Source organism: Stegodyphus dumicola, chromosome 6 (assembly GCF_044657685.1).
Source record: "Stegodyphus dumicola isolate Sdum_Otavi_A_Nest chromosome 6, ASM4465768v1".
Lineage (NCBI taxonomy): Eukaryota > Metazoa > Arthropoda > Arachnida > Araneae > Eresidae > Stegodyphus > Stegodyphus dumicola.
Genome location: NC_140773.1, coordinates 34,650,373 through 34,794,551, shown reverse-complemented (window position 1 = coordinate 34,794,551; position 144,179 = coordinate 34,650,373). Strand labels below are relative to the sequence as shown.

Below are 144,179 nucleotides of genomic sequence, written 5' to 3'. Positions count from 1 at the left end.
AGTTTAACTAGCGCGCAAGCTGGCTCTGACTGAAGTCGGCATAAACACATCTAATGGCAATAATAACTCAACACAATAGAATTTTGATGGCTAGAGGATTAAAGTTAGCAAACTGGCGTTCAAGTGGGCAGTACAGGCTCTCATTTCAGCCTACAAAATTTTTCTTTAAGTACTTCCTTCTTTCTATATAATTTGAATATCGTGCGCGCTGGAAATTTGTATTCTGGAAGGGAAATAAAACGAGCTTGATAGAAAAGTAATGTAAAATAACGGGTTAGAAAATTAAAATAAATCTTACAGCCTAGACAATTTTCTGACAGCTGACCACAAACTTCCTGACTTACTCCCCATTTTTTACTTTTGATAGTCACCAGATCATAATTCTTAGCCTCCAAGCTCATGAAGACAATTGTTATGTTCAACACGTTTTGCTTCTAGCTCAGACTATTATTCGAATATTGTCTCTCAAAGCTCTCTCAGATTCTTGTAATCTGTTATAATGTTTCAGATTTATAACTTTATATATAGTTATACTATAGTTTTCTTCTCATTATATAGTTTTATTATATAGTTTAGACTATAGTTTAGACTATAGTTTAGACTATAGTTTAGACTATAGTTATTATATAGTTTAGACTATAGTTTTCTTCTCATTGAACGAATTATGTCCTGTTTTTAATGCATGTCCCGCAGCTTACTTCTGCTTCATATCTTAAAGTCATTTGCTTTTCCTTCATATATTTAATTCTGGCTTTGATTCTTTTAACTGGGTACTAGGTGTATTTTCCTACAGCTTGTAATCATTAATTAAGCAGGAAATAGCATTGCACAATTCTCTATTCGCGATATAAAATAAATCAATCTTCTCCTAATTGGTACCTGCCGAAACAAAACACAAAAACTTCTTAAAGCGGGAACTAGGTTCATAAATTTGTCTGGAGACATATGCTGGAAACGCACGTGTTGACGTGTTGACAGATGTACTTCTCGATAATTCTAAATACTTTGGCGGAATTCTTCCCTCTACATTCAAAGCAAATGGACGCTTTAAGCTCACCTGCTTTTTACCAGCGTTAATTAAAAAAGGAAAAAATTGCTTACTTAACCTGTATGGTATCTTTAAGGCAACTTTCGATTCGTAATGCTCCAGAGAAAGGTTTGTTTAGAAAAGAAGAATTTCTCAAAATAATTAACTAGCTTCCCGAATCATTTAAACACCTTACTTTCTTTTCATCGACGAATAAATCAACGTAGTTAAGCTCACACTTAGCTAATTACCTGATTAACTTTTAATTCCTGACAGTACTTTTTGTTGTTTGTCGATTGAAGCTTTCTTGTTTTCATAATGTTTAGGACAGGCTCGTGTAAAATGAAATGAATCGCCTCGGCCTCCGCAAACATAGCAATAATTTTAGTTTTACTTCCACTTTTTAATTCAGTTATTTTTGTTTACATAATAACGCGATGATTCTTTAGGCTTAGTTTGTTATTTTTTTAACACAGTACTTGCTACAGCTAGACATTTTGTTCTGTAATTTCTCTACTTACGAATTTTAGATATTAGTTAAAGATATTCCTCCAGAAAAATAATATAAATCACAATCTCTTCATAAATTATGTCGTTTAAGCCAAATTTCAGCCTTCTTGATTACAATATGACCGTTTATTTCGGAATCTAGTATTTCGAACATTTTATCGGAGACAGTTGGCTCTTTTAATGAGGTCTTTAAAGCTTCTCAAATCACAATAGCAGTGAAATCTTACAATTATACGCGATTGTGAAGCCTTATCTTGTGATCTCTGAGCTTTCTTGAAATTCTTTGAGCAATATATGGGAGTTGGTTATAACTCTTTTATCATTAAAAGCCTTTACTTTACCGTAATCCTTTAACTTTTCTTCACTACCAAAACGAAGAATATTTTGCATTTTCCCTTTAATATATTTATTACTTCCACTTTTAATTTCTGGAACATTCTAATTTCGGAATGCCATCGTAATTGGGAAGGGGGTGAAATCAACAGTTCCGGTTTCGCAGGAACGGGTACAGTTCGTGTTTTAATACCTTTTTGATTAATTGTTCTAAATTAATCCCTAGATGATCATTTTCTGATATATAAGTTGATTGAGCACGTTAGTTCTTAGCGTTTTCTATTCATACCGGATTTATTTTCTACCGCTAATTTATTTTCTACCGCTTATTAACAATAAAGTCACTGTCCCTTTTAAACATATCTGAGTTTTCTGTTAGGTTTTAATACTCTCGTATTAGTAGATTCGTCTAACCTTATTTCCTCACATACTTTTAGAAAGTCATCTTTTCTTGTTTCTCCAGACATATTTAACAAATAGTTCAACAAATATTCATCACTGAAATAAAGCTTCTTCACGTATCTCTATACCTTCGGGCACCTTAGTCCCGTCCAGGCCTCTAAGTTTTCTGTCGGTCTCTAAATTCGTCGTAGCTTGGAAATGAAAACTCATACTGTAGATACACACACATATATTTCTGAAGAAGAATACAGTTAGGGTTAATTGAAAAAATGCCCCTGAAGAGTTTACGTATATTGATGAGCGACAAGAAGTTGAGCGCCTGCTCGCGACACTAAATTACAGATAACACCGAAACATCCTGAAGCTACCTGCTCGTAACACCAGCACATTACGCTTCCTTCGAGCGCTCAGCGTTTCTCTACTGATATACACTCGCTGTTCCGACGTTTCCCATAACTCAATGATGCTTACTTTGAGATTTTCATTTTTGTTGGGGTTAGCATGAAATGTGTCATGCTATTTTCGGCACCTCGAATAATTCCCGAGTGGATTTACCACACATAACAAAACCACGAGAAACTTTCCATTAGAAAAGTTAGAAAATTAAAACGTACGATCCTAGTTATGGCAGTGCAAGGAAACTTGCTGTTGAGGGAAGCTCGCAAAAGATGGCAGGTTCATCTATTAACCCTTTAACTGTCAAGTTATTTTGATGATTTGGGTACACAAATTGTCAAATATTTTTATTGCAAAAACCAAATGTTTAATACAAAATAAAATATACTTAAGTAGTTAAAAATTGATATTTTGACGTACATGGCGTAATTTTTAAAGTTTTGTAGCCACTGCATATTTTCTTTGAGGCGGCTGTCACTCAACATGGCAGTTGCAAAGTTCGCTTCTAGTGGAGCATTATTTTCTAAAAATGAAAAAAATTAACTATTTTCTAAAACATAAATAAATATAAGTGAATACCTATTAGTAGTCCAGTAATTCAGTCTTGTGTGGTACAACTGGAAACACTTTTCCAAGCACAAACCAACTCCACAATCACTACACCAGAATCGTGATTCCTTCCTTATCTTTTCCCCATTTTTATCCTTTTTCGAACAACACGCTTTGCACTGTCTTGTAGGCTCACGTTTCACAGGAATAGGAGGAAAATGGGATATAAAATGTCGTTCAGTAAGACGGGCAGGGTTATCTATTGTCGGTGGTCTGCCAACATTCTTTTGTCCAGAAGCTGCATCATCATATTTATGTAAAAGCTCTTCTACAACTTGGATTCGAAATTCTAAAAATGTAATACGTTTCTCAACTACATTTTTATAGAGCAAATATGAGTTCCAGAGTACCTTATCTAGTAAATGTAAAAATATCTTTTTATAATATTTTTTCTGACGTTTTCGGATTGTTGGATGAAAGGATATTTCCTGATCACAGCGATCTACACCACCCATAGTTAGACCGTAATTATAAACAATCTTCGGCTTGAGTATATCGCCATTTTTTATTTTTGAGGCTGACCATGGAAGTATCATGAATACTGCTCATCAAACACACATCCTTCATCTTCGGTTGAAGAATCTAACTCATCTATATAACATTTCAAAGAACTGTGACGCTATTTTACAACAAAAAGATCCCATGCTCCTTGAACCAAATAACCTCTAACCTTTGAAATCTTCAGTAAAGTGCTGTCATCTATTGAACTGAGCGCACATTAACTTTTCCCGAAATACAGTCGGGTTTGACAAAGAGATGAAGCCGAAATAAACGTCTCCCAGTATATATTCGGGTATAACAATACGATGCACTCAAAAAAAATTACCCCGAGTAATACTCAGGCGTGACATTTCCGAACACCAGTGCTATCTCGGGCATGACAGTTAAAAGGTTAAAGGAGAAAAAGATATGCCCCTTCCCTTACATATACATATATGTAAGAAAAAGAAAGAATATGTAAAAGATTAAATTAGCAGCGTAAATTCATTTCCCTTCTCTATTCTAAAAAGAGCAACATCTATTTGCACTGCGTCATTTCGAGAAAAATCTATGTCATATGACTCTTACGTAATTCTGGTGATGTCAATTGAACTAAAACTCAAGCAGCCAATACTAATTTTACAGCAATATTAACTATCCACTCAAAATGCTTTGAGAACTAAAATTAACTCAGTTTGACTTGAGATTTCATACTGAACATTACGCATTGTCTTTCTAAGCTTTGCCTTAGCTGAACTGCAGTCTGTCTGCTTCTTCTTTTTTACTGCAAATATATCAAAAATGTAAGCCCTTTGTAACTAGCACATTCAATGTGCCGACTTGTGTGTAGCCGCAACATGTTGTTGAAAATAAAACTGAACATTTAAACTGACTTCGCCAACAATTTTCTAGTGATTATGGATCAACACTTCTACGCCATCAAAATTCCTGCTCGTAGTCATTGCTTCTGAGTTTGAATATATTACATATATAATATATATATTCAAGGGTTATGTATGTTTGTAATATATAGGTATGGCAAACATATATATATATATTTTAATATTAATGTTTGCAAAAAATTTTTAATATAACAAAGATAGCAACTTGGCACTCAACTTTACCTACATAAGCGCCATCTATATAATTAATTTGAAGAACACACTTACTTCTCTTTAAAAACACTTTTGCAGACCCCAATGCTCATATAGTAGGTAAGTTAGAATTAAAACTTACTATTTACTTGCTTTAAGTATTTTTTAAAATTTTTTATGTACTATTTAAGTATTTTCTAGATATAAAATTATATTTTTAAGTATATATTTGTTTTTTAAAAATTGTGAATTAGTTCTTTTTGTTTCTTATTGGTTTATATGGATTATGTCTAGTTCTTTTTTAGTTTCTTTTTATTGATACGCATATTCGTGTCGGGGAGGTTTCTGTAGACAAGGGTTTCTAAAATATAATTGGTTTCTAGATAATCTTTTATAAAAAATTAATTTTTTTAATTTAATTTTTTTTTAAGTTTAATTTAATACTTGACTTTACTTGCTTGTTTCTCAAAAGACTTCATATGTATTATCCTTTTAGATCTTTAATTCTTAAATGCTAATTTCTAAGGGTACCACTTGATTGGTATTTCTTTTTGGACATTCTTCACTTTTTACTTTTGGTTTTGACTTTTACCCTTGCCTGTATGAATGACGAAACACGAATTGAATGATTGGAGAGTTAGGTTTGGAGGCAACTTCCCCTTGATAAGTTTGTCTCCTGCCTGCTAAACAGTCATTCACTTATGCATTTTTGAAAAAATTGTTTGGATTAATTTTAATTTGCTAAATTGGTGAATTTATTTTCATGGATTGGTTTTGCACTTGATTTGCTTATGCTTCTGAATTTAAATGATATTGTAGATTATTTCGATAATTAAATCTTTTATGTTTGCACATTTTTTTAATTTTTTTTTTAAAAATTAATTTGGCTTTAAATTTCCTTTTTTTTTTTTAATTTTGGCTTTTAATTTGCTTTTTTACTTTTATACGTGTTTGTTAAAATTTAAATTTAAATTTGTTTAAATATATATATATATATATATATATATATATACGTATATTGCAAAATAAAATAAAAAATACGTTTAAAATTCATCACTTATTCATTTCGGAATAAATAACATGCCAAAATGAAAACCCCAGAAGTACAGTGGCATACTACAAGAAATACGAGGGGGGGAATATGCCAAAACCAAAAAGGAATTTTACATCTTTTGCTGCATCGTCATCAAGCGGTTGGCACAACGAAAGGAGTAAATAAACAAAACAGCGTGTTTCTGAGCCAACAAAGACACGAATTTCAGTTTAAAATTTTAAAATAGTTTTAAAAACAATAATGTAATCCGTGTTTTCATCAATCCAACTGCTATATACCGAACTAAGCAATGCAAAAAAATTGCAAAATTATAGCGTCGAAAACAAAGACAGATTCAAAAAGAATGCGATATAATAGACATATTTTAAAAACTCATTTTGAGTAGCCCCAGAACAAAATTTTTGAAAACAAAACCTTATGCAAATATTTTAATCCAATGTTACCAAAAAAAAATATCTTTGTGCAAATTTTGAAAACATACCGGCCGGGTTAAAACATATGAAACATATAAAACAACCAAAATATGAAAACATAAACAAAATAAGTGAAAATTTAATCTAAATATAAAATAAAGGTAAACATAGAGGAGTAAGCTCTTAAATTCTGACACATAAGGGCAACAAAAGTTTTGAAAGGAAAATATACATTCACTTGTATAATAGCAAAGCCCAAATGTATTAAGTAATGCATATACATAAACATCCACTTTTAAACTGATTAAATGCAATAAGAATACTTGGAAAAAACCTCTCTTGTAGCATATAATATGTAGTAGTATAAATGAAAATTTTGTGAAAGAAAAAAAAATCGAATTACCTAGATTATCAAACCAAAATGACAGCTAATTTGAGTTCAAATGAAGTATTAATTCGCTTCATTTCAGCGAATGGAATAAGTTGTAGAGTTAAATACCAAAACAATTAAAATATTTTTAAAGACTTCATTTATTATTCACTTTTATTATATTACGGTGAAGGACCGAAATGGGAGAATATCGACATTCTCGGGTGAATGCTGTCACATACCAAATATGTTGGGGAAAGACCGAATATTTGGTTATATTCTTGTACATTCTGATGACCAGCGGTGTATGTCGAAAAATACAGATACGCTCTGGTTGGAAGTCCAAACGTGTAGCCTAGAAGACAGACAGAGAGGTAAAAAAGGGCAAGGGATCCTTGCGCAATTTAGAATGTACTTTTCGTTTTAAGTTCAACAGTATAATTATATGTGCTCTTACTTAAGCTTTCTCTTATTTTGACAATTTCAATATGTCAGTAAACATATTCATAATACATTTTAATAATAAAGAATGATTTTAAAATGTAGCAAAAATATTTTGATTCAAAATTCACTATCAGTGCATGGTGAACGTCGAAATTTTCCAGTGTAAGTGAGAAATAAGGATATTTATTACATATTTCGGGCATGCACCAAGCGCCTATGCGAATACTGACATTCACCAGATAATGGCAACATTCTCCAGATTTCGGTCTTTCACGGCAATATGTATGTAATGGAATGTCTTGGAGAAAGCTGCAATGGGCTGGTGGTGGTTCTGTGTGTTATAATAACTTGGACAGGCTTTACTATCTAGTTGGAAAGAAGACCTTCAGTTGTTAGTGATGTCTATATGTTATTAGTAAGAGCTCGAAAAGTGTAAATGCTCATGCAGGGGAACTTGGTATTCTTAATTATGAGTTTCGTTATTAGAGAATTTACCTGCTTTCGATAAAGGAAAAGGTAATTTATGGCCAATATAGTTTTTTTAATATGGTATTCGGATTATTCTTTGAAAAGAATGCTTTAAAAAACCAGAACGTGTTAATACACTGAATAATGTTAAGTTTTTTAGCTATCAGGTTACTTTTATATCCATTCTTTTCCATGCCCTCTTTTGCATCTTCACCAGAATAACAAATTTAAGTAGCAAGAGAATTTTTGATTTAAATAAATACTGTAGCAACCATCGAGTAAAGCATATTATTCTGAGATAACAAGCCTATCACCTAATCGATCTCTGGGTTTTAGGAGGAATTTTATTCAGGCTATCAGGAAAAGAAGTGATGGAATAGAAAAACACATATATCCAAGATCAATTGCAGTTTGGTTTAAACAGATGGAACGTATTATTCAAAAGGTTTGTTTTCACCGGAAATACTGGCACAGAACAGACATGACATTTGTAGATCTGCATGCCCGGATTACGAAAATAATACGACTAGATTACACTTGCGGTGCATTTGAACGTATGGAAAGAGACAGAATATCAGCTAGATTTAACCTGAGCTATAATGGCATACAACTAGAGGATATTAAGATTTTTTAGTTCTTTCCCAGCTGTATAAATCGTAACACAATAAACATACTCATTTTCAGATATATATATGTTGTACTTTTACGTCACGTCTTTCTTCGGGAACTCTGTATTTGTTATAACTCAGTGTTAAAATCTTCAATGGCTGCAGTCTAATTTCTTAGGTAGGTTAAGCTGAACTACAGTGCACAACCAATGACTGGAATGTAATTGCATGGAATTGGCTGGAATGTAATTGCAACTTGCCCTTATTCGAAACCGATACAGATGAGCAAATTGTTAGTCATGCAAGGAAGAAGAAGTACAGTAAGACCCCGCTTAACGCTGTTTCGTTTAGCGCTGTTTCGGTTTAGCGCTCTTTTATTTCAACCCGGAGATTCCACGAAATCGCTCGCAGCATACGGGGATTCCCCGAAATATTATGCAGCGGTAAGTTTCAAATACATATCCGAAAGAGTGTACTTGTATTTCTTGTTTGGTGCGGTATTGTACAGACATATTTTGAAGGAGTAAATGTGGAAGATGTCGAAGAAATAATTCAAGAAGCAGCGGCTAGTCTTTCTAATGATAAGCTCAAGGAATTAACTGAACAAGAAGAAAACGAAAATGTTGACAGCAGTGATTCAGAAGAAGAGCAAAAAGAACTTTCGATGGCGTTTGTAAAAAGGAGTTTGTCTACCATAACTGAAATAATGGATCAATTCATTGAAAATGATCCGAATTTTGACAGGAGCTCGAAAGTAAGGCGTGGTGTTAGAGATGCTCTATCCGTTTATGAAGAACTTTTAAGAGAACAACGCAAAAGAAAAAGGCAAACAACATTAGATGCTTTTGTCACAAAAAAGGCAGAACACTGAAAACGCGGAAGGCTAACTAAATATGACTGACTTAGAATTTTATTTGTTTTTTTTAAGAATATTCGTTTTGTTATTTATATTTTGTTTTCATTTTTGCAAGAAATAATAATGTGGTATTAATTTGGGCTTTAAGAAATAAATGTTTGGTTTTATTTTTATTAAAAAAACATACTTTTAAATTTAATACCTAACCAATTTCCTAGCCATCTTCCCCTAACCCCAATATTTACATGGAAAGATAGCCTGGTTTAGCGCTGTTTCGCATTACGCTCTACTTTGATGGAACGTATCCCCCGCGTTAAGCGGGGTCTTACTGTATCAAGTGACAGCCAAGCGAAGAAGGGTGGATGCGGGAAGCAGTTTGCTGATGAGATCCCTCATGGAGCTGCACTGTATCTCTTCGAGTGCGTTCTGGACTACGTGGAAGGGCAAGAAGATAGTCTGCGGACTGACAAAATGCAACTACGCAAGGTACGGTCACAGATCTTAAAAAAGTCATCTCAACGAAAAAACACAACGATAATTTGAACGATAATTTTTTTACGATAATTTGAACTAACAGAGTTAAAATATCTTTTTGCATATTTTGCTGTACTGTAATGTTTGTTTGTTGATAAAGTTGACTTGCAACTTTATTAAACCACAGTTTCTGAAAATACTGTGCAGGTAAATTGCCTTGTAGCATTTTTCTTTGCATATATTATAGTTTTGAGTTTTGCCCGTGCATATCTTCCTCTACATAACTCCGGTAAATCGGAAGTACTCTGTATAATTTTTAATAAACCTTTCATTTAAGCTTTACTTATTATTTGTGTTGATGCAGTTTGGTTAAATGAGATTTCTATTTATTTGTGAAAAACATACTTCTTAGGACCGGATAATTTGTGCGACCCGATTAAGCAGTTCGTATTTCGCTTCGACCCTGAAGCAATATCGGCAGCTTTCTGGGCAAAGTCTTCTAGGCAGGGCGTCAGCGTTTCCGTGTGATGATCCCCTCCCGATGATGGATAGTTATGTCCTCAGATGCTGAATGCAGTTTGTTGTTTCTAAAGCTCAATGAAAATTTGTATTTTCTTAGAAAGTCCAGTCTGAGTATGCAAGTATCTGTAATATCCGCTACGTATGCTGTGTGATAGTAGGCGGCATTTCCAAATATGATGTTTACGTTTAAGGGGACTCATACATCTTAAACATCTTATGATCTTCGAATATGTGACTGTTTCAAGAATTGGGATATTTTATTTATTTTAAAAGCAATTACTTCCACCTTTTTACAGCTGACTACATAATATAGCTGCTTTGAAAAATAGTAACCAGAAAGTTTGTGTTGCCACAAATATTTTTGTAATTTAATCCGATTTATGACAAAATATTTCACCATGTTTCCACCTTGCGCGCATGATATTTTAAAAATGGCTAACGGTACATACTTGAAATTTGATGGAATTCTTTATACGGGCACTATTTTCTAACTGAACCAACAATATGATGAATATTTTAATATTGAAAAAATTTATGGGAGAAAACATTAATTTTTTTTAATAAAATACATTTTATAAACTCAATACAAAATAAAATAAAAATTTAACATGAAATTTTTAGAATTTTATTCCAAATGTTATAAAAGCTATATATTAAATATGGAATCAAATTATGAAACAGAATGTTTTAAACTGTGCGCGCAAGTTGGAAACATGACGAAAAATGTTGTCACAAAGCGGATTAAATTATAAAAATATTTGTGGCAACACAAACTTTCTGATAACTATTTCAGAAAGCAGCTATATTGTGTAGTCAGCTGAAAATGTTGGTAGTAATTGCTTTTAAAATAAATAAGTTATCCCAATTCTCGCAACAGTCACCTGTTCGAACATCTTATGGGTTTTAAGGTGTATGAGTCCCCTTAACTTCCCATCAATTGCAGGTTTATCACCGGACACAGTCTGAAGGGTAACGCAAGATGGCGCCCAAATGAGTTTAAATTGTTGAGCTAAATCTTTCCGAATGATGGCAACATTGGCTCCCGTGTCGATGGTCATATTTGCAAGGAACTGCATCTATATGCCCATTGATTAATAGTCCATTAATGTTGCCACTCACTGCACAAAAACTGAGAGCTTTAAAATAGGGTTTTTTATTATAGTTCAAATTGCGCTCCGCGGGAAGGTCACTAATTTGTTTCCTGTATCGTTTCTCGGAAATGGTCTTTTTTTCCATGCCCTGGGGTGTTCTGCAGTTTATCCGTATATTGTCTTCAATACTGCAGTTCCGGTACTTTAGGATTTGTTTTTTATCATTTTGATTCCTTTCAAGGCACTGATTTGTCTGGTTAAGTCATCTGTTTAATTTTCCATGTCTTGGGGTGTTCTGCAGTTCATTCGTATATGGCCTTGAATACCACATTTCCAGCACTTTAGAGTTAATTAAAATAAAATAACACATCGAACAAGCACCAGTTTAGAAGTCAAACAACAAAATAATCGTTATATTTTAAAATTTCACAGGACTAGTTTCGATGGTTTTACTCAACCATCATCCTCAGCTGCAAAAGCGCAAATGAACAAGATAAGATATAGTGATTAGCTAAGATATGATAAGAAAGACTGAAGAGGAGTTAAGTTACTGGTGCCATCTGTTTATGAAACGAGAACTAAAACATAATTTCTTTAAAGGCTGAAGGCAAAGATGGATTGGAATTAGGCTCGTTAATTAGAACAGATAGATGGTTTTGAATGTGAAATGCCTCTAGAAAATCTAACTCACCAATGGAAGATGTTTTTTGAATACTTTTGGCTGCAGAAAAATTGAAAGTGTGATTTTTGGACTAATAATGCTGGGCAATAGAAGACTTCTATGTTTTCTTTTTTCTAACATATGCCTCATGTTCCTTACCGCGAAATATTAAGGCTCTGCTTGGAACAAACGCATTTTGTTTTTCAAAATAAATACTACAAGCAAACTGAGGGATTAGCCATGGGAAGCCCCCTCAGTCCCATCCTGGCTGATACCTACATGCATTATTATGAATCAAAATTATTTGAAACTTTAAATTTCCCGGTATGGTTCCGCTACGTAGACGATATTTTTACCATGTTTGATGATAATAAAGATGAATTAAATAAAGTTCTTTCAACAATGAATTTCATTGATCCTGCTATTCAGTTCAATTTTGAACTTGACACATGCAATTCTCTTCCGTTCCTCGACAGTTTTATCACCGGACACCGTCTGGTCACAGGTAACACATCCAACTTCAGTACTGCGGTTTACCGTAAACCTTCATCGGTTTGCTTTCCACAAAACTTCATACCATGTCATCCGACTAAACCAAACTTAGCTTCATTTTATTCCGATGTTTTACGCGCTCTTCAAGTTTGCTCCTCCAAACTGTCTCTTGAAGAACTGAATTATTTAAAAGCAGTAGCTATTGACAGGGGTTTTACACGCAACATTATTAATCAAGCAGTTAAAAAATCCTCATCTCAACACACCAAAAGGCACACCCTTGTTTTAGGAGATTAAAAGAATTCTGTTGTCATTCCCATCTTTCCATCAATTAGCTAACGTATTTGCAAAAATTTAACTTCCGGGTCGTTTATTTTCCCGTCAATAAAATTCCTAGTTCCATACTCAAGGACCATATTCCGGATATGAATTCCTGGGTATTTACAGGTTTCCTTGCCAGTGTGGTTTAATTTACATTGGTCACACTAAGAGTGCCTTAAAATTTCGCGTTAAGAAACATGAGGTATGTGTTAGAAAGAACGAAAACACATAATTCTTCTGTTGCCCAGTATTGTTGGTCCGAAAATCACACTTTCAATATTTCTTCAGCCAGAATTATTCAAAAAACATCTTCCATTCTTGAATTAGATTTTCTAGAGGCATTTCACATTCAAAACAATCTTCCTGTTCTAGTTAACGACTCTAATTCCAATCCATCTTTGCTTTCAGGGTTTAAATAAATTATGTTTTAGTTCTCGTTTCGTCAACCGATGGCGCCAGTAGCTTAACTCCTGTTCAGCCTTTCTTATCTTATCTTATCTAATCACTATATCTTATCTTGCTCATTTGCAGGTGAGGTTGATGGTTCGGTAAAACCATCCAAACTAGTCCTGTGAAAATTTGAAAATATAACGCTGATTTTTATTGTTTGACTTCTAAATTGGTACTTTAGAGTTAGTTTGTTTTCACTCCTATTCCGTATCAGAACATATCTGGATAAATCATCTAAACGAGACATTACTTGATCTACTAGTTGTTCACTCGAAGACCTCTGATTGCGTGGCGGTCTCTACGGTTTGCTTGCTGGGGTTGCCTCGAATTTCATGCGTACCTTAGAGCACTGTTTCTCAGATTGAATTCCTCTAAGGACCGGTAGAATATTTCGGTACGTTCTAGCGGACCGCAAGTTTAATAATTCGACCCATTTGCACAACTTTTGGACAGATAGCTTGATATTTCGCGGACCGGCAAATATTTCTTCCGGACCGGTTCGCGGATCGGCGGTTGAGAAAGACTGCCCTAGCGCACTCTTTACGTCCTTGACATCCGTTATTCGGAGAGCTTTTTTTGTCAAGATCTCGGATGCCGTCAATGAACTGCTCTCAGAGAAGCGGTGAGATGACTGGGAATTCCATGCATTCGCATCCGCTACTATAGAAAATTGTGTCATATGCTTGCCAGGAGGTCTTCTTATTATACGTATATTGTTTCAGAGACGATCGAAAAGGCATGGGTAAAAATTTTAAACCATCAATATTTCTCCCTGCCATCGCTACGAATTTTTTCAAGGTATCAAATTATTTGTCGACTGCAGAAACTGTCATCAGTTTGTTGTTCGATTTGTTGTTGGACGCCAGGAATTCCTTAAATTTGTTCTTTGACAGAAGATACTCTGTAGTCGATTTGTTGTTCCACGGCCGAAGCTCTCTCTTCTGTTTGTTCTTTGACAGAAAAAACTTATTCTTCAATTTTTTCAACTTTATATTCAACCGCGTATATTCTACCTTCCATAGCCACAAATTTGTTTTCTTGCATGCAGGTAATTTCTCTTTTCATTTCTTTTAACCTACTTCAATCTTTACTTGACTAGCCTTCATCTTCTCTTTAACTGAGCATTCAGTTAACTTTCATATCTTCTTGTTACGCTTTTATTTCCTCTTTGACAGCTTTTATCTCGTCTATAACGAAATCTTGGCCAGCTTTCATCTGCACTTTGAGCGCAGCGAACGCTACCACCTTCATTGCTCATCCATTCCTCTTGTCACTCGCATTAAAACCCACCTCTGACACCAAAAAATGTTGCGTGCGTACGGGTTCGTAATAGACTGAATGCACAAGTCTGATAATAGGTTAATAAAATTTATTTTTACCAAAAGAAATATAGTAGAACGCTGTTTGTTTCTTAGAGATTTCTTAGAGATTATTTCTTAGAGATATTCGTATAAGGGTTCAAAGTATATAATCAGTAGCTATACTTCTACTAAAAACGTTAAAATGCAAAGCTTTATCTAAAGAGAAAGTTAATTCAGGTATCTCAGTTCACGCGGAACTAAACAAATCGCGATAAGAGTAAGTAAACAACTGAGTCAAACGCTCTGTCTGAAGCGTTTTTATAGATTTCAACCGGTCGCTCAAAAACTTTCTAGCGATTTATGCTTCTCGAGATCTCTGTAAAGCTATAAAAGCATTAAATTATGGTTACAGCTAACAAAGTGGTCAAATACACTTTATCAATTTCTATACGAAATTACCGAGATAAACTTTTATTCAATGTTAAATACTCGTGCTCCTGTATTTTTACTTTTCTGGCATAGCTTAAAATTTGTCTTGTGCGGCACTGCAAGGAGAAATACAGCAATTTTAATTATAATTCTACTAAAATTAGCTATGTAAATACAAAATTCGTAACAATATTTTATACAATAACCTTGAATAAAAAGTCGATTTAAAAATTATTCTACTTCCGTTAATAAAATAAATAAAAAGAAAACTATCCAGATACACGCTTGAAAAATGTGAGAGCTTAACTAAGAATGAATTTCCTGATTTAAATAATTTTTTATACCTCTACATTATTTAACTCTATTCCAAATACTTGTAAATAGGAAGTAACTACAGAAAAGAGTCGCTATTTCTGACAGTTCAGATTCCATCTTCAATGCAAAGAGCGCATCTTGCCAATCTACCTTTAACTTTCTTAATACGCTCACCTAACATTATTTCTATGAGAATTTGCTTTATAAAATATCAGCGAAATATCATCTTGCTTTCAGGTACTTCCTTAAGTTAACCTTCTGTGTCTATTTCACATGAATAACAACTAAAGCGGGAATTTACAGCTAAAGAATATTCCTTTCCGACACTAACTTTTAACACTTTAGACGACTTGCCTTAAAATTTACAATTAGCACAATTCATTCCTCCCAAATAAGACTTTTGGTATATCATGAGCCAATATTCACAAAGGAAGCATTTATACTAACCTCAGTTGGGAATACTACGGTATATTACTATAAAAATAGGCACTTCAAGGTCCTAGCAGCTCTTTCCTCACTTACGATTTTAATGTACGTGGTATCACTGTATAAGGTATTTCTCCCACCTTCTTGGCATGCCTTCGTGGTGTGGTGGTCTGCACACTGGGCCGATATTCCTGAGGTCAGGGGTTCGATTCCCGGTGAAGGCGGCTGCTAATTTTTCATCTTTCCTGCTTCCAAAAATACCTAATGTCTCTACAACTGAACAGAGGGAAAAAGAAAGATTTTAAAATAATTAAATTATTCGACTATTTTTCGGCAGCAGCCAATACCATGGTTATTGGAGATGGTTTGGTGGGAGCTTTGAAGTGCGTATTTTAAAGTAACATATTATAACACATTTTACAAAATCAACGTAACCTGTTACGAACAGTAAGGCAATACCTTACTGCTGGAGGATGAGTTACAATTAACCTTTGCTCGTGTGCTTCTCTTTATTTGCGGAACGTTGTGGTCTGAAGGAATGTACATAACGTGAAGATAAAACAGTGTTCAAATTAAGATTAACTATTCGCATAACTTTATAACTATCATAATCTCATCAAATTTGCAGTTGATCTTTCAAAAATATTAATTATGCATTCCTTAGTGAAGGCAGGCATGAAGTTAAAAAACATTTTAAATTTAATTTTTTGTTGTACAAAAATACATTTGCTCTACATAAATTATGTTAAACGTTAAATTTCATATTTACATTTCCCTCACGCCAGCAATGTAGAAACTCATCTAGTACATCTCTCTGTCTTATTTTGGGAAAGTTTGTAATTGGAAACACAGTTCTAGGATGAATACTTCGGGAAATAAGGCCTGCAGCTACTTTTTTCAAACATTCTGAATAGCAAAATGGGCATCGCAGATTTTGTATGAGTTCAGTGGAAATAGCTCAAGGAAAAATCTTCCCATTCTTTTCTCACGCACGCAGAATACCACCAGAAAAATCGCAACGATCAAAATTTATCTCCCATTTTCAGGAAGAAAGAGAGTTATCCAGCTGTCTAGTACACCCGTTCTGATTTATGACTACTGCTTTCTGGTTGTATATTTAAGTAATGTCATTCACGAAAGCGTGGCTGTGATGCCGAGCTCTTTGCGAATTTCTTTGTTGCGCTTTTAATGTTTACTTAGTAAGTGGGGATACTTTGCAGAAAATTCCACCTAGGTGGCTCAGAAACGAATGTAATATAAAATAGCAGCCTTTTACAGCGCTTTACAGCATTTGGTCGGTATTTTGATTAATAAGACGCAAATTTACGCTGAGTGTAGGCATTATTTTCATCTTTCATTGGACTACATAGCGCAAATTGGAATTTTATACATTTACCTAGTTACGCATTTCGGATGATTGTAAAGACATAGTTTATTAAGTTTTAACTATTGTTTTCATTTCAGAATTATAGAAAGAAAAGCCAAATAATAATGAATTTTTTAAACTCGTTTGATCATTCCGGTTGATGTATTTCTTATGGATTGCCAATGAAACTTCGAATGTCCTGAAAATTTGATGTGGTATTTCAAGACGTTCTCTTTAAATAACTACTTTCAAATATTTGATGTGTCTTAATTTAAATAAAACAAGTATTATATCTGGCTCCGGTGGGATATATTCAAAGATATCTTCTAACCCAGTTCATCTATTCTATAGACGTTCATGAAAAATAGTACCTAACTTTTTAAAACTAGTGAGGAACTGTTTCTTCTAGTTGAAATAAATAATGAAATACCAAAACTAACACTGGATGTTATATAAATTTATGTATTTTACTATTTGCTTTGCATTCACGTACATGATTATTTTAATCGCTATAAGAAAATTTGTGTCGTGGCTATTTTTAGCTTGTAAATAATAAAACTAAAGTCATCGAACCTCAAAATTTTCCGACATTGGAAAGAAATGTAATAATAATGTGGAGACATCTAAAGAAATATTGCCAAACTTTCGATATCTAGGAAAACCATGCCAAACTTTGTAGCTTATGGAAGATTTGGAATCTTAAAATTTCAAATTCTACAGGAAAAATAAATGAAAACTCTGCAAATTTCTTTCTCAAGTGCTTTATATAAAATTAAAATTTTAGTGTCGTTATCGTTGTGTGATGCTTAATATTTTGCATATGCAGTTTCAACTACTTCCACGGAAGTTCTTCCTAATGTTTACCAACCATTTTTGAACTGATTTTACTGATTTTTGGAGCACTTTCAGAGAAACTAACATTTATTCTTCTTTGGTATTTGTACTGTTAGAAATCGTTTCGAACTTCTAAAGGTCAACTTTTATATACAATCATTGGATTCTGTCTGTTTGGACAAGTGAAATAAATCTCAATGAACATACCTTTATGCTTTTAGAATGATACAGTACTGACCTTTAGTCAGTACTGTATCATTCTAAAAGCTCAGTCTACATTTTAACCAACAACACAAAAAGGGACAGAATACCAGACTCTTATATTTCTCTTTACTTTACTCATCCCAGCTGACTGTACTCATTCCTGGAACCAGGGACACCGTAGTGCATATTTTACAAGTTGCCGGTAAATAATACTGAGTTCTCAGGTTAGGTTATTTAATTAGGCGAAGCCTCGAGGGCTATCTGCCTAAGGGGAGGGATGCCTTCGTGGAGGACTTTCTAAGGGAAACTTCTCGTATACACGTTACACATGGGGAAAACCACATACTGAGTTCTCAATCTTCGAGTAAGTAACATACTCTCTAAGCACGAAATTTTCATCAGATTTCTTCTTTTAATATTTTTTCTCTTATAATGGATTAATTGCATTTAAAAGTTTATTATTCAACATTATTAATAGTATTGCATATATCAAACTGTGCTTGCTCTAAATAAAATTTTTGGGCAAAATTCTTTAGGAAAATATACCAATTAAAAATAGTTCTGAAAATTAATTCAACTGCTAGTTCTTAAAAAATGACGGGAATAAACAAGTTCTAGCAAAGTGCTTTGATACTGCTGTGTTTTATCTGAGTTAAAATCATTGGATATATAGAATAAACTTCATCATTTTTGAATAATAGTTGTCTTATTTATGAAAGAAGGAATCCTGACAAGAATTCTTCCGAAATTCATTTCAGTATTAAATTAAAAATAAACGGAAACCTATAAACTGAAACAATTTTATCTGTCCCTAGGTAGAAAAAGCTCCATAATGACTGATTTGGGGATTTGGGGGACCACTCATAAAAGTAATGAATGTCGTTGCAAGAAGCATTTTCCTTCTAACACTACGTTCTAAGTTGACCCATTTTCAAGCATTTAATATGGTATGAGCATTAAAATGTAAAGACCAATGGAAGAGCACATGTGTGTTAAATTTGTAATAACTACTATGAGTTTACTGAAGAAAAGGGTACAATTTATATACGGAAAAATCTTTAAAAAATCGTTATTTTGAGTATGCATACAGAACATTTATCGAAACTAAAATGTCTTTTCCCAAAACGTTGAGATTAAACAGAGGCCGTTATAGTTCCAAGGCACTATATATATAGTATTTACGTAAGTACGACAATATTATAGCGTTGTAATAAAAACTTATTCTAAACAAACAACTGCTTTTAAGTAATTTACTATGTGAAATTTGATGCTCAAGCAAGCATTCAAAGACCAATAACTTTTTTGTAGAAACACTATAAATTAGAATTTTTTTTTTTTTTTTGAGAAAATTTGCAATTGATGCGTTTATATATTCCTATCAGTAAATGATGTTAGAAAATTTGACTTACAAAATTATTTTATTCAAATTTTAGAAACTTGTTATTACAAATATTTATTGAAATGTAGAAAATACAAAAATTACATATTTTGAGAATTTCATGCAGTATTAATAAGATTTATGATCTCCTGAACTACTAAAATAGCTAAACGTCATTATGAGATTGAATTTAGAAGTTGATCCAACACTTCCTGACGCAGTCTTTCCCGATCTTTCGAAAAATCACAGTCTAACACTTAGAGTGTCATAAAAGGCCTTGGTCAATCAACAAGATGCCTGTTAGCCTGTTCCAATGCACATTTTATTGAATTCAAGTCGTATAACGCACCCAACCACTCCAAACTCTGGATTCTCTGCTCGAAAAGCCAATCTTCCTCCAGGCCAGCTCTGTGACATCAAGCATTGTCATCCACTAAAACGAATACATAGCTGATAGCTCTAGCATACGGCAGTATCAAATTTCCAATAATCTCGTACATTCCAACAACTGAATCCCTGAAACCTAACTGTCAGACTGCCATTCTGAATGATACCTAAAGCTATACTTCCACCACTTTGTCAGACCCCAAACCATTAGTTTTCTATATCGATTTTATGAACTTTCGCGTGCTAAACTGGAATTATTTCTCTCAAAATTAAGTTACATTCTTTCCATATAAAGTTACTAAAATTCGCTAGTTTAAATAGAGCCTTGACTCGTTCTTTAAAGATAAAATAACTAGGTTTATGTACATACATACCGTACTGATGAAAGCTATTTTGGACAATTTTTCTCGTAAACTTTTCATCCCGCAGCTCGGAAAATATTTCTTTGGAAGCAAGTGCCGTATCCTTACTGTTCCGTCGAGCAGTTATAGGCAGGAAACAATTATTTGCTTTTGTTGCTACAGGTCAGAAACCTTGACATAATCTTTTATGAATATCTCCAATAATTTGGAATCGGAAGCCAAAAAAAACACTTCGGGAAGTAACAAAGAAAATTATTTTAATTTTTTGTCACTGACATGATTATAGAAATGTTATTTGTCAAGCAGTACTTGAAGAAGATCTTTATTAAACTGCTGCTCTTAATTTATCAGGAGTCATTTTTGGAATGGTAAAATATATCTCTTATTATAAAATGGCAAAAATTCACCTGGAGTATACGCAAACTGTTTTTTTAATTATTCGAAGGCTTTCTATGAAGCTGTTTCGTTTTATGCGTCCTGGTTCGATAACGAATTTTGGACATCACATGGAAATGAACTGTAATTCTTTTATTGTGTCAGTATACTCCAGGTTACATGCGCTAGGTACTCCGCTTCACAGATTTTATCTTCACAACTTACCCCCTTGAGAGCTTCAGACTTTACTCCAATGTTGGCAGACTTTACTTCCTCTTAGCTTGACTTCTGGAGGCCTCTCTTTTGATAGCGAGATGCGGTGATACTTGTTGGTATACTGGCATTAGGCAGGAGATATTTTCTCCTGCTCTTACCAGTTTCTTAAAGAATCTCGTTTTGAATCTGGCATTTGAAGAAACCCAAGGGATCTAAGTGAAGAAAAAAACATCGTACTTTGCACTGTTGAATATTTTATGACTGGAAAAGTCGAGCAGATCTTCAATCAGGAAAGCTGCAAGTTGGGTGTCATAAAACTTGAAAATCAGAGCAGTAACTGCTGGAAACCTTACCTTACCCATGAAAGGTGTACCATCTGTCGATGGCTGGGAAATGTCTCAACTCATCGTAGAATTTTCTCAACCAATCAGCATCTTGAAATTTGAAATTCAATACTTACAATTTGCTTTCAAGAATTTTTTACTAAGTTCAAAGCGAAGTTTTGGCAGTGCTGAACTGGTTTAGAACATAATTTTACAGTCTATAATATTTTGCTCAGAAATTTTGATAGTCCTAAATTTGGGAAGATTTTGTAACAAGCCCTTCACACAAATCTTCCAGGTTAGTGCGCAAGAGAGAAGTTATCGTGAGTAATTATTCCCCTTGTTGCGCAGGTGAATTAAAATTTTTCGAGTCTATTGCTGGAGTGGAATGAGCATCTGGTCTAAGTGACCAAATGGTCGGATTTACACCTTGATACAGGTAGGCTTTGCTTTTATCGGGGGTTTGGAGTTGTCGACTAGTTTATCCTCAAGCAGTATAAACATAATAGTTGATTATAGCCTGTCTATACATAGCTGAAGCGATGATATCTGTAACAGGTTCTTCATTTTCCCACGGTTTGTATTTCCTGTTATTCACTGAGGTGAACAGCAGAAACTTTTCTGGGAAAATCTTATTTCTTTGCGAAGAACGTTTCAGTTCCACAAAGAAGAACGGTAGGTTGACCTTTCCTTCGAAGTACTGCTAGAAAACTACTTCAGCTTATTCGACCGAGTAACCCTTGTCGTTGCGTATTTCCTTCTGCAATCTGGATCCTCATCTGCGTTAATGACAATTTTAACTCTAGTTTTCACTCAATTTTGTACGGAAAGTACAAACTTGGTCTCTGTTCTGAGAAGAGAACCCAAAGCTCTTTCTCTGGTTGTAAAGTCATCGAATTTCATCGCGCTTTGAGGTGCCGATGTATCCCTGCATGTTATTTTTCGGGGAAGATGGTACGAATTTCTTTCCATGTTACTTGGGGCCTCGGGCAGATGATGGGCAGTAGGCTCATTTCCTTTCCCACGGCATTTATAGTGCTACTCAGAACCGCCTCTAAATCGAATAATTCTCTCTCCTCCAAGCAATTGTACTTGTCCATGTGGATGCTGGATGCAGTTTCACTCACATAAGAAATCGAAATGCTGCAGTCTTGGGAGGTTCGTCTGCGTAAATTCCGCATTCTTTTTCGGTGAAAAAGACAGCAGTATTTTAATCCATACGAATGATAAAATATATTCCAGTATATCATAGAATTGCTTTCTTGTTCCAGAAATCTCAATTTTCAAACGCTTCATTCGCTGGTCTTCTTGCAACTATAAAATATAAGTCCAAAGAACCGTTTAAATAGCGTTTTATTCACTTACGGAAATACTATAGGCAGCCCATCTGAGGCTTACAGGAAAGCCTCCACTTGGGGTTTAACTTAAGACAGAAAATAAGGAACTAAACTAATTTTAAGTAGCTAAACTTTAGCCGAAGCTGTACAAATATAATTAACCGAGTTGGCCCGAAATTCAACCTCACCGGCGAATACTAACAGGCACGCAGTAAGACAGGCCGAACGTAGTAAGACAGGCTTGAAGCAATGACATGGCCCTAACTGAGAACTTCTGAACTCTTTTACCGAAGTGGCTGAACTTCCCATTAAATACTCATTCTACTTCATTTACATTAAAAGCGGTATTGAAATCTCATTCAGGCAGGGAGTTGTAGGTGGAAAACAAGAATTTAAAGGAATGTGTTTCAAAATTAAAAATAATTATTTGAAAATTAAAATAATTAATACAGAGTTAGAGCGTTAATCGGATAATGGCTCCATTTGGGAAAAGACTATGTTTTGGTTATTTAAGCTGGACAAAATGTACGAGGGATATCTGCCTTGAAAGAGGGATACCTTCCGGGGAAGACTCTGGAAAGGAAACTGGCTCGTATTCTTATTACATATGAGAAAAAGCACGAAACCACACACACAGCCTGGACTTTTGTCATGGTCTAACATTGGGTCGAACTACCAATCTTCAGTGGTCTAAGCATGTAGCCAGTGGTGCTCCAGGAAACGATTGTGTAATTGCTCGTATGAGCACTGAATATCCAATATCAGTCATGTTGTTTTTATTCTTATTCTGATCAGTAAACTTCAGAATTTCTCACGTTTATTATTCAAGTCACAGACTGTACCTTTGCTTCTGAAACGTCTGATAAATGTAAAACATTTCGTACATATGCTTATTGGGTACACAATGATACCCATACATAAATGTTACTTGTAAGCAAAATTAAGAAATTAGATAATTAAGAATACAAGTTAAATATCATTTCATTTGTTTATTTAAATTTAATCATTTCATTGTTTTAAAACTGGAATTAATCATGAAATTTCCTTCATTCTGACTCTAATGAAAGCTATCTGATGTAATTTCACAAAAATCTCTCTGTGTTTCAGCCTTTTTTCTGCTCCATTATGAAAATCTCATAAACGCTATAAAAAATAATAACTTTTTAGTTATCCAATTACAAATGAAATTTCAAACATGTTGTAAATACGTTACTAGAAGGTAATGAGTTTAATAATCCAGCCGCTTTATATGCCAAAAAAAAAATTAAATGAAAAATTTCTAAGACAAAGTTTTCAGTCAGCCATTATATTTAAATCCAGAATTACTGGAATTCATTTGAAGTTATGCTGGTCTTTAATTTACTCCCATGCTTATCTGCAGTTAATTATGCAATGAAGAGGAAATAAGAAGAAAACACAAAAGAATGTAATCTTAATTAAGTCTAACTGGAAAGGAAGAAAAAAAAATGTATTAAAAAATTTTAATAGTCTTTCCTTTATTATTCTTCTTTACTTCAAAGAAATGTCCTAACGAATTTCTGTAATTGTGAAGCTCCAGCATCTGGTACTTTTTCAGACGAATTTAAGAATAAAGTGAAAGAGAAGCATACTAATTCATATACCCACAGGTTGTTATTCTACAGTCGGTGTAAGTTCACTCAAAATATTCAGGCAAAAACAAAATTCTTATTTTATTTTATATTTTAAAGGAATGATATGTTTTCTGTTTTATTTAGTTTTAAACAGCATCTTGTAAAAGGCAAAGATTTACAAATTTCTTTTCTTCCCTGTTTTGCCACTTGGGAGGCATTGTCTAATTGCTCACACTTTTACTCAAATCCTTTTTTCCTTTGCCTCACGTAAAACGATCACAATATTTTTCTGATTAAAATTAAAGTTAACAAGGACAAAAGGAGTATTATCTCAAAAAGCTTTTGCTGAATTTTCTTGAATTCTCTTCCCAAGCGGTGGATCTTGTTAATTATTATATCTTTATTTTAATGAAACTTACAGCAATACCTCATACCTTGGAGAATTATAATATATATACAAAAGAAATAAAAAAATTAAAGAGTTAATTTGTGTTACATGCAAATTTGAGGAAATATATTCAAATCATCGTATAGCAGGTATTCTTAGATACATAATGCTAACGGGAACAGTTTTCTTCCAAGATAATCGTATAAAGAAAGGTTTGTTGACATTGCCTTACCCAGAGCGAAGCAAAGCAGAAAAAGGAGACGACGCATTTAATTGGTTTTCAATTAAAATCTTTAATCTGATTAGACAAGAGGTGTCTGCACTGCTGTGTTAGGTATTAATTTCTAAATGATGCAGTTTAGATTGATACATTACCTATAGTTACTAAATATAGGAGAGAAAGGGAAAGTACCTGTGCAGGCAAGCCTCCACATTATTCAGCGTCAGGTGTGCTAACCGCAACCGCTCAAAAACAGCACGAAAAAATGGCAACAACCGGTTTCTCGTTCTTCTGCTGTTGGCGTTCGAGGGGGTAGAACGGGCTTCGGTCTGTCCTCTCCCTTGCCGATGCGATGTGCCATTTTCCTGCTTCGCTTTGCTGTTCCTTCGATGCTATCTGGTATACATGAAAATCTTTTTTAGTGAGATTTTTACATGAAGATTCAAGAAAATAATTACTCCTTTTTCCTGTACATTGTTGCAGAAAATAATTTTTGTTCAGCTTCTTCCTCCTTTCGAGAACTCTTCGCGCGCACGTGTTTGGTGAGATTTGAAATTTCCTGATATAAGAAGAAAATGCAGAAATACCATGATTAATCAAGTATGCTTAATGACTGCAATCAAAATTTGATTGTTCCTTTTACACCAAGACTTTGTTTCGAGCGGATGGAGAAAGATTGACTTTATTATGAGTGCAACGTTAATTCTGGTGATGCGCATCACTCGTGCTTGATGTTCAAATTTATTCGTCTGTCTGGTTGATAATTTTATTTATATTAATGCTTATTTCAATATCAAAGATGAAGAATAAAATATAATTCATTTGGTAACATACAGTTGTCATACTTTGGGGTAAGTACTTTGATTTCATATTTCCTTCTAGATCACACATTTCGATCTGCACGTTAGTAAGTATTTATGGGTTATTGTTACACAACGCCATTTACTAAGTAAGCAATTCATTTGATGTACATTTGCTAATCCTTTAATTAAAAAAAAAGGCCAAGTGACTATTTTTGTTGCTCAAGTAATTCTAATTCACTACACTTAATTCTATTTAATTTTTACACATTTAGCTCCGCAACACACCATATATTATAACAGTACCCAAATTAAAATGAGAAATAAGGGGCTATTGCGAAATTAAAATTAAAAATTTGTTTTTCATATCTCATATGTTAGATGTTCCTTCCATTTAAAGACAAAATGGCTTGGCGATAGAAAAGGCATACGTAACATATAAAATACCCGTTTAGTGAAACTTTCTTTGCATTGACCGAACCAGGTTTGTACTGTTTTTTCTCTTCGTTTTCCATAACAAATGGACCCCTTTTTTCTAGTCGTTTTGAAACAGCCATGCTTCATGAAGGACCATAATGTATGTATTTGTGTTTATGTACTGCTAATTAGTTTTCATACGGGGTTCGACAAATTGTTCTGCTTTGAGCCACAAGCCTCGACAAAAGCTGGTAAAAATTATGATATTTTAGCTTTTTTGTGTTGTAAATATTTATAATTATTTTATTTCCTGTCACTACAGATATATTTAAAGACTTTCTAATTGATTTCTGCTTTAGTGTACTTTCTTTTATTACCAAGGACTTTAGAAATATTAGAAATGGAACCTTCTTTCCATGTAGAAGTAATGATTGACGAATTTTCCGTTTCTAATTAATAATATTTCTTATTTCGCACTTAAAAATTTTAATACCATGCATTTTCACAACGCTTTTGAATTATGGAATGGACATGCGCCTCTGTAGAGACATTAGGCAATTTTTGAAAGCAGGAGAAATGAAAAATGAGCAATGCCTTCGGCGGGACTCGAACTACGGACCTCTCGAATTCGCGTCGAGCGTGCTGACCACTACACCACGAAGGCATGCTAGGAAGGCGGGAGAAACACCTTATAAAGTTAAATACTTCTCAACCTTTCTCATCCAGTATTGTGAAGAATTGCAGTGAAATTCCATTTTATTTTTAGTTTTTTTATTTCTCTTTCATATAAATATGTTTCAAAATTTATACTTTTAAATTATGTATTGTAATGTCAAATATGTAATTAACTTGGTTTTTATTACTTAAAATTAAAATATAAATCTAGTTAATAATGAATGTAAGACAATATCCGTTAACCTTTGCTAAAGACTAGGTGCCCCCATTCGTCGACAAATGAACTGAGCTGAAGATATTATTTACAAATCCAAGAAAGCTCGAATGAAGAAATGAAAAGGATTCGTAGCGGGAAAGATCAGTGTTCAGAAAGCACTGAATATTTCGTTTATAAATGTTTTTGAAATCGATGTGACATTTATTGGCCCATATATGTTATAGAAAGTTAAGTAATTAGCTGCAAAAATTAGGGAAAATGATTTTGCGGCAACATTTGGACGATTTAGCCGATGGAAAAAAAAACGAAAACACTGTTTACGAAGACAATCACGATGAAGGAAAGATAAATGGCCTAAACTGTTCACGAAATAAATCCCTAAGCACATTTATAATGCTAATGAAACAGTTCTATAGTACTGTACATGCCTCAAAATGCATATTTATTTAAAACTAAGAGTTCACAAGGATGTAAAATAAGGAAAGATCGTATGACCCTTTTTTGCTGTGTCAATGTGTGTAGTAAAAAGTAGACAAAATCCGTGATGCTTTAAATGAGTGAATATTTTACCTACGGATTATAAACATAATTCACTGGCTTGTCATTAAGTATAACTTAAACGTCAGTAATTTTTTAATAATAACATTTGAAAGAAGATAACGGCGGAAAGAATGATACTCTTCTTCATATTTCTCTTGAAGAAAATGTTGGTTTTAAACATACACTGACGTTGTATACTTGCCTGAAAATTCCACAGCCATAATTCAGTCGTGTGATCAAGAGATTATTAGAATGAACAAAGTGACTTCATCGCCGTGGCATTGGCGTCGTTTATAACATAGATGATATGGATATAAGTGCCAATGAATTAGAAAGGGAAACTAGCATTTTTTTGATGTGCTGAATTTGTTGAATGTGGTTTAGGACCTTGTCACAGAAAAGACTACAAAGAACTGTTTTAAGCTTGTCAGCCTTTTAATAAATGTTGAAAGAGAGGAAGTTGATTAACTAAAAACAACGTTTCAAACTAATATGAATTGTGAGGAATTTAGCGCTTGAGTGGATATTGATAGAGAACTTACGTTCCAGCATGAATGAGAGAAGAAGGTATTTGCCAGTCGTTTTCTCAAGCAAATCCAAGCACATCATGTAATAAAAATTCTTTAGAAGAAGATAATCAAATATGTAAATTTATTACAAATGCTGAGGGATGCCCTACGAATATTAAGATTAGATATAAAACATCGGTTAGGTAATTTCCAGAAAAGTTATGAAAATTAACAACTCATAAATAAATGCGATTTCCAGTTACGCCTTTGTACAAAACAAACCTGTCAACTCCCAAAGTCGCCAAATCCGTGTTCACGGAGAATTCATATTTTGATGCAAATGAATGCCAGCAAGCTTGTTAAAGTATAAAAAATTTCTTGGGTTATGTTCTTCTAGACATTAGTCTCAGGCGAGATAGATATAACACCTGCTTAACCTCAATAAAGATATAGTATCTGCATTTTCTGCCATCTGCCTGCTTATGATTTGTTTGTTTATAATGACAAAGCACAAGAAGATTAAGAACTGGGTTGCTACCGTGGGGGACTTTACAAAGATAAATGACTCATATTTCGCTAAGGTATGGAGAATATCACAAAGGATCACTTGCAGCCAGCCTATTCCCCTAAATTAGAACCCGTATGGAGCTATTAATACTCGATAATCTTATCTACTCGGCCACTTTCCATCTGCATAACGATTTCTTTGTTATTTAAATGTATTTCGGTTATTCATTCCTTATATACATTCGCATAAACATAAAAGAAGGGTAAAAATAATTCGTATGATAACAAAATCCAAATAAATGAGCAAGAAACAAAGATCTCTATAAAAATACAACCGTCGGAAGACTGTTTTACCCATCAATAAAATCGAATAAATGTTGCACGAGTATCATTACCGAAATAATTTAATTAATGCTCATTTCTGAGGCTTCCTTGTTCATTTTAATGCGTCAAAGTAATTTTTTCATTAACTGAGTTGTTAACACCAATCTATTGTACCCAAAAGAGAATAAGATCAATTGTTAGAATTTACCTTTCACATTAACAATGACAGATCATTTGTCACTGCAACAATGGGAGTCATTTGAAAACAAGATGTATTGGATATTTTCGGATAAAATTTGGTGAGAAGAAAGAGTATTGAAATAAATTGTTTTCTCTGAAAACATTAAAGCGGGAAAACAGAAACATTGTTACATGAAAGCTTTCAAGAAGTGTTTCCCAATTTATTTGTGGGAGGAATACAAGTATCCTTTCGAAAAATATCTAAACCCTCTTTTATCTACGAGCTGATGCGCAAAATTCTTTGTTGTCACATTAATTAAAATACCTTTTATCCAAATACTGCCATCATTTTTCAAACTTAGAAATTATAGAATCTAAATGTTATTCTTCCCGAAACTTGGAACTTGTTTACTTTAATATTAGAATACACTTGAACTATTCTTTTTTATAAAATAGGTTTAAAATATTACCTTTAGTAATTGGTAATTGTTTTGTTTTCTAAGGAAAATATACAGAACAGCATTTTTATTGTCAAGGCTTGTTTTCTTTTCTTCCACATCTAGATTATTTTCCTTTCCATAAACTCACGCAAAGGCATTTTCTAGATTGGCTATTTAACAAATTATTTTAATTCATTCATAAAATAAATTTCTCTCGCTGAACATACACAAACCCATACTGCAACATACTCTGATTAGAGTGATGTATTTAATAATACTATTCCAGATTGTTTCTTAAAAGGTCACAGGATGAAAATTCATGAAGTGTGTTTAATTTCACATTATTCATCTTCTGTTGCTTCAGATTTCAAATATTACTATGCAAAAACATAGCATCAAATTGCTTGTCATCTTATTCTCATACCTGAGAGTTCTGTAATTAATCTTTTCTCTTTTTTAATTTCTATTAAGAGATTATACCATATTTATAGTAGATATACGATTTAAATGTAGAAAACAGATTCTCATATATTACCTGCTAGCTGTTAGTTCTTTCTTTTCAGTAAGTAAGCATTATTATGTAATTAATTTCTTAACTATGCATATAAACTTCTAAAACCAGATAACATTGAATGAAAGAAGCCCACTTTCTCTTTTAATTTGTTTATGAATTCGTTGTTGCATTTCATTAATTTTCAACTATTATTCCGCGTGGCAGAATCCAATATCCTAGAATAAAATGAAAAATATTTCCAGAAATATACGATTCAAAGAAACTAACAATTAAAATAGTCTGCTTAGTATGTGATTGCATTTTTCTTAACTACTGAATATTTAATATAGTTGTAAAATGCGGGAAACGATAGAGAAAACGATAAATAGGAAAACAGATAATTATAAACTACCCTGAAATATCTCGCTGCTTCAGTTAGCTTTCTCGGTTATTATGAATTCTAGTTATGATAACCTTGCGTGCCCCATTAATTATCGACACGATGAAAGATTTTCTGCTCATAAAATATTATTTCCTGCCATAAATTTCATATAATATTTTACTGATTTGTATTCTACCTACATTTTGTCAAATTTTAGGGTTTCTCTAGTGTAAACCACCTGAAACTAAGTATGGTCTGACATATAATGATTTTTAATAGTTTGATTAAGTTAGAAAGAACTTCCCATTGCGTCTTGTTGTGGTGCAACTGGTAGCATATCTGGTTGGCAGTCTGAAGATCTAGAGTTGTAATCTCGCTAAGGGTGTAAGATTCTGTACTGTGTACTTTTCAGTTACAGTTAAATGTGAAGAATCTTAAGAACTTGTAAGCGAATAATCGCTTAAGTTCGTGAGACAGTAAATAAAACTTGAAAAGGGTTAAAGACCCATTATTATTCCAATAAGGTTTAACAAAACCCCGTCTTGGAGTTTTACAAAAATGCCGCCACTCGGGCTTGAACTTAGGAAACTAAGAACTAAAGCTTAACTAATCTTAACTAAAAAGGTATAGCCGAAGCTATCAAGATTCTAACCGAGTTGGCTCCTTAAAGCTGAATAACGACAAAGCTATCAAAGGCCTAAACTAGAGCTAAGCGTAATAATAACTTAAGAGAGAGTAGCCTAAAAAGGCGGACGCGTGCTAGCCAGAACTACTGGTTCTCTCTCTAACTAAGACAGTAGTACTTAGCGGTTAAATACTTCTCATCAATTTTCATTCAAACACGATTCTAAAAATACGTTCTGGCCGGAAGTTGCAATTTGAAATTCAGGAAGACAGGAAAGGAACTTTAACTGAAAACTTAACTGTTAAAGAAATTAACATAATCCTTACAGTGCTTTCGACCAGACTTTAAATAGTCAATAAATAAGGTCTCTAAGCGACCTTGTTTAAGATTTCAAAGTCTAAAAACTTCCTAACGTTAAATGTAACACTTCTAACTCTTTGCATTAACTAGATTTCACTTTAAACTTTTGTTTTTAGCGCCAACTTTACAGCAAAATGACACAAATTGAACTTTTTTTTAATGTAAAATAAGCAAAGAAATTTTCCACTTATCTTTTCTTTTTTTGTCCTCCATTCTGCTAAAACAGAACTGCTCAAAAATCGGATGTCTTAGTAATTCCATTCTTCTCCTCCGACTTTAATGATCCGTGCCTTTTCCGTCATTCCTTTTCCTCTTTTGTCTTCTGTCGACGAACCTCGGGTTTTTGCGGACGGCTGCGGGTTTTGAAACTATAGTTTCCTCTTGAGTTCTGGCCGAGCCATTAGCTCTTTTGGGTCTTTCTATTTGCGTTTCGACATTCTAACTTGTTGCTCTGGCACGGCTGTATCGGCTGGTCTTTTATTTCTTGTCATCCTCCAATCTGGATCTCCTTGGGCCTCCCTAGTGGTCGTTGCCGCGGGAAAACGTAGCTTGCGTTTGCTGTTTCCACACGTCGTTGAAATTGCTGCTTCACTGGAGCCTCCTCAGCAGGCCTCGTCCGTCCTCTTCGCCGCCGGTACTGGTGGTTTTCTTGAATCCTTCTGTTTTTGCGTCTTCGTCCGTAGGCCTTAATTTCCTCCGTTTCGCTGAGCCTGGACCTTTTCCTGATTGGATCTGCTTGGCCGGTGATTGTTCCGGTTTCTCCGTCTACTTCCTTTTTAGTGTTGGGGGACTCCAGTTTGGCTTCTGACCTGGCGGTATTATTTGCTCCCTTCGAGGATCCTGTAATAAATCCTGTAAAACTTGAAAATCATTACGACTATAGTAAAATTTTACCTGATCAATATTTGCAACAACATGTTGGCCATTTTCGACCTTTAAATAATATGTGGCTTCTTTTATTCTTTCCACTATATACGGCCCTTCAAACCTGGGTTCAGACTTGGCAACCCTGTTTTCGGGTGAGGATGATAATGAATGTTTTACTTTCAATACTTTTTGCTTTGTATATTCCATTTCCCTTCTGTTTCTATCATAATAAATCTTCTGTTTGTGCCTGCTACATCCGAGTTCTTAATTACTTCATCGATACTTCTCTGTATGTCTTTTAAGTTGAATTCTTCTTGCGTTTGCTGCACAAAGAGCAGCTTATCTAAAGAATTTTATTTTAGACGTTAGAATTTTTCTTTCTAGCAATAACCCCTTGGGGGGTCTTTTGTGTAGTATCGTGTTTTGCTCTTCTCAAGGCAAACCTAAGTCATTGACACAGCTGTCCCAGCAATATTCGATTGCGGTCTATATGGTACCATTTTAGATGGTGTATACCAAGTCCTGGGCACAAATTTTTAAATATAGTGCTTACAAATTGTTTTCCATTATCTGATATTACTTTTAGTCGAGCCCCGTATTTTAAAATATACTTATTTGAAAACGAATCTGCGACCATTTTAGCTGAAGCTATCAAGATTCTAACCGAGTTGGCTCCTTAAAACTGAATAACGGCGAAGCTATCAAGGGCCTAAACTACGGCCGAGCGTAATGCAACGTTTCCCAATCTGTGGTCAGGGGTAGTCTCGAAGTAGTTCTTCTACATTTTTTAAAAAAAGACAAACCTATATAATTCACACTATAACTGAAAATCTCACAACGTAGAAATTCGCGTAACAATTGTCTGCCCCTTTTTCTCCCAAGACTGACATTTTATGAAATTTATTACAGGTTACCTTCCCTACGAACTTCCCACTCTAGAAACAAAAGAGGATTTAAAACACTCTGATTGTAACGCTTCTTACCAGTTTACATTAAATATAGAAGAGCAATGGGCAGGTTGATCCATTTCATTAACGTGATTATCAGCATTTATTAACATTTTAATTGATAAGGTAAAGATTATCTAAACGTTAACAGCTCTGAATTATTAAAAACAAATATAAATTTTCGTCTATTAACTTAATATAAACATGAAATTAAATTTATTTTATTTTTAAAGTATGTGCTAAAAATATTCTTTTCCATGGAGACAAATGTAAGATTGAAAAATGCTGGGGTAATCCAAATAAAGGAATTTGAAGTTTTCTTCCATTCGCTTTATTTCAATAAATAGCATATACTTTAAAATTAAAAAAAAAAATCTTATTTCCCTTAAATAAATGCTCAAGAGAGAGTAGCCTAAAAAGGCGGACGCGTGCTAGCCAGAACCACTGGTTCGCTCTCTAGCTAAGACAGTAGAACTTCGCGGTTAAATACATCTCCTCAATTTGCATTCAAACACGATTCTAAAAATACGTTCTGGCCGGAAGTTGTAAGTTCAGGAAGACAGGAAAGGAACTTTAACATAAAACTTAACTGTCAAAGAAATTAACATAATCCTTACAAGGGAGTAACACATTTTCCATATTTCCTACCACAAATAAATGACTAATAGTTTTATAAGGCTATGTTATTTATTAGGATAAAATGACTGAGAGATATATACTATAGGGGGAATACGTTCGGGAAGGAAACTTTATGAAGGACCAGCTCGTGTTCAAGTAACAGGTAGAAAAATGTAACAAAATTTCCATGCAGAAAAGCACGATCCACTAATTTACGTGTTGCTATTCAGTAAAGCCTAAGATTCTCAACTTTCGAACTAACTTGTCTGTTACTGAGTAACAAACCAAGTGATTGAACAGCAATAAACTCAGTTCTTAAAAATATTTTTTTAAATCATCAAACACTTTTTTCTCTTTTGGGCTTCTTAACACTTTTAGATGGTTGGCCGCGTTTAGTTTTAAAAAAAAATAATGTAGCGAAGATAAAAGAAATGTAAGGCAACCCTAACACTCCAACGGAAACTCTAAAGACATGCTATTTTTAAATATTTTGTGACATTTTCTTGATTTTCGTGAATGAAAGCGATGCTTAATAATAAAGCAATAAAGACAAAAAATGTATTAATAGGGATGATTCCAAGAGCAGACTGATAACCTGAGATACTCAACGAGAGCATAAAAATGCATTAACAGATCCTTTGGTACCACGTTAAAATCTGAATCCTTTCAGATTTTCTTCCTTTCTTTCTTTTTTTTTCCCTCATACACTGTGACGATATCAAAACTAAATTTATTTCATAAATATAAAAATAATGTTACGATCATTTAAATGAGGTGAACAATTCCAGAAGTTAACTAATATGAAATAGAATTCTTCAATACATAATACAGTAGAATTCCGATTATCCTTGCTAACTGGCAGAACAAAGAACCTACTGGGATAAAATAAAAGTCTGGATGAATAAACTGTCTTTCTTCCATAAGCGAGACGCATATGTATTTTTCTTTTTCTAATGCAACGTTTCCCAATCTGTGGTCAGGAAACCACTAGTAAGTCTCGAAGTATTTCTTCTACATTTTTTAAGATAAACCAATATAATTTACATACCACACTATAACTGAAAATCTCACAACTTAAGAATTCACGTAACAATTATCTGCCCCTTTTTCTCCCAAGACTGATATTTTATGAAATAAGAACTTCACACTCTAGAAACAATAGAGGATTTAAAATACTCTGATTGTAACACTTCTTACCAGTTTACATTAAACATAGAAGAGCAATGGGCAGACTGATCCATTTCAGTAACGTGATTATCAACATTTATTAACATTTTAATAAGGTAAAGATTATCTAAACGTTAACAGCTCTGAATTATTAAAAACAAATACAAATTTTCGTCTATTAACTTAATATCAACATGAAATTAAATTAATTGTATTTTTAAAGTATAAGTATGTGTTACAAAATATTCTTTTCGATGGAGACAAATGTAAGATTGAAAAACGGCTGAAAAATGCTGCCGTAATCCAAATAAAGGAATTTGAAGTTTTCTTCCATTCTGCTTTATTTCAATAAATAACATATACACATATACTTTACAATTTTTAAAAAAAAATCTTATTTCCCTTAAATAAATGCCAAAATTCTTTGAATACAGTATTTTAATTACACGATAAATTTTGTTCAACAATTAATACTCAAGGTAGCACTTTATTAGGGGAAAAAATCGAAATGTAATTCACAGAAGTTGCGATTTTAATAGGATGTAACAGATTGTAGTCACTCTGCATATATAAAAAAAAAAGGTATATTTTCCCTGTATGAAAGAACAATTGATATAACGGGCAGTTTTTATGGCTAAGCAATATTTAAGCAGGAAATGTACGTACGTGCGTAACTATATTTTCTATTAATGTTTGTAGACTGCATGTTTCCAACATAATATTATTGCGAGCTCACGGGTTCGTAATAGATTGAATGCACAAGTCTGATGAAAAGTTAATAAAATTTATTCTTATCATAAATAAAACAAAATGCTAAAATTGTTCCTCACAGATATTCGTACAACATCACACTGTAGTTATATCCTAAACTACTAAAACGCTAACTAGAATACAATTCAAAGTGCAGAGAAAGCTAATCCGATCTCATCGCGAATTTGCTACAGTAAACAACAACAGTTATGTAAACAACTGAACTGAGATGTTTTTCTCCGGCTTTTTAAAGCTTTTTAATCGTGCAGAGAACATTCCGGACACTTTTATTTTCTCGAAATTTCAGGAAAGCAAAAGAGTAAAATTACAGTTACAGCTAACACACAATTTCATTTATTCAATTTAAATATAAATTACGAGATATCTATTTATTAAATGCGTGTACTCCTGTATTTTTTAATTCTTTCTCTTAAAACTCGTCAAGCGTTGCAGTGCACGGGGAAATGAAACAATTTTAATTACAATTCTACTAAAAATAGCAAATTAAATACAAAAACCATAACAATATATTATACTAAGTTGCTGCATTAACTCAGATAACTGTATATGAAAAGCTTATTAGTTTTCAAGAAATTGTTTTTACATTGTAAGCCAAACAAAATCACACACGTTCATTTAACCTAGTTTAAGCCCACCAGAGGCCGAGCGGTAAAGTCGCTGAACATTGGTAGTTCGGTCCGAGGTTCGAATCCCGCGAACGGGCTGGCTGCATGAGTGTCTTCGTGGTTTTCCCCATGTGTAACGTGTATACGAGCCAGTTTCCCTTAGAAAGTCCTCCGCTAAGGCATCCCTCCCCTTAGGCAGATAGCCCTAGTGTGCTTTGCCATAATTAAATACACCACACACCACCATTTAACCTAGTTTCTTAAACAATACATATTATACCGAGTGGAATAAAATTCATGCAGTATAATATTTTTATTTAAGCTACAAAAATATTAAAAACACTAAATTTAATTCATAACATGCCTTGAAAGAAAAGTATGTGATTTTGATAATTTATATTTTGATTGTTTAAATGTAAAAAAACTACGATTCACAGTCAATGATGACAATGGCCTATATTGGTTGGTGCTGCCATCTATAGGGCAAAACTTCAACTATTATTATCCTATCCACTTTGTTAATTTTTCAATCACTTCAATCAATTCTTTCATAAAGAGAAAGCAAAATATTGCATAACAGTATAAATAATCAACCATAAACTGATATCATATTATTTAATGTTATGTAACATGTTATTATAAATAATCATACCGGCTTTCATAATATTACATTACTCGTCAATGAATCCACATTTTACGAGTTACGTAATAAGCTCATTTTTTATATTATAATTAGACTGCTATATCATCAGCAGTTAAATTCTGTAGTTATAACCCCCCCACCCCCCACAATAATAGCTTTTACGATTTTCAGACATCCGTAAAATTCTTGAAAGAAGCCTTTTAAACGTTTCATTTCTCCCAGTAAATTAAAAAATAACACTGATTCTTGAAACAATGACTTGATTACTAGATAATTATCAAATATATAAATACGTTATTTTTAAACTGCATTTTTTTTTCAGTTATTATAACCCTGATATTAAATACAATGAAATTTTTTAAATAAGCCTTCTTTTTTAAAAATTTTCTTTTTAATTCCGTAATCCGCCGACAGGTAGCGCTGTTAGAAACCTTCCAAGGCGCACTTTAGTTGGAAATTCACTTTCCTTTTGAATTGTTATAACCCTGATATTACGTAGAAATATCTTTGCAGTATTTTTTTTTTTTCTATTATTAAACGATCTTTTAAAAAATCATTATCTTAACTGTAATAAAAATGTAGAGAATTTTGTTTCATAAATATTTGTTTGTGTTACTAAAAAACGATTCTCTGTATTCATTCGCAGGCACAAATGGATACAAGCTGATTGCATAGATACCTCTACTGTTTTCCATGTGTGTAACATGTAAACGAGCTAGTTACTTTAGAAGTCTGTCACATAGTCGTCTTTTCCCTGAGGCAAATAACAGTTTAATTTCCTTTTGTATCAAAAATGGGAAAAATAATTATATATATATATAAACTAATCGGAATGAGAAAGAGGACGGGGGAATCAAGGGAATCAATGACTCTTAACCGTCACACTAGAAATGCTGCCGACGGAAAATGTACAAAATTGGCCAGATCTTGCAAAGTGTTGAGTGTGTGTGTGTGAGATTATGGCAAAGCCTCGAGGGCTATCTCGCCTAAGAGGAGAGATGCCTTCGTGGAGGACTTTCTAAGGGAAACTGGTTCGTATACACGTTACACCTGGGGAAAACCACGAAAACGCCCATGCAGCCAGCCCGTTCGCGGGATTCGAACCTCGGACCGAACTACCAGTGTTCAGCGACTTTACCGCTCGGCCGCTGGTGGGCTGCAAAGTGTTGAAATGTCAGTTAAAAGTTAAACACCAAAATAAAAAAATGTGATTTTATTTCAGTTAACGGTTTTAGTTTTTAAAGACTTGGCAGAAGTGATTAGCAGGTGTTTAGTGACATAACTTGCTGCGAACGGTTTCCAGAAGTAAAGCCACAGAATCCAAATCAAAGTGCCCTTTTGTAAAAGGGCTATTTTAATATCATATTTTTATACATTTCTGCATCAAGGCTACTTGCAGATATTAACTGATTTGGCATCAGGCTACTTGCAGATATTACGCAGATTACGTAAGCAAAGGAAGTCCTTTAATTCGAAGATTAATAATTTAATTAATCTGAATCTTGAACTATATGCTTATTCCGGCTTTCACCTACAAAGTGGCTGATGGTAATAACCTTGAATACTCCCCGTTTGGGCATGAAGGTTTGAAGTAAATACGTAAACTATACTATTGGAGAGAAATCGAAATAAATCTTTGACGGTGAATTGACAGTTTAATTTACGAATGGTCTTTCACGTATGTCAGCTCATAATGCTGTATACCAGCGCTCTCCAGAGTTCAGGCGGAGGAATCCGTGAGATAAAAAACAAATCTCTATTCAAATACTTCTGCAAACGCTTTCGGGTTTCTTTTACTGCTGTCTTTTCGCTTGTTGTGTTCTTTTATTTTCTAACTACGCATCTAAAAATTCTAAGTGTTATCCCAGTCCTAGACATTATTTGAAAATCACCAACTTTTCCCCATTTGCATGAAAATTACAGACATCTTATTATTAAAATTACATAATCATCGCCTAGAAATACTAAATCGGAAAAGGCTGAAATCAGTCTACAATTATACATTTTCAGTAAACCATTATGAAACTAAGAAAACATAAGTTTATTATTATCAATGTGGAATATAGTCAGCGAATAGCCATCGAGGTCTGATATCACCTGAGCAGCATCCAGCGCAGTGGAATAGAGACGACTTCCAGACGTGGAAGGGAACGGACGTGTTTCTAAGTGAGCAAAGCTGATGAGGCTTGACGATTACTGGCTATGGGTGAGAGTAGACAGACTCTCTCACGGACAAGGCAGACAGCTTTTAAGGCAAGACGGCGTTGACTTGCCTTCTAGGATGTTGGAGGAGGGATAATTTACAAGTGGTGTTATAGAAGTCCTCCAGCATCTGTGAATCCCGATCTTGTTCCAAGATTCGACGATAAAACCAAAACTGCGAAGTATTAATTATTTACATAAACTATTCGTGGACTACGATTAGTCGTGGGGTTGTCGTTTCCTTATGCCAATTGCATTTATTACCAGCTATAATGTTCATTTCATCTCATATCACCTTTTCATTCCATCTTAGTAAATTCATAAATAAATTAGATTAGGTCATCTCGTGCTCTAATATGCATATAACCCCACATTAGAAATGTATGCATTACATAGGAAAGGAAACCAAAAATAGCATTATACATAACATGGCTTTCTCTTATTAAGTTTCACTATAATATAATCGTAAAACGTCTCATTCAATTATGGGTTTTCAAGGTCTCAGTTCGTTTAAAAAACGAAATTGGTTCTATAGTTTACAAACAAACAAATGGTAAATATCTTCAAAATACTCCGAAATCAAAATCAAGCGTTTGGATAGATGAAGTATTTATTAGTGTTTCTGTTTTAAAATGTAAGTTACATATCTAAGTATTTTAAGTATATAATTTTTAATTCAAGCATTATCTTTTCAAACTGCTTTTTCAGGTTCCTAAGAAACGTCATTCTTCCACACCTATAAAAATTCATATAATATATTCCTTCAACAAACTGAGCTTTAATTCAGATGAAGCTAATGAATATGTTTGTTTGAGCGTATTTTTATTCTGAGAACCTGGGAAAATTATTTTCGCATTTTGATTATTAATAACAAAGCTCTACAAATTCTAAAATCAAATCTCTTTTAATCAGGTAAATTTTAAAACAACCTCGCACTGACAACTAAAGACTTTCAGATAATGTTCAAATTCTGCAAAATATTTTGCACTTCCAGGATTTTTATTTAAAACATTCAGATTTATACCTCTTATAATTGTTGATAATATTAAATGTCCAAATGAACTTTTACAATCAACCTATCAAACACCTGAATCAAACGTTATTGATAAACTCAATGGCCAAAAGCTAAGATTTAATCCGTCTGACTCCGGTGTTCACAAAAAAAATCAGGAGCCTCATAGATTCCCATTGTCTTCGGGCTTATTTCTGTAAATTAACATAAAAGGTTTGCCACTCAAGAAAAAGCCAAAGAATTTATTCACGATCTCATTGGTGGATTCGAAGTAACGTAAGCGACAGAGTTAATGAATCGTAAAAAAATCTAAAGCCAAAATCAACTTTAAATCGTGCTAGATTTGGTTACATAAAAATTAACAATCTGATGTGTACACCACATGACTTCCTTGTACGGAATATTAAATTATATGCATTTTTTCTTGCATTTCGTTTAAACTTATTGGATTGAATTAAATTTACTTCCCCGACAGCGCATAAACCACAATAGAATAAATGCATTCTTTAAAATTCAGTCTATTTGTTTACCATAGCGACACTCTGACGCTAGGTTCACTTAACAGTATTATATTTAGTTCATATTATAACTCAGAGTGCACAAAATTTATATCATTTGAAGAATTATCTAATCGATGCCACATGTTCTGTTCAAATACTATAATAAAGCTAAAACGATGTATAAAAGAAATTAAGCAAACAAAACAAAAAAGGAACAGCTTTTCACAGACGATTGAGTATTTCTCATTCAATTATTTCAGTTCTCACTTCGCGAGAAGGCAGAAATACATAAAACTCAAAATATCTGTATTAAAATTTACGAAGCAAATCTTAAACACTTATTTCCTCGAAAAAATTCCAGAAAGGATTAAGCCTGATTGAATTCGCAAAAATAAATGAAGGCGTTATCTTTGTTGTTGCGAAGCTACGTTTCTCTAGATTGGCAACAAATCCATTACTCTGCTGTTTCAAATGTAAACTAGCAATGGCTGCCATCAAAAAAATTATTAGGCTTAGCGGCGCTTAAACAACTTTAAAATTGTTGATAATTCAAAAAATATTGCATACAGATTTACTAAAGGTATAAAAACCTTAACCGGAAGATAAGAACAATATAATTCAATCATTTTTAAAGCAAAAAATGTACAATTTACAAACATATAAGAGTAAAGAAGCTGAGATCACTGAGCCGGGTAACAGAGTGGATGTATATATAAATATATTTATATACGTTTGGTGCGGCCGATTGCAACCAAAATACGAGGCGCACATCTACATGTTATAGTAGTCCTATATACAAAATTTCAATGTTCTGAGGCTACTCGTTTTTGAGTTATGCGAGATACGTACGTACATACGTTCGTACAGACGCCACGAAAAATTCTCTTCAGAATTCATTTTAAAGCTGTTTTATAATTTTTTTTGGAGGAAAAGAGTCTTTTATTCCTTCCTTACGTACAGATATCACGCAAAAACATAGTTAAATTGCATTCGAAATTGGTCAAAATGGATATTTTCGTTGAAATATGCTGCCTGAATCTTTTCGCGATTACAATACTTCCTTTTTACTTCGTACAAGGAAGTAAAAATGAATCCGAATCCGAAAGGAAAAGGCTTTGAAGAGAGCAATGTTTTCGCTCTCAGGTTATTTATCATATAGCTCGCTGTACTGCACACAAAATTCAGCTTTAAAATTATAATGCCTTTCCTTAAATCATATAAAAATAGCATCTTTTAGTGCAAAATGTGATATTCAACTATATTCAAACCATCATCCTACCTTTCTGTATCCTACTACACTAACAATTTAGATCAAAATTACAAAAAGCAATGCCTTCACATCGTCACTACTAATACTGAAGGTTTCAATACCAAATTGCTCCCACGGACACGGTTTTTATTAATGTTTCTTTTTCTGAATTTGGCTTTGGGACCTTATTTATAAATTAACAAAAGTAATTTTCCAGATAATCTAATTCGTGTTATTGATTTTGCTCCATAATAAATCACTCAGCGTTGCTGGAAATGTATAAGCGTCGCGGGAAATCGATTAAATCAGGAGGGTCTCAAGGCCTCAGTTTTAAGTCTCTTATTATATACTGCAAATCGGATATCCCATAACTTTAGGACTTAGTCAACTTTAGGATTATCTTAATTTAAAACAGGCATGAAAAATTGCAATTAATATCAGCGAAGAAAATGCAGATCTGTTTCTTAAAGGTTAGTCACTCAATCTGTCATCTACTCCCATGTTATTTGAATATGAAATATACTGGAAACAAGAAGCTGCATACCTAGACACCGTAATATTAATAATAAACTAATAATACTACAAAAAATTATAAAATTATTAAAAGATGGTAATAAACTACTTTTTAGATCTCAGTTGGCAAAATTCAAAAATAAAATTAATATTTCCATAACTAAAGGCGCTTACTTGGGGTACAGCAGACTTTCTCTTCATAATAAAATTATATTATACAAAGCAATAGCCCATCAAGCATTGTTTTACGCCTCCTCGATGTAAGGACATGCTTCAGAAACAAATCTTTATAAAATACAAATTTTACAAAATAAAGCCCTTAGGTAAATGGCTAATTCTACTTTTATAAGGAATAGAACATCAAAATATTTCACAAACTACTCACAGTTTTTACTTAAATACTAAATATGTTCAGAGCTAATAGTTCAGAGGAAGATAATTAACTGCATGAGGTTATCTCTACAAAAATTGCTTAGTCAACTACAGTTAGACACAAAAGTCTGTGTACAGACTAAATTTTAAATTAAAAAAACACTTAAAGCATAGAAAAATGTATTTTAATCATTGCATTTTTTTTTCTTCTATTAGCTAAAATTGTAAGCTTAAATAAAATGTAAATAATATCAGTGTAATACTTTTCACATTTTTTCAAAAATATATTTTGTCGAAAAACTCAGAAATTTCCTCCAATAAGTCTGCGTACACTTTAAAAAAAAAGCAAAATATAAGTTTTTTACATTACTTCAATAATTTGTAGGATATACTTTATTCTTCAAAACAGCTTGCAGACGTCTGGGCATTGACTGAACTAGTTTTTCTGTGTCATCCGACGTAAATTTCGCCCATTCTTCCTGCAATTTACTAATTAGCTCATTTCGCGACGTAATATTGTGTTTTCGAATTCGTTTCTCCGATTTTGCCCACAAATGTTCGATTGGATTGAGGTCTGGTGACTGTGGAAGAGTACGCAACTGTCTTGGAGTGTGATAGAGGATATATTCCTTTACAATTTTAGCTGTATGTTTCGGATCGTTGTCTTTTTGGAAAATAAAGCTATTAGAAAGGTTTAAATTTCGGGCACTGTCTCGTAGATTTTTCTTCAGAATATCCAGATAAACATACTTATCCATGACTTTATCAATAATGTGAAAATTTCCAACTCCTTTCGACGACATACACCCCCATACCATCACACCGCCAGCTCCATGTTTGGCAGTTGGATTTAAATTTCTCAGATTCAGTTCTGTTCCTGGTTTTCTCCATACAATAGGGTAGCCATTAACTTTAAATATTGTAAATTTACTTTCATCTGACCAAATTACATTGTTCAAGAAGTCCTGCGAAGTCTTTAAATATGTTTTGGCAAAAGCAATTCTTTTCTTTCTATTTGTCTCGGAAATGTATGGCTTAGATCTAGGTTTGCGTCCATGATAATCGGGATTTCGCAGCACTTTTCGTACAGTTTCAGGAGAAATTTCCTGGTTGCTACTTAAAAAAATGTCTTTTGCAATGCTTGCAGCAGAAAGTTTAGGATTTTGTTTAATTCGTAAAAGAATTTTTCTTTCTTCTCTTTGCGTTAGCTTCTTCGGTCTCCCACATCTTGGTTTTACAGCAAGACTACCAGTGTCAAGATAGTTTTGAATAACTCTTTGCACACTAGAAAATGGTTTTCCAATGATGTTACCAATATAACGAAGAGTTTTACCTTCATTTCTCAATTTGATAATTAGTTGTCTCGTAACTAAAGAAATTTCTTTATTGTTGTCATTTTCGTCAAAGAAAATAGAAATAACAACTTCCAATCAACGTGAAATTTGCTTCGAAAGTCAATGTCATTGAAAGTGCAACCTTCTTTGCATTCTCAAGTTTGAAGTTTAAAAGTTAGATAAGAAATCATCCGCCTCCTTCACGTTGTACGCAAATTTTATTGGCTTTGATTTTTGGCCACTTATCTTTTAAAAATTAGTGTACATAAATTATTAGATATGAAGATATTACAGTTAAATAATTTAAAAGTCCCTTATTGAAACTAAATATTTAAAAAATAAAACTTTAAGAAACTACCCTTTTCGCACCTTAAAATTTGGATTTGATATTATTTTTTTTGATGTACGGAGACTTTATTGACTAACTGTATCTAATTATTATCTTTCACATTTGTTAATCTGATATTGTTTTAGTAAAAATTATATTTTGTTTTTTTGCTGTTTATTGTCGTTAACGTTTTCATGCATAGCGTGCAATCAATTTGTCGGATGTCGATTTGTTAGTTATGACGAACGTCAGTTACACAATATGGCAGTATGGGGTTTTAAAACGCATGTGCGCAATGTTATCGTCAAGCGATGATTTGTAGGTACTTTACTTTTTACCACGATATTTTCGACTACGATGTTTTTAAACTGCAAAATTTTTGAACCGCTTTATTTTCGACTACAATTTTTTTTACTACGATGTTTTAGAATTGCGATGTTTTCTTTTCTCCCACGGTGTTTTATACAACGATGGTTTCGCCTTGCGTTGTTTTCGTCCGAGATATTTTCGGCTGTAACCCTACAAATATATTTTGAACAACAAATAAAAAGTAAATAAAATAATAATTTTAATCTCATTTATTTAAATTAAAAGATTATTAATTCCTAATGTATGAAATTAATAGTCTTTATCAGCCTCTACTTTTTTTTCCGATTCGAATGAGCTGTAGATTTCACTAAAGTTCAAGATATAATTTCTACTGCATCTAAAATCTGCAGGTGTTAGATTGGAGCTATTAGTATAATGAAAACAAATAATACTTTTGGTTTATTATTAAAAGACCATTAAATATTATTTATGAAATTATATTAGCTGAGCTAATAAATTACATAACTAATTCAAATTATGATATATTTTTTCTTTTTCATAATAAATATTTTGGGTGGCGTGCGGGTTCGTTGGCTAGTAAATATTATTAGGCAATAACTGCTTCGTCAAAATATCTATCCGACCAAGCCCTAGACAAATTGCGAATGAGAGGCACAACTAAAAACTATATAACTTGAGAACTACTATTGGCAGCATATAAAAAATTAACTGCCTATCGTGCATGGGAGATCATATTTTATGACTTCCAATGGACGATGGAATGCGATTAAATGCAGCGCGCCTTAAAGAAGCCACATTATTACATACTTAGATTATTAGCCAGAAACTAGGACAGAATTCACATAGCATTCAAAATTATCACAAAACACAATAACAAATTTAAAATGTAACGTTTCTAATATATTTGAACAAAAAATTAAAAATATAACTCGATTAGAAAGTGGCAGTATACAACTTTAAAAGGTTAAAGTAAATTAAAGGAATGTATTTCAAACGATATTTGTCAGGATTTATTTGTATAGAAAAGTAGAATTGTCTTCCGAAGAACCTTTATCGATTTAGGATCATATACGTTTAATGAATTCTATATTGCAGCATTCTTTGAAATGAAGATTTTTTCCCACATAGAATAATAAATATTTTGGCATTGTTTATCGTAACAAATTGATTCTTAATCGCAATCGAAACGTTTTTGTTATTGTTGTTAAAATTAATACTAATTTTAAACTAAAGTTTTCGAATTATTAAAAATCACACAAACTGATTAAAAGATTAATATAAATTGATATGCGTGCATAACCAGGTTTTCTTGGATTATTAAAATTCAAAATATAAATTGCTTAAGGAGCTTTACGCATTAATAATTTCACCGCTTCTCTATACTATTTTCAGTGTTTCCTTACCCTAAAACTCAGAGTAAAGGTAACAAGAACACATCATCCCTGAAACAGAGAAATAATAAAATGCTGGGAATGTACATCACCAAAAATTATGTAAATTTTCTGCGTGAGCAAAAGAGTAGTTTCATGTTATTTATCAACAACTAATCTCGAAATGCTTACCTGAAGAAGCGCTTGTTTAAAATGAGGTTTGTTGTATGATAATCATTGAGAGCTAAACTAACTAGTGACTTAGTTATTTCCGCTAAAGATTTCATCTCTAGTCTAAATTTAACAAGTTTCCAGATTAAAAGAAACGAGGTTTCTCAGGCAAAGCAGCATAAATTTCTTCATTTCAAGTTTAAGAGTAACTGTGTTAAGTTACACAAGACGATGCCACTGCACACACAGCGCGTCTGTCAATGACTGTTTTGCGGCAACACTCCCGAGTAGACATCATCTCCTTGAGGGGCAATCTACACTGGGTACCTGATTTAGCTCCCTGGACCATCTGAAAAACAATATTCGTCAGGCTGTCGCCAACATTTCCGTCGATATTCTGGAAAGAGTTGAACGAAATTCCGAGTTAGTTTGACGCAGTGTATTGAGAATAATGGACGCCATCTCCTTGATGTCATCTTTAATACTGTGTAAACATAAACTTTTAATGTTGCACTTGATGTTGTTCAAAGAATTAAATACATATGCTGATTGCTTTTTTTAAATTGAATTTCAAAATAAAAATGTTGCTTTGCCCCACCCTGTATATCTTATCTTAAGGGAAAATAAACATTTGAATCTGAAATATTTTTGGTAAAATGTGTTAGTTATTCAAGATAAGCAATTAAAATAAAGATGTCATTCTCTTTTATGTTAAATATATTAGGTTGAAAGACAGTGATATTAAAAACTGAAAATTAAAAATTTTTTTGAATATGGGTAACATTTAAAATAAACCAAAATCAAGATGACTGTAAGGATCTTATGTTTTACTAACGTTTATTTTATTTTAAATCTTTACTATTACTTCTTATTTTCTACTTCCGGCCAGAATTAAAAGCTTTAACTTATTTATGCAAATTTGTCTTGCGAACGCCAAGTACTTAAGTTGTGGCTTTTTGCCAAGCAAGAGAGAGGAAGGAGTGATTAGGAGCAGGCCGCTTGCCATAGCAGTTTTACTCGGTTGCTGGTTGCCTTCAAGGCCAGAGGTTTAATCCTCTTGATAATTTTAAACGTATCGTAGCGTTAACAGTTCTGTGTACTACATACGGCTTTTTTGCTAATATACGGCCAATCTTGGAGTAGGCACTTGTTTGATTAATCCAAAGTTAAGTCTAGTTAGAGTTTAGTTAATATTTTTATATTCTTACGTTCAGACCACAAGTCGTTGGTCTCTGTATTCCGAAGTCCGGAAATCATTCTAAAGAGAGAAAAATAAAGGGTTTCGTATACCCTTCCTGTGTGTTTTGTCTACTTCCCAAATTTATTGAACATAGCTTTAGTAAGCTCCCTGTTCCGAGTCAGGACATTTAATGTTCCCAAAGCAAGTAAGGAGGAACACTGAACCTGATAGACAAACTGAGTTTACAGTAGTTAGAAACATAACAGTAGTTATTATGGCAGTAGTATTGAAATTCTTCAGCTAATATATACATATGACAATTTTAAACTTAAATGTCGACTATGCGTCTTTGTGATGTTCAAGTCATTTTTAGAACTCTTGAAAAATGCATAAAGGGTGTTTAACTGCGCTTGGAATTCTGCTCTATTCTATAAGATATATGTAAAGACTCTTTAAGACTTCTCCCAAACGTTGGTAACAATTTTTAAGCCGTATTAAATAAATATTAATAAGCAGATATTTATTTCATTTTCATGACACTACGTTATCACTAGAATGGTAAAAAATTTGCCTAAGCAATTTTAGATTAAATTCTATGTATGCTATAGCAGATATCTGTAATACCACATCACATATGTTTGCTTTGTTTAAAGCAAATCATATTTTTATGCAACTTTCTCAAATTCTATTACCTCAATGAATACAAATGCATCAGTGACTTCAAACGTGGCTCCCTAGTAAAAAATATTTCTCTTTTTTTTTCCTTACCAATTGCGGGCACTTGCCTATAATCGTATTGGCCCCTACTAAGACCAGAAGCGGTAGCCATTTTATTGTGGAGGTACCTAATTAGGCGGCCACCGCTACTTTCCTATGAAGGGATAGCCAATTTTACATCCATGCCTTCTCCGGGATTCGAACCCGGGCTCTTCGAAATCGCAATCAGACTTCCTTAATCACTGTACCATCTCGGCGGCAAAAAAATGTTAACATAATTCTGTATAGGGATAATAATAAATCACTTCAATGCAACGTTCTTGAGGTTTTACAAGATTTACGTACATATTTTTATTGAGGGTGCTCCTGAAAATTGGTTCCAGAGTTTGTTTTCCTTAATTATAATTATCATATATGCGGGTTATAAAGTTTTCCTAAATATGGTACAAGTCAAGGAATTTTTATGAGAAGTTAAATTTCTTCATGTGGCAGAAAGGTTTCGAAAATTCAAAATTTAGCTTTAGATGTGATCCTTATCAAATAAACGTTTCGGTTAGAAAATTGCGTATTATGCAAAATACATTTCAAATTGTTTTCTTTAACTCAGTCTCTGAAAAATTTAAGAGCACGTGTTTTTATTGGAACACATTTGAGAATCTCCTAACTTCAATGTCTGTGCTGCATACTGCTGAGTAACAAGATTTTTTCTTCATTGAAATTACTACCAACTTCAATGTGCACTTGGACATGCTACAGCTTTTTGTTCCTTCAAATCGAGCAAATGGAAATGGAAATGGAAATGGAAAATGCTGAACTGCATATCTACTTTTAATGAGATGTAACACCGACTCACGGACTCATAAGATGACATGGTCTATTACTACGCCAGGCTTCTTTCTCCGAAACGCCTTCAAAAAATTTCTAGGCTTACAGTGAAGGAATTGATAATATTGATCATCTTAAGAAGAGACTCATACAAATATCTGCAAGAGTAAGATCAGACGTTCTTGTCAAAGTATTAACCGAAACTTAATATAACCCTCACGTCTACTATTACTACTAATAATTCACGTATCTTGTAGGATTCTCCACTGTGTAATTCTAAGTTACAGTTAAAAGTGAAGAATCTTAAGAACTAGTAAGAAAATATACAATAAGTAAACTTGGAAAGGGTTAAAAGATCCTTTATTATTTACATAAGATTTAACAGAATTCCATCTTGGAGTTGTACAATAAAGCCGACACTTGGGCTTGAACTTAAGAGACTAAGAATCAAACTAAAATAATCTTAACTAAATAGATATATAGCCGAAACTATCAAAAGCGTAGTTTCATGTTATTTATCAACAACTAATCTCGAAATGCTTACCTAAAGAAGTGCTAGAGTTGGCCCTTTAACGCTAATTGACTGCGATGCTATCAAGGGTCTAAAGAACGTCCGAGCGTAATAATAGCTTACGAGAGAGTAGCCTAAAAGGGCGCACGCGTGTTAGCCAGAATATTTGATATCTCTCTCACTAAGACAGTAGAACTTCTCGGTTAAATACCGCTCTTCCTCATTAGCATTCAGACGTGATTCTAAAACTACGTTCTGGCTGGGTAAGTTTAAATTAAGAAGCGATGGGAAAGGAAGTTTAACTCCAAATTTAACTGTTAATAAAATTAACATAATCCTTACAAACTTACTAATTTATAATTACCGTTTTCTGAAATTAAATTAAATAAAAATACTTTCAATTCTTTTGGCAGGCTACATATTTCCCAACAACCTCATAAAATACCACTTTTCTTTCCCGAAGACACTGAGTTTTTCATTTTATTAACTTAATTGATAGATTTACTAGCCATGACACTTTATGTTTAAAATGTTAAATTTTGCATTTTCGAAAAAAATCGTTCTTTAGCGCCTAAGCTCTTCTTATAATATTCTTTACCTTATAAGGTAATTTCCCTCCTTCCAGCATGCTTTCATGGTGTAACGGTGGCATACTCGGCGCGTATTCGAGAGATCCTGGTTCAAATCCCGGCAAGGGCATAGCACATTTTTCACATCACTTGCTTCAAAATAACCTAACGACTCTACTGTGTCTCCCGAGCTAAAAACGGTGGTGAATGATTATTCGTCAGCCCCAGGGTTTTGCGACTGGGTCCCATAATCCCAAGTCGCTCTTTAAAAGGGGAAGTATATAAGGTATTTTCTACCTCATTCCAGTATGCCTTCGTGTTGTAACGGCAGCATACTCGGAGCTTATTAGAGATGTCCAGGTTCGAGTCCCGGCTAGGGCATTGTTCATTTTTTTATGTACTCTTGCTTCAAAATAACTTAATGACTCTACAACCTAATTAAAAAAAAGTTTTATATTTGGAAGTATATGTCTTGAGTCAGTGGTAAAACTGATAGACCAAAGTGATGACTAGTTTAAAATTACAACCATAAATACGTTTGACTTTGTATCTTTTAAAGTACTAATTCGTGTGCTGACCAATGAAATTTTTGCATTCCTTGTTTCGTTTATTTAGTGATGTAAGATCTTTAAAAAAATTATAACAATAAATCTTCAGTGGATTTGCATTTACAAAATATTGAACTTAATTGCTTTAAATGTTAGTAAATAGCTTATAACTCAAACGAAGACGAAACGCTCAACACATAAATTACAAATCTACGAGCGCTGAAGTCTTAATGTTTGAAAGATATATCCAGCTAAAATTGTTTTACCATTATAAGAATTTGCCATCATCAAGACATAACGAAGAACAACAGCATTTCCAGATTTTCTTTAATTGAGAAATCATTAAATACGATTTTGATAAATGCTAGTAAGACTGGATTACCGTTATTCTCTTTAAGTACACCTTTAACTTACCGTTAAGTTATTATACTTAGAATGAGAAATCCATGGAACCTAAAATCATAGAATCATCCGCTAAATACTCGCTACTTTTCGATATTGAATGATAGTTTCCATATAAAAGATTTAACGGCAAATCACATCATCTGACCTTACGAGGTGACGTCTGTATTCAATTCACGTCACAATCGAAGAGACAGAAGACTTTACAAACCATTTTACCCACGTCGGAAATGGAGCAAGCACTTACAGAGTTTTGGAGAATTCGCCGTAATTCTCCTTACCTGTCTAGCGAAACGATGCGCGTGGAAGGACTATAAACAGTTTTACCCAAGCGGAAAATTTTACCTATATTATGAGAGGCATAGGCGTATCATCATAAAAAACATAAAGGCTAACAGTAGGTGTCAAGGGGTAACCCCTTCTGGCTTTAAATACATTTGCTGAATATCTTGCCATGCCCAAAAAGAAATCTATAAGAAGGCAAACATTTTCAGTAAAATTTCTAGATTCATATATCAATATTTATTTTTTGCGTCAAAGAGTCATATTTATCTATGAGCTCTTATAATACTGCATCAGTTTCGAGAATTTTGAGTAACTTTTTCTTGTGGGTGTTCTCCAGTATTCTAAAATACTGCTGTCATTGCGGGATAGTATTATATATATGCGGGGTGCATTGAGTTTAGCGACAGTTTCTAGAGTTTGTAATTTATCCATGAATTATTCAAATGCTGCAACAACTTGGAAAGTTTTCTTAAGCAATTTTTTGCGGCATCTGTGGACTGATTTCCATTTGCTTAAGAATACCCAATTCTTATTCCCATAATAATTCTCAATGCAGTTCCAAAAACTTCAAACAATTTATTTAAATTAATTGCGCGTGCCTATTATTTGTTTAAAATTCAGTTTTAAACCTAATCTTCATTATGGCGTTGTTAATGGACAAAAAAAAAAAAAAAGACTTACGTAATCATTATTAAAATCCTTGTGCTGCTGTGTCAGTTCATCTACTATCCCATAATCTTGCAAATAATATGCTAATACAAGTACGCTAATGACAGAGATCTGCTTAAGATAACCACCTCCGGAAATGTACCAATATTTTTCAGAAGTTTAACAAACGTACTTTCTAAGACAACCATCTCCTCGGAAGACCAAAATAATAACGTGGGTGCTTATGTTAGAGAAGGTTGACTGTATACAATACTGTAAAGCACATGTGGTTACAGAAGCTTCTAATGGAAATATAAATTTTTAAAGGCCGCGCATTTGTTCTGATATGTGTTGATCCATATTCATAGATTCAATTAGAAATTTTATGCTTATATTATGTGGGGGCAACTAGCTTCTGACTGACTGAGTAAACTTCCTAATACGCAAGTTCTTTTCTTTCTTGACGGTTGTGTTATGTATATTGTATGCAATTCTGGAGTTGAAGTAATATATGCAAAAGTCGTCCAAATCTTTTCAATTTCTAGTTCCGTTTTAGGCTAATTTCTATTTTAAATTATGTTTATGCATCTCAGATCGGTATTTCGGCTTAGTAACGTAATTACAGTTAATCTGGTATTCAAGGCCGTTATTACGTTGTTAACCTCGTTTACATGGGTAGATAATGTGCCATGGATCGAATTTGCAAGGCAAAATCAGCTGCTATGCACATAATCTGCATGGCGCATGTTGTGATATTGAGCCGATTTACACGAAAACCCCCAGAGGGCGTAAAAGCACAAGAACTAAAATGCAAAATGTTTCAGTTATTTAATTATCTGATGCTCTGATGACGGCAGTAAAGAAAAAAATACTAATGTTTCAAGATGCAGAAAACGGAATGCACTTTATTTTCCCCAAAATGTACTTTATTTTTATTATAAATAAAGTTAAATAAAAATTTGGCAATGAAATTAAATAAAATATTGTGTTAAACTCATGTAATATGAAACGTATGGTTATTTTCATGTTTGCCTTAAACATGAAAAAACTGCCATTTGAAGGTTAAACTTTATATAAATCTCAGTTATTTTATTATAAGTATTGATTAACTGAATACAATGGCAGGTAGTATGTTAACTTTACATCTCATTTAAATCATCTTATTAAAACCATCTCATTATTTGAATTATTATGTCAGCAGCACTGATGTTACCTTCTGAGAATCTAAAAATTGGCTGTCAGGTTCTATACAGAGGAGAGTCAGCTTAAGATTTCTATTAGTTTCTTTTTAAGTGATGTTCAAAAACGATAGCCAGATATAACTCTTATTGCCAAAACTCGTGGTTGCATCATTGAACTCTGAATGTTTAACTGATGGATCAGTCCATAGTTTAAGATACCGTGGTTTTGGTTCTGAAGGCTCTGGGAAAGGTCACTTATTGGCCGGCCCCGGAGTCTGGCACGTCCTAGCGCGGCGTGGTTCTAGTAACCCGGGGGTCTCCCCCGGGGTCGCTGGGTAATGTCCCGCTGCGACGGGCTCTTCCAAGCGACTGGTAGGAGCATTAGACGACCGGTGCTGCCTGGGGTTTATCTCCAGGTGGTGCGCAGCTCTCCTGGAGGGTAATAGTGGAGGTTGAACCTCCACGATGTGCCCAAAGGGGGGGTAGACCTGTAGTGGGCTTAAGTTCCCGGAGCAGGGCAGCCAAAATCCTCTAGTTACCGTGGTTTCGGGGACAAAATTTATTCGACATAAACAGAAAAAATATCTTTAGTTTAAATTGAAAAATGCAATGAAATGAACAAACTCCGATTACTGCTTATTTCAGTATGGAAGTTACAGGCTGCTACATCTTTAAATGAGAGTTCGAATTTTGTGAAGGAATAGATATATGCAAATAGTTTGTATAGTATCTTTGTGGCATGAAGTCACTTAAAACTCTGTACAGTTAAAAAATAACTCGATAATTTTCTGATAAGTAAATATAGATATGTGAACCTTGGAACCAAGGCTCTGGGAATGTTTCGATAAAAATCGATATGGATTTGACCAAAGCTATGCTGTCTCTTACAGGTGCCCTAGGCGTCATGATCACGACGAAAATATACCCTCATCCTTTCGGTCATGGCGGTTTTGTGATCATATCCAGATTTCACCGGATCAGCAGAATCAATAGCTTATAATAAAACACAAATGAACATCCACCAGTATCCGAAAGATTCAAACTGCTGAATACTAGAAGCTCTACCCTGCTCAGTTTTGGGCAAATAGATAGGCTAAAAGGTTGGTTTTCGTAGTTTGACCGATGTGTAACGTAAGTACGAGCCAGTTCCGTCAAAAGTCCTCCGCGAAGACATTCATCCCCTTACATGCATAGCTCTCTTCTGCTTTGCCTATTTCAGTAATCATTTCGAGTCGCAGAGGCTTTCCAATATAGGCATGTTCTACTATTTCTCTTTCGAATTATTTCTTAATCATATCTGAAAGCAAAAACCTCAGATATTAAGCAAAGCAAAATTACATACATCAAAAATTCAAGGAACATTTTTTCTATAAAATCTTCAGTTTCTTAAATTTTAAAGTTTAATATATGATATAACTTAATAATAACACTGTGTCTATTCATTAAAACGCCAAACTAACATTCAGGATCAGTTTTTAATGAAGATGTTGATATTTTCAATATAATCATCTAGCACGTCATTTTTTTTTTGTCCGATACTAACTTCTTGGATAATGAAAAAAACTGCATTCACTCATATATATATTTCCAACACGAAAAATATTTATACATAACCGAAGAACAGAGATAGTGCAAAATTTTCCTTAACATGGCGAGAAATACCGAAGATCGATATTTGCTCGTAGAACAAATTAATTATCAAATGAGAGCCTGACTAATGAAGCAGTCTCAAATTCTGATGCAATAACTGACTCACAGGCGACAAAAGTTATCCCCAAAGCTAGGTAGAAAAGGTCTGCCCATATCTCTGTCTCCACTTGAGGTATCCTGAAAATTCCAACCAACGTCAGTCGCCTCAAAATTACAAGAACTGAGTAACAGTTCATGAAATAAGCATATAAAAAACTCTCCAAATAACTCTAAATTCAAAATTAGATAAAATAGGCATTAGTAAACATAAAATTTCTCTACCAAATTTACTAATTAACTACATAAACAAATTAAAACAAATATATAACAATATAAAAATTCATAAACAAATAAAAATGCATCAATAATCTATATTTTAATAAATGTTTCGCATATTAAAAATCATGCATTTTTGAAAATCACTTAGATCATTGCGATTGATCAAAAGCAACTTAAATTAAACGCAAATTACTCGTACTTCCAAAATATATCATTTGACTGAAAAGTGAGCTTAACTTTGCGACATCGATGGCGACATTTCTTAAAATATTTGTTAGCTCAATGTATAATATTCCATACGGCATTCTTATTAAATTTTCAAATCTAATAAAACAGGAGGAATCTTCATATGCGAGTTGAAAATCACAAACTAAAATGTGGCTAAAAAGTCACGTTTGTTTTCTTCTTAAAAGAGAAATAATTGTATTTTCAAACTTCGCAGCAGAATTTAGTCATTTCTGGGCCTTTTGCAAGAAGTCATTACTATTAATTTTATTCATTTAAAATTTTATACTGAATTTCCGTACACAATCTAAATATTTAACTATTAGCCCTAATTTTGCCTATTTAAAAGACAAGCGGTGAAAATTGATGAATTAGGGGTGGCCAAAGCGTGGTTTGTGAGTCGCATGCGGCTCTTGCTGGTGAGGAGTGATCAATGTTCAAACGTAATTATTTTATTTCATTTCTTTCTAATTAAAATATTCAATATTGTTATTCAAAAACATAAATAAAAATTTAAAAAGTCTGAAAGATTCCAGATTTTATATTACGTCCAAAGAGCTTTTCTATTCTAATTTACACACCTACGCGTTTCGAAGGTATTTAGGCTAATATGTCTGTGGGCTAAAAATATTTAAAAACAGCATATTTTTAGAATTTTTGATAGACAACCTCGTGAGCTTGAAGTGCTGGTATTGCTTGCTTTGAAATCGTTGATTTTGCTAATCGAAAATTCGTTAAAGTTTTACAAAATATGAATAAGATAATAAAACAAATCCAAAAATCAAAATTCGGGCTTCCAGGTGCTCATGTGCGGGTTGACGTTTACGTTATTCAACATTTTATTGCTTGTAGGTACCGCCGTTTCTTTCCACACTGCGAGAGACATGCATACATTCCTGCACATTTTTCATTATTTAATTTCTTTAAACATAATACAGAACCATAATATTTGGTGGCAAAAATAGATAAGTAACACAATGCTTTTAGTGATTCAATGCAAAATATCGTTTCGAGACTAATAGCGCATCTTGGCTAACGCCCGTTTCGAACAATAAATAAATAGAAATAATGAATTTATTCTATCCAACAACTTTGAAAAGTAAGTCTTTAAGAATGATATTTTCTTGAGGATGTTTTATAGGAAGGGTCAGACAAATTTTGAATCATTCATCAAATTTTGAATTTTGATGAATTTTGCCAAATTTTGAATCATTCATCAAATTTTGAATTTTGATGAATTTTGCCAAATTTTGAATCATTCACTTTAATCAATTGTAGTGGTAGAAAAAACTATATTAGTTTGTGAGCAGAACTAGATACAAGTGTAATGCGTCAGAAATATTTAATATCATACAGAATTTAATACAAGTTAAAAATAATGTAGAAATTGATTCGTCTTTCGAATTGACGAGAAATGTATATGTATGACAGTGGGAGCCTTTGGAAATTTCTATTAAATCTGATGACAGCCACAGCTTAGAAGACGATATAACCTTGGGAAAATTTTGCAGATCCGTTAACTTTGACGACAACAGATATACCACGTGCTTGCCATAGAACGAGAAATTGATAATTTAGTGATAGCAGAAAAACGATTTAAATTATTGCGGTGCAGATTTAAGAAGATTCCAAAGTTTCTTGAGAATTATAAAATTGTGGTAGATTAAAATTTACAAGACGGTATCGCCGAAAAATCATTTTACCTCAAAAACTGTAATTAAAGGAAAACATGCACGTTGTTTGCGATGCTTATCATCAGATGCTGAAGGAAACTATCATTGAATGACTGTCCAGAATCAGACGTTTTTTTTTTTCCATTTGAAACCTGTTTCACTATTTTTAAAGTGACGTAGATATGAATTTGTGTTTTTTGGAAAATCTAGTTGCTGCTTTCGAACTTGGCTGAATTCCAAAATGTAGCTGTTGCTGACATAAAGTCTCACTACCCCTGTTATAGACTGAACTATAAAAAAGGAAAGGAGATAGGAGTATTTATTCATTTCTTTATTATTTCATAAATGATAAAACTATCAAATATGTGTTTCAAAACTTCCTGAAAAATCAGTTATTATACTGAGCAATAAAATAAAGAAAGCAATTTTTATTAATTTTAACACTCTAAGGATTAAAATTATAACTAAGATATTTCATTAATTCAAATTTTGAAGATCCCCAAAGGGGGACAAAGAAAGCAGTCTTAGAATGGAGTAGATTTTAAAATACAACTCTACTCGTTTCGAGAGCGATCTTACGTAATTTCTCTTCTTAGAAAGAGGACGAAAAACCTCTTTTCTGCTCCTAAAGATGAGAGTTGCTTTAGTTTATTTGATTGTGACAAAGTACATGAGGGCGATCTGCCTGTGAGAAGGGATGTCTCCGTGAAGGATTTGCGAAGGAAAATTTCCTTATTCACGAAAACGCTTATACAGCCAGTCTGTTCGATAGGTTTGGTTTAGTTTCGTTTGGTTTATTTAATTATGGCACAGCACACTAGGGCTATTTGCCTAAGGGGAGGGATGCCTTCGTGGAGGACTTTCAAAGGGAAACTGGCTCGTATACACGTTACACATGGGGAAAACCACGAAACGCCCATGCAGCCAGCCCGTTCGCAAGATTCGAACATCAGACCGAACTACCAGTGTTCAGCGATTTTACCGCTCGGCCGCTGGTGGGCTGCTCGATAGGTTTCATGCCCGGATTGTGTTTTCAGTATTTGGCGATTTTACAGTTCGGTCGCTTGTGGGCTCCTGAAGAAAAAGGATCTTTGACAGATCACTTTCGAAATTGATCAGACTACTCTAGACTGCAACCCAAACTGCAATTTCCCGATCTCATCTTAATTAAATCTCAGTATATAAACTAGAATGAAATAGGAAATTTTCTAACAGAACTAAAAAATTATTTTAAATATTTTAAAAGGTATTCACTTGTGATGGGAAGTTCTTAACATGGGACTACGGTTTTTCTTAGCTTTTAAGAAACAGCGTTTGTGTTTTACTGCATTTCAAAGATTTATACCTACATTAGCTTTATTTTATTAAGAAATGTAGTGGGAAAACTTCTTTGTTTGTTTTACCGACAGGTATTAAATTTTTAGGTAAGAGTAATTGAGTTCCTTCTTTGATTTTTTCCCTGCGGTAGTGTTCTAAGCAATTATATAATAACACATGTCATTAAGTTAAAAACGTATTTATGTGTGCATTTCGTTTCTTATGATTTATCTTTAAAGTTCGTTAAACACATTATCCTAAACGTAATGTAAATACATATCGTTTTTAAACTTGATAGCTGTAAGCTTGCCTGAAATCGCTTTTATTGACTACATGTAGCTGGTCTCGTTTGGTTTATTTAGTTTTGAAGAAGAACAGGAGGCTATCCGCCTTAGAGGAGGGATATCTTCGTGGAGAACTAAGAGAAACTGACTCGTATACACGTTACACAGGAAAACAATGAAACCGCCCATGCAGCTAGCCCGTTGGCTGGGATTCGAGCCTCGAAGCGAACTACCAATGTTCAATGACTTACCGCTTGGCCGCTGGTGAGCCATTGACTGCATGTGAAATTTTAGTAGTTTTATGCGAATTGAATATTTCCTTGTACAAAAACCTTCTGCGGTCAATTTAGATGTCATGTTATTAGATACTCCAAAACATATAAAGGCCTCTTGCTTCATGGAAAAAGCAGTCATCGAAGACTTTATAACAGAAACTAACTCACATTCATATTACAGACAGAGAAAACAAGTTAAACCTCAGGCAGTCATGCTTTCACCAGCAACTAAGCCTGTCCAGAGGTTTTACACATTCGGCCAATTAGTGATCCATGAAACTTAAAATGATGAATCATTTAAAATAATGAGCGTCTTTATCCCAGCTGCCTTTATTGCAAAAAATACGAAATGATATCACAGCATACCGTGTAACTGATATTAAATGTACCATTTTCTAATGTATAATCATACTTTTATCAAATAAAATGCTTAAAAACAAAAAATATTAAAGCGATTTATTTAATATTTTAATGTTCAGTGACTTACTTTAATAATTCTCTTTAAAATAAACTTGTTTAAGTAAAATATTATAACGAGAATTTCTCCGGGCGGATCCATTTGCTCTGTCTTAATAGCTTTAATTTCTTCTATTGTAGGGTTATAAGCAAACGGTTACATTGCAGTTTACTTAATTAAAGGTTAAGAAAAATTAAGTTAGCCTTTTACTACGGAGCTTGCTTTGCATTAGTCTTTCATTAACATTACTTTACTCTTTACTTTCGTTACATTCATTAATACATAAAATTCGTCTGGTTATAAAACATGTGCTACATACATTATAACATTATAAGAAGAATCATCCTTTTTTTGCAATTAAAATTCTTTCTTTCTTTTTTAAATTTTCTTTTTAGCCAAAAAGGGAAATTTCCCTAAGAGGCATTTTGCGTCAGCCACTATAACACGGTGTTTCACTTTTCAAATTGTTGCCACTAAATATTAGAGCCCTGCATTATATTTGAAGAAATTAAATAATGAATGTATGTATGTTTCTCTTTTTAATAACGTAGTCCTTCACTCGAATATCGGCATCTGGAAGCCAAAATTTGGAATTGTTTTATTATCTATCATATTTTGTGAAGCTTTAACGAACTTTTGATTAACAAATTCAACGATTTCAAAGCGAGGAGTGGCAACACTGAAAAACAAACACTGTTACCTCCAGCGTGCGAGATTGTGTATCGGAAATTCTAAGGATATGCGCTTTTAAAATTATTTTGTGATATTTCTGTTGAATTGAATTTTATGGTTTAATTGAGAAGAACATGATAGTTAATAAATAAAGGTAGCACACAAACGTTAAAAAAACGCTCCTTTGGGTGTAATATAAAATTTTTCACATTTTTTAAAAACTATTTCTTTATTAATTTTTTTTATTAACACCGCCACTTATTCTTCTATTTCTTCCATTATGTCTACACCTCTTCCAATAGCAATTTCCTCGCGACAATATCTTACCTGTAATTACAAAATTTAGTTTCTCTTCGTTAAAAAAAACACGAAAATTTGATTGAAACTCGAACCGCTGGCTCTACTTAAATTGCTATAACCTGTAAATTCAAAATATAAAAGGAATAATTTTAAGCAATGTTTTTCTTTTTGGACTATTTCAGTTTATTTTACATTTCGAACAGTTTTTCCCCTTTAAGGACTAAATGTTTTGGTATCGTTTTTTTTTTTTTTTTTTTTTTTTTTTTTTTTTTACAATTCTCTTCCAGCGATTTTCGGTAAGTCCTGCTTTTAATGCTACAGTGTAGCCCTTATTCTACAAAATGTCAACAAAGTAAAATTATTCAGGTTATTAATCCTTCTAACTTCAAAAGACAAAGTGGGCAATGTTCCCTCTTGATTGCATTTCTTTAAATCAAACAAAGTTACATTTCTTTACTCTGCGTCATCGGAATATACAAATGCTGATGCATTTCCTAATTTTATTTCCTTGCTCTAGGTAGGAGGTTCATTAAAGATATATTGAAGCTATATTTTGTTCGACTTCTTTTTTTCGTGTTTTAATCACCTTAATTCAGTCCAAATACAATCATTGTTTTACCTCTGCTGTCAGCAAGTCAACAAGGTTACTGGTTCCAGAGTAGTGAAGTTTCCGGATCTGATAATGACTATATTTCGCGATACCTGCAATCTATTGTTAACAATTGCTTCCACTCGTCTGAAAAACTTTGAAGTCAATGTGTTACAATGGCGTAATTTGTCTAGATTTGAATGGGAATATACTGGAATGCTATCTTTACAGGTTACGTAGGTCTGATTAATTTTGATGAACCTCATCATTTCTAATTTAATTTCACTTCATTAAAGAAACAATTCTAGCTTTCGAAAGATTGAAAAATACGCTTGTTTCTCTGTAATTAGTTTCTCTGTAATTTATTAACACTCCGTAATTAGAGAACTGCTTGAATTATTGAACGTAAAGGCCTAAAGAGAAATTCAATGGGATTAGAAAAATAAATCTACTATTTATTTACTATCATTAATTTTCGAAGGTAAACGTTTTACATATAATACAATAATTATCAAGAATAAAATACTACAACTCCAAAGTATTACTGCAATATTCTTTGCCGAAATATTTTATCATTAATCGTATAAACACTCAAAGAAATTGAAAGAGCGAAAATATATTCATCGTTTAATTAGCCAGCTATGTTTAGTTTGTACAATCATTAAGTTTTTTGAAGCAGAAGACGTGAAAAATGTTCGGTGTCCTTGCCAGGACTCGAACCTGTTCCTCTCGAATTATGCTACAAGTGTGCTACCATTATACCACGAAGGCACGCTGGAAAGAAAGGAGAAAATGCCTTATATACTCCCTCTTTTAAAAGGCGATTTGGAATGAGGGAACCCAGTTGCCAAATCCTGGTGGTAATGAATTGTCGTCCACCACCTTCTTTTTAGTTCAGGCGCCACTAAAGAGTGATTAGGAGTTTTGAAGCAGAGGACGTGACAAATGTGCAGTGGCCTAACCAGGACTCGAACCTAGTTCTCTCGAAATACGCGCTGTGCTACCGTTACACCACGAAGGCATGCTGGATGGGAGTAGAAAATATAAGTTCTTTAGTTTGATAATCATCTTATTTTTCCGCAGAATTTTGATATTTTGATAAATCTATGGTTATCAGTTCTTTCGTTTTCATTTATACAAAAAATAATTTTCAATGGTATATTATTGATAACACATCTTTAATATTTATATCTTCTTTTATCAATACAAATAATGATTACGATATACTTATTCCTTAATTCTTGCTCAAAAAAATCTTCAGCCCCTCAAGAATGTAACAGCATAGTGACGGAACAGTTTAAGGTGTTTATACGCACATTTGCTCCCACCTGTCCGTCATATTCATTCATCCAAGACGCTATCCTTCTTCATTCATCCATTTCTTGACTCGCTCATCCGTGTATCTTTTCATCTCCCCCCTTCAAGATTGTACCATAAAATCTTTTGTCAAAAATATCTTACATATAATGCTAAACAATACGTATCAAAATATCTGAATATTACAATTAGAATTATGAAACTATGAATCTGAGATCGATATCAACAGTTATAAAAGATGTTATTGATCTTAAAATTCATAAGAATAAGTAAAATTTTCTCTCTCTGATGTCTTTAGAAATAAGTTTAATATCCCATATCAAAATTTAATAAAATATTTCCTTTTAATTCGTAAGAATGACTAAACTTTTCTCTAGTGAGATCTCTAGTCTGATGTCTTTAGAAAGAAGTTTAATATCTCATATCAAAATTTAATAAAATATTTCTTTTTAATTGTGTTATATTGCAGTCTTGTACTCATGCCAATGACTTGGCTGAAGAATTTAACCCGGCGGAAGTCGCACCAAGAAAAGTTACTAGAGTGGGCGCCTGGGGTATCACATACCCCAATATTTAAAATACAATAAAAATAGTATTATTTAGTTTTAAAACTGTTTTTTTTCCCTCGTGTATTAGAAACAAGTAAATAATAATTGGGTTTCAAAAAATTAATTTCCGAAATAATCTTAAGTTAAAATTAAGATAAATGAAAATAAGAAAATAATAAACATCATGCCTCTAAGTTTCATTGCATCTCTAATACACCATGCTTATTTTATTTCTTCACACTTTGAACGAAATGCATTCATGTGTTCTTGGCACAGAATGTTTTCACATTTTAAATATCGCATTCACGTTCTTCTGTCCTTGGTGCGAGGTCCAAAAATGTAACACATCTTTCACACTTAGTTGTTTCGAAGTTCATGTATTCGTTTTAATTCTTCATCGAAACTTATGCTTTTGTTTTGCATGCAGTACGTCAATTTCTTGGAAAAGTATTAATCTCTGATCTTTGTTCATTACTTTTTTTCATTAATTGTAATGCTAAGTCCTTCAAAAACAGACTTCTGTTTCTGGTTGGTGGATTAGCAGTTGAATGTAATATAATTCAAGCATTTACTACAGTAACATTCAGTGCAGGAAAGAAAATTACCATTGGCCACCTCCTTGTTATTCTGGCAATTGAATAATTGGCTGACATTTCATCCCCCATATCCACTGCTCCTTTAGTCATATTATTAAAACACATAATTCCTGACGTTTTATTTTCTCCAATAGTATCATCTATAGTATAATCGTTATATAATGTTGAAAGCATAAGAACAGTTTTTCCTTTTTTAGGAACATCAAGAATTAATGTTTTATCATTTTCAAAACCAAATCATTGTAGAAAATATTCTTCATTTCATCTTCAGTTTCCGAAATGCAATCTTCATCGCTTTCAAATATTTCTAATAAATCTCACATGCGTTGCATCTCCAGTTCATAGGGACTCATTCTTTTTACCATAATGCAGTTAGAAATTTTTAGGAATTTAATGTCAAGTACTTTAAAATCACTTGCGAGTAGAAATATTTACTGTTACACTCTAGAAATAAATTTCTGAACTAAATATTCAGTCAGAAAAACACTTACATGGACAGGCGCGTGGAGTATGTTATACCCCAGTTCCAACAAAATGCCCATAAATCTTTTTCTGAAACACACAGGCAAAAAAAAGCGGCTCTGAAAGTCAACCACAACTAGAAACTCAGCTACTGAAAGCAGAACAGAATTTCAGTTTCACAAGTTAGGAATATTCCCCTTTTATGTAGGGTTGGGGTATGATACACCCCACGCGCCTTCCCGCGGGTTAAACCTCTATAGGAACTGTTCACAATTTTGTTCAGAAAATAAATGGTAAAAGAATCATCGAAAGAAGTTCCAGAAATGGCATAGACATTTTAAATTTGGATTGAATACTTAGAACAAAACAGCTTCAGAAAAATGAGCATTGTCACGGAAGGTATTTTTTAATTGCTCAAGTGCTACAAGTTTGAAATTAAGCAAGATAAAATTATATTTATATTCTGTGACATTTTGAAGCGCCTGAATAATTATAGGAAAAATAAATGTATCCAGATAATAAAAAAATTAATTTCTTATTATTTCTTCCTTCCTTCCCTAAAACTTACATATTGTTGCATTCTACGGGTTCTTGGATTTGGAGTGATTGATGAAAACACTTGATGAAAAATCAAAACAGAATTTATTAGCCAGTATTACTCAAGACAGTTCCAAAAATACGTTTACAATCGTCAAAAAATTACGACAAACATGCTGAAACAATCAGCAATACAGCCTCCAGGCTATCAGGCTATAACATGAAGAAAGCTTCACAGCAAAGCACTAAAGTACAGCTCCCGACTCGGCCGATCGCTCTCAAGCTAATCTCTGATCACTGAACCTGAGAAGCACTGCTACTGAGCTCAACACTCTCAAGATTCTCTTCACAATACACTTCACGATAAACTCACGATGCACTGCTACTCTGCGTACAGGTGGGGTTTGTATAGCTTTTGACCTGCCTTCTAGAACACTCTGAGGCAAACTGGTAAGATTTCGCTCTGCAATGTTCTCGCCCCGTCTATGGCATATCGCCAGTTTGTCTCCAAATATTGCCAAATGAGCGATTTCGAGCCAAATCTGGCAATTTTAAAACCACTTGTCGGGAAGCTATCTCACCGCAGCTAGGGATTTCGTAACAATATTTTAAAATTATGTATAAAGTTTTTGGCCTAACTTTAAATTGGCATTGTCCTCTTAATATAGCTTTCATGTATTTTTTGCACCATATTGAAATGGATTGAAACTGAGCGAATGATTACTATGTTATAATTTAAATATGCATAACTTAAGAACGAAGAATGATGTAGAGTGTGTCAGGGTTCTCTAAATAGGAAACATAAAATATGAGTAACGCTGTTGCGGAAATTCGAATTTCAATCCTCCTGACTGCTAGCCGAACGTGGTTTCCATTAACAGCACACACATTAACACAGGCACGCAGTAAGGAAGGAGAAAATTCCTTACATTCACCCCTAAAAGAAAAACTGGAAAAGGAGCAGGCCCAGTCACCAAATTCAAATGGCAACGAATTATTACTACTACATTTTAGTTCAGACGTCATTTACAAACTTTTTTTTAAGAATTTCCCAGTGGTAAGAAATATGAGAAATTAGCGAAGCGTTGAGTGTGAAATTAGGACTCGACATCCGGAACTGCTTTAAAAGTCGTCGAATAACGTGAAATTTAAATATGTTTCTATTATTTTTTCAGTTTCCATTGTAATTATTAGATTATGTTTATCTATAACTTTACGCTACATTCTGTTTAAATTTTCTCAGAGATTCATCACAAAGTAATCTTATTTCAGAATTCAAACCAGAAGACTGAATTTTATCAGAAAAATGAACAAACGAAAAAACTGAATTATCGCCAAATTTATTGGATTTCTGGAGCACAAGAAAATGCCGTTTCTCGAAATTAAAAAATTTTCCTTCATTACCTATTAACACCGACAAAGAAATTTGAGGACGAAGGACCCCTTTTATAAAATGTGTTACTTAATAAGAGAAAATTTTTGCGTGTCCCTAGAATGTAAGAAAACTCTTTGCAAAGTCGATCAAAAATTAAGATGTTGAATAAGTTTCTAAAATGTGATTAATTTGTATTATTGCTTCATATCCTGATACATATTTTACCCCTGCCGTCTGAAATGTTAACGTAAATTCTCGTCAATAATATGTTTTGTGAAAATTGAAAAGCCGTAAAAATTTTATGAGTTTTCACTACTTCTCGATTACTGTCCCTAATATTTTGCTTTTCTTGCATCTATGAAATAATCGACCTAAGCACAGCTAATCACCATTGTCCTAAGCTAGGTGCGACACCGCTAGGTGAAGTCATTGCTAACGCAAGGAGCTGAAGACCAATTAGTTACTCAGTAACTTTTTAAAAGAAGGTGGCTAGAAGTTATATTTAATGGAAAAAATTAACCATTTTATCTTCCCACAAAACTTTAAATTTTAGCTTCGACCTCAGTATTTCGTGGCACAAACTAAAAGGCAACCTATATTTATATGAATCTAGAAGTTAGATTAATTAATAGGTGACTGAAAAAAATAACTCATATTCTTTAAAATTCACGCTATGACTATAATAACTTTTTATCAAAATAGTTGGTAATTTATTTTTCTTTCATTTTATCACTTTTGCAGCTTTAGTTAAAAAACGGATTTTGAAAATGAGATATATCCATGATAATCAATCCAATTATGCATAAGAATAAACATATTACATTACCATTGGCAATAAAAGCTAGTTTTTCACAAAAAAAGGAAAATATGTTTTGAAATTATTGAAAAGCAAAAAATGTATTGTTGTGTTTTTCTTCTGACACCAGTTAGGTTATTTTCTTCCTTCACGTTCGTACGGGGTTCGTATGGATTTGGAGTGAATAACGACGACACTTGATGAAGTATCGAAACACACTTTATTTAGACAATATTAATAAGACAGCTCCAATAACACTTTTTGCAGTCGTCGAAGATCTACTCTAAACACGCTGGAACGATCAGAGAAACAACCTTCACACTATCAGGCAATAACGGTAGAGACAGCTTCACAACAAAGCTCCCGACTCTGCTCGGTCGTTCTCGGAACTTCACGTACTCTCGAGACTCTCCACGCTACAACTCGCGATGCACTCGAGGATACACGAACACAGCTCCCGACTCTTCGGTTCAGTCGTTCCCGGAGCTCAACACGTTCTCCCGACGATGCACTAACCGCAGTATACTACCAGATTCCTGCGGTGCACTCGACGACCCAGTCGGCACTCGCTGCCCGGCTGTCAACTCAATCGACTCCTCAGGGACTGACTCGCTAGACGAGACATGCACTCGATGAGAGACACGCACTCGATGAATGTAACACACACACTAGCTGACAGGGCTGACACACATTAGCAGGGTTTATATAGCTTTCGGCTTGTGTTCGAGAACATTCTGGGCTAAACCGGTAAGAATTCGTTCCAGAAGGTTCTCCATCCGTCCACGGTATATCGCCAATTTTGTCGCCAGATGGGCGATTTCTCGCCAAATGTGGCAATTTTGCTTTCCTTTGCCATTTTATGGCAACCCTAAAATTACTTTGCGGGGAAGCCGTCTTACCGCGCCTGTACATTTCGTAACAGTATGTATGTAAGATATAAAATATGAAAGAAAATTACCAACAAATTACTAATGTCATTTGGTTACGTCCCCTTCAAACAATGTGTTCTGCATCATTAACGCCCTTATTATTTTCTGCAATGATCTGCAATGCTGTAGAACTCTTGTCCAGTCACCAATTAAAAACCGAAATATAGAAGCCGAGTTTATAAATAACTCAGCTGCCGAATACTCTTTACTTTTATCCCTTGTTGTCACTTCGTCAGCATGTAACGAATCGCTATCGCTTTGCAGCTTTTGTCTTTTGTCTAAAGATGTGATACGTATATATAAAATTATGGAGAACTTATAGCACACCCAGTGTTGTGAAATTCAAAAATATATGTCCTAAGAAATTAATAATATGTGCTTAATTGAAGAAATGTATCAAGAATGTCCAGGAATTAATTATATGTTGAACTCGTCACGTCTGTCTGCAAGTCTGTCATTCCATCTAAGCAACAGTTTCAAGCTGTCTTCTAATATCAAGTTATCAACAAATAAATCATTACATATATATACATGTATATATGTGTGTATGTGATAAATAAAAGAGAACAAGACGTAGTATAGTTCTTAGGCGTACAATGTACGTCCACATTAAAGAGGAAGAATACTGATTGCAGAGAATATTGAAATTCCGATTCACAATGAAAAAGAAATTTAGCAGTTTAGGAAGCTTTAATTCTATTTTTATATAAATTAAAATTTAGAGCCACAGTTCACTTGAGCACTCTAATCGTGTGTAATTTCAGAACATTTGCAATTTTTAATACAATTGCGACAGGAACAGAGCACAGCGGAATAACGTCCGAGTAGCAGCCGAGACAAGCGAAGTAAGCATCTGTCCAATGTGGCAGCTCACCACGGAGGATTGTTTGGGTTTACAAAGTTTTCAGTTCTCGAGAGTTTAGGTTTCGAAATAGCAACGTCATCAGCGTTACGCAAGCTTTGCGGCTTAGATTAATCTAGAAATGACGCACTCCAGAAATGTTATCATTGTTTTTAGAATAAAGAGAAAATAATCAAATTAAAAATGAGGTATTAAGAGGCTATTATAAAATTAAATTTAAAAAAAAAAAAAAATCTGAAATGTTTCAGATTTTAAATTACGTCCAAAGGGGCGTTTTTTAACATTTTGTGTGTTACCTTTCTTTATTAAATATCATGTTCCTCGCACTTAAACCAAGATCCAGTGCAACAGCAATATCGCAAAATAGTTTTAAAACGAGCATATCTTTAGAATTTCCGATACAGAGACTCACGCGCTGGAGATAAAAATGTTTTTTCTGCACAACGTTGCCATTGCTCGCTTTGAAATCCTTGAGTTTGTTAATCAAAAATTCGTCAAAGTTTTAAAAAATAGGAAATCGATCATAAAACAAATTTCAAATTTCAAATTTGGTCTTCCACATGCTCATATTCGTTGGAGGATTACGTTATTCAAAATTCGATGACTCTATGTACCGTTGTTTTATCACAATACGAGAAATATGCATACATTTATGCAGATTTTTCATTATTTAATTTCTTCAAATATAATGCAGGACTCTAACATTTTGTGGCAACAGTTTGAAAAGTGAACCGACATTTATGAGTCCGACGCAAAATGTCAAAACGAAACTAATAGTCCTTCGGGATTCAAATCCCTTTGGACTAATAAAGCTGATTTACATATTTTTATCTTACGTACATATATATAAATCTCTATAGTTTTAACCGTGATATAAAGTTATAGTATATCTCTCTTCAATCGTTACAAATTGCAATATCGTGTGTCTGAAATGCACTGTCGCATATGTCCTTAGCAAAAGTACTAATGTTCTTCCTATATGAAAATGATTTGCATCACTTGTGCTCTTTCCGAAACGGAAGGGTGGTGTAGGAAGTAGTGGGTGGTGCGTCAAAGCAAGCAGACGAAGCGTGTCATGTCGCATCGTTATGAAAGCCTGGGTTTGATTCGTGTCACCCGCTACGCGAACTATGACATTGACTTTTGCTACTGCGGGATTGCTTAGAGGTTATTGCGAAGGCAGATAAATAGTTTAGGAAGGAACTCTCCCACAACGTTGAGTTTAATGAGTACCTCCGAAGACTTCCCATGAACTTTATTTCTCTAGAAAGAGCTTGTTAGCTTTTTGCATGAAATCCAAAAAAATTCGAAATGCTTTTAATTTCATCGTGTGTGAAGAAGAAAGTAATGAAAGCTTAAATTCTAAATCTAAGCAGTATTAAGCTGTAACTGCGTAATATTTTTATGACCTTAAAAAAAATAAGAAAAAAATTTTAAAAAAATGTTAAAAATTAAAAAAAATCTGAAATGTTTCAGATTTTAAATTACGTCCAAAGGGGCGTTTTTTAACATTTTGTGTGTTACCTTTCTTTATTAAATATCATGTTCCTCGCACTTAAACCATAAGATCCAGTGCAACAGCAATATCGCAAAATAGTTTTAAAACGAGCATATCTTTAGAATTTCCGATACAGAGACTCACGCGCTGGAGATAAAAATGTTTTTTCTGCACAACGTTGCCATTGCTCGCTTTGAAATCCTTGAGTTTGTTAATCAAAAATTCGTCAAAGTTTTAAAAAATAGGAAATCGATCATAAAACAAATTTCAAATTTCAAATTTGGTCTTCCACATGCTCATATTCGTTGGAGGATTACGTTATTCAAAATTCGATGACTCTATGTACCGTTGTTTTATCACAATACGAGAAATATACATACATTTATGCAGATTTTTCATTATTTAATTTCTTCAAATATAATGCAGGACTCTAACATTTTGTGGTAACAGTTTGAAAAGTGAACCGACATTTATCCGTCCGACGCAAAATGCCCAAACGAAAGCAATAGTCCTTCGGGACTCAAGTCCTTTTGGACTAAAAAGAATTAAGATTGCCTTGAATCGAATCGATTGACAATTTTAATCAAAATCTACTCGAGACTAAAGTTGCTTTTTTGGTTAGAATTAAATTATTCAATAGAGTGTTTCTCTTCTATTTGATTTGATATTTTAATTTAAATAATTAAATATTTTTATTTAAAAATTTATTAAAATATTTAGTAGAATAAACATTTTAACACATATTATATTTTGTGTGTATTTCATATTCCAATTCATTCATTTTGACCAGGAAATGGATTTTTGAACATTAAAAAAGTGAAATAAATTTAATTTTAATAATACGCTTTATCGGAAGCATTTCCTTGTTGACCTTTTTCTCTATTCTACATTTTCCAATCTTCTAAACAAATAAACAAACAAACAAAGAGAAAGGGCTTCTTGCTGCTGTAACGTTATTTGTGCCTTTGATTGTATTCGCTTTGTATCATCCTTCTATTATTCTGTAATTCAAATACTTAAAAGTTGAATGCATTTAGAGAGGTTTCTCTACTTTGCCCTTTCAGAAAGTTTTATAACGTTTCATCTTACCGCTGTACACAACAACAGAAATATTTGCAATACCCTTATTGCCTTTTTTCCCCTGTTGTATACAAAGGAGACTGGATTTCCCACAAATTCAATTTCTGAATTTTTTTTCCTGTTAGCAAAATCCTGGTTCAGTTCCAAAAAACCCTTATCAGGTTTTTAACTCTTGTTGGATTTCCATCATTTATTTCCATTGTATTTTGTAAACAATAGCTGGACTAATAGATTTTAAAATTTTGTCATTTAAGAACATCATATTTCAATATTTAAGAAACGATGATAAACGGTTTATTGCTTCCTTTGACTATTGCAAAGCACATAAGGACTACCTACTATTAAGGGTTATCTAAGGACTACTTCTTGCATATCCGCTAAACAGAACTGATCTCTTTATGGAGAACTTTCTGTGGGAAAGTTGCTGGTATTTATATTACAGACGGAGTTAACCACTAAAACACCTACGCAGTCAATTTGTCCACATTTGAACCAGGATGGTATTTAGCTCTCCTAATTTCCAGTTACCCTTTAAAAGGAGGAGTATATAAGGTACTTTCTCCCTCCTTTCTGCATGCCTTCGTGGCGTAACGGTAGCACACTCGGCGAGTATTCGAGAGGTCCAGATTCGAGTCCCTGTGAGGGCATTGTTCATTTTCCATGTCCGCTGCTTCAAAATAACCTAATGATTCTACAACGTTTGGTCCCCCTGGACTAAAAGACACAAAGTGGTATAACTCACCATTCTACCAAGAGTTTCAAACGTAAATAAATGGAGTTCTCATTAAGCCTAGCGCCACTTAAAATTTTAAATTGTTGATAATTCTACAACTATTGCATGCAGATTAATTAATATAAAAAGCTTAACCGCAACACAAGAAAAACATAATCAAATCACTTTTAAAGCAAAAAATGGACAATTTACCAACATATATGATGAAAACACAGAGCTCACTCAGCCGGGTAAGAGAGTGCGTATATACATATCCATACACATCTGGTGAGGCCGATTGCAACAAAGAAGAAAGGGGCACAATTACACGTTATAGGTGTGCCATATACGAAATTTTAACGTTCTATGGCTAATCATTTTGGATTTATACGAGATATATACATAAGTATGTAGTAGGTTCAGATGAAACGAAAATCTTCTGAATGCATTTTACAACCCGTTTTTTTGTTCGTACTTACAGATTACGGAAGCATTTGACAGTATTCAAAATAGATATTTTCGTTGAACTATGATATCCTTAATTTTGCGGGGTTGCAATATTTTCTTTACTTTCTACAAGGATGTAAACCAGTCCCAGTGCCCAGTCTGCTAATGCACTCACTCCACCTAACTTCTTTTTTTTTTTTTTAATTTTATTATTAAGCATGGTTATCTTCGCACTTACGTTATATAAAATTCAATTGCAAAACTACAAAATATTTAAAAAGAGGATACCTTTAGAATTCCCATAAAGAGTCTCGCCCGCTGGAAACAAAAATGTTTTATTCCGTACTTTGTTGCTATTGATCGCTTTCAAATCTTTGAATTTATAAATCAAAACAAAATATACAATATATAATAAAAAATAAACTTTATAATATTAAAATATTGAATACTTTTAATTAGACTGTTCATGACTTAAATGTATCTTTATTATTTAAATCAATCTGCTTCAAAACTAAGATATGAATATTAAGAACTGCATGTACTGTTTTCAAATAACTTAGTTTGTTAATCCACAACTGGTAGACTCAGTCTGAATGATAAATATTTTACATTTTGCTGAATGATAACAGACTCGAATGAAAAGTAACGATTGTTTATAGCGATTCGACGCAAAATCACCTTATGAGACTAATAGCTCTTTAGTGTTAAGAATAAGTTACTTATAAAAAAAATGAACTTATATCTGTGTATCAAATATATTCACTGAAAAATAAAGTAATGAAAATAAAATAATAAAGCAGGACAAAAATTAGATAGTCATATTTAATTTTGTCTGTTTATTTATTAAACATTAAGATATTTTGCTATGAAATACAAAATATTGTTACTAATATAATCTAAGAAAACTATTAAAAGCAACAAAAATAAATTGGTTCAGAGATGAAACTTGGATCATTACACTCCGTTTATTCGCTCGTGTGTTACAGATAGTTCTGCTCTTTGAAGCTTGAACGAGGACGCTGCGAACGTTACAATTTTCTAATGCGGATATACATTAATTATATATATATATAAAAAAATGTACTTCTTCCCCCAAAATGTACGCAAGAAGTTCTTCTAAAATTTTTTCGTTTTCTAACTTCTAAATTTTTATTATACGCAGTTTTAAGAGTTTGGTTCCCAGGACTCGAGATTACAAAAGAAGCATGCAGTATTACTGAAACTGTGTGCAAAAATAGGATGTGTTTAATAAATGAATCTTTTTAAATTCCTACATTTGCTCTTCCAGTGCTTGTAGAGCCATCAAACCCTTACGTAGTCGAAAGGGACAATTCTCAGAACCCGCACATTTCCAGGAAACCCACGTAGCTAAGTTACGATTTCCACTTACTACAAAGACTTGAACGCCAAACAATAATCGATTATCTCTCAGATTGGATGACGTGATCCTTCCGAAGCAGAACTTTCGTCTGATTGGTTGTTCTCTATGCGGGACAGAGTTGCACCCGAAACATTTTCGGCGAGCTTTCAAAAAATCCCGCGTAGCCGGCACATCGTTTCCGTGGCTAGGCGGGATTTCGATTCTATTGGGGCTCTTTCTTCTAGGAATCATCCCGTTTAAACCAGTGCTGCCAAAATCTCGTTCTCAGAAAGGTCCCGTCTAGCAGAGACCATCGCTAAACGTGATAAGAGTTTTATACTTTCGGAGCAAGAAACATCAAAAATTGGCTATGCCTTCCATGAGATACAGAATCAGCATCTTCCGATTGCCATTTGGATGTTCTACCACTTATACCACGAATGAGTAAATGCGATATTTCTTTATATACGTAATTTCAAATAGTTTCTAATTAATGGAAAAGATGTTTTTATTAAATGCAATTAATTTTAACACGTGGGGGTCATCGGTGGCCGGCAGGCGACTTGGCTACAGCACCGCGGGGGGGGCATAGGTGACCGGCGACGCGATCAATAGTAAAATAGATAATTAGACTAAATATCGATACTGATAAATTTTTAAATAATACCATTGTTTCTACAATGTTTGAAGAATAATAAATCGCAAAAATTTAAGTAATAAATAGCAAAAATAGTGTACAGCTCCTCGGGGGTCACTGGTGACCCTCCACGGCGAACAATGCTTTAAACACGACTATTTAACTCACCTTATCTTCTGTAGATAGTATTTCAACACAATATACATTGTAAAACAAAAAACTCTTGTTGGCGCCAAGCACAACACGTAAAATGCGAGCGACAGTCAACACGTTAAAAGTGTCTTAGCAAAGGTCTCTCAACGGATTTCTTTGTTAAGATGAGAAAAGATTGGTTATACGACAGAAATAATATATAAATAAATAACAAAAATCTGAAAGGTTTCAGATATTAAATTATGTGCAAAGGACCGTTTTCGTAACGTTTTGTGTGTTACCTTAATTTATTAAACTTCATGTTCTACGTACTCAAAACATAAAATTCGGTTCAACAGCAATATCGCAAAATAATTTAAAATGAGCATATCTTTAGAATTTCCGATACAGAGTCACGCGCGATGGAGATTTTTTTTTTTTTTTTTTTTTTTTTTTTTTTTGTGTGTTGCCATTGCTCGCTTTGAAATCGTTTAGTTTTTTTAATCAAAAATTCGTTGAAGTATTACAAATATGAAATCGATAATAAAACAAATTTCAAATTCAAATTAGGGCTTCCAGATACCTATATTCTATGGAAGATAACGTTATTCAAATTTTGATGGCTCTGAGTGCTATTGTTTTATCATAATGCGAGAAACATACATACATTCATGAAGCTTCTTCATTATTTAATTTCTTTAAATATAATACAGTACGATAATATTTGGTGGCAACAAATTGAAAAGTGATTCGCCGTTTATGATTTTCAATGCAAAATGCCAAAACGAAATTAATAGTCCTTCAGGACAAATTGCTTCTTTGGACTAATAATATAGAAAAATTTTAGTTCATATTCATTAACATCTAAACAATACTTTCTCATATTATTTTAGATAATATTGACAAAAGTTAACTACTATCAATCAATGAGATAAAAATCATCCATCTATTTCCAAATGATAGTATATTGTTTTTCAGCACAAAAACAATGTGACGGTTTAGAAACATTTATTTCTGAAAAATATTTGAGTCATAAAATTTTGATTTATTAATTTCATCAGTAGCTGTCTTATTAACACAAAAACATTTTTACCTTCACGCATTATTTTATTTTAACTTGTCGATAAATTTGACGAAATTCTTTTTTCGAAAGTACTGATATCTCAGGCACTGTAAAATCATCATGAAATATTATTTACTATAAAAATAATACCGCATTATTAGTTTACTATACTGAAACGCAGATCGCATAAAGCTTAGGCAATAAGAGTCTTTTTATTTTTAAGTGGAATTGGGCAGAAAAGATGATGTGCAAAATCTAGACGGCTATCACTCTTAACGACACGGAAGCAGAAATCATTCAAGCAAGAATAAAGATAGTCGCGAAACAATAAACACAGCGCACGTTTTGACCGTTATTACCATTATCATCCGCTAGAGGGAGCTTTACAGACTTCTTTTGTCAACTTCACGTAAAGAAGCAGACGGCGAAAAAAAGAGTGACCGTGAAATATTCGTCCTCTTCGTTCCGGATTTTCATATTCTTGGTTATTCAATGACAGTTGTGAAGAACATGTGCTGACATTGTGCTTCGACCTTAGGATACCAAGAACCTTATTTTAATTTTAAAAGTAAGCATTAAAATTATTTATTTTGGTGGAAATAAATAATTATGATTATTTATTTTTTAAACATTTTCTAGATTCCTAATATCTAAATTTAAAAATAAAAAAACCCTATATATTTGGGGGTTTAATTTAATTTAGGTTCAATTAATTTTTGATTAACTACTTAAGAATTCTTTTACAAATTTTACGTTTACCCTTAATCATTTACTAGAAAATATTAATTCCTATTCAGAATTTGTACAACTCATTTATTTCAATTATTAATTGATATATAATTTGTTTCAGAGAAATGAGTGTTTTTTTTTATTTTATTTTATTGTAGCCCGGGGGTACTTAAGCTTCCTTTTAAAGATTTTTAAAAATAAAAAAAAACAACGGGAACTAAAAATTCAAAATAATTACTTGCCAATTAATGATATTTTAAAACAGTTTTTCTCACCGGATTCTTCAGAGTCCTAATGTTTTGTAAGGAATCACCGGAGATTCTGCGAATAGTACTAATAGTATACTCATATGCTAACGTATTTTTGGGTATTTGTTTGTGTTTAATTTCATATTTGCTATTTTACTAGTTTGCGTTAGTTATTAGTTATTGGGATTTGGTAAGCTTTATCATAATAGCTTGTTAAATAACTATAATATCCTTGACTTTTCTCATGCATTTCTCTATACTCTTAGATAAGAATTATATTATAATTATTATCATATTTTTGCCTCTGTTTATATGCGTTACATATCATATTAGCTTTATCCAGATGCATATTTAAAGTTATGTGTTAAATTTTGAATACACAATCTCATTTTAGTCTTCTATCCTTTCAAGAAGTAAGTTCTCTTACTCTGTTAGCTACAACAGAGTGTATTATGTTTTATTCTTGAAATTTAAGTTAATAAAATAGGAATAAATGTATTAATAATAAATTTTACGAATGTGTTAACTAAAACATAAATATTTCCTCAAAATACAGAGTGTAAAGTAATTGGATTCTAGACATTAGGTTTATGAACATGTCTATCTGATTATGGTAAAGCACTAAATGGCTATTTGTCTGCAATGCAAATGAATTCGCTGGCGGAAGTGCATGTATGATTTGATGTGGATACTGTTAAATGGAAAAGGCCCGAAAAAATTGTGGAGAATAATTTTTAATAGTTATATTTTTCTCTGAGTCGATTTCTGTGAAATAAAAAATATAATAACATAAATATTAACATACTAATCTTTACTGGATTCGAAAAGGAATTGGAAACGGTTAATGGAAAATTAAAGTATATTGTAAATTTCAGCTATGTCCTATTCTCATATTTTTTGTGGTTATTCTTGCTTCGTTACTTGTTATTCTTGCTTTGTGGTTATACTTATTAGCTTAAAGGGGCTTACTCGGGCTATTAGTCTCAAAACAGCATTTTGAGTTGAATCACTACGAAAGACTGAATCACTTTTCTAATTGTTGCTACAAAATATTATAGCCCTGTATTATAGTTAAAGGAATTAAATAATGAAGAATCTGAATGAATATATGTATGTTTTGTAAAAAAGCAACTCTACTTAGAGCCATCAGATTCTGAATAACGTAGGCCTCTATCAGATTATGAGCACCTGGAAGCCCTAATTTGGAATTTGTTTTATTGCCTACTTCATATTTTGTAAAACTTTAACGAATTTTTGATTAACAAACTCAACGATTTCAAAGCGAGCAGTGGGAACACTGTATATATATATATTAAAAAAAAAAAAACACCTTTTATTTCCACCGCGCGAGACTGTCGAAAATTCTAAAGATATGCTGCTTTTAAACATTTTTACCCAAGGGATGTTATTTCAAATGATCTAGGAAGGTGTATGTGTGTGTAAATGAAAAGAGGTCTCTATGGAATATACAATCTGAAAGCTTTCAAATAATTTTATCATTATTACTTTATTTTTATATTCTTTTAATCAAAAATTTCTTCACACTGCACACAGTATTTTAATAACATTTTATTTATAGCTTTTATTTAATTTTACATTAACTGCACATATAGCATCAGTATTTGCTAAATGCAATCTTGTCTTGTTTTAGAAATTCAAAAGCTCTTTTGGCTGTTTTTTTCTAGCATGTTTAATCGCTACCCTCTTTCCCGATTTAATTAACATTTTTGCAGCATTTGGAAATAATTTTCGATACTTACCTGTTAACGTAACAATTTTGGCGCAATCTGGCGATTTTTTTATTTGAAAGGGACTAACGACGTAAGTTATCATTCAATTCAACTGCAAAACTGTACTTATTACACAAATAATATTACCTATGTATTTTGCATTCTAATTGGGAATTTATCTAAACCATCAATAAATAAGTCAACTTCCAAGCTGGTTTTTATTTCTTTTCTTCTGGAGTTTCATAGCAATCGCTTTAATAAAACGGATTCAAGACATCTGCTTCCTTTTAGAGATTTTGCGATAAAATGCATTTTTCCTGCAAAAATGTTACCGCAGTTTCTTACATTGATGGGAAATTCCGCATATTTTAAAACTGAGGTTTAAGCAAAAAATATCTCAATTGGTCTGTAAAAACCGTTTGGTAGATATTAGAACTTTGAATAAAACGAAAAGAACTCATACAAAATGACGACTTTGCTTGACTGAAAGGTTGTTATGAGCATGGTTGCCTGAAGAATGGTTATTGCACATAGTTGCCAGAGCTTGGCATGTTATAAAAATTTGGCTACTTCTATTAAGGTACTAAGGCTAATATGTAAGTACTTAACTTTCCTGCGTTACAACAGGTTAATGAAAGATTTACGGTTTTGTAGCTGAGGATGGTGGTTTGGTAAAACCATCGAAACTAGTCCTGTGAAAATTTTGAAAATGTAACGCTGATTTTTGTTGTTTGACTTCTGAATTAGGTTAATGAAACTTGTTATTTGCGCTTTTTATCAAGGTAATGACCAGCAAATGTGAAGTTTACCACTGCATTTTTACTTATTCAAATCCTGTTTCGCTGCTCAATGGCTTCATTACATTCATTTTTTAATTTTCTTGTTTTACACAAATGCAATATGTATACAAAATTATGCTTTTGGTTAGGCATCTTGTTCGGTTATTTTTCACTTAAGTTTAAAAAACAAAAATAAAATGAATTGTTAGATACTTTTTATTTTCCAGATTTTCTATGTCCTCTTCTTTTCCTTTTCTTCATATTATAGTTGTACTACTGAGGTAATATTACAAGCATGCTTAACTAAGAGTACTTCCTGCTGAGCTATTTCTTTGCTGTTGGCGAGTTTTGCTAGATTGAAATCAATTTGCGCACAAAAAAAAAAAAAAAAAAAAAAAAATCTGAAATGTTTCAGATTTTAAATTACGTCCAAAGGGGCGTTTTTTAACATTTTGTGTGTTACCTTTCTTTATTAAATATCATGTTCCTCGCACTTAAACCATAAGACCCAGTGCAACAGCAATATCGCAAAATAGTTTTAAAACGAGCATATCTTTAGAATTTCCGATACAGAGACTCACGCGCTGGAGATAAAAATGTTTTTTCTGCACAACGTTGCCATTGCTCGCTTTGAAATCCTTGAGTTTGTTAATCAAAAATTCGTCAAAGTTTTAAAAAATAGGAAATCGATCATAAAACAAATTTCAAATTCCAAATTTGGTCTTTCACATGCTCATATTCGTTGGAAGATTACGTTATTCAAAATTCGATGACTCTATGTACCGTTGTTTTATCACAATACGAGAAATATACATACATTTATGCAGATTTTTCATTATTTAATTTCTTCAAATATAATGCAAGACTCTAACATTTTGTGGCAACAGTTTGAAAAGTGAACCGACATTTATCCGTCCGACGCAAAATGCCAAAACGAAACTAATAGTCCTTCGGGATTCAAATCCCTTTGGACTAAAAAAAAAGGTTAAAACTCAAAAAGAGTTTACTTCTCCATATATGGTGGTTACAATAAAAGTTAGAATACGCAACACATAAAAGGCTGATTAATTTATCGATGATAACGTTAACAAATTTATGTAACTTTCCTTTATGATTACCAAAAGTAATTTTCCTCATACTCTATTATCACACTAGAAAGACAAGCGTTCAATTATGAGGCTTTTTGCAAATTCCCTCTGAAATCTGTGACACAGCACGGTGGACTTTCCCTCCTCTTCGTAAGAGATGCAATTAGCGCTTAACTCTCTTTAGCGTCTTTTAAGGAATCAAGTACTATTAAATAAAGCAAACAATCTAATTTTTTATGCATTAGAACCAAAATTATGATAAAAAATAATAATTCTACATTTTCGTCAGTTTAAAGAGCAAATACTTTACATGTTTACATTTGCATTTCAGAATATTACTTGTACTAAATCCTCTGAACTCCACGTAAATTTCTTCTGTTTGCAATTTTATACAAGGCTATAGTTACTTAGGGTGAAACATTTAACGTAAAGCTTCCGATATATTTGCTAATTTTAAGAATATAATGTGCTTATATGATTTTTAGGTAATTTCACTTTTTATTAGGATTTCATAAAAATTTGCCTTTCCTAACTGAGTGCGTGATTTCTCTAAATTGTTTTTTTTTTTTTTTTTTTTTTTTTTTTTTTTCTTCAGTCCCAAGAAAATTTGACGTATTGTATCACAATTGTATTTATATAAAATAACTACTTATCCTGTTTCTGACACAATTCTTAAACTTAATTTGAAATCATGTGAAACCACTCTGTTACCCGGCTCAGTGATCTCAGTTTCTCTACTCTTATATGTTTGTAAATTGTGCATTTTTTGCTTTAAAAATGATTGAATTATATTGTTCTTATCTTCCGGCTAAGGTTTTTATGCCTTTAGTAAATCTGCAAGCAATATTTGTATAATTATCAACAATTTAAAAGCTATTTAAGTGCGGTTAAACCTTAAGTCTTAAATAACATGGCGGACATATTTGTTTACATTTGAAACAGCAGAATAGTAGATTTGTTGCCAATCTAGAAAGACTAAGCTTCGCAACAACAAAGATAATTCTTCAAATGATGTAAATTTTGTGCATTCTGAGTTGTAATATGAACGAAATATAACGCTGTTAAGTGAACCTAGCGCCAGAGTGTCGCTATGGTAAACAAATATAGTGAATTTTAAAGCATTTATTCTATTGTGGTTTAAGAAAAAAGGGCGTATAATTTAATATTCCGTACAAGGAAGTGGTGTACACATCAGATTTTTTTTATTATAAAAAATGTTATATTTTTATTGTAAGAAATTTTTATTTCTTTATTTTTATAGTGGTTGTTTCTAGAAAAACCTTTTCTTCGTATCATCCTTTTCACCATCGAAGAGACCTGTTAGTTCAGCTTTAAAAGTTATTAAAATATACAGTAGATTAACGATGTTGTTTTCCAGTGTTAAATCATATTCTAATAATAGGGGTTTTTCAATAAACATCCGTGAGAGCATACGGACACCACTCCCTTTAAAGTTCTGAATCTTTATGTTTTAATGTTTTCACTTGTCCCCTCTTTCCAGATTACATTCCGATATTTTACACTACCTTATGCAAGTTCCTAGTAACTGAGGTTGCACATGAAATAACTAATATTTAAAAGTCGTAACTTGAATTTTCTCAAATTAAAATACTTTAAACTTTTAAGCATGATTACCTTGAAGCAGTGATTTTACAGATTCGGGATTTGAGAATATGTGTTCTCAATAGTGTTCGTAAAACTCTAAATACTTTCTAAAAAGCAAATATGATATAACCTTGAGAAAACAGTTATGAATTATGTTGCTGAGCAATTATTATTCACAAAATTCAAATTATCATTAAATCAGATTTGACAGGAATCACCGAATTTTTAATAATTTTGTATTACCTGATTCTTAAATTAAAATCTATATAAGAACACAAAAAGAAATTTAAAACGCAAAATCTGAATTTTTGCATTACGTTTTGTTCCTGTTAATTATAAAGGTGTTCTAACATATTAACTTTAGATCACGATATAATTAACAAGAACAGAAACTTTAAAAGACAGTAATTTAATCCCAAATGTTTGTAATTAGAAAAATACAGTTAATCATATACATGGCGGTATTAAAATAAATTAGTTCTTAAAAAAAGTGTGAATTTCTTTCGAAATATATATTCATAAAATTAAGGATGTGATGAAACTATCAGACTACACCATTTCAGAGTATTAAAATATAAAACTATCAACAGTTAATTTTAAAATTCGGATAGTTAAAGATTATATTTTTTGCAAAATATGCATATAATTAAAAGCGATATAAAAGCATCATTCGTGCGCATAAACGTCAAACTGTATTTTAAAGCACAGGATTCTAGCACTTTTCTAGGCCAACTTAAAAAAAATCTAAATAATTTAAAAAATAATAAAAATATTTACTTATGACCAAAATTATCACGTAAAAATTTATATAACTACAATTCTTATATAATATACCATTAAGAAACCTAAATCGGAACTGCATAAAAAGTATTATTTAGAATATAATTAATTAATTCATACCATGACAATACAGTTTAGCAATGCTTTATGAATATCTATATTTAGCTGAATCTTGGACTTAAAATTAAGTCTTGTGGAGTAAGAGTGCCTTCAAGGACAGTAAGTACACCTAGAATTCCTTATATTTCTTCTAAGGTATTATCATATAATCCATTTAAGCATTGTTAATCTTCTGTTGCACAGTTTGCTTGCCTTCTAATCTCGATATATACTACGCATTTATAAAACATTTTTTGACGTCTTACATTTATACGTTTTAGTGAATTTGATTCCAAACTAAATTCGCAATTATTTTCCTCTGATGTATTAAGTGTTTTGCTGATGTAGTTGTTTAAACAGCAAGCTTAATACATTCTGAATATAGATATTTTATACGGCAACAAAGTTTTTACTGAAATAATAACTTTAATGATAAGATTATAAATTCAAGCGTTTCAGTAATTCAATAAAATAAGATAGTGTGGTCAGAAAGTTGTAAAACTGAATTTTTTAAGTTACACTACTAGCAAGGAAAGCTACCAGATATCTCAACGATAATAATCCAAAATTTTCAGGAGTTATCAAGCATGATAACAAAACAGCAGGTTCAAAACGTGACATTTCGTAACCATCCATAAGCTCCAGAACAAGTAATATAAAAGTGTCGCACGCTATTACAATTTTTGCAGGCCTTATGGGATTCAGAGAACGGGAACCTTCGGCCGCTAACAAAATATTCTGTTAACAAACATTCTGTTGTACAGTTAGTCAAATGGTGAGTAAATTCAGTGTTATGATGCAAAATTAGTGACGGGGCTGACGCAGAAATTCCCAGCAGACGACACGGTTACACTATACACTGCCAAGAACTTTACACAGAAGTTTTTTATCCTATTTTAAGCAACAAAACCCCTTAACAGGAATTGTCCAAAAACACAAAAGAGCGCCAAAAAAAGTATACAAATTGTCACTAGTTCTGATACAATGGAGATCATAATGTCGAGAATTGGCCAGCATATGTATATGAAATAGCAGAAAAGCATAACATAGGATTCGCGGTTGGTTAATGGCGTTTAATTAAGTGGACCAAAGAAGCAATCTGTTAAAGAATTAAATATAGTACATATGTTCTACACCAACTCAAATGCTTTTTTCATTACAAACATAAACTTAATTATGGGTAATATTTTCTACAAAATTATCAATGAGTCGCGCTTCGCCATTGACCATTTCGTGATTCGCGTATTAACTTTAGTTGCTGCCACATTACCATAATAACATATGGGTATAGCATGTGCAACTATATGATGGGTTACATGATCTTTGTTGACGACAGAAGATCTCAAATCAATACTTTTCACAAATGTAATGCATACACAATTTTGCACGCTTTATTCTAGGGATTAATGGAGAAATAGCGCATGTTGAATGCGTTAATTTCTTTATATTTATGACCCTCCTTTAAAGTTTCGTGGCGATAGTCATCGGGATGTCCAATCGCTTTTCCTGCTTGTAGTACTAGCAACATCTGCCACAGCGAAGCGGAATAATATACGTTAGTGTAGTCTCAGTGGTCGGCAAGCAAGAATGTTCGGTTAAACTTATATCTTTTCTTCTTTGTCAAAACGTTTAAGCAGATAAAGTAACATCAAGCTTCAATGAATTTTGTTGTAAAACCTCGGTCACGGTCACAGTGAAAATAGTCCAAGAGATCAACAGAAAACGTTCTAGTTTATTTTAGTAACGTTAATCACAATTTTGATTTTTGGAGGTGCGGAATCATCAAGGCATTAAGTGCAAGGAATTCGAATTGATACGTTGTATAATTAATGGCAGAATATTGTGCTTTATACCTATTTTTTGCGTCTATTCCGAATTGATGACACTCAAGTGACCGAGAGTTTGAAGGAAATCGTTTTTGGTTATCCGACGGCATTCAGAAATTAGAAATCCACGTCAAGCTGTATACTAAATGCCATGAATCCTATTTTCATGAGTTAAAGCTGACAACTGCAACGTTTCTTTAGCTTTCAATGTCTTACGCTTTGGATTACAACGGATAGACCTCACTGCTCGAAAATTTTAGAACAACATTATATAAACTTAAAAAAAAATAATAGTATTCAAACAAATGAAACATAAATAATAATAATAATAATAATAAAACTAGTGAAAGGGATAGGTATTTTAATTTTGTAATGTACATTTCCTTACTTAAATAATTATGTACCTCCTGCTTCATTCTCTCTACCTAAAATTCGAGAACAATATTTAAACACCATACAGAAGAACTCATGATGTCAACAGTTTTCTTTCAGAGGTAATCTCACACTTCGGTAATAAAAGAAATTAAATAATGAAGAATCTGTATGATCTTCATTATTTAATTTCTTTTATTAGGCACTGTTGTGCGTTTAGGCTCTAGGCACCGTTGTTTTCTCCCACTGTGAAAAACCAACGGTGCCTAGAGCTGTCAAATTTTGAATAACATAGTCCTCAACCCAAATGTTGGCAGCTGGAAGCTCGGATTTGGAATTTGTTTATTATCTACTTCATATTTTGTAAAACTTTAACGAATTTTCGTTTAAGAAACTCAACAATTTCAAAACAGGTCGGACTGTTGATCGGAAATTTTGTTAAAAAAGTAAACATTGATATAATAAACTTAGAAAAGACAAAAAAAAAAAAAAAAAAAAAAACAGGAAAATATATGTCAGCATTTGATGCTGCATCCATAATTTTAAACGTATACTGCTATGCTGCTTTTAAAATTATTGTAATTTTGCTGTTGAATTGTATATAGCGTAAGTGCAAAGGAAGTAGTGCTTGATAATAACAAAGCTGAAACGACAAAAACAGAAAAAGTTTTAGTAGAAGTGAGTGTAATAGCAGATTGGTAGACCGTGAGCTCAGCGAGAGCATAAAAAACCTTAACAAACCTCTTTGGGCGACTGTTAAAAACTGAAACCTTTCAGATTTTTTTAAATTCTGATAATCATTTGTCATTTCAAGCTTATTTTCTCAACATTTACACCACGCGTTATTTTTTTTTTTTTTTTCTGTCTTCTGCGCAATAGAGAACGAAAATTAGATTGAAAAAAAAAAAAAAAAAAAAGGATGGAGAAATAAACACCAAATTAAGAGTCCTAATGTAAACGAATATTTTATCGATTCACAAATCATCTACTGTATGTTCTTCGAAATAAATATTTGCTCTCTTTTCCAAAAATTTGTTCGTTTTCGTTTTGTTGTTCGTATATTTCTATTATGATCTGTGGCAGTTTACTTTGCCCCGATTATTTAATTAAAATTTATTTATTCAGAGAGTTAATTGCAGTGACTATTAGAAAAAAAATCTTCCAGATGAATCTGTTATTTAATTTATTTCCTATGCATATTTCACAATTACCATAATCTGGATTTGTTAATGTTTGATTTAATAGCTAGCAATATATACCTTGTTTGGATTTAATTTTGAATTTTTTGTTTGGTGCGATTATAATCTCAACCTCGTTAGCCCCAATGATTCAGCTTTAATATTTTTAAAGGCATGTGCTAACAACAAATATATTTCTTTATTGAAATGGCAAGTATAGCAGTAAAAGGCAAAATATAAGGAAAAGTTTTAAGTTAAAATAAAAAATTGTAACTTAAACGACAGTCATTTTCCATGTTAATGGTTTAATTTCAGAAATCAGAAATTTAAAAAAATCGATAAGTTGTTGAAGACAAAATTATTGGATTTGAGATAAAAGCAAAAGGTAGGTGGCACTATACAATTTAATAGTAGATACGTTATTGGTGGGGATTTTATTATCTTCAAGCGCTCTATTTCCGTTTTAGTTATAATGTTATAGCAGTTCGTATAAATAAATAGTAATCTTTAAAACAAAGTTATTTCAAATGAAATTATCTGATCATAACAAAGAAAAGAAAGAATTTGCGTAAAATCTTTTCCTGTAGATAAGACACCTCTTCAGTGTTTTTAAAATTATGACCTTTACAGTGATATATCCCTTTAGAAAACAGCCTGCTGATACCATAGCCAAGGAATACGGGGATGGCTAAAATTCGTAACACTTTCGTAGAAACGACTTGACGAGAATGGACTTGAGAGAAAATGAATTCTCGTGTAGCAGAAACCAGTTACACGACTGAGCTTTTTCTGACCTACGCGGGGAATTCACAAGTTTGTCCAATACATCTTTGTGAAATATGGAGTTCATCGCGTACTCTTGAAGAATAAATTCCTTGTGAACTATCTCCTTTCAATTTAAAGCTTTCACCAGCATTGTCTTTTCGAGATTTCTGAAACCCAAAGTTCTGCAGCCGTGGTGAATTTCACCAACACAAAGTAAATTATTCCCTTTTTCTCTCAGGACCTTAAGTAAAGCATGGTGTTTCATCCTCAATCCCAATTTGCTTCAAGAATTCAGAATCTGCCATTTCCACCAAAATATGATATGCAGAAATGTGATATTCCTTCTGTTCAGCGAGAAATGTGTGAGGGATAAAACGAGATCAAATTTCTATTTTCAATGTTTTATTCTATGATCTTCCATGAAAACTTTATTAGCACTTTTTTCATTGCTATTAAGGTCGTCGGCTATCGTGCGAAGAGATAAGTGGTAATTTTTAGCAACAATTCTAGAGCATGTTTTATGCTCGAATCTTTTTGCAAAGGGTTCATCATCAACATCGAATCAATCACGAAATTATTTGCAAAAAAAAAAAAAAAAAACTTTACATCATCTTAATGCTTTAGAAAATATTTCAAATGTTTCTGTTGCTGCTTTTTTTCTCTTAACACCCAAATATTTTTTATATTCTTCTTTCAGCTTTCGAATTCATTGTAGAAGATATTCAGTGAACCAGAGCGAACCATTAACTGCATAGAAACTTTTGTCCGTAAGCAGACGATATTTTTGGAGAAGAAAGTTGAGCTGACATTATATAATAAATGCTATCACTTATCTTTTGGAAGTTTTGGCGGAATTTGTTAAAATATTAGTCCTAAATCTTCACACACGCACTGTGTACAAAGCGAAGATCATATTCCTGATTCTTCTTTAATAGTTTTTCTTTTGAAAATCTGGAAACTACTCTAAATATATGTGTGAAGATATTGTGGAACTGTCGCATAATTTTGCATATAGGTCATCTCTGATAACAACGACACGAGACAAGGAAAGCAAATTTAGAGGGGGGGTCACGAGAAGTGGATTAGCATTTGTCATCTCATGCAAGGCTGAAGCTATGTAAAGATGAAAGTGTTACCCTCGAGGAAGAATGCGACAGGAAAATTGCTCACAATTTATGCCACTTTCATGAAGTTATTTCAGGTATAGATTTGGAGGACAAACATCTTAAAAGACGGTAAACCATATTTCCAGGCATCTTGTTCCTTGTAAGTTCGTTTATAATTAGGCATTAATGTGGGCTTTCTTAATTTGTTTGTCCTTGATTATCTCTTGGAAATCGATCTTGTTGTTGTCGTAGACCATTTTTGCATGATAATCACGATTTTAAGCCATCATGATCGAAATTATCTAGTGTGCTAAATTTATGCTCGGATAATTTCGGGATGTCGGCCTAGCATCAGAACACGAAGCTAAACAAAATAGTTTTTTTACTAGCACTCTTATATTAGAAAATGTTTTACGGCTATATTTAATCGTTTATTCCTCTCATTGTGTGCCCTCCTATCTTTTCAGCATGCACGATTTAATAATTTCTAATTTAGGGTACCAATGTTCAAGGTATAGATTTATAGCAAACTGCATTGTATAAGTAAAACAAGTAGCACTGGGAACTACAATTATAACTGGTTTCTTTGAAATACAGAATACATTCATATTAATATGTTTAATTTATATATGCGTTTTTAATCTTGTAAGTTCTTCCTTTAATCCTTTCCGTTAAAAATGGCGTGCGTAGCACCCTTTTAATTGTCAGAAGATTCGAAAGAAAAGAGAGTGTGAGAAAAAATCCGCAAGCAAATACGATATTAATATCTTTTAAAATCTGCAAACATATGGTCTCGGTTATTGCAATTTAAATGTATTTTTCGCATTCTTTAATGTTAATTATATTATGTAGAGACATTAGGTATTTTTTTTTGGAAGCTGGAAACAAGAAAAATAAGCAGAATCAAACCACGGACCTCTGAAATACGCTCCCAGCATGCAGACCACTACACCACGAAGGCACGCTAAGAAGGCGGAAGAAATACCTTATATACGTCCCCTTTTAAACTTTACTGCGGTTTTTAAGGAACCCAGTCGCCAAATCCTGGGTGTAGAGAATCATCATCCACCATCCTTTTAGTTTGGGCGTCACTGTAGAGACATTAGGTATTTCTATAAAAGCAGAAAAGATGAAAAATAAGCATCGCCTTCACCGGGAATCGAACCACGGACCTCTGGAATACGCGCCCATCATGCAGACCACTACACCACGAAGGCGCGCTAAGAAGGCGGGAGAAATACTTTGTAATAATAATTACTTTGTTTGAACTGACTTTTTCAATTGAAACTACTAAATTGGTTTTATGACTCTGAACTCTTCCCATTACCAGTACCGAGTTATAAGACGCTGCCCACTGGTAATTAGATTGAACCAAATGCATTGAATCGAATCAAACCCAAAAGAAAGGGCAGGCTGCATAGGCATGTTTATGTTTCCCCATGTGTAAGCCCAACAGCGAGAACGGCAAAAACGCTGAACATTGATAATTTGACAATTGGGCTAATTCCGTCTAACGGGCTGATTTCAAGGGAGTTTTCATAGTTATCCCATTTGCAACGTGAATACTATCCAGTTTCCCTTAAAATGACCTTCCCGAAGGCGTCCTTTCTCTTAAACATATAGCTTTGGAATGCTTTGCCGTAATCTAAACAATACAAGCCTCAAATGTAGTATCATGTTTCCGAGCCAGTTTCTTTCACAATGTCTTCAGCCGAATACCCTCTACGGAGGCTTCCTCGTTTATGCAAATAACCTTCACGTATGCATTGCCATAATTCAAATGTTACAAATGAGCTGTTTTGCTAATCTTTGAAGCAGTTGAAAAATTGCTGATGGGGGTACGAACTGTATATGAATTTTCTACATGCACTTTAAGCAAAATCAAAAAAAGAATTTGTTAATTCACTCACACATCTATATACCTTGTTGTATGTTACTATATTATTCTGTATTTTATTATGTACGTAATCTTAGTACCATTCAATGTAAGCCTATAACTTACAAACCAAAACCGACTAACCTGTTGTAAACAGACGGTCGCCCCTTCCTTCGTCAACAATCATTAAACGCTTGTAAAATAAGTTGATCTAAGAATCTTCTTTCATCTTCTCTTTGACTTATGTATTTTTGCAATTCTTTCTTATTTGAGACGTAAATTCTACATTTTGGTTGGATATTTTCACCTTCTCCCCGCATTTACGTCAAGTATTTTGTTGAATTATATTTTTAATAAAATTTTGAAAGTGTATATCATGCTGTATAAAAGTTTAAAGTAAGTGCACCGAGAAATTTTCAGTTTTCTGAGTAGTTGCAATACAGCCAATTCTGTCGACACTGAAATTTTGGGAATGGCATGATTTTCCAGCGAAAAGAAATCCCATCATATCGCCATAAAATGGCATCATCTCGAAACGTTTCATGTTAAAAATTAAATTTGGCATGCGCTTAGAAGATCAAATGAATAATTTAAGTTTTTTGTAGTCCTACAAAATCGCAAACCAGCTATTATTATCTATTCACATAAAAAAAGAATTATAAAGCTCGTCTTTAATGAACTAGGGCCACCAGCGGCCGAGCGGTAAAGACGCTAAACACTGGTAGTTCGGTCCGAGGTTCGAATCCCGCGAACGGGCTGGCTGCATGGACGTTTTCGTGGTTTTCCCCATGTGTAACGTGTATACGAGCCAGTTTCCCTTAGAAAGTCCTCCACGAAGGCATCCCTCCCCTTAGGCAGATAGCCCTAGTGTGCTTTGCCATAATTAAATACATCACATCATCATCACATCTTTAATGAACTTTGCTAAAGTGTAAACATTTTATAGCAGAAACAAATCATTTTGCTTTCTAATGCGTTCAGTGGAAAATTATAGGCATAATTTCTGATTTCTTATAATAAATAATGTCACTTACCATAAAAACGGAAATTTCAAAACAGGCTTCTTAATTATTCTTTCCAAAGCAAAGTTTAAACATGCCAAAACAATAAAAATGGAAAACAGAAAAGAAAAGAACTTTCTTTGAAACTCAGCTTTCTTTGACTCCAATAACTGTGACCCCGATGCTTCTTGGAGAGCTTCAGATGTTTTTTCTGATATGACTGAGCCGCTACCGTGAGCTACGGGAATCTGATTTTTGATATTAGCACGCAAAAATAACTTTCCGTTTAACAATCACAGAACGCATCGTAACACAAAAATTTCTTTTTGTTTCAAACTTAAATTTAACAAAACAGAAACGCTAGTGATAAATATATATGTGTGGCTTAATTTCTAGGGCATTAATACACCGGCAAGACGCATCTAAGTTAGTATTTAACTATTTCTGATGTACCTAGATTAGTTCGGTATTCCCACATGAGATATTACCAGATGAAGATTACAATGGAAGTAGTTTATCGTTAATTAATTAAGCCTCGTCGTCTTCTTTTCACAGCATATATCTTCCTATTGAAGGCCCACACTCATCTTCTATCCCATCATCTACTTGCCTTTCTCTCACCAGTCATGTGCTGTCACTCTCCTGAAAATACACTCGGCTAGGAGGATACAGGTCCTCTTGGCGATGATAAATATACAGCAGAATCTGAAATAACTAAATTGAAAAAAAAAAACGAAAGAAAGAAAAATGTTCTTCTGTGTTTCTGTGGGTCATTTTTAGAATGCCTTGAAGAAAACAAAAAATAACACCTTTTCTCCGGATCTTAAATGCCAAAACATCTTAAGAAGAATATCTGAACTAATTCGGTGAGGGAAAAAATTAACTTCTTAATAAATTTTCTAAATATGTAAAGAAATGTAGAGCAAATAAGGAAAAGAAATATTTGTAATAAAAAGAATGTAAAATCAAGCAAAGGGAAAAAATGACGGATCGAAGAAGATGTTTTGAGTATTATATGTCCGCCTGAGTACTTCATAGTTCTAAATAAAAAGTTCACTGCACAGAAATCTATGGTTTCATCATATCAGCAGCTGTGGACGTTTCACTAAAAAAGCCTTCATATATTTCGACTGGTTCCTATACCCATATTTGGGAATGTTTTACTAAATAAGTAATGTTACTTACCAACAATGAATTCTACAATGAATTTCAACAATGAATTCTATTGATCCTGCTATTCAGTTCACTTTCGAACTTGAGACTTGCAATTCTCTTCCGTTTCTCGACATTCTGGTCACACGTAACACATCCAACTTCAGTGCTACAGTTTACCGTAAACCTTCATCGGTTTGCCTTCCACCACACTTTAAATCATGTCATCCGACTAAACAAAAGTTAGCTTCATTTTATTCCTATGTTTTCCGTGCTCTTCAAGTTTGCTCCTCCAAACTAGCCCTTGATGAAGAACTAAATTATTTAAAAGCAATAGCTATTGACAGGGGCTTTTCACCCAACATTATTAATCAAGCAGTTAAAAAATTCTCATCTCAACACACTAAAAGGCACACTCTTGTTTTAGGAGATTATAAAAATTATGTTGTCATTCCCTTCTTTCCATCAATTAGCTATAAAGTTGCACATATTTTGCAGAAATTTAACTTTCGGGTTGTTTATTCTCCCATCAATAAAATTCCGAGTTCCATACTTAAGGACCCCATTCCGGATATGAATTCCTGGGGTATTTATAGGATTCCTTGCCAGTGTGGTTTAATTTACATTGGCCAAACTAAGAGAGCCTTAAAATTTCGCGTCAAGGAACATGAGGCATATCTTAGAAAAAAGGAAACACAGAAGTCTTCTCTTGCGCATTGTTGGTCCGAAAATCACACTTTCAATTTTTCTGCTGCCAAAATTATTCAAAAAACATCTTCCATTGGAGAACTGGATTTTCTAGAGGCATTTTACATTCATAAAAATCTTTCTGTTCTAGTTAACGATCCTAATTCCAATCCAAATTTGCCTTCGGCCTTTAAAGAAATTATGTTTTAGTTCTGGTTTCACCAACAGATGGCGCCACTTGCTTATTCTTGTCCAGGCTTTCTTATCTTATCTAATCATTTTTTCCTATCTTGTTCATTTGCGGTTTTGCAGCTGAGGATGGTGGTTCGGTAAAACCATCGAAACTAGTCCTGTGGAAATTTTGTAAATATAACGCTGATTTTTGTTGTTTGTCTTCTGAATTAATGTTTTACTCTCTAAAAACTAAAAATACATGAAGTTTGACTCCCGTGCGGCGAAAATTGACTGGGATATCTAATTTCAAAATTTCCAGTTTTGGATGTCATTTTCAACTTGTTTTGAGGGATCGGTTAATTAATTTATAATAATTCGAGGAAATAAGTTTAAATGATGTGCAGCAAGAAATGTATATAATTTAATATGGCGTATAAGGAAATTAATGTAGTATCCACATCAGAATTTTTCTTTATGCAATCAATTTCCTTTTCCATATTATTTCCTGAAAATAGTCAGAATATTGGTCAAATCTTCTTAATTATTGTCATTTGTCCTCGTGACGCATTATAATGTGACTTTCTTTACTTCAAATAGTATACTAGATTCCAGTAAGTGGAAATAAATGTAAGACTTGGAAAATAAAATTCCATAAAAAGAGACTTTTATTCGTGTTTATTATTTAACCGAGAAAGATTCTATACTAGCTACTGAACAGTTAACTTCATAGTCAAAATTTTCATTACCGCACCTTTGAAGTTTACCATATTAAAAAAAAAAAAAACCGCTTTTGATTTTTTGAGTGTGGTAAGCGGAGTTACGTCATTTATTGAAATACCCCAACATTCCTTTTCTTTCCAAACGTACTTCTTCGTCACAGTGCAGCAAGTTTTTTGAAAGAAACTTGAATCTCGCAAAGCATCAGGTCACCCGCTAAGAAGATTAAAAAAATAAGCATTCTACGGGCATTATCCAATTGAGGATCAAAGCCCTTTGAAGTAGTTTGACGAAAAGATGGTGGAATTTTTTTTCTTCTTCATTTTCCAATTCCTTCTATTTCCTTACAAATGGAAGGGGCAGGAGAAGTCCAGTTTCAAAAAACTTCACCTCATGCGCAACGTCTGCAGCAAACAATTGACTATGTTCGGGCACATCAAGGGCCGGTCTAGCGATTCTTTTTGCTTGAAAGAAAAGAAGCGGGTTGGAAAAGTTCGCAACGGTAATTAATAGCTGCAGATGTTCCGTGGTCTGCCATTGTGCGTTTCACTACAGTTTTTGGCTTTGTTTCGTGTAAGTTACATATATGATTTTAATTGCGATAACTTCATATTTGGGTCCGCGGTCGGTTAAGTCTTTTATTCCTACCAAAACGAGTTTGTTTTTTTGTTGTAAAGTGAATCGAAATTCTTGTAAAATGATAGCGCAACAAGAGCTACTCCCAGTTAACTTCAGAAAGAAAACAGGATAAATTATAAAACAAGTATAATAAATTTTTCGATATCACTGTATGAAAATATTTTTTGATGATCGCCTGCTGTTAAACTCCGTATGTTTTGAAATTTTACTGTGAGTTTTAAATGGATCTCAGATTTTCCGAAAAAAGTAGATCTGAAATGAAATTCAACCTTTGTTTTATTGATAAAACAATTTTGGATATCAGTTAATGAAAATAATTTCTGATTGTCTCCTGCTGAAAACTTTCGTATGTTTTGAAATTTTACTGTGAATTTCAAATAGACCTCTGATATTTCCATTTCGGAAAAAGTATATTTGAAATGTAATCTAACCTTTCTTTCATTAATAAAACAACTTTTGACATCGCTTTATAAAAATATTAAATTTTGGGTATTGCTTCGTAAAACCATTTTCTGATTATCACCTGTTGTAAAATTCCATATGTTCTGAAATTTTACTGTGAGTTTTAAGTTGATATCTGATTTTTCGAGAAAGTTAGAATTAAAATATAATCCAATCTTGTATTTTGAAGCAGGAAGCGAGAAAAATATGAATTGCCCTCGCCGTGATTCAAACCCTGGAACTCTTGAATACGCGCCGAGTGTGCTACCATTAAGCCACGAAGGCATGCTGGAAGGAAGAAGAAAATACCTTATATACTCCCCTTTTTGTAGGGAGATTGGGGATGAGGGGACCCAATCGCCAAATCCTGGTGATGACGAATTATTGTTCATTGCATTTTAGTTCGGTCACTACTGTAGCGTTTTAGTTATTTTCAAGCAGGAGGCAGGAATAATGTGAAATACCCTTACCGGGACTCGAACCCTGGACCTCTCGAATAAGTGCCGAATGTGCTACTGTTACACAACGAAGGCATCCTGGAAAAGGGAAGAAAATACTTTATAATCTTTCTTTTATTAATAAAACTATTCTGGATATCGCTTTGTTAAAATATTAAATTATGGATATTGCTTTATGAAAATATTTTCTGATTATAGCCTGCTGTTAAATCTTGTATGTTTTGAAATTTTTATAGTCAATTTTAAATTGATCTCTGATTTTCCGAAAAGGATAGATTTAAAATAAAATAAAATCAGTCTTTTATCAATAAAACTATTTTCCTGTTTCCATAATAAACTTTTATGATATATGAAATCTATCATTCAATATGAGTAACGTTTATAAGGTGATTATATGAAACTAAATTGCAAAACACTTAATTACTTTTCGAGATGCCTAACCACTTCTTAGAATACCATTTGGAACACAATGATATGGAATTACTAAGGTGCATACACTTCCGAAGATATACCGTTTAGTTTTAAGATTTCTGCGCTTGCTGAATGAATATAATAACAGAACTGTGGCTATGTTCATGTGTAACAAGTGAAGGCAAGAAAGTGATTTCCAAGTAAATAGCTTATGTTTCTATACCCAGACAGAAATACCTAGTTTTTTTATTTCAAATATTGATTATGTAGCAAAAGAAATTTTTATTTCAAAGTTTTTAATAGGGAAGACAGTTCTTAATAATTTACTAGAATAAAACGGAACTTAACGCTTAGCATTTCTGCAAATAAAACTTTTTTTTTTTCTGTTTTTAATTATATTTAATATTATGATTAATGCAAAACTCATTTAATGTATTCCACAATTTTTAATGTATTTGATCATCTTTACATCTGTACCTGATTATTATAGCACATCCTTAATATAACTGTATGCCTAACATGTACGATAATAGTGAAAAGTGTTCCGTTTAGCCTCAGCAGTCCCTACCACACACCTTTCCATGCTCTGGTTCTTATTTCAATGTCCCTCGTTTCGTGGCCAATCCCCAGAAATGGATTCAAAAGAAATTTTTAATATCAGTTTATTGTTGCCGCAAAAATTTCGAATAATTTAAATGTCCATACAAGAAAGTCATGTATTGTCAGGTATTTTCCTAAATCTAAATACTATTATTATTAAGTTATTGTTAAGAACCAGATAGTTTTTTATTTTTTAATTATCTTTATTTTCATGGTTTTCATATCAAGTTAATATCTAAATAATATCAAAATTATCAAAACTTTTTTATTAACGATATCAAACAAATAGACACTTATGCGAATTTTTTTTACATTTAAAACGTATTATTTTGCACAGCGGTACAAATCTTGCAATAGATTAGAAGAGAAACACGCTAATGTGACAATCAAAATCGTAAAAAACAACCTTATATTTAGCGTAGGTATAATGAAACACTCAATCGATTTCGAGGGCAGCTAAAGGACCTTTACGTATTTGACGAGGGACCTTTAGCTGCCCTCGAAATCGATTGAGTGTTTCATTATACCTACGCTAAATATAAGGTTGTTTTTTACGATTTTGACTTGCAATAGATTTTATAAACATATTAAAATCCCACAATTTGCGAACACGCAAAACTTGAGTTGAGCTTTCTCAGCTATTGCTGAGTATTAGCCATTGTAATGATGACTTCTCAAAGAATTTCAGATTTAAACATCGCGAGACACGAAAGTTTCCGCACATGCGGGAATCAGATATTTGATGCTAGCACACAGAACCAAACTTAACTTTCTCCTCAGCAACCGTTTAAGTAGCAATAAATTTCGAATTTCGAATAGTAATTAAAATAAATGGGTTAGCATAAAATTAATGTGTTATTACAAATAATGAGATCTTTTAATAACGGAGTTCTATTGAAGTAATAATTAGAATGAGTTGAAATGAAATAATGAGTTATTTAATAAATGAGTTACACTGAAGTAATAAGTATAATGAGTTATAAAATTAATGGGTTATTTAATAAATCATCTTGAAATAAACGAGTAAAATTTGAATTTTTTTTGTTTAATTAAATAAAATGAATTGTGTTAATAGAAACACTGGGGTTAAATTATCAAAATCTGTCAGAAACATGAAATATCCTTAAATATTAAAATAAATATTCTGAGATGCTTTAAAAGAGAAGAATTCTCCTTTCAGTAAAATATAGTGATATATTTTGATTACTTTTACGCTAAGATTCTGCATGCCAGCAAAATGATCGAATTATATCTTCTAAATTATGTATGATAAAATTATATAGTTCTTACAAATTCTGTAAATCAGATAGAGTTTTAAATTAAATATTTTTTGCCCGAAGATGTAATTTTGTCATTCTAAAATTCTTTTGGTTTAGAAGTTTTTCTAGTTTCTTTATTTGCATATCAAAGAGGCAATTTTAAACAGCCACAGTGATATTGTATTGAAGAGTTTAATACCTCCATGTAAGCAAAACGATATTTTAAATACGTTTCAAAGAATCCTAAAATGTCTTAGCGTTATTTTATATTCTGTTTTGCCGGAGTCCAACTTTGGGTCGAACTACTAATGTTACGCAATTTTATCCACTCGGGCGACTAACAGACTTAAGGTTCAGCAAAGAAAAGAAGACATTTTCTTGTTTATACTGCAGGCATCAGGAAAATAATAATAAATTCTAATGTTTATTCATATGGCAATAAAATTTAAGCAGTCTGCTCTATAAATACGTATTGAGATTCTTAGTTTATACAAATTCTAAAAATCGTTCCTGAATTTCTGGGGACGTGCCGTTAACAACATGACATACATCGAAATGATATGTGCACTCAAAAAGAGAATTTTCTGAGCAAACACTCACGATTGCTGTAATTAATCTTTATATATATATATATATGGAGAAGCTTTTCAGTCGATTCTGTGTTAATGCAAATGTAAAACAAGATTATTTAATGCCTTAAAAGTATGCTTGCTTTCCATGAAACTTCTCTGCGGGTTTTTCAAGACGAAATTGAAATTTGAAATAATTTTTGACCACCACGAGCACCGCAAAGCTTAATATTAAATATAATTGTATTAATAGCTCAAAATTTTGAGGTTTCCTAATAAGTAATAGTGCTTTCAGGTTTCTATGTTTGAGAGTGCTTAGAAATTATAATTATAAAGCGAACTTTGTGTGTGACTTTCTAATATTTGATGTTTGAAGATACTGAATTATTTTCCTGTTATTCTTCAACATATGCTCAAGAGAATGAATAAGAGATATCTTTACTGTGAATCTTAGCTGAAGAACTTTATTATTATTTAGCAGAAGAATCCTGCTGAGCATTTTTATTATACTCATGAAACTTCATTAGACATAGCTTTTACTCAATTTTACATTTCTTTAATAATTTGATTTATGTTTTATTTATTTATAGCGAAGAATGTTTTCTTGCATTTTCCATACTGTAAGCTTTTTCCAGATGTCATAGTTACATTGTATTCATGATATCTTAAATTAAAAAATTGAGAATTTTACCGTTCCTAAATTTGCGATAGGGATCACTTGAACGTATTAAAAAAGTTTTCATTTAAAAAACGCTTTTTTGTGATCCGTTGGAAAGAAAAATTCACATTTAGCAGAAAAGTTGCATTAAAGATTGATTTCTTAATTTTAAAGTCCTTATAAAACATTTTAATCGGTATCCGTGTATAACCAATGTATATCATCTAAGACATTCACAAACTCTTCTAGATGAAGGGTTTTCTTTAAAGATGGTTATCTTAGTGAAACGGTTGTCAATATTGATATTTATTTCCTATAGTAATTTTAAAGTTCGTCGTCTTGAGTGATGGTCAGCCCGAAAAGATTTATTATAATGTAAAAAATAACGTAAATTAGCTATATCTTGTTGTTATGGAATACTTTCCCTCACTGTATACAAACAAGCTCTTGTAATCGATGGCTCAACGAATCAGAACTGAAACCTAGATGTATGTGAGGGGAAATATAAGCTTTTCAAACTTCGTCTTAAGAGATGGTCACCACAAAAAGATATATTATAGTGTAAAAAATCACGTAAATTAGATATATCTGGTTGTTAAGAAATATCTTTCCCTGTATACGATATTTTAAAGTTGTGATCGATGGCTCAACGAATCAGAACTGAATCCTAGATGTATGAGATGGGAAATATAAGCTTTTCAAACTTTGTCTTGAGAAATGGTCACCTCAAAAAGATATATAATAGTGTAAAAATCACGTAAATTAGATATATCTGGTTGTTATCGAATACCTTTCCCTCCCTGTATACAAACAAGCTTCTTGTGATCGATGTCTCAACTAATCAGAACTGAAACAGAGATGCCTGAGTTGGGAAATATAAGCTAGCGGTGAGAAAGACGGAAAAACAAAAATTGAGCTATCAGTGTTACGGTTGCAGTGAATAAATTCCAAAGCTTATAAATTAAAACACTCAATTTTTTACATCTTAATGAGATCAACACGGTGAAAAACCATAAATAGCGTTATAATGGTACCTTCAGCTCGAAAATATCTACACAAAAGCTCTGCTAAAAAATCTGATGTGTACACCACATGACTTCCTTGTACGGAATATTAAATTATAAACATTTTTTCTTGCATTTCATTTAAACTTATTGGATTGAATTAAATCTACTTCGCCGACAGCGCATAAACCACAATAGAATAAATGCATTCTTTAAAATTCACTCTAGTATTTGTTCACCATAGCGAAAGTCTGGCGCTAGATTCATTTAACAGTATTAATAATTATATAACAGTTAACTTATATAATAAATATATTACGGAAACTAAGTTAGCTGTTATATAATCCAATAATTATATAACAGTTAACTTATACATTTCGTTCATATTATAACTCATAATGCACAAAATGTATATCATTTAAAGAATTATCTAATCGTTGCCACATGTTCTATTCAAATACTATAATAAAGCTAGAATGATGTATAAAAGAAATTAAGCAAATAAAACACAAAAACAAAACAGTTTTTCACAGACGATTGAGTATTACTCATTTAATTAATTCAGTTCTCACTTCGCGAGAAGGCAAAAATACATAAAAACTCAAAATATCTATATTAAAAATTACGAAGTAAATCTTAAACACTTATTTCCTCGAAAAAATTCCAGAAGAATTAAGCATGATTTAATTGGCAATAATAAATGAATGCGTTATCTTTGTTGTTGCGAAGCTAAGTTTCTCTAGATTGGCAACAAATCCACAAGTCTCCTGTTTCAAATGTAAACATCAATGGCCGCCATCAAGAGAAGTATTAGGCTTAGCGGCACTTAAACAACTTTAAAATTGTTGATAATTCTAAACATATTGCATAGAGATTTACTAAAGGCCTAAAAACCTTAATCGGAAGATAAGAACAACATAATTCAATCATTTTTAATGCAAAAAATGTACAATTTACAAACATATAAGAGTAAATATTGTATTGTATTGTATTGTATTTTAATTATGGCAAAGCACACTAGGGCTATCTGCCTAAGGGGAGGGATGCCTTCGTGGAGGACTTTTTAAGGGAAACTGGTTCGTATACACGTTACACATGGGGAAAATCACGAAAACACCCATGCAGCCAGCCCGTTCGCGGGATTCGAACCTCGGACCGAACTACCCGTGTTCAGCGACTTTACCGCTCGGCCGCTGGTGGGCCTATAAGAGTAAAGAAACGGAGATCACTGAGCCGGGTAACAGAGTGGATATATATATATAAATATATTTATATATATATATCCACTCTGTTACCCGGCTCAGTCATATACGTTTGGTGCGGCCGATTGCAACCAAAATACGAGGTGCACATCTACATGTTATAGCAGTTCTATATACAAAATTTCAAAGTTCTGAGGCTACTCGTTTTTGAGTTATGCGAGATACGTACGTACGTACGTACATACGTTCGTACAGACGCCACGAAAAATTCTCTTCAGAATTAATTTTAAAGCAGTTTTATAATTTTTTTGAAGGAAAAGAGTATTTTATTCTGTCCTTACGTACAGATATCACGCAAAACCACCGTTAAATTGCATTCGATAGCGGTCAAAATGGATATTTTCGTTGAAATATGCTGCCTGAAACTTTTCGCGATTACAATACTTCCTTTTTACTTCGTACAAGGAAGTAAAAAGATCCGAAACGGAAAAAGCTTACTCTTATAATACGTGATACTTTATACTTACTTTACGCTTTACTCTTATAGTACGTGAGTTTAGAGCACATAATTTACATCACAATTAGAAAGTCTGCAGAAAATTAATATTAGACAATTAGAAACATGTAAAATCGCAGCTTATCAGTACATAACAAAGCTACTACCGCTCGTAATATGTTATATCTTGGGGTGTAATGATACTTAAATTTCTAAGCACACGTATGTTTAAAAATATCATTCAACTATAAAGGATCAAGTATGGTTAAAATATTTTATCAAGTATGGTTATAAAATTGAATCAAGTATGTTTAAAAAAAAGATGAAAATTAGAATATCTTCCGTAGATACTATGAATGTACTTTCGAATTTATAGCTTTATATCTGTCGTCCATAGTCTGTTTCTAAATTAAAATTTGCATCATATATGGTATATTATAAGCATGATAGATATACTGATATCATATTACAAATAGCCGTCAGAAATGCAGAATTTTCAGAAAATATTAATCTTTAAAAAATGATAGATATTAGTTTATGATTACTTTATTTTTTAAATAATTGAATTAATAAACATTGATTAAACTAAACCCAAATAAATAAAACTAAAGTGTTTTGGCTTAAAAGTTTTCATTTTGTTTTTTTCATTCACTCTAAATATTATTTTTCTTTAAAATACTAATAAAGATCATACATATTCAATAATTTCCTAGTGTTTTCTAAATAGACTTATTTGCATTTTGCAAAAATAATTCTAAAATAATTTGAAGTTACTGAAAGTTCTAATTTGTTTAATCATACACCCCCGATTAATTTCACAACACTAATTAGCTTTTCAATTGATTCTATTTAATGCAATGAAAAAAAGAAAACATTATTGGGTTTTCCAAGAGCAAAAATGTAAATAACTTCTATATTTCGACATAAACGTTATTAGAATTTAAAGAATTCGATGAAACACATTTTTAAAAACATACTCGCAAATATCGGCATGTTATGCTGTTCTTATCTTCCGGTTAAGGTTTTTATGCCTTTAGTAAATCTGTATACAATATTTTCAGAATTATCAACAATTTTAAAGTTGTTTAAGTGCCGCTAAGCCTAATAATTGTTTTGATGGCGGCCATTGCTTGTTTACATTTGAAACAGCAGAGTAGTGGATTTGTTGCCAATCTAGAGAAACGTAGCTTCGCAACAACAAAGTTAACGCCTTCATTTATTATTGCGAATTAAATCATGCTTAATCCTTTCTGGAATTTTTTCGAGGAAATAAGTGTTTAAGATTTTCTTAATTTTTAATAATTTAATTTTTAATAATTAGTAATTTAATTTTTAATAACTAGTAATTTTAATATAGATATTTTGAGTTTTTATGTATTTTTGCCTTGTCACGAAGTGAGAACTGAATTAATAGAATGAGAAATACTCAATCGTCTGTGAAAAACTGTTTCTTTTTTGTTTTGTTTGCTTAATTTCTTTTATACGTATTCATTTCTTTAAAAACACAGATAAAAATACAGTTATCGAAATTAATGATGTTGTTGCTGAACTCATGAGAAAATGTATCGTTTATTTATAGAAACAGTACGAAGGCAACGAAATGGAAAGAAAATTAGTAGGAGTGAATGAAATTGAGCAGAAATATATAGCACATATTCTCAGTGGCTATTAGGTAGAGAGAAGAAATAGATAGAATTTGCAAAAATAATACATAAGAAACGAGAGAAAGAAAGTCTGAAAGAATTAATGTTACACCAGAGGATTTGCTAGAATTTTTTATGCTTTCGCTTTGTATCGCAGGTTACCTCTCTACTCTTGAACTCAATTCTGCTAATAAATTTTTTTGTCTTTATAGTTTTATTACTAAGCATCACTTATTATGACGCACTGACACCCCATAAAATTAGAGAGAAAAATCACAAAATATTTATAAACTCTTTAAAATTTCTCAGAGAGTATTAGGGGTTTCCATACATATTTTTTATTCGCTGTGTTATATCTTTGGAAACTAGCCTCTAGAGCGGCCAGCCGCCTAGAAGTGCTATGATAAAAAAAGTATATAACTATTATAATGAGAACAGCTAGTGTCATTTCATAAAAATATTTAATAATTTTAATTACATGTTTCTTTTTTATCTAAAGGCATTTAAATCAATCTGATTAAAAAATTTAAAAAATGGTAAAAACTGCGTTTTCACTCAGTTCGTTTGCTATTTAGTACTAGAAGGATTAAAGATTAAACTTAAAAGTTCAAGATCATACGCTTAAGTGAATGAAAATATATTGGTGCATGAAAGATAATAGGTATCTTTTTGAGGCAGTGGCAACACGTTGCTTTCAATTAGCCAAAAGTGTGGATTAAAATTTAAGGATAATATCTTGCATTTTACCGAATTTCAATTTTATTTCGAGCGGTTTTGCCAGTTCTCGCTTTCAAATCGTTGTGTTTGTTGAATAAAAATTTATTAAATTTGTACAAATTATGCAATAAATTAAAAGCAAATTCGAAATCCAAAATTTGATCTTCGAAATACCAATGTTGGAGTGGAGGATAACATGTATTAAAAATTCTGTGGTTTTACGTGTTGTCGTTTACTTACAATACGAGGAGCATTCGTACATACATGCAGATTCTTCATTAGTTAATATTTTTATTTTAAATAATACATCGAAATAAAATCATGTGGCAACAATATGAAAGATAATTCGAACGTTAAAGTAATAAAATACAATGCTAATGCTGTAGAGACATTAGGCCCAGCGTGCAGATCACCACACCACGAAGGCATGCTAAGAAGGCGGGAAAAATACCTTATATACTCTCCCTTTTAAAGAGCGACATTTTTCTAGGGGACCCAATCGCCAAATCCTGTGTTTGAGAATCATTGTCCAGCACTCTTTTAGTTCGGGTGCCACTGTAGAGACATTAGGTATTTTGGAAGCAGGCAAGATGGAAAATGAGCAAACACCTTCGCCGGGAATCGAACCACGGAACTCTGGAATACGCGCCCAGTGTGCAGAACCACTACACCACGAAAGCACGCTAGGAAGGCGGGAGAAATACATTATATACTCCTCCCTTTAAAGGATGACTGGGGTTTTTAGGGGACTCAATCGCCAAATCCTGGGTGTGGAGAATCCTCATCCAACATCTTTTTAGTTCAGGCGCCACTGTAGAGACATTAGGTTAATTGGAAAAGCCGCAGAGATGAAAAATTAGCAACCGCCTTCGCTGGGAATCGAAACACGGACCTCTGGAATACGTGCGCAGCGTGCAGACCACCGCACCACGAAGGCACGCTAAGAAGGCGGGAGAAATATCTTATAATGTTACTACTTATTTTATATGGCCTCAACCTGAGATTTCTCATAATGTTAGTACTTTCCAATCCAAATTCAGTCCGAGTTTGAATTTTTATGACATAGTTCAAATGTTCACGAGTGAGAAAATTACATATGGAAAGAATGAAAGCATTTTCATATGCGAATTATCCTTAGATTCCTGCAAGAATTCAAATGAAAGAATGATGCAAGAATTCAAGTGCAAGAATGATGCAAGAAAAAATGCAAGAATTCCTGACGCAGGATTATTTAATTAAGGGTATAATTCCAAGAAGCAATAGCATAATATCATGAAACTTCTTCATAACATACACACCTCTTAATGACCCGTTATGACCCCTTCCAGTTCAGGGACCTCACGTTTTCTCTTCGTCTACCATTTTACTCAAGCTTACTCGAGCATGCCGTGAACAACAAAGTGCCCAGTTACGTATGGAAGGCAGTTGTATCTTTCCGATATCCGCTGCGTTTGACTTTTTTATTCGAGTCTTGTCTTCTGGCGGTGACAACAAACCCAATACTGCCAATCGCATGTTTACCCAAGCGTAAAAGGCAAAACGATTGCGCTTTTAATCTAGGGTCACACTTTGATGACATCCTGTAAGAATATGAAGGATTATATTTAATAGGATGATGTTATTAAGTATCGTAACATTTTATTCTTTTGTTGGATGTTTTGTTTATGCATGCCTTAGGTTTTACCTCAAGGAATCTTTCAAAATATTGTTTTATTTTCTATATTTATTATTTATTACCCTTGGCGTAAAACATTCTCAATACAGATTCTTAAGCGCTTAGAATCGTTCGAGTACTTAGTAGATTTAGGGAAAACATATCTTTGATGAAACGCATATATGGGGAAAAATACTTTCACGCGAGCTTTGAATCAGCAGTGAGAAAGTTGTGTAACTGTGAACTGTTCTATCGTGAGAATGACTTACTGTCCGTTTTATTTTCCATGACCTGTAAACTTTGTAGTTTTTGAAGGTTCACACTGAATCGAAAGAGTAAACAACTTTCGATATATATGTCACCTATGTAATGTACTGCAATATTTTATTTTCAGATGTTCTTTTAATAGATGAAGCGCTAAATTGAGCGTATTACATCAAAAATTGAATGAGACGAAAAAGGTTAGCAATAAATGTTTCAAATAGCACGCTGGGCTGGTATTCCAGAGGTCCGTGGTTCGATTCCTAGCGAAGGCGTTTGTTATTTTTCATCTTGTCTGCTTTACGAAAAATCCTAATGACTCTACAACTTTACCGCTCGGCCGCTGGTGGGCCACGTAGGAATAGAACCTCAACTCTGCCTCAGCTGAGCTCCTTCCTTTCTGTAGACACTGGAAGGTTGGTGTCAACATCAACCGTGTATAGAAGGCTTCACGACGGAAGTCTGTATGCGAGGCGACCAACCATTTGAGAGCCACTCACGTCAAGTCATAGAAGGGAACGTTCGATGTCAGCATGTCAATATGTCCAATGACAGCTGTTGAGTAAAGAAATGTTCTCTTTGCGGATGAGTCCAGATTTAGCCACCAAAGCGATAATAGGCATTATTTGATTTGGAGAGGACCTGGAACGGGTTATCATCCATCAAACATCCATGAAAGAGATGAATATAGAGGATGCAGTGTCTGTGTTTGAGGTGGTATCTCTTTGGGTGGACACATAGACTTTCATGTCTTTTCATGTGGAGCCATAATTGCTCAATCCTATAGGGATGACATCCTTGAAGCTTATGTGCGCCCTTGTGTCTGAGCAGCAGGTAATAATTTCCTGCTACAAGACAACAGCACTATACCGCACATCATGGATGATTATCTTCAGCAGCAACAATTCAGCGCATGGAGTTGCCAGCTGGATCATCGAACATGAATCCTATCAACCATGTTTGAGATGCTTTAGAAAGACATATAACTGCTTTCAATTCTCCTCTTCATACACTTGCACGCTTGAAACTGCTTTGTGAGAAGAACGGCTCTCACTTCTTACGGAATTGATAGACTGCATTATTGACAGCATCGCACATCGTTGTATGTATTGTATTGCTTCTAGTGAAGATCATACTCCATATTGAAGGTAATTTTCCTATACCAAACTGACACGTCCGGTTTGTGCATTTTATACATATGCTAATTTCTATAACGCAATAATTGTCTGGTTATTTCTTTTTACGTTATTTTATACCTTAGTATATGTTACTGTGTGTACTGTGTGTATACTTTGTGTCAGTTTACTTAGTATACTGTGTGTCAGTTTCATTAAATTCTATATGTAACTTTTTCAAGAATCGTCACTTTTCTGTATTTTTCCTTAATTAATTATAACCAGTGTATTTTATCTTATGTATCTGCCAACTGCATTCCTAATTTTAAATTTGCAATATGAATGCGAATTAATTTCCATTAGAGAATTTCCTACCCAGTACACATATAACTGATCACGTGAATACATTGCTACTGTAAACTACGCTATTTATATTATATTGCTTCTTGTGTTTCCTATGCATATTTGCGGAAAACGAAATATGCAGTTTTTTCAAGTTTCTAGTTGATTTTAAATGACGGGTTCACCTTCTGCCTTATTCCTTTAGCGTTATACTTAACTAGAATCAGTTCCGCAGAAATAAATCTGCATTTAAGTCACCTGCTGTGGGCTACGGGCGTATTCCATGCGTCGTCAGGCATTTGTCTCTAAGAAACGCTGCTGATTTTTGCTTTAGGCTGAATACGTTAATACTGTAGGTCAGTTGGGAGAATTGAAAAATAACAATATCACGGTTCGTTTGATTCTAAAGTATCAACCGTCTCTAGTATCCTACATATCTAAACCTTTCATTTTGTTTTTTCCGTCTGTATAAAAAAACTTAATGCTTCAAAATTCTCTAGCAATCTCTTCTGAATTTTCTATTAGTCTGTTTAGCATTATATTTCATTTATACGAACATAAGATTTCTAGCACAGATATGAACCTAAGCTTCGAAGAATCGTTAATTTATGATTTTTGCATATCACTTTATTATATAATGACATTTAAAATATTAACTTCCTATGAATTTGTAATTTTCAGAAGTACAATTGCATATCCTTCTGACTAATCTTGATTGTGATCTTTTACTTTTCAGATTTTTGATACCTTCAACAGCATGTTAAAATCTCTGCTGGTATATTTCCTCATTATATTAGTAAGTACATTTTCTTTCTTACGTGTAATTATGTTTTTCATTCTTAATCGTAATTACATAAACTTTATTTCTAGTTCTACTGAAAACGTTTTACTGTTCGAATTAAATTTAAAGCGTTTCAATAGTAGCTTTAAAAGTAAAGACACTTAATACTACCAGTTTGATTTTATTACTGTACCATTTCTCACAATTTATAATTTCATTGCTGTACGCTAATTTAACTAGAGGAGAAGCATGCATACGTACAGCAATCTGACTGTAAGAGAAACGGAAAAGCCACTAAACAATCACCTTCATGTTACAATCACTCGTTGTCAATCTGGGCGATCATTGTGTTGATAATGATATTGGTCATATTTATCATTCGCAGCTTAATTATGTTAAGGATAGCACAGGAATGCGTTAGATAACACACGATCACTTTTTTTATCCTTAAGCTTTATTTCACGATACAATAATTCTGTTTTTATAAGATTTGGATGTAACACGCTTTAAGAGAAAAATTCAATCCTTTTTTATACGAATTGTTTTTAACTAACGTTCTTCAAATAGTATTTTTAAAAAACATAGATTAAGTTCTGAAAGATCATCTTTATTCCAGGAATTTCCTGGAATTCACATTTGTAACATAGGTGAAATATGGTATGATGTTTAGGGAATTTTTATAATCACGTTTGCCAGAATAATTTTAACTTTATAAAAAATGCGTTATAAGTTCGTATACTGGGCTTTAAACTACTTAAAATTCGGTACATGTTAATGCAATGGGCAGGCTTCATGAGCGTCTTCATGATTTTACTCGCGTGTAATGTCGATATGAGTAAAGTTCCCGTTAAAAGTCCTTCACGAAGATATTGAGCCTTTAAAGCAGGTAACTTTACCGTAATTAAATAACCAAACCCATGATCATTTTGTATATTTCAATATATTCAGAGTAAAAGATTGCATAATTTTAAAAAAACAGATATAATGGAACTTAATATAGGAACATATTCTTCTTTTCTGATTTTAAAAAAACATATATAATGGAACTTAATATAGGAACATATTCTTCTTTTCTGATTTTAAAAAAACATATATAATGGAACTTAATATAGGAACATATTCTTCTTTTCTGATTTTGAAAAAACATATATAATGGAACTTAATATAGGAACATATTCTTCTTTTCTGATTTTGAAAAAACATATATAATAGAACTTAATATAGGAACATATTCTTCTTTTCTGATTTTAAAAAAACATATATAATGGAACTTAATACAGGAACATATTCTTCTTTTATGATTTTAAAAAAACATATATAATGGAACTTAATATAGGAACATATTCTTCTTTTCTGATTTTGAAAAACATATATAATGGAACTTAATATAGGAACATATTCTTCTTTTCTGATTTTAAAGAAACATATATAATGGAACTTAATATAGGAACATATTCTTCTTTTCTGATTTTAAAAAATCATATATAATGGAACTTAATATAGGAACATATTCTTCTTTTCTGATTTTGAAAAACATATATAATGGAACTTAATATAGGAACATATTCTTCTTTTCTGATTTTAAAGAAACATATATAATGGATCTTAATATAGGAACATATTCTTCTTTTCTGATTTTAAAAAAACATATATAATGGAACTTAATATAGGAACATATTCTTCTTTTCTGATTTTGAAAAAACATATATAATAGAACTTAATATAGGAACATATTCTTCTTTTCTGATTTTAAAAAAACATATATAATGGAACTTAATATAGGAACATATTCTTCTTTTCTGATTTTAAAGAAACATATATAATGGAACTTAATATAGGAAGATATTCTTCTTTTCTGATTTTAAAAAAACATATATAATGGAACTTAATATAGGAACATATTCTTCTTTTCTGATTTTATCTGACTGCATGGCATGTTTTTTTGGATTTTAAAAAAATAACATTTATAAGAAACAAAAAATTCTCTTTCCTTTTCAGGCACATTTTTTTTTCATTTATGAAGAATAATTTTCTTTTTTCATGAATAAGAGAATTATGATAATCTTTTCCTTGTGTAAGTAAAAATAACATGTTTGTAAATTTATAAAATAAAGATAAGTTTATGTTTATAAAAATGATGCAATGTTTAATATTGTTATTTGATTTGTTTGAGCGCACCTTATTATTATTCTCGCCTGTGATGAAAGACACACCTTAAATTCATGGAACTGACTGCATGAAAAACTACTTGGAAAAACATTTTCAACCCTGAAACATTACACAAACATGGCATAAACTTTCGTGCCTCTAATAATTATAATACCCTATTGCACAAAAAGGTTTTTGAAAAAAAAACCTGTCCTTAGAGAATAAAGCGTACAAAAATATACAACATACAGGTAACATTTAGAGGCAGAACGAGAATTTAAACAATGAAGAACAAAAGGTTAAAATACTGTGAAGCGATTTCAAGCCTCCTAATCCAAGCGTCCCAGTAACGTCTGAGCACACTTTGCTACAGCTGTACATAGAAGCAGGTGATCACCATTTATGAAGCCGGAATTCCAGAGCGGAGACTCTATGTCAGTGGTTCCCAAACCGTTTTGACCCATGGACCCCTTTTTATAGTCAAAACACGTCAACGTATCTTTAAGTGAAAAAGCTACATAAATGCGTGCATAAAAATTACAAGTTTAAAAAAAGATTTTATAAAGAAGTATTTATTGAAATCTATCCATCTAGTCGATTTCATTTTTTGGTGATGAGAATCATAAGAGCACTGAATCCACGTTCTACCAAATAGAAAGGCGGGAAAGCAGTCAACAATTTCTGTACAATAACCCATAATGCAGGATATAAAATTGGGATTTGTTTTTGCAACCAGAATTTTTGGTATCCTTGTTCAAACATTGATTTAAGTTCCTTATTTGTGGATATTTCAATAAGCTGCTGCTGTATTAATATAGATTCATCTGTGTTTGGGATCAGAGTTTGTCCATGCGCAAAAGGGTTCAACACCCAGTCGGGAATATCCAAGTGAAGAATGTCTTCAAATTTGATTCAGGGCTGCATGAAGAGTCGTTAGGTGTGTACAGTGAGCAAGCAAATCTTCATCTCTATTTTACAATTTCGAAAGATTTGGAAACACAGAACATTTTCCTCTTCCCAAATTTTGTTTGCACAGAAACGTTTAAACGTTAACTAACGTTAAGAGAATTATTATATCGAAAAATGTGCCATATAATGTTTTCAAAAGAGATCAATTTTAATCAAATATACTTACGTAACAAAAGTACACTATCTGCGTAACAATACAAAAAAATGCAACTACACCAAAACTAAAGGGTTTACTATATTGTTAGTATTATAACTAATACTATAACTAATTTCTTAATGTGATATATACTTTTTTAAAAGAGATCGATTTTATTCAAATCTACTTACGTAACAAAAGTAACAATCTGCATAACAATACAAAAATGCAACTATACCAAAACTTCCAACACTACAAAACTTCAATTTGTCTAAAACTGGGTAAATTTGTTTGTACACTTCGTATTAGCATCACATAGAACTAAATTGTTGATTTTAGATGTACGATTCTTTTATAGTTTATGTTGATACTGTAGACAAGTTAGTGCATGTAGCGGCGTTACTGCTTTCTTGTATAAACCTGAGCGTTGAAATTCGAAAACATTGATGTAAAATGCAGGTGTACGATTTTCATCCACAAATTTTTCAATTTTTTTGTGCATTAATATTATTCATAATCTTTATTGATTTTCTGAATAAATATTTGAAAACCCCAATAATATTGTCATCGAAATTCAGGAAAGAAATTTAAAATTTATCGGATTCCTTATGTGTGTTACATCCCAATAAGTAGTTTCTTAATGAAGCTATCTGCTTTTCTACTATCCTTCTGAAAATCAATAATGGAAATAAAATCGTGTTAAATGAGGTCGTTTAGCAATTAACATATCTCCTTCTTTTCTACGTCTCTCAGAGCAGATTGTAGGCCACAGTATTTCTTTTTTCTGTGTGATTTGGTAATTAGCCCAATTATTAAAAGTTAGCCAGGTGAAATATTTCTTATGAAATTTCAATCTTTGAAAGCCAAGAAACCTCATTTTTGTTTCGTATTGTTTAGTTTTTTTTTTTTTTTTTTTTTTTTTTTTTTTTGTTGTATATCTTTGCATATTTGTGCAGGTTTCTAGAAACAGCTTATGAGGAATTGTGCAAAAATTAAATGTTAGAGCTTAAAAATTTGGTTAATGAAACTTGCGTATAATCACGCATGTAATCCTCTTTTTAATCATTTTCAGATTTCTTTAGCCGAAGCAACATCTTCGGGAGGCATTTCAACAAAAGGTTCTTCATCATCAGATAAATTTATTTGTAAGTATGGACACATTTCTTGCACAATTTCACGCCTAAAAATTATTTTTAACCTGCCTATATAAAAATGTTTGATGTTTATAATATCTTTTTACTTCATTTTCGAAGTAACGTATTTACTTTATGTATTTAAAAAATGAAAGAGTGTTTGATAAATTCAAAAGAAAACAGTTTAGAACTCTACGAATATATAAATAATCAATCTAAAATATCTAAAATAAAATGTATTATAACGTCATAACTTTAGTATTATAATAAGATGGGTTTGGTTTATATGATTACAACCAAGCCTCGGGAGCTAAGGGGAGATGAAGGACTTCCTAAGGTAAATTGGCACTGACCATTTTAAGGTAAATACACGTTAGACATAGGGAAAGACACGAAGACGCCAATGCAGCCAGCCTATTGCTGGATTCGATCCTCGAACGGAACTACCAATGTTCAGCGACTTTACGGTTCAGGGGCTGGTGGGCACATAAAAAAAAATGCAAAATTTATTAATTTAAGCCTAAAGTATTAAGATAACCTTCAAGATATTTTTATTACGTGCTCTTCCATTAGGCACTAAACGGAAAAGGTATACTGTATGGAGGACTTTTTAAGAGGAACTGGCTGGTATATATGTTACACATGAGGAAAACCACGAAAATGCCCATGCAGCCAGCCGTTCGGCGAAAAAAATATTAAGCTATTAATGAATTAATTCTAAGGCACATAGAATCTGCACAACAAATTACCGTATATACCCGCGTATAAGTCAATACCGCGTATAATTCGAAACCCCCCCCACTTAGACATAAAAAATTCGTAGAAAATAAGAAACCCGCGTATACGTCGAACCCCCCACTTCCGAAATCGATCGAGAAACTTCGAATTATTTTTTTAAGTACTACATTTATTCAAAATAATCTGAGGAGAAAAGTAAATATACGATAAAAAATACCTTGGTAAATAAACAAAATCAAAATCCTTCAACGTCCGATTCATGGTCAGATTCACCAAACATTTCATAGAACTCTTCTGTCGTCATTGGCTCGTCATCATACATATTTTCAGTCTCGAACTCTGTATTGTTACAATCACTACTAGAGCCTTCGTCGTCATTTTCACTTTCAAAAACAGTATCATCTTCCGTGCCATCTAGTTCGTTGCTAATACAACATTTTTTAAATGATTTTATAATCATTTCAGAGGGTATTTCGTTCCAAGCATCTTTAACCTACTGAGCAATTAATGTAATATCGGGCTTTTTAATGTTGCCTCCCTTTGTAAATGTTGGTCGACCGGAACTAATCCACTCTGCCCAATATTTTCTAACATTTACTTTGAAGGGCTTATTGAGGTAGACGTCTAGGGGTTGAATGACAGATGTCAATCCTCCCGGAATAACGGCCACAGTCGTTTTTAGGTGTTTTTGACGTGCACGCCTGTTAACAAAAGTATTTCATGAATGAACAATAACTATTATAAAGACATATACGTACGTAAAAACTATCTGCATTTCTCTTTTCTTAGCGTGTCGGCGAAACTTTTTTATTGCTCGATATTGATCGGTTGTTCTATCAGGTTCAATGTTCCGTCTTACTTTCTTCGGGAACATGCAAGGACCTGACTCGGAACAGAGAGCTTACTAAAGCTATGTTCAATAACTGTGGGAAGTAGACAGGATACACAAGAAGGGTATACAAAACCCTTTATTTTTCTCTATTTACAATAATTTCGGAATACAAAGACCCACTACTTGTGGTCTAAACGTAAGAATATAAAAATATAACTAAATGCTAACTTAACTTTGAAATAATAAACGTGGAAGATTGGCCTTATATTAACAGGAAGCCGTATGTAGTACAGAGAACTGCTAACACTACAATACGTTTAAAGTTATCAAGAGGATTAAACCTCTGGCCTGGAAGGCAACCAGCAACTGAGTAAACTTCTAAGGTAAGCGGCCTGTCTTCGACTAACTCCTTCCTCTCTCTCGCTTGGCAAAAAGCCACAACTTAAATACTTGGCGTTCGCCAGACAAATTTTGCATAAATCAGTTAACGCTTTTAATTCTGGCCGGAAGTAGAAAATAAGAAGTGATAGTAAAGATTTAAAATAAAATAAACGTTAGTAAAACTTAAGATCCTTACAGTTCGGGGGCCAAAAATTCTTTGGTTTAATGGAAACTTACTCTAGTTAAAGTATGAAACTCTGTGATTAGTTCGTCACATAATTTAAGTCATGAAATTACTTCAAGTAAGTGACTTATTTGATAAGTCGTCCAATTTGAGAGCGGGAATAAACCAACTGCATTATATAAAGAAATTTTTTGAATTTCCGATTCTTTTAATTTTTTATGGCCCCGCGTATAAGTCGACCCCCCACTTTGAAGTCTTTTTTTTTTGTCCAAAATATCTCGACTTATACGCGGGTATATACGGTACTAAGTATATAACACTATTTAAAATCACAGCAAAATCAAAACTTAAAAAATTTATATATTTCATTTTTAATAGTTCACTTTATTTATCCATCTATATTCTTTTCAATTCCCATACAGTAGCATTATCTTTGTATTTGAACTCGTCATATTTGAGCAAATAATTTGCGTCACATTTGGAACTTTTCGTGAAAACTATTGCGTAGCATTTTATAATTATTTGCGCAAATATATTATGACGCACTTTTATAGTGGTTACGTTTCACAAAATTGATAATTGGCATTGATAAACGATAAATAAAAGCAGACAATAGTTTAAAATAGGTAAAAACAATCTTTAAACCGGCAAATTATGAAAAGTATATAAGCAACTTTAAAATCATCATTCACCAGGTTATATCTTAAATAAAACGGGATTTTAATTTCATAAATCAGTATTCAATGTAGTTACCATCATTGATAGAGTCATGTGACCTCTGAGCACTGCTTTTTCGACCCGGCTTAAAATCGTGGTGAGCAGGATGGCTGTTTCAGTGCTTGTTTATGTTTTCATCATGTGTACTTTGTGTACTACGTGTATACTTATGTACTTACATAATGTGTACAGGTCAGTTTTCTTTAGAAAACCTTCCATGATGGCATGTTTCAATAGGCTTATTGTTCTTGTGTGCTTTGCTATATGTGAATAAACGAACTATCAAAATTAAACGTAGATAGTTACTTAGAGAGATAGAATGAAACACGCGTAAAAAAATTCATGTTTATTTCCTTATGTTTTCTGTGTTGATAACCATAGACAGAAACTATCCAGTTATCTTAACTACCTCAGTCATCCTAATTGCTTAGAATTCTGAATAGTTTGGTAGTCGACTTCCAATTAACTGCGACAATAGCGATAACGACATCCACGGTTAATCCAAAGAACTTATCACAGAAAGTATCACAGAAAGGAACAATAACTTACATAATAATTAACAGAAATCTTCTATTAAAGTTTTTCTTGTATTTTAAACTGTTAAATGAGGAGAATAAATTCGTTTAGAGAGGTAAATTAAAGCAGTATTCAAAGCGAAAAAGAATGCATATAAATAACGAAAGAATAAACACAAACAAAAAAACAAAAACAAAAACCGAAGTCATACGCTGCTTAAAGGGCAATATTTAAGACAGAACTCTAAGAATGTCACTGAAACTCAGGTAAAACTTTTTAATACTAGAAATTTATTAATCTCAGTCCTAACACTTTCGCTTATTCACTTTCTTGTTGTACTACGTGTGTGTTCTTATCGCTTTTCAAATAAAAGGGCGTTGTCATCTGTTATTGCCATGTAATACATATAAAGGAATAATTAATAATAAAAGCAATATAAAACGTATATGGCAATACTTAAACCTCTGTCGGGAATTCTAAACATATGCTGTTTTTAAACATTTGTAATTTTACTATTGAGTTTTATGTTGCGTAAATGCAAAGAAAGCAGCATTTTAAAAATGATGTTAAAATGCTTAAAACGTTAATAATAAAAAAGGAAAAAAGGCTGTGTAAAAAATTATTGGAAGCACTTAACATTATATCGTAAATTCGAACATATGCTGCGTTTAAAAGTTATGTGATTGAATTTTGCGTGAAATTTTGCGTTTTGTGGCGTAAGTGCGAAGAAAGCGATGTTTAATAATAAATTCAAAAATACAAAATGGTTGTATTCGCAGGAGTGAATCTAAAATCAAAATGGTTTACTGCCTCTCAGCGAGAGCATAAAAGACCTTAACAAACCTTTTGGTGGGCCGTTAAGATCTGAATCCTTTCAGATTTTCTTTCATTATACTCGATTTGTGCATTACAGATTAAGTACTATTAATTTATTTGCTGATCATATTCCCATTTGCTATCACATCATTTGCCAATATGTCTTTACTTGCTGCCATTGCTGCTATCTCAAGCATTTTTCTTTTCCTTCTTAGTCCAAAGGGGCAATTTTGCCAAGGACTATTAATTTCGTTTTGGCATTTTGCGTTGATTCACTATAAGCGTTGTTTCACTTTTCAAATTGTTGCCAACAAATATTATCGCCCTGTATTATAGTCAAAGAAATTAAATAATGAAAAATCTGCATAAATGTATGCATGTTTCTCGCATTGTGATAAAACAACGGTACCTAGAGCCATCAAATTTTGAATAACGTAATCCTCCTGCGAATATGGGCATCTGGAAGCACAAATTTGAAATTTGGAATTTATTTTATTATCTATTTCATATTCTGTAAACCTTTAATGAATTTTTTTTAACAAACTCAATTATTTCAAAGCGAGCAATGGCAACGTTATACAGAAAAAAACATTTTTATCTCCAGCGCGCGAGACTGTGTAGGGAAATTTTAAAGGTATGTTCATTTTAAAATTACTTTGCGAAATTGCTCTTGAACTCAATTTTATGGCTTAATTGCGAAGAAAATTACATTTAATAAATAAAGAAAACACACAAAATGTTAAAAAGAAACGCCTCTTTGGACGTAATATAAAATCTGAAAACTTTTAAATTTTTAAGTCATTTTTTACATTTACTGTAGAGTCAGGTTTTAAGTTAAGGATTTGTAATGGTCATTTTTTACGCCTTCCATAACAAAACAAAAAAAACAAAAAAAAAAAAAAAAAAAAATTAACTTTCATTCAGGCAAATCCGGCTTTATCCTTGACCCGATTAATCTGCCCTCAAGTTAATTAAGAACCTACTGTGTAATTATTTCATTTTTATTATAATAGACAGTTTTTTTCCCGTTTATCCTCTTTTATTTCAGAAGTAAATTGAGTTATTAAAGAGTGAATTGGAATCTAGAGATCTTAGACTGCAATCTATTTCTCATCTTCAAGTACAACTTACAATGAAAATTTTCTTACTTACCGAATTCCGAAAATTTATTCTAAGTAACACAATTTGCTTACTAATATCACTCTTTCAGCTGTGAATGCAGCCTGCAGCAGGAAAACTCTCCTAGCTATTGTTCTTTTGCGGGATCCATTCTATGGAATACTGTACGCTCGTGGATATCCTACTGAATGCAGTGCTACAGGTAACGGATCTAATGAAATCAAGCTGTCCTTTCCTGTTGATCAGTGTGGGACGAAAGTTATAGAAAAACCTGTAAGTATAATTTTTCTATTTGGGGAAAAAATAAAAATAAAATTTATTTAAAAACTTTTGCCAAGTAATTTCCACTATATGCAATTTTCCATGTGAATAAATAAGCAAATTTTAAGAATGGTTTACCTAATAAAATTTTAAAATGTAAATCAATAATAAGACTGGAAAATGACTTATTATCGATATATATAATAAAATTCCATAGTCAAAAATACACTTAAAATTCTAACTGTACGTTCTTTTCATTTTTAATGGCGACGGTCTCTTATTTGAAAGTACGTGGAATTAAATCCACAGCCCCGTAGTCAAGTTGTTTTTCCCACCTTTTCTACACGTACAGTTATAGAATGTTCTGGAGATATTTAAAGCGAACTGGAATGGCTGACGAGGCTGACGTCATGGAAGCTCCGCCTTTCCAGAGGCTATAAAAGGATTCGCAAAGGAATATCGGGGTCTTTTTTTTAATGTAACGATGCAGTAAACTTCGTACAAAAAGTTATTAGTAATTCTTTTTTATTTACTCCGTAAATATGATTTTTGTAACTGCTATTTCTCCTGACCAATAATAAATGGATCCTGTTTTTTAAACTTATCGTCTGATAATTTAAGCTACGACTACATCTATGATTCTTCACCAATCTATTTATTCCGGACAAAAGCTGGTACACCACATATATATATGAAAAATAAGGAAATATGGAAAACTAGATTATCCTTTTTCTGTCTTATATACTTACTTTACTGTTATACTGTTGTGCCATGCAAGGTTTGTCCCAAAAGAAATGAAACATATGGGACCATTTAGCATGGTCTAGGGCGCGTTTGTAGGTTTTGCGTTGTAGTTCATGTGGAATGTCAAGCATATAATAAGACACAACTTAGCTGCCATACGGCATTAGAACGTTTGGGACTGAAGGTGACAGCGTGTTTTGATTTCGTATCATAGAAGAAAATGCAAAGCAATTTGGAGCGCAGTGCGAACATACTTTTCCATCAGGATATGTAAATTCGGCCACCAACAAACTTCAATGTTGAAATAAGTCCATCCACACTGCTTTATGTCCAAAGCTCACGGCTAGTGAGGCATGATGCAATTTTGAGAGAGGTGCAAATACCCAAATGGCTCTGACACGTGTTATGCAGAGCAGTTTTATATCAAGCCTTACTGCTCTGTTACAAACAATAACAAAAGCGTTAAAAACACTATGTTGAGCTCCAGTATCTTGCTTTGAAGAACAATTCGAACATCTTGATGATAAAAGAAATTTCCCAGAATTGGCTTTATTTCTTTTGACACAGGCTTTGTTTATTACACAAGACATGCAGAAGATGATTATTGCACTGGAAATATTAAACAGGTATAGCCGAACAAAAGTATGGCCTCAACATAAAATTAAAATTAAATCTTTTGCAATACATTCACTTTGAAGAACGTTAAATAAGGATAAAAAGGATCAAACAAGGCGCGTTTACAGATAAAGAAACACATTAAAGTAGTCGTAAAATATTCATTCAAAATGGAATTAGTCCTGCTCACTGTTAAGCTATTCTGAGCTTTATTATTTTTCAATGTATTGTTAGCCCATTGGATCAGTTCAGTACTAGTTTTGAGTTAATGTGTACTGTTATCTTATATATTTACTAGAAAGCCCTGCTGTCATAAGAAATGACCGCTGTTCTAGATATTATAAATTGTAATTAAAACGATTTGTGCAAAGGTGTCTGCTAATTCAAACTGAATTACCCAGGGCAGACGGCGAGGACGCCCCTTTGCTTACTGTCCCACCGGGTTTCCCCCTTGTACTTGCTTAAATGGCTTAAAGTAGAATGCAATGAAGGAAACCACTGGCGGTACATTTCTTAAGAGCCATCGCTAGCTCAATAAATAAAGGTGATTTAAATAATAAAATGTTAATTCACATGTCAAGATCTCTTTGTACACAACAATTCTTGTGTAGATCTTTCCATCAAATATAAGCTCGTCTTGCAGAGAACCACCCATTATTTTTAATTTTACGTCCGTTCTTTCACGAACTCTTGATCAGGTAACATAAAGTTGACCGTGTCCAAATGCAGGCTTAGTGCCAACACGCTTAAGCGTTTGGCCTTATTGATGGTCACAGCAAAGGCAAGTTTCACAGGAAATTGTCTACGTCTCAATTGAAACGGCAACCCTGTGCCGTGGCAACTTCACCACATTGGCTAGTACAGTTACACAAGCAACCAATAAACTATCGGCGACAAACAGACACTTAAGCCGCATATAATAAAGATATTTATTTATTTCATTTTATTTGTTTTTTCATCGTCGCCGATTGCATATTTATGAATTATATTATATATAGATTTTAAATTTATTTATTAAATGTTAAATGCACGTGCTCTTGTATTTTAATTTTTTCGGCTTAGCTTTCTCATAATATTCGTCACGCGATGCACTGCACGGGGAATAAAACAATTTGCAGTTACGAAAGCAACGAATAAACTATCGGCGACAAACACTTAAGCCACATATATATATATTTATTTATTTTGAATTAACCCATTGGTTTAATACTAAATTAGTCCATAGTCTAGTGTTTCAATTATTATATAATTATATTTTATAATATTATTATCATTTCACTTAGTACTTACATACATAAAACTGCACATAATTAAATATAGAATTAATGTTTACAATTAACGCGCAGTTTTCATTTATTGAATTCATTTATAAAATAAATTATTTTCATTTATTGTATTTATTTCAAGTTATTATTCAGTGTTAATAAATATGTTTTATAGGATGGTAGCATACAGTTCGATGTATACATGTATTTGCAATATGAAAAACATGTCCAGCAAGCATCAGATGATATCATACAAGTTCAGTGTGTGCCTCAGGATGTGGTGGTCAGCAGTAGAATGGTACCAGCTAAAACACCAGAGACAGGCCACATCACGACCAACACGCAATTAACCACACAGGTTCAGTTATTGTTTTAAAATTCATTCGAACTTTATCATTAATCTCAAAATTTTATTAAAACTTTAATGCCTTGTAGTTTTATGCCATTACTCTTTTCTCTTATGTTTTAAAGAACTAAATTAATTTCATTGCATTAATTTCGCAATTGCTAATTCTTCTCCCTTTTCCAATTTTACTTATAAAATTTTGTAAGTTTCGATACGTATTAATATTTTGGTATCTTTAAAATAGATTGCATGCGAAAATCATTTTCTTAGACATTACTTTTATTCCATTATTTTCTATATTCAAGTTATTGAAACCGCCATTTTTTTCTCAATACAAAAACTGTGATTTAGACCTGCGCTTGGAAAGAAATTTCCGTGTATTGCTTAAATGTTAATCATAAAAGTTAAAAATCCCGATTTACAATGTTACTAGTACTACTAAAAGAATTTTTGAAATATTCATTTTATTCCTTTTCCATGAATGTATGTTTATCTTAAATGTGTGATTATAATTATAATCTAATCTCCTTTTAATTTCCTGTACTATGTTTTTGGATTAATGTATGAAACATCGAATATTATTGGAAAAGAAAAACTTGATAAATATAATTTATTTGTTTCAAATTTATGTTTAAAACTCAAAGCATGAATAATAAATTAAAATTAAGAGGTCAAATTAGGTAGCATAGTAAATAGCTAAAAGATAAAAACTAGAAGATAAAAGTGGATTTAGAAGATAAAGGTAGGTTTTCTCTTTTTGAACTTTCAATTGTTACTTTTCTCATTAAGATTAATCATATTTTTCTTTGTTAACTGTTTCTTTATATTTAAAAAAGAAATTCGGGAAAAAAATTTCCTACCCATTATTAACGCAGCTAAGTGATTCATGCGGCTTAGTGCTTTTGATTTTAATCATACCAAATCTTTAATAAACATTAAAAGTTTGAAACTTTTACGGATTATTCCGTGCGTATAAAGTCGTAATGAATTGAATACACAAAGAACCGGTGATAACTTGATAAAAATTTATTTTACCAAAAGAAACATCTTTCAGTTCCAGAACTTTTCACAAAAATACTCGTAGAGCTCTATACAGCTCGTGTGACTGAGCACAATCAATAGTTACCACTTTAGAATGCTAAGAACGTTAAAAAGGGAAATGCAAAGTGCATCTAAACGGCGAAACTCACAAGGAGATCTCTCAGTACTCCGATCTTACGCTGAATTAAGTGAAAATCTTAGAGCAGATCCGCTCTCCAGTCTTATAAAGTTTTCGTCCGGCCGCCAAGAAATCTCTAGTACCTTACATTTCTCGACATTACTGGAAGGCATATACGGTTAAAGTTACATATAAGGACCGGATAGGGTTACAGTTACGTACAGCAATCGATTATAATAATTCAATTATGACACCTGTTACAGTTATACAGAGACCGGACCAAAATGTCGCCACGTTTGGTGTCTTTTACGATTTCTGGCCAAATTTGGCGACAAAAATCAGTTGTCAAAGTTATCGTAGCGTGGCGATATCTCTTCGGTTTAGTGAGTCCATTTACCTCATTGTTAAATAGACATGGGTTTTCCCCATGTGTAGCGTGTATGCGAGCCAGTTCCCTTAGAACGTCCTCCACGAAAGCATCCCTTCCTTTAGGCAAATAGCCTTCGATTGCTTTGCCATAAACCAACTCATAGAAACTCATAGATAGCTAAATAGACTTGCCTCTGTAATCTTATTTTTCTGGCAGAGCTTCGTCTCTTTCAAGCATTTCATGTTACATTATACAGAAAAGACCGCAATTTCACATAAATTTTCACTAAAGTTATGTACACTTGTACAAAATTCGTAACAATTATAAGGTATTTCTTTCACCTTCCTAACGTGCCTTCGTGGTGTAGTGGTTCTGCACGCTGGGCCGGTATTCCAGAGGTCTGTGGTTCGATTTCCGGCGAAGGCGTTTGCTGATTTTTCATCTTGACTCCTTCCAAAAAAAATCCTAATATCTCTACACAATATTTATTTTTTATAACACTACAACACAACTGTTCTTGACATTAAATGTTTCACATATCTTTGGAAAGCGGTATGCACTAAAGCACTTTTATATAGGTTGATAAATTCAGTCACATACCTAAATATCTGAAACATAAAACAAAGGGAATTAAATAACTCATGTGTAGTAAAGACGTATTAAGGCATTGTATTAATAAACTACATGTAAGACTAGTCGTAAAAGAAGCGATTTTAAGTAAATCTTATAAAATTATCACCATTTTGTTGAGGAATGTTAAACTATTCCCAAGAATACTTTGCCACTTTGAAAATCAGCAGTCTTATGAAATTCGAATTACGTAATTATATTTTTATTACAAAAATGAGTCAAAATGTTCCTATTCTTTAAAGCTAATTTATTAGTTGGTATAAATGTTATACATTCATCACAACTATTACTTTCAAAGGAATAATTTGTCTCAATAATAAAGTTTCCAGAACTAATATGAGATAATTAATATTATTTTTAAATACTCATATTTGATCAGAACTCACAATCTGAGAAATATGGATGGATATTGAGCAAATTTATTTTAAATTACTTTAAAATAATTTCCATAAGATTTTAAGACTTCCCAATCATCAACTACAAATCCGTTTAGAGAAAGGAGGGTTTTTGTGGAGAGACTGTAAAGAAAATAAAATAGTCTTCACCCCCCTTTAAAAAACTCTTCTTTTGTAAATATGGAAAAAATGATTATACAGTATAAAATCATTTCGTGAGTTCTTCTAATGACATGCTGGTAACGTGATCTTCTATTATAGGCACCATCATTATCATTTGATAGTTGGATGGACATACTCAAAGGAAAGATGCCATCTGCTGTTCCTATAACAGAATATGTTAATGTGGGAGAAGACGTAACTATGCTTGTTAAAATTAGACACAAAGGTCTGTATCTCACAAAATATTCTCCAAAATATTTTAAATAAATAAATACAATAGTTGCGCCTTTTTATGTACCTTATATTCATTTATTAATTATTATACTACTTTCTTCTTTAATTAGCAATAAAATTATATGTTATTTTTATTTATGAATATTTCCGTTTCATCGTCTTTTTTTGGAATTAATATTTACCATACTGTAAATGCTTCAACAGATATTTGTACTGCAATAAATAATATCCGTAATATTTGTAGTTATTGTAATACCTGTTAATCTGTACAGTAATATGTGTATTTGCTGTTAGCAGTTATAAATACGCATATTATGATAAATACAGATTACTGCATTAATATCTGATGATACAGTAATAAATTCCGCCTGCTTTTAATATAAGCAATATTATTTATATCAGTCATTGCTTAATTAAATTTCAAACATGAAGTCAATCTTTTCAAATGCCTTAGAGATGGTATCTTTACCAAATTACTTGAAAGAAGGGATGTAATCTCAAGTAACTGCGCAGTTAACAACTTCGAATTTGGCAGCTAGCCAAAGCGCGCAAAACCTCGATGTGTTCGTTTATATAGGTATCTAGTAAATAATATACGTGTAACGTCATCGGTTGAAATCAGTGCAGTGTAACATGCAGCGATTTATGCTAGTGCATTAAACCTTTCGACGTTCTTCTGATAATTTAATAGAATCTTTTTTAAATGTCCTAGAAGAATTATTTCAACTGAATAGAATCACGACCAATGTTCACAAGATTATATTTACAAAACCAATATCTGTCGGGCTCACTAAAACATTTGTAATGCCAATATCGCCAAATCCAGAATGTACCGTATAGGAGTAAACCAAGCATTTGTGAATGTATGGAGATGGACAAAAACGTAAGAACATAACAAGCAGTTCATCAGAATTTTTATAGGTAATGAATTTCGTATTTTTGTTCACAGTTTCTCTAATTTTTATGTCAACATTTATTAGTAATTTATCGAATCCATTAATTTTGTTGTTTTCCATGAAAAGTGTTAATTATTCTTTCTCTTTTTCCTTTTCAATTTCAGAACATTTTTATCTTCTAAAATTATATATGCTGCAAGATAATATAAAACACAAGTTAAATGATTTTCTTTTTGTCCATAACCAAAGCAACAATAGATTTAAATTTCATTTTATAGTTCCTTTATGATGCAAAAAATGCAGGTACTAGTTGCTTAGAAGCCTACTAAAAATAACCGTCGTTCTTTACACGAATTCGTTCTTTACATTGACGTCGTTCTTTACATGAAAAATAACCGTCGTTCTTTACATGTGATGGAAATTTTTAGCTGTACTTAGGTTCAAGAGATAAAATATCTAACATTATATTTTTTATGTAAAATAGTTCCCGAATCAAGTATTGCGTTAAAAACACAAAGAAATTCGGTTTCCATACCACGTGAAGATTATGAAAATTAATTAAGTAGTGTAAAAATTACTGCTGTGTCGCTAGGATGTTCTGGCTGAATGACAGATAAGGTCTTTAAACCTAAAAAATATTCTCAAGAAATAATATATTTACATCTTTGGATAAAGAATTAAGTATTTTATTAAAAATAATAAATTTAAACGTCTGTTAAACCTTTATGTATTTTAAAGAATAATAACATACAAGTCAAAGATAAATCACTTCGTGTATCAAAAAGTCGCATATAAATCCATGAATTTTAGCAAATCCTAAACATCTGTATAAATTATATTACGGTTGTTAAAGAATAAATCAATTTTTGTTGACCTTCAGTTTATCAATACTATTTAGATTTTTTTTAAATAATTTGGAAAAGTCATTGTAATGCTCTGCATACAAATATAGTTCAAAATCCAATACCCAATCATAGAAATTCAGAAAAAGAACCTTCAGCTTTGAATTTGAATTGTTCTTAATAATGCCTAAATTGCATTTTATTATCTCTAAGTAAGATAAGAGAAGTTATATATGTCAAATAAAGAATATCAGAGTAAAAGCACAATTAAACTAAATTATTTATATTTAGTTATAATAAGAAATAGTATTTTTTTCTTATCTAACCATGTTTCATTCGATTCCGGCTATTTAGCATAAACGATAACATACCGCTCTTGATTAAAGGTTTATATATCTCATGAATATCTGAAACCTTTTTCCTATCTACTCATTACAGAAATAATACTTATCTAATGATTTAGAGCTAAGATATTGTATAATGAATACAGTCGAAGAGATACTTGGCTGCTTAAGCTAAATTATAGCGTTCTTCGATCCGTGAAGATTTCAGAAGTTGTAAGAATTTTTAAACAGTAAAATGACAATTGTTATTTCAAACGTATTGAAATAAAGTTTCCGTAACCGTGAAGATGTAATTTAACGCATTAAGTAAAACAGTTCATTTTATATGTAGTACAATTGGAATTATTCATAGACCTTTCTTTACAGGAGTACAGACATACCTTATCGTCTATTTTCAAAATCACAAAATGGCTATTAAGAAAATACACTTCGTTGGCAGAAGTTATTATTTTCTTTTAACAGTTTTTGTTTCTTCTTCATACTAATTCCCTAGAGCTCATGGGAGGACCCTTCAAAATTAGGCAAAAATACACAATATGCTCATGACAACACAAGTTTACGCACATGAGTTAGGTTATTACACCGTTCAGTTCTATGTCGGAGTTGAAGGCGAGCGATTGTGGGCGTAACGTACTGGCTTTGTTTGTACAAAAACGAATATCAAATCCCGAAAATAAAGATCACTTAGAATACAAAGCAAACGAAAAACAGAAAGACAAGAGATATTATAAAGATAATCAGAAAATAAAATCGACTTTTATTAGTTCCTAATAATTCAAAGTGTCTCAACTTCTACTGTCGTCAATCATGAATTATCAAATTTGGGTGTACCTTTACCAGATTATAGTGGAGAGATTGTTCAGCGGGGTATGTAATTTTAAAAAATTGAAACCAAATTACTTAGATTATCATAGTGTATCAGATTGCACTGGGGTATTGCTGAGACTAATGCTGTTGCTGACTGAAAGAATAAAAAACATGGAAGATATTTGAAACTTTCGATGTCAGAATGATGGAAGAGCGAAAGAAATTACAGATCATATTATTTGGATTATAAAATAGGAATTAAGAGCAACAATAATTTACTTTTGTACTAGAGGAATTCAAGAAAAATTACAATGTTTAATATTGTTAGTCCAAAACAAGATTCCAGGGATATTAAACAAGAGACTGTAATACTGCCGTAGTGGCCGTTCTTATGTTACTTAATTTACAGATGCCAGATCTGAAGTAGCTTTGCTGAGAACCAGAGAAATATCTATCTTACAATCCTGACTTATCACCTTGTGACTCTTTTTCTTTGCTCCACTGAAGAAATTTCTGCATATAATTAATTTACTTTATGTTAGGAGATGATCTCAAGATAAAGGTGCTGAATTTATTTAGTGCCCAAGAGGATTTTTACGTGGAAAAATTTATATTTTAATTGAATAGGAATATTTTTCAATATTTTGATCGAGGTCAATAGACAAACAAAGTGCTCTTCTCAACGCTGACGTCACTCATTTACAGAAGACAGAGAAATGAAGACACAAAGGAGCAATGGAGCCAGAGCCGTCACGAAGGAGGAAACCTTATAGAATAGCAACTTTGATCTTGATATTAAAGGCTTTCTATTTTTCGGTGCATATTAATTTAAATATTCATATTATGTGATTTCTTTCTGCAGCAAAGTAAAAATAAGTCAAGCTTTGTTGCAAACCATATACTTATTCGCTTAAAGAAGTTATTTAATTTAACAACTGCATAAATAATGCTTTTTTCAAGCATAATGATACTTTCTCACTATAAAAAGAGAATGTTCTATCTATATTAATTACATAGCGTGATTAATTCTGCAAACTTTTTGTGCTACTTATAATTTCGTTATTTATCTGCTGTTCGTATATTTAAAACTACGTATATTTATTTTTAAAAGTATAATATTTCAATTTTCTCGATCATGTAGTTGCTAAATAAATTCTCTTTGACAGAGGGTGTAGAAGCGAAAGTAATTGATTGTGTAGCAAGTGATGGATCAGAAGAGAACCAACAATTACTTATCGATTCAAATGGGTAAGCACTTTCCTGTCAAAAAAATCCAGTAACCTAATTTTTTATCAGCATTCACTTCGGTTTGCACAGGATTTGCAAGGCATGTTTATTTCCTCCTCCTATGCATTTAATAAACAAAATATAAAGAATAATACTAAGAAAAGAGATTAATTTCTTTCCAAATAAATTCAAGAATAAATAATCCATTCGAAATAAGAAGGGCAGATGCAATAAAATGTTTTGTTCAAGAAGTTTTCGCTTGAGTTGTGTTAAATCACTCATTTGATAATAAATCTTTTCTTAGAGCTATATTTATCGGGAATGGTGAATACTCATTTATTTTAATGCATTTGCTTTGTTGGTTAAAAGAAAGATTTCTTTTGTTTTAAAGCACGTCAGAACGTGTTAGTTAGATATTGTAAGAACGTTAATAGGTAGCTAAATATATCTACCCACCTCCTGTACTGTTTAGTTTTAAAAACAAAAAACACTGTGTTTAAAAGTTGTAATACTTATTTAAAAAAATTCCTTGCATGCATATAAAGTAAAGAAAAAATAAAAATAAAAAATCTGAAGCTTTCAGATTTTATATTACACCAAAACGGGCGGTTTTTTTTTTTTTTTTTTTTTTCATTACACACACACATACACGTTTCGATAGCATTTGGTCTAACGCCACATTGGGCTAAAAATATGTAAAAACAGCATATCTTTAAAATTTGCGATAGATATTCTCGCTCGCTGGAGAAGAAAATGTTTTATTCTCTTGTTGCCACAGCTCGTTGTGAAATTGTTGAGTTTTTCCTATCAAACATTCGTTAAAGTTTTACAAAATATGAAGAAGGCATTAAAACAAATTACAAATTGGAAATTCAGGCTTCCAGGTGTTCATGTTCGGATAGAGGACTATGTTATTCAACATTTGATGGCTCTAGGTACTGTTGTTTATTCACAATGCGAGATACACACATCCATGTAGATTCTTCACTATTTAGTTTTTTAATAGTATAATACAAGGAGATAATGTTTGGTGGCAACAATTTGAAAAGTGATTCGGACATTTTAAAGTGATTCGACGCAAAATGCCGTTTCGAGACTAGTAGCGGGGGCCCACCAGCGGCCGAGCGGTAAAGTCGCTGAACACTGGTAGTTCGGTCCGAGGTTCGAATCCCGCGAACGGGCTGGCTGCATGGGCGTTTTCGTGGTTTTTCCCATGTGTAACGTGTATACAAGCCAGTTTCCCTTAGAAAGTCCTCCACGAAGGCATCCCTCCCCTTAGGCAGATAGCCCTAGTGTGCTTTGCCATAATTAAATACACCACACGAGACTAGTAGCTCTTCTGGACTTACGCCCTTTGGGCTAAAAAAAGATTTCAAATAAAAATATTTCTTTAATCTCTTTACGAATATAAAGCTTTTAATTTAATAGTTGTATTAAAAGGAAATTTCAAGGATTATCACAGATTGCACAAATTTTTAAAAAAAAGTATTTTGAATCCTTTTTTATATGAATAAGACAGTAAAAAGGAATCTTTTCTTTTCCTGCATCAAAGGAAAGACTGTAATCTCTTTTGATAAGAAGATCATGTTACTTTAAGATGAAATAAAATTTTAATTGTCATAAAAACCTTTTGCTAAAGCAGTAGCCATTTGCAGTGTTAAATAGATGTTCTACAAATACAAGTGTTTTAATTACTTCCAACCCTAATTTTCTACTGATTTTAAGATTGTAACTTAATGATTTCTTTTCTCTGCTCTACGTTAACAATAAATACAAAATTGATTCAGTTTTGTGACAGTATGGTTGATGCTAATAGAAAACTGCAAAAAAAAGTGTTTTCTTTCAGAATTCTAATATTTTTTAATCGTGTGTGTATATATTTTTTGTACTGATAGATATCTCTCATGCAGAATATACATAAACCTGAATCTTGTAATAGATTGCATTATACGTAAATTATCTGTAACTTATCAAAGCTCAAGTGAAAAAACTGTATTAAGAATTTAGATATATAAGATTATGAACTAAATAATTTCTACCTAAACAATATTAAGAATTTAGATACATAAATTTGCCCAACTAAGTAATTTCACCCTAAATAATACAATGAATTATTTAATTGATCCTAATCGATATAATCATTCATTTTTTTGTATCACATTAAATTAAGTTGGTTGAAAAAAACACAAGACTCCTTTTTACCATAAATTGTATTCGCTCTAAAAGTTTTGTGACATAAAATGTACTATTATTATAATCATGTACTATATATTCATTTACATAATTTACTCGCTTTTTTTCCAAATTGTACTTTTAAAAATTATTAATCTTTGACTGTTGCTCACATACATAAACGCCGTGAACAGACGAGACTTAAATTAATTTTAAAAAAGTATTTTCTAGCAAATGAGTTTTTTTACATGCATTACCTAGTCATCATATTACTACTGATTTTCGAAACTAAAGGTAAAATTTACCTACAATGTGTTTTCAGTTAAAAAATGAAAATTTATGCAACGCTTTCTGGTTGAGACGATTTAGTTTTCAGTCTTTATGAAGAACGTATTGTAATTAAGTTTTATTATCTTATAGTGCATATCAAAATATTTTATAAAGAAAAAATATTTCTATCACATGCATTTGAAAGAATTTTTTTCTTTCTTCTTTTAGGTGTACCGTTGATCCTGCCATCATGCCTAAACTGCAAGAGAAGTATAACAGTAAAACCGGTATGAAGATGGTTTATACTACTTTCAAAGTTTTCAGATTTCCAGAACGTGACAATCTACATCTACAGTGCAGAGTTTTAGTTTGTAATATTACATGCCCATTGGTAAGAACTTTATAACTCTTTTCAGAGTCTTAATTGTGACATGAGTCTTAAGAGACTGAATGTTTTCTCAATCGTCCGCAATTTTTATCTCTCAACATGAATTTTACTCTTTAGCAATACGGCCGCGTATATGATCCATTTTGGAATTTAGAAGAAATTTCAACACCAGATGTTTCTTGTTAAAAATAAAATATTAGGTTTCTTTGGAAAAGGAAATACTAACGATTAATGAAAGTAAAATAACTGACTATTTCTTAAATAGTTATGTTCATATTTAAATTTATTTTATTTCAACAACTGTTTAAAATTTTATTGCAAAATAAAGATTTCAGAATCTCTAAATTCAATGCATAATTATGAAAAGCAATCATATTATTATTGCTGTTAAAGTAAGTGATCTACTTATTATTTTAAAAAGCGAATCATGATTGAAGTCTGCACTGATCATACTTATCAGCATTATTTATTCTTTAATTAGTTGTAATTACACACGCACACAGTACGTTAAATGGATTGTACTAGCTAGCTGCTTTTAATGTAATTAGCCTGTAATGTTAAGAAAGAAGTGTCAAAAAGTAACCTTAATGATTTATAATACCGAAATTGTTATATATAAAACTGAAACTATGTCCTCATTTCTTAACATAATCTCTATTTTTAATACTATAAGGTTTTTCTCCCGCCTTCCTAGCCTGCCTTCATGATGTAGTGGTTCTGCACGCTGGGCCGGTATTCCAGAGGTCCGTGGTTCGATTCCCGGCGAAGGCGGTTGCTAATTTTTCATCTCTCCGGCTTTTCCAATTAACCTAATGCCTTTACGGTGGCGCTCGAACTAAAATGGTGCTGTATGATGTTTCTCCACAACCAGAATTTGGCGATTGTGTGCCCTAAAATACCCAGTCGTCCTTTAAAAGGGGGAGTATATAAGGTATTTCTCCCGCCTTCCTAGAGTGCCTTCGTGGTGTAATGGTTCTGCACGCTGGACTGGTATTCCAGGTAACCGTGGTTCGATTCCCGGCGAAGGCGGTTGCTAATTTTTCATCTCTCCGGCTTTTTCAATTAACCTAATATGTCTACAATACTATACGTGTGTCATTGCTTTAGTAGCATTGAAAGTTTGCAAGTAAATGCTCTAAGTTCTTAGCTTATGATGTATCACTTCTTTAATTCAATTGTTAGTGCAGAACGTCTTGTCAGAAAAAGCACCTTTGAAAGGTCCCTTCAAAAAAATTACTCGCGACACATTTTTATCCCTTCCGCTCCGATTTTACTTAACATTTAATACCCTAAACTTTCTGTAATTGCTCTCGTATCTTTTTCGTTCATACTTTCCAAATAGGATGTCATTTTAGATGATGGTCGCTGTCGTTATATCTACCATCTAACAGGCGATCCTGAATGTTCCGATACCTCAGCCTGGAAGGCATAACCTATAGTGTAGCCGCCTAGTATGTAGTTTTGATTTGTTATCAATACGAGTTTACGATTTTCGATTGAAATTACTGGTTAATTTTTCACTACTTAGAAAATGTAGTGAATATAAATAATAATTTTACTAATCTGGACTAATAAATGTATTTAGAACACCGGAAAAAATATAGTCTTCAAAATATTTTCTATGTTTCGTTTACTCCTGTTACTAAACTCTATGAAACACTAATTTCAGGAAAGCTGTGTGAAGCCGAGATGGGGAAGTAGAGGCAGGAGCCGTTCGAAGAGATCAGAAAGTTACGCTTACTATGTTATGGATGAAATGGAAGTTTTCAACTCGGTAGAAGTAAGAGCACCACAAATGGATGTCAGTCCGCATCGTCCAGCTTCTACGGCAGAAAGTTTTAAGGAATCTGCAGGTAATTAACTTTAGAAGAAAAAAAAAAGAACTTCTTCAAAAACTTTTTTGTTTTTTCTTGACTGTTTAATTATTTCTACTTTTATAAATGTTTCGTTTACAAAAAAAAACTCTGTTCAAAGGATTACGTTCATTGAACATATTCGGATAACATTCACTTTAATTAGTCTTGTTCGGTTTCTTTTGTTTGAATCATCGTTTTCTTGTTTGCTTTGCATCCTCGGTTTCTTGTTAGAATTTTAGGAACTCTAAAATAATTTTTATATATGTTATTTCTAAAATGTACTCTTGTAAAAACTTAATGTATATTTTCTTCTCTTCAAAGAAGGATCCAGTGTTAAACAAGATGAGATATTTTGCTTGAACTCCACTCGGATGATTGCCATCATCGCTATCCTTCTGGGTGTATTGTTAATATCATTGGTGGTGACGATCTGCATGTGTGTCAGAGCAAGAGAGCTGAGGAGGAGGCTAGTCCAGAGACAAAGCCTTCCTTATGGGCGAGTGCCCGAGTATTCTTGACAGTTTCAGAAACCACAGAAACAGACTGATTTCACTTACGAAGAATGCATCAAGACCTACAAACCACCACCTTTGTCGAATGTCCCAAAAGTGAGGAAACGAGTGGAGGAAATTGAATCCGAAATAGGAATATGAAACATTATACTAACAAGAAACACTTTACAGAAGTATAGAAATTGAATGTGTATCTGGAAAGAATCATAATTTAATAATCATATCTCCGAAGGTTCAGTCACTTACAAAATGCTTTGAAGTTCCAGTTTCTTCCCCCACTGTTCCCTGAATTAGTCGTAGGAAAGTTCTTCGTTTGAATCTTTGTATCTCTAATATTTCTAAATTAGAAAAAAATTACAAATTAGGATAAAGTAGCATATTTGAGAATTAGAAAACCCTGTGGTGTTGCTGGCCGTGATCGTATAAAGTGACGATACTAAGAATATCAAGTACAAATTAATTTTGCGTAAATACTTAAACTAAAATTTGGTGTTTAGTACATTGCATAATCATTACTAAATAGATTAACAAGACTTACCCACTGATGCATGCATGAGCCGAATATTTTCTTTTTCCAATCTCATATTTATTTTAATACACATACTTTCTGGATTAAATAAGACACATTTATCACACACATATACATACTAAAATATCATAACTTAGATACTCGCAATGCGATAACTCAAATGGAATGTCCGTGGAGTGCCGACGCGTGACTATTCGCGCAATCCTGTTCCATCGAATAATTTTGCGGTTGAAACGTGGTCAATTTTATCTTCGTATTATCGCGCTGTCTGGTTACACACTTATAAGCTCTTCTTTTTTCCTTTTACATTCATATGATTTTTACACACATCGCACGTGGTGACACATTGCTGATCAAGCACATCTTGAAGTCGAACAGTTACTTATATTCTGCTTGCGCGTTTTTTTTTTTTTTTTTTATGTTATTCACGTCAGCCGGACTTAGTGAGTCTCAAATCAAACACTCTACTTTAAGTACTGGATTTCTTCATTCTGCTTCTTTCTCTGCAAAATTAGACAGGAACAAAATGGCGACTGCTGAGTGTGTGTGGGGCTCGAAGGCCCTCACACTCGTTAACACGACGTCAGGCAGCAAGAGGGGAAAGACGAAAAAGAGAGAGCGACAAACCAGTCCTTCCAGTATTTATATCTTTCGACGCACGTGCTCGCGCGTGATAACGATACAAGAATCGATGTAACCACAATGTTCTCACAAACCCAAATAGGAGTATAGGATGCCCTTTCAGTTCTGCATAAAAATGAGTTTCACGAAAACTTTTTACAGTGCTTTCCTCCCATTTTGAAAACATATAATAGGTTAATATAACAGCTCCAAAAATATATGTTTCATAATAATAAAAGGTCTGACCTGAAAGCAGACATTATAGATCCTTTCTTTTTCCTAAGCACTACTTATTAATTTTCTTATCAACGTGTTTATAAATTAGTCCGTTGAAGATAAGGGTTTCATGAGATGAGTATAAGTTTCAAGGAACACTTTGTAATTCTTGGAGCCATTCAACATTCCCTCAGTTACCTATCCAGTAATCTGGAACGTAATCACCAAGATAAAATAATAATAAAAAAGAAATGTCGTAAATGGCAATGATAATAGGACTTGTGGGATATTATATATATCGTAGTATACAACGAAATTTTAAACCAGTTTCATAGTCCTTTGTGTTTTCATCTTGCTGCACTGATATCAAACTTTAAGAAATTTCATCTTCTTTTTGCTTTTGCATAAATTCTCAAATAATAAAGTGGTATTTTTTGCTATAGTTTATATTTTAAAGATTATATATTTATATTACAACTAAAACTGTTAGTAATGATTATATAACCAGTATGCGATTTAAAATAAACTTTTTAATGTAACGCTGGTGTTAACAAAAAGATAAAAAAAATGATTTTCTGTAGAACTGTACTACAGACTGAACTCAAGTTGCTTGTTATGTTTGGTATGGCAAACCAAATTCAAATTTTCTATAAGTGCATTTGAATACTTTAGTGTTCACTTCAAGTGTACATAGTTTGCTCACAAGAAATACGTAATATTACATTTAATTCAGCGCATTGTTTATTAAGTATAAGTTCCATGTTTTCTATCCTGAATATTTGAAATCAGGAATGTTGCAGCATTACAGTCTCTCCGAATTCTGGAATAATACTATGTTCAAAACATTAGCGGAAATTGCTAGTAAATCGGTTTCATTTGAAGTACAAATAACATACTGCCTAATCCTCTTCGAAGAACTCTCTATCAAAATATATACATTTATGATTATAGGAACGTTTTTGAGTTCCAACATTTTTAAAAATATTGAGTACTTCTTCAGAAATCTGTCGTAAACTGATAGCGTTCGAACTTTATAGCTTGAATAGACTGAAAACGTTAATGCCATAGAACTATCTTGGTTAGAGAAAACAGTGAACTCAGATCGTGAAACACCGGGCAGATAAAATGGTTGTAACATAACAGAGATATTTTCTGATCAAAGAAACCCATATTTCTTTGCTCAAACGCATTCTACTCAAAATAACGTTTCGTTAAATGTTCAAAAATGTTCTGATTCCCTTTCCACTACATTTTCCTGTATGATTTTATTTCATACACTTCTTTTTGGAAAGTACCCCCAAAGGTTTGATCAGAAAGGTACTTACATATATGTAATAGCATTTCTTACGAAAAGGACAAAATTCTCTATACGACTTTCATGTTTCTTAGAAATCTTCAAAAAACACGAGCCTAAACATTTTGGTATGTCATAAATTTAAGCATTTTTTCACATGAATTGAACTTCATATAACAGTCCCCAGAAAACGAAAGGCATCCCTATGTCAGCTACCCATACCGGTAGCCTGTTGTAGTCTGATCTCACTGTAATAACAGACTCTGAATTTTTATTGTGCCAGCAATCATTTATTCACATACTATTGCCTTAGCTGTGTATTGGTGCAGAATTGCTTCTCTGAAACTATAATCCATTCGGATAATTTGGTTGCCATTTTTGTATAAATTAACTTCGTATTTTCAGCAACTTAGTTTTACAGTTTTGTCTAACAACTTTGCCTTTCGTTGTGGAAACAGCAGGCCTTTCGTTTCGATATTTACTAAATAGAAATGAGTCTTACATTTTTTACTCAAAAAATATTTTTTGCTCAAAAATAAAGAAATTATATACCAAAAAACTATGTGCTTTATGGTTAAATATGTAACAAAAAGAAAATGGTAATATGCTATATTCCACTCTCTTGTATTTTTAACTGCTGCCGGATTAACCAAGAACTTTGTTTCCAGAACTGTCCCCGTTATTGGGAGTCTACTATACTTCGTTTCACTTCCATTTGTTTCCATTAAACATATCATTAATTTATTTCATTATTTATTGTTGTCATCCTGCATGTACATCCTTCATTTACTATCATTATTTCATCTTTAAAAGTTAAGAAAAAAAATTAAAGGTTAGTTTACAAATTAAATCAAGGAACGGTTTTCAATTGCTTCTACGAAAATCAGATTTGAAACAAATCTCATCATCTGTATGACATTTACTTAATATCTTCGTTTTAACCATCATAATTCCATGATATATTTTAAATGCATAAAAATGTATCTGAATTTATTCAACAAAAAATTATTTTTTTGAAATGAACTGAAAAACATCACTAAGCGATTGACAATTTAAAAACACAATGTATTGTTCTAAATTAGTTTTCAATAAAAATATTGGAAAATTATGAAACAAATTTGCAGATTGTACAATTTAAATAAAATAATCTTATTTAATTTTCTGAGAAAAAACTGTTCATGATAAAGTTCAATTTAAGTTAATATTTCTTTTTGCATTAAACGGAAGAAAGACTGCACTTTATTTCCAAACATTCTTAAATTAACAGTTGTCAAAACCTTCTTTGATATCATGATAGTATTAATTTATGTGACACACTGACGTATATCTGTCATTGTTTTACAAATAGAACAAAACATTCGATTGCAAGTTTAATTTTAATAGCACTAAATTAATTTTGTAAATCAATTTTATACTCATTAAGCAAAACCCCCATATTCTTCTGTAATTTTATTTTATTTAAACCCTTTCTTGGATTTGGTAGAGATATTTTGAATAAAGAGTTTTAGACTGCAGATTTGCGGAAGTCAGTCGTATTTTCAAAAGTCTTCTTTTCAAAGTTACAAAATTCTTGCAGAATCTTTTTGAAGTAATTTAAATTTGGAAGTTTGTTTTAAGTTTATAAATAAATATGAATTTGAAAAATTATTTACCGTAAAACATTTAATTCAGTAGTATTAATTCAGTATTCACATTTTTGTTGCTTTTAGAAATTAAAAATTATTGTTTTATTGTTTTCAATTAATTTAGCTACCTAGCACTTTAGTTAAAAAACTATTTCATTAAGAATATCTAGTTCAAACGTTAAACAAGAGTTCTTTCTTCCGTTTAAGAAATTTAAAGCGAAATAACTTGATTTTTCAAAAATATTTTCTTGATTTTGAATAGCAAATGATTACCTTTTTGTAGTTCTCAGTACTGTTATTGATTTGGCTGTTACTAAATTTGTAATTCTGAATTCTGTGAAATTAAAAAATTATTTTTATAGCCGATGGTGTAATTTTTCATTCCTGATTTTGTTGTACTACTATGCATAAAATACATGTTTACCGTAAGTATGTAACTTCCTTCAAAGAGATAACAACAAAAAAGCTCTTAAAAGAAACAAAACAAAAAAGCTCTAAACAAAAAAATACTTATTATTTAATTTGACGATGAAACGAATTAAACACATCCATGCCTATCTGAGATAATTCTAATACACAAAGATTTATTTATATTGTAGCTAAACTGAAATATACAGGCCGTATAACCCAGGATTATGATGAAATATATACGTAGTATATATAACCTGTAGAGTTCCTCACTTTGCTAACTTACAGTCGAACGTGAAGAATCTTAAGAACAAAAAGCGAATAATGGTTTGAGTTCGTGTGACAAGAAACAACAAGATGGAAGGGTAAATAGCCCTTTATTATTCAAATAAGATTTAACAGAATTCCGTCTTGGAGTGTACAATAAAAGCCGACACTTGGGCTTTAACTTAAGAGGCTAAGAAGTAAATTAAAACTAATCTAAACTAAAGAGATATAGCCGAAGCTATCAAATTTTTATTGGAGTTGGCCCCTTAAACACGAGATGACTGCGAAGCTATCAAGGGTCTGAGTACGGACGAGCGTAATAACAGCTTTGAGAGAGAGTAGTCAAAAAGGCGCACGCGCGCTAATCAGAAACGCTGATTCTCTGTAACTCAGCAAGTAGAACTTCGCGGTTAAATACAGCTCCTCATCATCATGTATTCAGACGTGATTCTAAGACTACGTTCTGGCCGGAAGTAGTAAGTTGAAGTTAAGAATTTGACAGAAAAGAAATTTAACTGTTAATAAAACTAACATAATCCTTACAAACCAAACACTTAAATTAATAATTTAGTAGAAATAGATTAAACTCTCATAAGAAAATTCTAAAATTGTATTAAAATAAACTTATTAGATTATGAAAAAAAAAAAAAAAAGCGAACGTTATCTGAAACGAAAATTAGATCTTATTTTACTTTGGAGGGAAAAAAAACTTATATATTTAACGTTAACTTATAAATCCTATTAAAATTATAATATATATTTTAGATTATTCATTTTGCGTGCTCCAAACCGATTTCTCAAGGGGTAATAATCTGAAACAATAAAACCTATATAATCCAAGAGAACTGAGTTACGTTTCATTCCACGTGACCTTTTAAGCAATTACAGGCAAAATAAAACATAATAAACATTAAAAAGATTATACACAATATTTTAACCCCATGTTCATATGGATGAAACAGTTGCAATTTTCTAATTTTCTAACCAACTGTTGGTTATGATTATTCATGATGTACTTCATATGTGGCCCTATGACTAAACATGGCTAACAGCAGAAACAACAGAGCTAAAGAAAGTTGGTTAACTTAACTGATGGGGAAACTGTTTATGCATTTATTTTGGAGGGAAAAAATTTAACGTATTTAATGTGAACTTATAAATCATATCAAAATTATAAAATACATTTTAGATTATTCATATTTGCATGATCCAGTCCTACTTCTCAAGCGGTAATAATCTGAAACATTACAATCTGTATAATCCTAGAGAACTGATGAAAACTGTGAGCGGAAGAGCAAAGTAGTTCTATCACTTGTATGGTGTCAAAGGCTGTTGCCAACGACAGGAGCAAACTTACCTCCTTGTCACGATTAATTTCGTGGGCTTGATATCAGATAAGCGAAATTATTCATAACAATAGCGAATGTTCTCGAAACCAAAAGCCGCATATGATCACGGAGTATATACGCATTGCATATATATATTTATTTCATTTTATAAATCTCTCTTTACGCATTATATCTGTATCTATCTATCCCTGTCTCTACATATATAGACTGAAGTGACAAAAGTCATGAGATAGCAATATGCAAATATACAGTAGTATCGCGTAGAAAATGTATAAATGCGAAGAGCTTTGGCAGGGCTTTCATTTGTGTTCAGGTTATTCATGTGAAGAGGCTTTGACGTGATTATGGCCGCACGACGAGAATTAACAGACTTTGAACGCGGAATGGTAGTTGTAGCTAGACGCATGGGTCATTCCATTTCGTATATCGTTAGGGAATTCAACATTCCGAGATCCACAGTGTCAAGAGTGTGCCGAGAGTATCTAATTTCAGGCATAACATCCCACCATGGACAGCGCAGTGGCCGACCACCTGCACTTAACGACCGAGACCAGCGACGTCTGCGTAGAGTTGTCAATGTTCACATACAAGCAACACTGTGTCAAATAACCGCAGAAATCAATGTGGGACGTACGAGGGACATGTCCGATAGGACAGTGCGGCGAAATTTGTCTTCCCTGGGCTATGCCAGCAGAAGACCGACTCGAGTGCCTTTACTGACAACACGACATCGCCTCTCGTGGGCTCGTGAGCATATCGGTTGGTCCCTAACCGAATGAAAAACCGTGGCTTGGTCAGATGAGTCACGATTTCAGATGGTAAGAGCTGATGGTAGGGTTCGAGTGTGGCGCAGACCCCACGAAGCCATAGACCGAAGTTGTCAACAAGGCACTGTTCAAGCTGGTGGTGGTTCCATAATGGTCTGGGCTATTTTTACATGGCATGGACTCGGTCCTCTGGTGCAACTGAACCGATCATTGACTGGAAATGGATACCTTCAGCTAGTTGGAGATCACTTACAACCATTCATGGATTTCACGTACTCAAACAACGATGGGAGTTTTATGGATGACAATGCGCCATGTCACCGGGCCACAATTGTTCGCGATTGGTTAGAAGAGCATTCTGGACAATTCCAGCGAACGATCTGGCCACCTTGATCGCCCGACATGAATCCCATCGAACATTTATGGGACATTATCGAGAGGTCAGTTCGTGCCGAAAACCCTGCACCGTCAACACTTTCACAATTATGGACGTCTATAGAGGCAGCATGGCTCAATATTCCTGCAGGGGACTTCCTACGACTTGTTGAGTCCATGCCACGTCGAGTTGCTGCACGTCGCCGGGCAAACGGAGGACCGACAAAATATTAGGAGGTATCCCATGACTTTTGTCACTTCAGTGTATATATATATATATAATTTATTTACTAAAGAAATATTGATTATATTATGTCCTAATATAAATTTAGTAGAATGTATCTATATGAAGTAACTCAGATGTACGAAAATTTAATCCCGAAAATATTTTTAATTAATTTTATTTTATTAATCCCTTAAAATAGTTTCGGAATTAAATGTTCATGCATCTGGGTTACTTCATTTAGATACATTCTACTAAATTTATATTAGAAGATAATATAATCAATATTTCTTTAGTAAATAAATTATTATCTTATTTTGCAGCTATTGCGCAAGTATTAGGAAAATTATTTCGATTTCAATGAATTTCATTTCATTACTTCAATATATATATATATATATGTATTGCTGTACTTTCAATGTAATTTCACGTGTTATTTAGCTAGACGTTTCTTAATGCCATTGCAATTTATGTTTTTAATCGTAATTTTAATTTTTTTAAATTATGTATTTATTTACTCGAGACTGTTTCACGCAAATGAGCGTGAGGTTAAAATATTCTATATAATTTTTAATGTTTATTTTATTTTGCTTTAGCTGTAATTGCTCAAAAGGTTATACTGAACGAAACGTTACTCAGTTCTCTACTATTATACATGTTTTATTCTTTCAGATTAGCTATATTCTTATTATTATCCCTTGAGAAGTCGGTCTGTAGCATGCAAATATGAATAACCTAAAATATATTTTATAATTTTAATATGGTTTATAAGTTAAATACATTTAGATGTGTTTTTTTCCTTCCAAAATAAACAGCATAAACAGTTTCCACATCAGTTAAGTTAACCAGCTTTCTTTACCTCTCTTATTGTTTCTGCTGTTGACCATATTTAGTCATAGAGCCACATATGAAGGACATCATGAATAATCATGAGCAGCAATTGGTTAGAGAACCTTGAGCACAAAGCGTGACGAATGTCTTTATGGTTATCTGTAACAAAACTTTGATCAAGGAAAATTGATTGTTATATAAAAGTCAACAATAATTGGCATAAATTTTATCAATCACACAACCATCTCTTTTCTTCTTCTTACAACCGATTATTATGCAGTCATTTTTAAAATTACAGTTGTCAAAAGATGTATACTTCCTTTAGTACTCCTGCATGTCGTAGATGCATTCGAAAGAATGTCTTCTTTGGCATTTGATCGTTTGGCATTCGTTGTTAAGAAGAAAAAAGCAATTAGGGGGGAAACAAATCTGGCAAATAAGATGTATAAATCCCGAACGAATTTATTTCTGATCAAAAAAACCTTTATTCATAATGCGACATCAGGCCGGTTCTTCGAAAAATGCTTTTAAGTCCGCTTCCATTACAACACAAACTGCTCTATCTTGGATGATGTCACTTTGTTTATGTCTTCTATAGTATAAGTATAGAAAGTTTGTACCGCCCTTTGAGAGCCAAATTCAAAGGCTGTAAGCTTTATGCACGTGGTCTGACTTTTCCTCGAACTTTATGAATACAGGAGTACTTCATAATTTTACGCAGCGGTTTTAGTGTGTTTCATATGATTTAATTAAGTAACTGATGCGTTAATTCATAGCATACTAGTTAAATATTGGTCACTTTAACTTTTGTTTAACTAACAAATCTTTTCTTCACAGAACGATTGGCTGCGCTGAATCATGTTTAATGAATTTTGAAGTAGAATTAACATGCAATAGTAATTTTAATAATATATTTTAATTAGTAAAGTAAAATAACAGTATATCTTTTAAAAACTCTTTGTTCGCCACGTAGTATAAAACAACATTTACATAAATAAGTTTAAAAACGCAAACAATACAAACAACACAACGTTAAATAACGAATAATATTAGGAATTTTGCATAATGTAACATGAACGGCTTCAAGAAAAACAGAAACTCTGTCGGAAAAATAAGACTAAAATCAACTAACATTTTACATGTTACTATTTAATAATGGGGAAAAGGGCTATCTCACTAAGTTGGCGAGATATCGCCAAGCGGGCAATGGTTTGGTAATGGTCGCCAAATTTGGCGACTATTTGACGACATTTTGGTGCGGTCCTTTTATAATTGAAATCAATACTATAATTTAATAACTATATATAACTGTAACCATAAGCGGCCCTTATGAGGATTTTAACCATATATGCCTTCCAATAATTTAAAGAAAACAAAGGTAATAAAAATTTCTCGGCGGCCGAAGAAAAACTATATAAGACCGGAGAGAGCACCACTTCTCAGTTTCTCAATTCAGAGCAGACTTCGGAGCACTGAGAAATCTCCGTAAGAGCTTCTTTCTTTAGATGCGTTTTGCATTGCGTTATGTTTAACGTTATAAGTAGTTTGAAGTGGTAACTACTAATTGTGCTTTGTTGTACTGAGAAGAGCTGTGCGAGGACTTTTGTGGAAAGTTCCAGAATTGTAAAATGTTTATTCCCTAAAAACTAAATTCTATCAAGATATCAGCGGTTCTGTCTGCATTCAGTCCATTAAGAATCCGTAGGCACATAACAATATAACAGTGCATACGTATATATAGCTTACACTTTGTAGGTTATTATTTGAATTAACCGTTTAAGATTTGGGTACTTATTATACCTTCTGCTTTACATATTTCTCTTCATAGTGCAAATGAGATAGCTAGTATTTATACTGAGGTTTTTGGATTTTAAGACAGAGCGTGTTTCTGGTTTCGAGTGCACGCTACGTATTAGTTTCTGCCTACTCTAATAGGTTCAATTGTTGGGCTTTGTTTTATATCGCTGCCGACAGTTGGATTTTGATGCTCCGGTAGAATTACTGAGACACCTTTGAGTAATATTTAACTGTGTAATCTTTGACAACTGTTCTAACTTATGGCTGATATTTTGTTAGCACAAGTAAGTGTATTATGTTCCAAATGCTGTTCAAATAAAAAGGTTATTTAAACCTTCTCAAGATTTTGTAGTTACTCCAGACATAGCGATAAGTCACTTTACATCTATCGGGGTTAATGGACTAATTACTAGTTACAGATCGAGTAAAACCAAACAAATTAGTTATAATAAGTAAACTATTTAAAGTCTTAGCAAAAGTCGCTGGGAGATTCATCATTATATCCTTGAGCATTAATACAATAGATGTTCACTTCTATTTGCAAAGTTTCTTAAAATAAGAGGCAGAATTTTAAGAAAATACGACAAAGGAGTGTTTTTAAACTAACATTTTACATGTCGAGCTCAGAATAGAAGTTCCAGTTATAAAACTGTTCATTACAGCTTTAATTAATTAAAACCAAAATGTTCTATATTCTCAAGTGCAAAATTATCTCTGATAAGATTAAAAACCAATTTCAAAAAAGTTTAGTTGGGCTCTTTATGAAACGTCCACCTGTAAATTTATGAAGGCTATTTTATGTAAAGCAAAGTTATTAATTGCCAAGCTGACCATTTCTACTTCCTTGTACGACGTAAAGGAAGTATTGTAATCACGAAAAATTTCGGGTATCATATTTCATGACGTCTGTACGTACGTACGTATACCTGTATCTCTCATAACTCAAAAACCAGTAGCCTCAAAACGTTAAAATTTTGTATATAGGACTGCTATAACATGTAGTTGTGCACATCCCTTTTTGGTTGTAATCGGCTGCACCTAAGGTATATACGTATATATATATATATATATTTAATCAATATTTTTTTTTATTTATTCTTATGTGTTGGTAAATTGAGCATTTTTTGCTTTAAAAATTATTACATTATGTCCGGTTAAAGTTCTTATCTTTAGTTAATTTGCATGCGATAGTTGTAAAAGTATCAACAATTTAAAAGTTGCTTAAGGGCGGCTAAGTCTAGGTTTTTTTTTTTTTTTTTTTTGTTATTGTTTTTACCATAGCTGCTATATTTGTTTACATTTGAAACTTAGCAGAACAGTGAATTAAGTGAGTTTCTGCGCCTTCAGTGTCTTTTTGCCGAGTGGGATCAAAAGGAAACTTTTAGCTTTGTGATCCGAAAAATTTGCCTTCTTGCTTGCTAGCTGAATTGCTTGTTTTTGCGTAGAAACTCTAATTTTAATTGTAAAAATTATTTTTTTTAATTGTTTTAACTGTATTTGGTGTTTTATGTTTTTCTATATCTTTTAATTTTTAATGACGATATTTGGAGGTTTTATG

At 32.6% G+C, this 144,179-nt stretch overlaps 1 protein-coding gene across 2 annotated transcripts; it reads left to right on the top strand.

Moving 5' to 3' along the window:
* Window positions 1-75,401: 75,401 nt before the first annotated feature.
* cyr (cypher) lies at window positions 75,402-136,965 on the top strand. Of its 2 annotated transcripts, none has more exons than XM_035351398.2 (10): window positions 75,402-75,541; window positions 107,091-107,150; window positions 111,461-111,533; window positions 116,916-117,097; window positions 119,885-120,067; window positions 122,871-122,997; window positions 127,061-127,142; window positions 129,792-129,954; window positions 131,621-131,804; window positions 132,132-136,965. In XM_035351398.2, the coding sequence occupies exons 2-10, from the start codon at window positions 107,112-107,114 to the stop codon at window positions 132,323-132,325; spliced, it is 1,227 nt and encodes a 408-aa protein (XP_035207289.1). In that variant the 5' UTR covers window positions 75,402-75,541; window positions 107,091-107,111; the 3' UTR covers window positions 132,326-136,965. The 2 variants fall into 2 exon arrangements, with proteins under 2 accessions (XP_035207289.1, XP_035207288.1); XM_035351397.2 differs by having other exon boundaries at window positions 132,129-136,965.
* The last annotated feature ends 7,214 nt before the right edge of the window (window positions 136,966-144,179 follow it).

What these genes read in the sequence shown, in the direction of transcription:
- cyr (XM_035351397.2), top strand. Translation starts at nt 107,112, where the DNA reads ATGTTAAAATCTCTGCTGGTATATTTCCTCATTATATTA. An exon ending in TATATTTCCTCATTATATTA is followed by an intron (nt 107,151 to 111,460) that starts GTAAGTACATTT and finishes AATCATTTTCAG; the next exon opens with ATTTCTTTAGCCGAAGCAAC. An exon ending in TGTTAAAATTAGACACAAAG is followed by an intron (nt 122,998 to 127,060) that starts GTCTGTATCTCA and finishes TCTCTTTGACAG; the next exon opens with AGGGTGTAGAAGCGAAAGTA.